This window comes from Budorcas taxicolor, chromosome 8 (assembly GCF_023091745.1).
Source record: "Budorcas taxicolor isolate Tak-1 chromosome 8, Takin1.1, whole genome shotgun sequence".
Classification (NCBI taxonomy): domain Eukaryota; kingdom Metazoa; phylum Chordata; class Mammalia; order Artiodactyla; family Bovidae; genus Budorcas; species Budorcas taxicolor.
In genome coordinates this window covers 58,147,214-58,291,392 of record NC_068917.1, presented here as the reverse complement: position 1 = coordinate 58,291,392, position 144,179 = coordinate 58,147,214, and positions in this window count along the sequence as shown.

Here is a 144,179-nt window from a genome sequence, read left to right as displayed (position 1 = left end):
AGGGCCTTCTACATGGAATTTTTCAACTTTTCAAACTAGTTTATCGGTATGGCAAGGTCAGGGGTCCAAAGGAAAACTAGTAAAATTATCTCCTATAGGAGTACAGCTTCTAAAGATGAGAGCATGCACTGAAGTTGGAGTTGGAGTTTCACTTTTATTTTTTAATTAATTTTTAATTGAAGAATAGTTGATTTACAATGTTGTGTTAGGCAGGAAAAAAACCTCAAGTTTTATATTGGCTTCCCTACATGGTGATAATTGCACCTTTCTCCAAAGCTAAAAGCTGAAAAAATGGGAAACTCACCCCGTGCAGTTCCCTTCTTTCAAGGGTTGATTTTCTTTAGAATCTGTATTCTTGTTCACTCTTCAGTGCATTCAGGTAGATGATTCTATAGTTTGACCAGGGTTATAGTTTTTATTTGGGAGAACGGACAGTTGGGTGTCAGTCTGGGAAGAATTTAGTTGTGCTCAAAACAGAACTTGCCACTCTTATTACTCACTTTGACATATTTATTTTACTGAGGGCTTCATAGGTCAACATTCTGTATACTGTAAAGTATTTTACCAGATATTGACCTAAATTGTCAAAATATGTTAACATAATCATTGTCTTTTGGTTGCTTTTAAATGTCTCCTTTTATTCTGGCTACTCAGTGTTGCCAACAGTGTAATAGAAATGACTGAAAATATAAATAATACTGTATAAATTGCTTCACATGATCTTTCTCACAAACTGTAATTTTCCCCACATAAAGTATAAGTTTAGAGATTAGATGAGAAAAAAAAGTTGAAAACATCTGCCTTCTCTTACAGCAAACTCTTTGTGGTTTTTGATTCAACAACCATTCTGCATATTGAAGAATTTTGCTCCTTTCATTTTGTTTAAATTGCTTACATGTAAAAGTGTATGTTCAGTGGTCCCTTAAAAGAACAGGTTAAGGACATATTATTTTTCAAATTAAAAAGTTTTTATTAGCATTACACAGAGTTTTAGAAGGCACAGTTGTCTTATGGTTTGCTTTTTATCTGTACTTTTTAAGTGCTTGAAACATTTATGGCCATAATTAAGTCTAGGTAGACATTAGTTTGTGAACCCCAAAGAATAATAACCATCTGTGAACCACTTATGATTATACAGTGGAAGTGAGAAATAGATTTAAGGGCCTAGATCTGATAGATAGAGTGCATGATGAACTATGGAACGAGGTTCGTGATATTGTACAGGAGACAGGGATCAAGACCATCCCCATGGAAAAGAAATGCAAAAAAGCAAAATGGCTGTCTGGGGAGGCCTTACAAATAGCTGTGAAAAGAAGAGAGGTGAAAAGCAAAGGAGAAAAGGAAAGATAAGCATCTGAATGCAGAGTTCCAGAGAATAGCAAGAAGAGATAAGAAAGCCTTCTTCAGCGATCAATGCAAAGAAATAGAGGAAAACAACAGAATGGGAAAGACTAGAGATCTCTTCAAGAAAATTAGAGATACCAAGGGAACATTTCATGCAAAGATGGGCTCGATAAAGGACAGAAATGGTATGGACCTAAGAGAAGCAGAAGATTTTAAGAAGAGTTAGCAAGAATACACAGAAGGACTGTACAAAAAAGATCTTCATGACCCAGATAATCATGATGGTGTGATCACTCATCTAGAGCCAGACATCCTGGAATGTGAAGTCAGGTGGGCCTTAGAAAGCATCACTACGAACAAAGCTAGTGGAAGTGATGGAATTTCAGTTGAGCTGTTTCAAATCCTGAAAGATGATGCTGTGAAAGTGCTGCACTCAATATGCCAGCAAATTTGGAAAACTCAGCAGTGGCCACAGGACTGGAAAAGGTCAGTTTTCATTTCAATCCCAAAGAAAGGTAATGCCAAATAATGCTCAAACTACCACACAATTGCACTCATCTCACATGCTAGTAAACTAATGCTCAAAATTCTCCAAGCCAGGCTTCAGCAATATGTGAACCGTGAACTCCCTGATGTTCAAGCTGGTTTTAGAAAAGGCAGAGGAACCAGAGATCAAATTGCCAACATCCGATGGATCATGAAAAAAGCAAGAGAGTTCCAGAAAAACATCTATTTCTGCTTTATTGACTATGCCAAAGCCTTTGACTGTGTGGATCACAACAAACTGTGGAAAATTCTGAAAGAGATGGGAATACCAGACCACCTGATCTGCCTCTTGAGAAATCTGTATGCAGGTCAGGAAGCAGCAGTTAGAACTGGACATGGAACAACAGACTGGTTCCAAATAGGAAAAGGAGTACGTCAAGGCTGTGTATTGTCACCCTGCTTAGTTAACTTCTATGCAGAGTACATCATGAGAAACGCTGGACTGGAAGAAGCACAAGCTGGAGTCAAGACTGCCAGGAGAAATATCAATAACCTCAGATATGCAGATGACACCACCCTTATGGCAGAAAGTGGAGAGGAACTAAAAAGCCTCTTGATGAAAGTGAAAGTGGAGAGTGAAAAAATTGGCTTAAAGCTCAACATTTAGAAAACGAAGATCCTGGCATCCGGTCCCATCACTTCATGGGAAATAGATGGGGAAACAGTGGAAACAGTGTCAGACTTTATCTTTTTGGACTCCAAAATCACTGCAGATGGTGATTGAAGCCATGAAATTAAAAGACACTTACTCCTTGGAAGAAAAGTTATGACCAACCTAGATAGCATATTCAAAAGCAGAGACATTACTTTGCCGACTAAGGTCCATCTAGTCAAGGCTATGGTTTTTCCTGTGGTCATGTATGGATGTGAGAGTTGGACTGTGAAGAAAGCTGAGAGCCAAAGAATTGATGCTTTTGAAGTGTGGTGTTGGAGAAGACTCTTGAGAGTTCCTTGGACTGCAAGGAGATCCAACCAGCCCATTCTGAAGGAGATCAACCCTGGGATTTCTTTGGAAGGAATGATGCTAAAGCTGAAACTCCAGTACTTTGGCCACCTCATGCGAAGTGTTGACTCATTGGAAAAGACTCTGATGCTGGGAGGGATTGGGGGCAGGAGGAGAAGGGGACGACAGAGGATGAGATGGCTGGATGGCATCACTGACTCAATGGATGTGAGTCTGAGTGAACTCTGGGTGTTAGTGATGGACAGGGAGGCCTGGCGTGCTGCAATTCATGGGCTGGCAAAGAGTCGGACACAACTGAGCGACTGAACTGAACTGTGAACCACTTTACTGAGTCAGCTTAATGTAGCACCTGGGGCAAGAAGGTTAAGAATTTACATTAAAAAAAACGCGTCAAACGATATAGTGTCCTTTATCAGTGTCTTATTAGGTATCAGTGGAATCATCCTTCTTGGGTTGCTTGCCCTACATGGAGACTGAGTTATTTTAACAACAGTTGATAGCAAACATTGCATATAGAGTTGTCAAGAAGGTACATTCCTTAGTTCTTAAGAGGCCTACCTTCTGGTTGTTTTCCCAAATAAGGTAGAAAATGAATGTATCAGAATCAGCTTAATCTCTGTACTGGTGATCTGGTTGGGAGAAAGATATGCATTTCTTTTGTCTTTAGGATGTCTTCAGTTTTTAGTCCCTTCCCTTCAAACTTTCTAAGAGTTATTCTTTAAAAAAATCTCTCTTCACTTCACTACACACTTGCTCCTCAATATAATGCAAGCTGTCTTCTTCCCTTTAAATGTTCTAAGAACCAATAAAATTGCCCCATGACTCCTTAAAGTATTTGTAACTACGGTTTTGATCTTCATTACTAGCAGATTCCTTATTTGCAAATTTACATACATGCTAAAATTTATTTGTAACCCCAGATCATTTTCATGGTCATGAACAGAGTAGTGAAAAATCTGAGGCACTCAACATGCAGTCTGATAAGACAGTACTCTGTTTTCTTGTTTCAGCTTTCATACTGTAAACAAGTATCCTTTCCACAGTCAATTTAGTGCCATATCTTTTGCGTTTCTGTGCTTCTTGTTGGCGATTTCAATGTTCAAAATGGCCCCATAGCATAGTTGTTGAAATGCTATCTAATGTTCTAAAAGTGAGAAGACTCTGACATGCCTTATGCAGAAAATGCACTCTGTAAAACATGAAATAGAGTGCTGTTGATCATGAATTCAATGCTAATGCATCTACAATGTATATATTAAATAGGATATCTTCTAATAGCACTATGCATAAACCAAAGTTATGTATTTATTGGCTGATGAAAATGTTTTGACCACAGCAATGGTTCAGGATTCTCTAACTCAATGTTAGTGGTGACTTAATAGACTATAAGAACAGTGAATAATCAAAATCAGTTGTGCTTCATTTTTTTCTCCTTTGCAGTCATCTTTTCCCTAACCTACCGTTTTAACATGCAAGCTTTTTCGTTGGTTTTACATATAATACTTATGGTTTTGGGAAATCCCTCCTCCCCAGACCAATTCTTCATTTGTAATTCCCAAACTTCAAGTGACTACAACCAAGGATCTGCTAGATTTTTATATTTAGATGTCTCAGACAAAATCAAACTACCCATCAAATTCACCATTGGTCTCTATCACCAACTTTCCTTCTTCTATGTTGTCTATTGTTATTAATCCTACTCCATTGTCCAGGCTAGAAATAGGAACTTTTTCATGTTTCCTTTCTTTCTTTTACCCTAGCATTGGAACAAGTCTTAACACTATTACATTCCAAGTTTTTCTCAAATTTATCACATTTTTTGCATTTCTATAACCACTACTGACCATTATCAATATTTACTAGGTCAGAACTGGTAAAATATTTAAAATGATACCGTAAAAATCTATTTTAATAGAAACTATAAAATTCATATTAATTATAAATATGAAATTCATATTAACAGTCTTTTAGCATTAGACTATAGGGTCCAGGTTTTTCTTATTATTGTTATTTTTTCTTAATTTAATTCTTCTTATTGTTATTACTATTTTTTAATTTTTTAACTTAACTGAAGAGTGGAATTCCTTGCCATCTTTCTTGCATAAGCCATATCTATAACGTATTTTTAAAATTATTTTTTATTGGCTTACAGTTGCTTAACAATATTGTGTTAGATTCAAATACATCCATAATGTATTTCTATGATTTTGGTTTTCTTTCTTCAAAGATAAATCATTATTTCACTACATTTACAAAGCATGACCCCTGCAGCATTTTATTCTAGCTCTTTGATTTACTTTAGTTCTGAGGATTTGTTAATATTCCCTTTCCTGATCTAGGTACTGATTATGCAAGGTGTGTTCACCTTAAATTAACTGAGCTGCATAATTATAGCTTGTGCATTTTTGTGTATGTATGTTTTACTTCAAAATTAAAGAAAAATATAGTTTAAAGTAATTATGTTAAGCTTAGAGGATAGATAGAACATTGTGGGTCAAAGCAGAAATCCAGTAATAGAGGATTTGAGAACTAAAGAAGGGAAGTATTTGGAAAGGCAGAGGAGGAAGAGAAGAGATGGCACAAGAAAGGAGATAGAGGTGGGAACGTACAACGTATTTGGGGGAGAAAATGAGGGAGAGAATAAGGAAGCAGTGGGCCTGGTAAAAAAATGCATGAGGAGGATCACTAGGAAATAGGCTTAGAGAGGAAGGAAGAGTTCATGTTAATGAACAACTCTGAAGGATAGTTTAAACTAAGAAAAAAAAAAATCCCAAGAAAATAGAAAAAAGTTACTCTCCAGGGAATGTTTCTTATTTCCTGGATCTCTCAAAACATGTGTAATGGAAAACATTACAATGAATGAGACTATATCAAATTTCTTGCTAATTTTAATTTCCTAAATATAATTTTAATTTTCCAAGGAACTGGGCATTCATGAAATTTGATGTTTAAACTATTGTTTGCTCAGTTTTTAAAAATTCTCTTGAAATAAAAAGAATTTTTATAACTGTCAAGATAATTTAAATCATACTGTTGGGAAGTGAAAAATAAAAACAAAGCAAAGGCAACGAACACCCCTTATTAGCTGACACCAACCCCTGAAAATTCATCTTGGAAGTTTTGTGTTTGTGAACGTAGGGGAGGGTTACACTGGAAGTGTTTTTGCCAACTGACTATGGCAGCACTTACTTGTATAAATGCCATATAATATAATGTGTAGAGTCTCTGAAGAATTTCAAGCACTCAGAAATGTCTTGCGCATTCCAAGCTTTTGTCACATGAGACAGGTGATGTGTTATGAATGCAGCACCATTTTGGTATGAAACTGCCATTTACTGGGAGTATGTTTGTAATAAAAAGGGCTTTTCCCTCATGAAAGCACATCTTTAAATTTCCATTTCTCCCCAAATGCAGATACACTGGGGGGTCTCATACGCACTCTTCACAGTTGAATTACTCTATATTGTATTTACTCTAGAAATCCCAGTTGCTCTCCTTCCCCTTCCCTCTCCAATTCCTGATGTAATGTTGCCCTCTGGCAATTGGTTCTGAATGTTGCCTGATTTATATGCTACAATGATCAAAATAGATATATCTCCAGAAGGAAAATTCAGGGACTGATCCCAAGACTAAGATTAACAAAGACCAATAAGGTGGCTAATTTTCTCTTGGTAAGTCCTTTTTAAAATAAAAGATATTTTCTGGGTCTGAATTATCTGGATAATGGTATACTTCAAATGACTCCGAAAAACCATATGTGACTTCATTACTCCTTCCCCACTTCGAGGTCTGTGTCTCCAATTTGCTTGCTGAACATCTCTACAAATGTTGGCTGAACACCTATCGTTTGCAGAGTGCTACACTAGACTTTCCCGAAAAGAACACATGATAAATTATGATTCATTTCTGAAAGCATCTTACAACCTATTTTGTAGCATTAAAACAAATGCACAGCAGAATAGAAGTGCAATATTGGAGCAGCAGCTGATTATTGCTGGAGTTCAGATGACAAATCAATACATAATATAAAATCTCATGTGCTGAACATGCAATAGAGAAAAATGTAAGTAGGTGGGGGAGCAAAAGTGGTGAGATTGGTGAGATTTTGAGAAGGTGGTCAAGGAAGTTTCCTCTGATAAGATGGTATCTGAGCAAGATTTGTGAGAAGCAGAGAGTACGCAATATAGGAAGTGCATTTCAGACAGGGAGCAGGTAGATCAGAGACCCCGGATCAGGAGCATGTATTATATATGCTGCATACACATATGATGTATTTATTTTAAAAATTACCTGATACTTATATAGCACTTATTATATGCTATATATTGTCTTAAATGATTTACAAATATTGAGTCATTTAATCATTATAATATAATCCAAGTTTTCTCAACCACAGGAGCATTGGTATTTTGAGTCAGATCAACTTTTTTCTGTGGGGGCTATTCTATGCGTTATAGGATGTTCAATGGCACCCCTGGACTCTACCCACCAGATGCTAGTAGCACCTCCCAAGTTGTGACAATCAAAAATGTCTCTAGATGTTGCCAGATGTCTTCTAGGTGAAAAATTGCTTGAGAATCACTAACGTAACCCTATGAATAGGTTCTCTTATCTCTGATTATAGATAAAGAAACACACAGAGAAAGTAAACTGGCCAAGAGCATGCATCTAGCAATCTGTGTTAGAATTCAAACCCAAGATAATAGTCCTGGTGATCATACTGTTAACTGCCATAGGTGCTTATTTACTAGGAATAAAAATAAATCCTGAAGTAGTTGGAGGAGAATTAGCAATGAGGGTGGGTGGGGTAGTTCAAAGATGGGGCCAGAGAGGAGTAAGGGTTGAGGTGACGTTTTAAGGACTTTGCTACTGAAGGTTTGAGCAGAAGACTAGTAAGATCTGATTTAGATCTTAAAACGACCTCTTTGCAGCCTTATCGAGAGTAGAGTAGGCTATGGATGAGCAACAGCAGGAGACTAGAGGGAAATTTCTGTACCAATCCAGAAGATAGATGGCTGTGGCACTGATGTAGTGTGGTAGAGATGGGATGGTTGGAAATAGTCTGATTCTAGAAATATTTTGAAGTGAGACCTGACAGGGTTTGCTGACGGAGTTAATGTTCTCCGACTGAAAGACAGCAGTGAAGAAAGGTACCAATTTATTTTAGCCTAAGCGCCAGGAAGAAACACAAGCTGGAATCAAGATTGCTGGGAGAAATATCAATTACCTCAGATAGGCAGATGACACCACCCTTATGGCAGAAAGTGAAGAGGAGCTAAAAAGCCTCCTGATGAAAGTAAAAGAGGAGAGTAAAAAAGTCAGCTTAAAGCTCAACATTCAGGAAATGAAGATCATGGCATCCGGTCCCATCACTCCATGGGAAATAGATAGAGAAACAGTGGAAACAGTGTCAGACTTTATTTTTTTGGGCTCCAAAATCACTGCTGATGGTGACTGCAGCCATGAAATGAAAAGACTCTTACTCCTTGGAAGAAAAGTTATGAGCAACCTAGATAGCATATTCAAAAGCAGAGACATTACTTCGCCGACTAAGGTCCGTCTAGTCAAGGCTATGGTTTCTCCTGTGGTCATGTATGGATGTGAGAGTTGGACTGTGAAGAAGGCTGAGCGCCGAAGAATTGATGCTTTTGAAGTGTGGTGTTGGAGAAGAGTCTTGAGAGTCCCTTGGACTACAAGGAGATCCAACCAGTCCATTCTGAAGGAGATCAACCCTGGGATTTCTTTGGAAGGAATGATGCTAAAGCTGAAACTCCAGTACTTTGGCCACCTCATGCGAAGAGTTGACTCACTGGAAAAGACTTTGATGCTGGGAGGGATTGGGGGCAGGAGCAGAAGGGGACGACAGAGGATGAGATGGCTGGATGGCATCACTGACTCGGTGAACACGAGTCTGAGTGACTGAACTGAACTGAACTGAAGCGCCAGGAAAAATAGACTTGCCAATTACTGAGCAAGGAAGACAGGTGGAGACTCAATCTCAGGTTGGAATCGTCAGTTCTATTCAGAAGTAGTAAGTTTAGGGTGGTTATCAGACATTCAGATGGAAATATTAAGTAAACAGCTGCTTATATGAGTCTAGTGTTAGGAGATAAACCTTTGGGAGTTATCAGCATATAGATGACCTTTAGATCCATAATATATGATATCACCAAGGGAATTACCAAAGATTTATAAGAGAAGAAGTTCAAGGACTGAGCCCAGAGACACTAAAATGTTCACAGGTCAGGAAGATGAGGAAAGGAGGAAATAAAACTAAAATGGATTTCCCAGTGCGGCAGGAGGAGAACCAGGGAAGAGTGAAACATAGCAAGTCAAGTGAAAAAAGCATTTCAAGGAAAAGAGCAGTCAATTGCTTCAAATGCTGTTGCTGTGTCCTATAAGATGAGGAAAAAAGATTGTTCATTAGATTGGACAATGTAAAGATCAACACTGAACTTGACAAAAGCTATTTGTACAGAGGTAGGGATGAAAGACTGATTGGCGGTGCTTCAAAAGAATGGGGGACAACGCAGTAGGAAAGCTATGTAGTTGCATATAGAGAGCTCTTTCAAGGAGTCTGGCTCTAAAGAGGGGCAGAGAAAAGGAATGGTAGTTGAAAGGAAATGTTAGAGCAAGTGTTTTTTTTCTCTTTCTTCCTTCTGGATGATTTATAAAATGTTCCATACTAATGAGAATGAGTCAGCAGAGAGAAAAAGTGATGTACAGAGAGAAAGGATAGGATTGCTGGAGGGCTGATTTGAATAGGAGAGAGGGAACAAGATCAGTGCTGAAAGCAGGAGGTTATATATAAAAAGGTGTGGAGTTTATCTACAGGAATAGGACAATAGATGGCAGAGAAAGTGGGGGCAGATGCAAGGGGACTGGTAGACATAATGGTGGGAACATGCTGAAGTTCTGTTTTTATTTTTCACAGGAATAAGAAGTAAAACATTAGCTGATTGAAGAAGGAGTCGGAGCTGACAGAAGTTTGAGGAAAGAAGGGAAGCTATAAAATAATGGTCTAAAACTCTGGGAGAGAGAACAAAATAAAGTAACTAGTAGTGTTGCTGGACAGCCATAAAGATACTTTTAATTTAAGGAGAACTCTTTCAGCATAATTGTGGGTTGCTCTCCAGCTCATATTCAACTGTCTGGGCATAGGTCCACAGCAGACAGAGCAAGGGGACCAAGCAAGACTTTAGTTTAGCTAGAGAAGTACTGAGGAAAGGAGAGATTGTAATGACAGATTAACAACCTAACTTGGGAGTCAGAGAACACATAGGCACATGTAGTTAGAGCAAGGGAACAATTTGAACTGTAGGTCTCTTTGTGGCTGAAGAATTATTGAAATTGAGGTATAAGATGGATTGAGTTGGGAAGTTAGGAGGAAGAAGACAGAGGTCACGGACAAGTGCAGCATAGGGAGTAATCACTGGGGAGAACCCACGATTATGTGTTTCAGTTCAGTTCAGTCGCTCAGTCGTGTCTGACTCTTTGCGACACCATGAATCGCAGCACGCCAGGCCTCCCTGTCCATCACCAACTCCCGCAGTTCACTCAGACTCACATCCATCGAGTCCGTGATGCCATCCAGCCATCTCATCCTCTGTTGTCCCCTTTTCCTCCTGCCCCCAATCCCTCCCAGCATCAGAGTCTTTTCCAATGAGTCAGCTCTTCGCATGAGGTGGCCATAGTACTGGAGTTTCAGCTTCAGCATCATTCCTGCCAAAGAAATCCCAGGGTTGATCTCCTTCAGAATGGACTGGTTGGATCTCCTTGCAGTACAAGGGACTCTCAAGAGTCTTCTCCAACACCACAGTTCAAAAGCATCAATTCTTCAGCACTCAGCTTTCTTCACAGTCCAACTCTCACATCCATACATGACCACAGGAAAAACCATAGCCTTGACTAGACAAACCTTAGTCGGCAAAGATTATGTGCTTACTGAAATGATAAGGAGTTATGACAAGAATTCTGGAGACAGTGGTAGCCAGTCATGTCCTCGAATGTTCAGAGGCATAAATCAAGAGGAAGAAAATGTAGCTGAAATCTGCCTTAGATTTTTACCTTATAGTGCTATTCATGGGTGCATGCAGCTATAGATTAACTATTAAAACATACAGAAAGTGACAAAAAAAAATCAAAGCAGAAAATACCAAAATTTGTTTAAGAACCAAATCTAAAAATTAGCAGTTTTTTCCTTTTTGTAATGAAATATAACATTATAGATACAGCTGAATCCCTCTTCCAATTCCCTTTCCTTCCCAAGTCTCTTTCCTCTCTGCCTTCCCTGGAGGTGGCTTTCATCCAAATCTTCAGAAGTTGTCAACACATACATAACAATAGATGGTATGACTAAAATAAATAAGATGTGGCATACTGCAAGGGTTCAGTTCAGTTCAGTTCAGTTCAGTCACTCGGTTGTGTCCAACTCTTTGCAACCCCATGAATCACAGCACGCCAGGCCTCCCTGTCCATCACCAACTCTGACTGCAAGGGTACCCAGCCCTAAAATATTACCTATTTTAATATAATTAGGTTAATTTAATATCAACTGCTGTGTAATAAATTATTAATTGAACATTATATGAGTATGGCTTCCCCCATGGTTCAGTGGTAAAGAATCCACCTGCCAATGCAGGAGACGCAGGTTTGATTCTTGGGTTGGAAAGATCCCCTGGAGAAGGAAATGGCTACCCATTCCAGTATTCTTGCCTGGGAAACCCCATGGACAGAGGAGCCTGGTGGGCTATAATCCACGGGGTTGCAAAGGGTCACATGTGACTTAGTGACTAAACAGCAACAACATATGAGTATAGTAGTTTGTTTAATCCCAATGAGCACTTAGGTGATTCTGCCATTTTGTAATCACCAACAATGCTGCTATGCACTCAGTGCCCATGTCCTTGTTAATGTATGTGAATGTCTATCTGATATATACTTAGAATTGGAATTGGTGCATTATAAGGGATGTGATTTTCACTTTTATTAGATAAATGCCAAATTGCTCACTGAAACAGGCTGCTCATGTATAGGCAACCTTGAAGAGTACAGATTTTCCATTTTCACACTGGGAAATGTGACACTTGGCATTACCAAATCTTTAAAATTTTGGCAATCTGATACATATAATGGGGGAAGAGGCAATACCCAATGAGATATCTGAGAGGTTTTGATAGTAGAGAAAAATATAAATCCTTAGATTTATTATTCACAATAAAACCTAAGTGTAATTAAGGAAACTATGTATGTTAAAACTTCAGTGCTGTAGGCTAAGTCACTTCAGTCATGTCCAACCCTTTGTGACGCTATGGACTGTAGCCTGCCAGGCTTCTCTGTCTGTGGGATTCTTTAGGCAAGATAACTGGAATAGGTTGCCATGCCCTCCTCCAGGGGATTTTCCCTACCTAGGGATCTAACTTCATATAGGGTATCTCTAGTATTGGCAGGCGGGTTCTTTACCACTAGTGCCAACTGGGAAGCCAGTTAAAATTTTAGGGATAACCACTAAAAGAATAAGAAAAGATTATATAAGTTACAACTAGCCTAGGGGAAAAACACTGCAAATGTAAACTTATTTTAACTTTTCAAGGCATTCAATAACAGAACTAAGATAAATTTTCAGCCAATAAGGGTTAAACGGTGGACTGGAAGAAACACAAGCTGGAATCAAGATTGCTGGGAGAAATATCAATAACCTCAGATATGCAGATGACACCACCCTTATGGAAGAAAGTGAAGAGGAACTAAAAAGCCTCCTGATGAAAGTAAAAGAGGAGAGTGAAAAAGTTGGCTTAAAGCTCAACATTCAGAAAACGAAGATCATGGCATCTGGTCCCATCACTCCATGGGAAATAGATGGGGAAACAGTGGAAATAGTGTCAGACTTTATTTTTGGGGGCTCCAAAATCACTGCAGATGGTGACTGCAGCCATGAAATTAAAAGATGCTTACTCCTTGGAAGGAAAGTTATGACCAACCTAGACAGCATATTCAAAAGCAGAGACATTACTTTGCCGACTAAGGTCCGTCTAGTCAAGGCTATGGTTTTTCCAGTAGTCATGTATGGATGTGACAGTTGGACTGTGAAGAAGGCTGAGTGCCGAAGAATTGATGCTTTTGAAGTGTGGTATTGGAGAAGACTCTTGAGAGTTCCTTGGACTGCAAGGAGATCCAACCAGTCCATTCTAAAGGAGATCAACCCTGGGATTTCTTTGGAAGGAATGATGCTTAAGCTGAAACTCCAGTACTTTGGCCACCTAATGAGAAGATTTGAATCATTGGAGAAGACTTTGATGCTGAGAGGGATTGGGGGCAGGAGGAGAAGGGGATGACCGAGGATGAGATGGCTGGATGACATCACTGACTCGATGGACGCGACTCTGAGTGAACTGTGGGAGTTGGTGATGGACAGGGAGGCCTGGCGTGCTGCGATTCATGGTGTCGCAAAGAGTCGGACACGACTGAGCGACTGAACTGAACTGAACTGAACTGCAGGGTTGAGAGTGGAGGGCAGTTGTAACATATTCAGCAATAATTTCCCCTCCCATATGAGTCCATCTTTCTTTTAAACCGCAACATGGGTTTATTATATCTTCTCCATTTTATTATTAGTGCTTACATATATTTGCCAAAATACTTATCAATTCCTTTACTTGTCACTGCTTATGTGTCATGTTTTTTCTTCTATTATTATTATCACTATTATATTACTAATATTGTTACTTTAAAGAAGTACACTCTTTAATAATTCTTGGGTGAGGGTCTATGGGCAGTAAACTGTAAATCTTTGTTTTTATTACCATGATTAAACTATGGTTTAGATGCCTATAAAAGTTCAAGTTGATGTTTATCTTTTCTCAGTCTTTTGGAGTCATTTCACTGCTTTCTGCTCATTTGACAACTCTAATCTGAGATCAGCCCTGGGATTTCTTTGGAAGGAATGATGCTAAAGCTGAAACTCCAGTACTTTGGCCACCTCATGCGAAGAGTTGACTCATTGGAAAAGACTCTGATGCTGGGAGGGATTGTGGGCAGGAGGAGAAGGGGACGACAGAGGATGAGATGGCTGGATAGCATCACTGACTTGATGGATGTGAGTCTGGGTAAACTCCGGGAGTTGGTAATGGACAGAGAGGCCTGGCGTGCTGCGATTCATGGGGTTGCAGAGTCAGACACAACTGAGCAACTGAACTGAACTGAATATTAATTTAGGTATAAATCAAGCTTGAGGGTTTTTTTTTTTTTTTTTTTTTTTGAGTTTGTCCTTATCCACTGCCCCTAAAAGACAGAAGTTTCACTGCCATTTCCCTGGGACAATGGACACAAATTTTCTTGATTCTTTTCTACAGAAAGCGTGGTTCCTCGAGTTTCTAGGTTTTAACCAGTTGTTAGTATCAGTTTCTTGTCTTGCAGGCTGGGGCATGATGTCTACTTTAGTAGTTATAATCCTAGCCTTCAGCTTCTTGGGTTTGTATCCAAGTTCATTTCCTATATGGGTTAGGCTGGCATCAATTTCTGCTTACATTTTTGGCTTTTGGTTTTCTAATTCTGATATCTAGAAATTTATTTCTTTTGAACTTGTAAATTTACAACATAGTTTTTAGTGTGTGGTCCATTTGCTCTTTCCCTCACCCTCTACCCAATGATGATATGAGGCAGTCACTCTGCTGTCAATGTTCTTTGATACTTTGTATTTTCTTCTTTGTGGGTATAATTATTCTTAATAGAATCATGATAATTATCTCCCCTGTATACTATGAGTTATGATATGGTACAGTATTCATCCCTATTCTCTAGTACATTGTTAAACACATAGGAAGCACTCAATAAATGTTTATTGATCAAATAAATGAAACTCTTCCCATTTTTAAAAATTTAAACAGAAGGATATTTTGGGCTACTGTGAGCATAGTGAAGTGAAGTCGCTCAGTTGTGTCCGACTCTTTGTGACCCCATGGACTGTAGCCTACCAGGCTCCTCTGTCCACGGGATTTTCCAGGCAATAGTCCTGGAGTGGATTGCCATTTCCTTCTCCAGGGGATCTTCCCAATCCAGGGATTGAACCTGGGTTTCCCACATTGTAGACAGACACTTTACCATCTGAGCCACCAGGGAAGTCCCCTCTCAGACCAAAGAGAAAATTTGGATCCTTCTTGTCTTTATATTTTCTAAGAGCAACAGTGGGTTTGCTTATGGTGTAGAATTTATAGAAAAGCCTTTGCTCATATTGATTTCATCTGTTTTTCTTTTATTCTTTACTATAGTGAGATGTGTCATTTCCAGTCTACAGTTGTATGTCTCTCAAAAATTTTGACTATTTTAATTTTGTGGAACATAACACTGAAGAGGTAAAAAAATTCCAATTGCCAAATGTAGATACAATTTCATAAAGTAATGAATCTCACTGGAAATTTTGGCTCATCTCTGAATTAGATGCTATAAATACATATATAAACCTGAAAATACATATATTTTCAGAATAAAAAAAACCTGAGCATAAAATCAAAACCTCTTTGTTACTTTTAAGTTCTCCCAGTTAAGAGATCATCAAAGACTTTTAGGCAGCTTGTATCTATCACAAGTGAACACTAAAATTAGTTCTGATTTGAACACTGTCACTTGGTTTGCACTTATCTATTGCATGATAGTGCCAAGTTATCAGAACTCAGAGGTGAATCACAGCACTGATTGCCAACTTGACAACCTTGAATATGAGTGGCATTATTTTATCCCTTTCTTCTCAGCAGCATGTGTCAGGATTTTTGAGTTGCTATAAGTTTCAAAATTTCCTCTCCTTGAATAAGTGATACTGTCCAGCATATGGTCCCTAGAAGATTCTCCTGGACCCCAAATAGCACATATGAGTCTTTATTAGCTTTACAAAGAGTTTACGATTAGCTTAAATATGGATTTTTTTCCCACCACAATCACTGCTTCAAGCTATAAGAAAAGGAAATAAATATGTTGTGCTATAGTATAGAACGATACATAGAATTTTTCTATAAGATGTTTTATTACAGGTAGTAAAAGAAACAGTACTTGGACTAGGAAGCAGGAAGCCCAGCTCACAGCCACTAGCTAGATATGTGGTTGACCTTGGATAAGTCATCCAGATCCTTTGTGTCTGAAAGTCCTCATTACTAAAATTTCAAATTTGGAGTAAATAATTTTTACAATCTATCAATGTCAAACATTTAATTTTAAATCAATGCAATATATGTAATATCTATTACAGCAAATTAGATCATATAAAATAGTGCCTGAAAGTAACTTTGTTTTGAGATGGTTAATTTGCAGCATGTATGTCTTTGTATTACCCTAGACATGGTCTCACTAGAACTCTTGGAGTCTTGGGTAAATCTCCATCCTCTATGTTTTCAATCATTCTGTCCATAGTGACATGTGGCTCAAAGGATTTAAACATGATATGAGTCCTCTATTTGTAACAGTGGTAGCTACCCAGAATTATAGCCTTAGTGAGTAAGCTGACCTTTTGAGAAACTGTTGTGGAGGAAAAAGGGGGCAGGGAAATTTAACCAGGTTACAAGGAAGTGTCTGGGCCCCAAGCTACCTGTGTTACACAAGTAGTGTCCTTGAACTCTGCATTGGGAATTCACTTTCCATTGGGACTTTACAGAGGAACTAAGCTTACTATGGTGCCTAAAAACCACTTCCATGTGAAACCCATAGTGAGGGTAAATTCACATTAGATAATGTGAGGTGTGCTACTTATTCCCAAGTTTAACAATAAGAGAACAAAAATTCTGAGATTAGTATCTTGGCTGGTCAAAGAACTTCATTGTAAATCCATTGTTGATCAGATACCCAGTTGTGTCTAACCATTTGCAACCCCATGGACTGCAGCATGCCAGGACTCTGTCCTTCACCATCTCCTGAAGTTGTAAATCTATCAGTTCAGTTTAGTCACTCAGTCGTGTCCAACTCTTTGTGACCCAATGAACTGCAGCATGCCAGGCCTCCCGGTCCATCACTGACTCCCGGAGTTCATTCAAATTCATGTCCATTGAGTCGGTGATGCCATCCAACCATCCTGTCCTCTGTCATCCCTTTCTCCTCCCGCCTTCAATCTTTCGCAGCATCAGGGTCTTTTCCAATAAGTCAGTTCTTCGCATCAGGTGGCCAGAGTATTGGAATTTCAGCTTCAGCATCAGTCCTTCCAAAAAATATTCAGGACTAATTTTATTTAGGATGGATTGGTAGGATCTTCTTGCAGTCCAAGGGACTCCCAAGAATCTTCTACAACACCACAGTTCAAAAGCATCAATTCTTCAAGACTCAGCTTTCTTTATAGCCCAGCTCTCACATCCATACACGACTACTGGAAAGACCATAGCTTTGACTAGATGGACCTCTGCTTTTCAATATGCTGTCTAGGTTGGTCATAACTTTCCTTCCAAGGAGAAAGAGTCTTTTAATTTCATGGCTGCAGTCACCATCTGCAGTGATTTTGGAGCCCAAAAAATAAAGTGTGACACTGTTTCCACTGTTTCCCCATCTATTTCCCATGAAGTGATGGGACCAGATGTTATGATCTTAGTTTTCTGAATGTTGACTTTCAAGCCAATTTTTTCACTCTCCTCTTTCACTTTCATCAAGAGGCTCTTTAGTTCTTCTCTTTCTGTCTTAAGTGTGGTGTCATCTGCATATTTGAGGCTATTGATATTTCTCCTGGTAATCTTGATTCCAGCTTGTGCTTCATCAAGCCCAGAATTTCTCATGATGTGCTCTGCATACAAGTTAAATAAGCAGAGTGACAATGTACAGCCTTGATGTACTCCTTTTCCTATTTGGAACCAGTCTGTTGTTCCATGTCCAGTTCTAACTGTTGCTTCCTGACCTGCATACAGATTTCCCAAGAGGCAGGTCAGGTGGTCTGGTATTCCCATCTCTTTCAGAATTTTCCACAGTTTGTTGTGATCCACACAGTCAAAGGCTTTTGGCATAATCAATAGAGCAAAAGTAGCTGTTTTTCTGGAACTCTCTTGCTTTTTTGATGATCCAGCAGATGTTGACAATTTGATCTCTGGTTCCTCTGCCTTTTCTAAATCCAGCTTGAACATCTTGAAGTTCATAGTTCATGTACTGTTGAAGCCTGGGTTGGAGAATTTTGACCATTGTTTTGCTAGCATTTGAAATGAATGCAATTGTGCGGTAGTTTGAACATTCTTTGGCATTGCCTTTCTTTCTGATTAGAATGAAAACTGACATTTTCCAGTCCTGTGGCCATTGCTGAGTTTTCCAAATTTGCTGGCATATTGAGTACAGCACTTTAATAGCATCATCTTTCAGGATTTGAAATAGCTCAACTGGAATTTTATCACCTCCACTAGCTTTGTTTGTAGTGATGCTTCCTAAGGCCCGCTTGACTTCGCATTCCAGGATGTCTAGCTCTAGGTTGGTAATCACATCATCGTGATTATCTGGGTCGTGAAGATCTTTTTTATATGGTTCTTCTGTGTATCCTTGCCACCTCTTCTTAACATCATCTGCTTCTGTTAGGTCCATACCATTTCTGTCCTTTATTGTGCCCATCTTTGCATGAAGTGTAAATCTATAGTCAAGCTCAAAAAGGAAAACCCTACATATCAGAAATAGAGACCTAAGAGCCAAAGATGAATACAGAAACTGATATCAGAATGATCCACTGATGATCTGAACTTCACTAAGAATCCAAAATCTTGGGGATTGGTATTTAAATACAACAAAGATTTAAACAAAAATTAAATTCAGTAAATACTGCAGAAATCAATGTTAAGAATTTAGAGCACAACCTAGATATTCTCCAAAGAACTCAAAAGAGAAAGCAAAATGAGATTTAAACGATGAGGCAGAAATGTCAATTAGGGCTCAGATACTCTGCATAATAGGAATTTCAAAATGAGAGCAAATATTGAAGAGAAGAAATATCTTACGATAGAACAGTAGAAAATTTTCCTAAGCTGAAGAATGCATGAGTTTAAAATAAAAAGCTATAGTGAAAGACAGGCAAAATTAATAACTATGACACACAACTAGATGAATCTTCATGAATTTTTTTTTGACTGCCAATATTAAAGAAAAAAAAATCCTATGAATATCCAAGCAAAAGAAAGAGGTTATCAACAAGAAAAAAAAAAATGAGATTGTCAATAGACTTCCATGTAACCCATAATGTCAGAAAACAACAGAAATATCTTTGGAGTTTCAGAATAAAAGTATCATTATAGGAGAATGTTATACAGTGTATTTATCATTCATGTGTAAGGACAACACAAAATTTTTCAGATTCTGCAAAAAAGAAAAAGAATAGAACACAAGTAACATTAATGAAAAAAGTGGAGAAGTTATAAGCAATTGAAAAATGAAAGATTTATGAAAACCTAAGTAACAAAGAAAACACAGTCCCCTTGGGAGAGGAGGTCTGAGGCAGACATACAGCAGCTCTTTTAAACTAAGGGGGAAGGCGTGATGTTCATTTCCATCTCAGGGCTTGCGTCATCTTATTCTGCTCTATGAACTGTAATAGTCGGCCTTAATAAACAAGTGTTCAAATATCATAACCACTGAAAGTTAGTTGTGGTACCTTGATAATGATTAACTTGAACTCTCATTAATCTGAATATTAACTGGATAAACTGAACAGTAAAATGTCACTTGAGTTTTGTTTTGCTTTGCTAGTGATTTGAGGTTATTTGTGACCCTATGGCCCACATTATACTTATTAATCTTGAGTTAGTTTTATATCATTTATAAGAGCTCAAAATAAAGTATGTTAGTTTCCCAGGTTACTCTACCACAGACTTACAAGATAGATAACAGAAATTTATAGTCTGTTTTGTAGGTTAGAAGTTCAAAATCAAGATGTTAACAAGGTTTATTCTTTCTTCAGTTCAGTTCAGTTCAGTTCAGTTCAGTCTCTCAGTCATGTCTGACTCTTTGCGACCCCATGAATCGCAGCACGCTAGGCCTCCCTGTCCATCACCAACTCCTGGAGTTCACTCAAACTCCTGTCCATCGAGTCAGTGATGCCATCCAGCCATCTCATCCTCTGTCATCCCCTTCTTCTCCTGCCCCTAATCCCTCCCAGCATCAGAGTCTTTTCCAATGAGTCAACTCTTCGCGTGAGGTGGCCAAAATATTGGCGTTTCAGCTTCAGCATCAGTCCCTCCAATGAACACCCAGAACTGATCTCCTTTAGGATGGACTGGTTGGATCTCCTTGCAGTCCAAGGGACTCTCAAGAGTCTTCTCCAACACCACAGTTCAAAAACATCAATTCTTTGGCACTCAGCTTTCTTCACAGTCCAACTCACGTTCATACATGACCACAGGAAAATCCATAGCCTTGACTAGACGGACCTTTGTTGGCAAAGTAATATCTCTGCTTTCCAATATGCTATCTAGGTTGGTCATAACTTTCCTTCCAAGGAGTGGGAGTCTTTTAATTTCACAGTTGCAGTCAGCATCTGCAGTGCTTTTGGAGCCCCCTAAAATAAAGTCTGGTACTGTTTCCACTGTTTCCCCATCTATTTCCCATGAAGTGGTGGGACCAGATGCCATGATCTTAGTTTTCTGAATGCTGAGCTTTAAGCCAACTGTTTCACTCTCCTCTTTCACTTTCATTAAGAGGCTTTATAGTTCCTCTTCACTTTCTGCCATAAGGGTGGTGTCATCTGCATATCTGAGGTCATTGATATTTCTCCCGGCAATCTTGATTCCAGCTTGTGCTTCTTCCAGCCCAGTGTTTCTCATGATGTACTCTGCATATAAGTTAAATAAGCAAGGTGACAATATACAGCCTTGACGTACTCCTTTTCCTATTCTTACAGAGTAAGAAAAAATGTTCCATGTCTCTTGCCCAGCTTCTGTTGGTTTGCTAGAAATCTTTGATGTTCTTTGGCTGGCAGAAGCTTCACCTTAATCTTTGCCTTCATTTTCAGACAGTATTTTCCCTGTGCGCATGTCTGTGTTCAAATTCCCCTTTTCATAAGCAGACTAGTCATGTTAGATAAGGGACCCATCCTGCTCCTTTATAACCTCATCTTTGTTAATTACAGCTGTAATAATCCTATATCTAAATAAGGTCACATTCTGAGATACTGGAAGCTATAACCCCAGATAGGCAGGTAATTAAAAAATTGAATAACATGTAATACTTTTACTAATTAAGTAGAAAATACTTTATAAGTGGATTACTTTCCCAGGATACTAATACTTGATAGTATTAAGAAAAATATTTCTAGGTTTTACAAATAAATATGTATAACAAAATAAAAAAGTTCTCATATGTTTTAAATACTATAAAAGATAACTAGAAAGATGTTGGCAAGTCATACATCAATTTCTCTCATTAATTAAGAAGGAAAAGATTTATGAAATATGATAGGCTACCTACAAAAATATGAATAAACAGAAAAATCCAAATTCATTCTAAACAGAGAAATCATGTGATTATAAACTGGACAAGAACTATTTTTTAAGTTATAATACCGTTTATTGAGGAATACTGAAAATGTATATACACCTATTGCTCTGTTGGAAGAGCAAATTGGTAAAATTTTCTAAAGAACTATTTGGCTAATCTTTATGCTGTGAACAAAACATTCTTTTTCAAGTAACATATCTCAATAAAAATGTTTATGGTGAAGCACAGAATCAAGAGGCTGTTGCAATGCAGTTTATAATATTAAAGAACTGGAGATAGACTAACTTTTCCCAGATTGGAAGTTGGCTAAATAAATTGCAAGAAAATCACAGAAAGAAGGATCCACAGAAGACATTAAAAACAACATGAGTTTGATAATCTGTTGTTAATGAAAAAAGCAGATTCCAAAAGAACATGTACATTATTTTTCAGGTATTTCTAGAAGAATAAAATGAAAGCTAATAAAGTAGTATACTTGTGTGCATATCATTGAATTTTGTATAGGATAAAAGTATTACTTTTAAAATAAAAATGAAAAAGAAGTCATGGGTTCCATAAAGATAGTAACCTCGAGAAAACTGGGTAAATGAGAGGGATGTACTGGCCTAAAATGTTTGAGCACCACTGAAGGAATACAGGGTCTCACTTCAGAAGTCTCCATGTTCGAGTTTCAGCTCCATCCTTTTGGTAGTAGGTGACCTAGAACAGATTATTTAACATTTCATTGCTTCATTTTCCTACTGTGAATTGGAGACTAAAAGAATATTTACCTCACATGGTGACTGAGAATTAAAGGAGATGAACATAAAGCATATTTGTTTCAAATAACATTCTCAACATGAGATGACTTAAGAAGGAACCAGGTAAGGAGAAACGCAGGATTCCAAGAAAAGAGACCTTTAGAAATATTGGAAATGTGGGACAGTTTTCTTACAAATTTCTAATCCCAGAAGAAAAGAAAAAAAAAAAAACATGAATGATGGCTATAAGGTCATAACTAAAAATGTCAGTTGGAGATTTTAGAGGGAATATCTGCCTATGAGTAAGAAAATCTAGCACAGTTTTGGGAAAGGAGATTCTTTTATCATGAAGACTCACTGCTTAGGTAGATGGAGTGTTTTCTCCTGGTAGAAGTTAATCTTTGGCAGCAATATGCAGAGATGCATGGAGGGAAATGGAAACAACAAAGTCCAAGATACAGAGGTTATTGTCTGTTGTTTAAAGAAGATAAGAGAAAGGTATTAAGGACTGAAAGTAACTGATGCTATTGAATTCAGATACTGTATCAGGAGTTTTATTTCTCAGTTGTGGGGATAATAGTAGACAGATATAAATGAATAGGATAGAGGACTTAGGCACTCTTTCCTAAAACTTGGAAAAGTACACTAAGAAACAAAGGCATCAGGCAGCTGCTTAGGGAAGGGGTCCACGAGTGAAGATTAACTTTGCATCCACTATACCAACTATAATTTTAGCAGAAACTAAAATCTAGGAGGCTTGGTACCCAGCATTGGCATCAGGAAAAAATATTCCCAGAAAAGAACTGACTTTTAAGAAGGTTTAGAGGCAAGATGGGGAGAAGGCAATGGCACCCCACTCTAGTACTCTTGCCTGGAAAATCCCATGGACGGAGGAGCCTGGAAGGCTGCAGTCCATGGGGTCGCTGAGGGTTGAACAAGACTAAGCGGCATCACTTTCACTTTTCACTTTCATGCATTGGAGAAGGAAATGGCAACCCACTCCAGTGTTCTTGCCTGGAGAACTCCAGGGACGGGGGAACCTGGTGAGCTGCCGTCAGTGGGGTCACACAGAGCTGGACACCACTGAAGTGACTTAGCAGCAGCAGCCGCAGCAGAGGCAAGGGGAAATAATGTATATCAATGTTGAAAAAGCAAATGTGAATATATCTGTATTTTTGGTGACATTTTTATAGTCTGTGCAGTATAACAGAGTCTGATTTTCAGATTTGGAACTGTCATTGATTATTTTGAAACCTGGCTAGCAATGTAAAATGCAACATCTGAAAATCTTCTAAGACACAAAAGATACCACTATTCATTATGAAATACATTGTTGAGTAATAGCCACTTAAATTATCTCATATAGATATTTTCTTAAAGACTAACTACATGTTATGGCCTTTTATGTTATCTTTCAACTCATATCAGATATCAGACTAGCTATGTCAAGAGACAACTACAATCAACCCTCAAAAGATCATTTTATTGGTTAATCAGGCAATGCTTAGAATAAATATGATAACTTTTATATCAGTTTGACTGGTGGCTTGTTTCAGTAGCTGGAAGTTCTAATCTGACTCTACAGTGGGCTAGTAGTTTGGGCTGGTAGTTTCATGTTTTTAGCATGTTTTACACTAACATACTTGTCTAAATTCATTACTACTTCATTATTACTCATTATCTTTTACACCACTGGGTCTGCACCATGCTAGAGTAATCCGTCTCTCATTTTTAAGATAATTCTACATGTGTGTGTTCTTTTCTGCATACAGAATTTATACTAACAATTATTTACTTCCCCAAGTATCCAGTTTTGATTACCAGCACTAAGAGCCACACGTCAAATTTCTCATTCATTCAATAAATCTATAGAGAGTGCTTTCTTATTCATTCATTCAACAAATACTTATTGAGTATGACAAATATATTACTGAACATAAGTAGGTCCTGTGCTAGGCTCTGGATGTTAAGCTGTGAATAGAATATCCAAGACAGTTATGTTGCCCCCACCCCCAACTCTTTCTTGAGCACACTGTCTTAACAGGGACGTTGACCTCTTCTAGATACTCCCTTGTCTTTTTCCCTCACTTAATTCAGTTTCTGTTCAAAACTCATGTCTTCAAAGACACTTTCCCTATCTATACACTCGCTTCACACCCTCCATCTTTGTCTATTTTTTTATATTGGTTTAATTTTTATTTATCATTCTTATTATCGAAATTTTATGTCATTGATTTTCTGTCCTCATCTAGTAGAACTTAAGCTCAAGAGAACACATTCTGTCTGGTTCAATGTTATGTCTAGGAGATCACTTGAGAAGTCTAGGAGACTGAAATACTTGTGGAATGAATAAATGAGTGATCAGCCAGTCTGTTTACATAATGAATTATGGAGGAGGGGACTCAGAAAGACCAGTGATTGCCATGAATGAGATGAGAGATGATGGTGGCCTGGATTAGAGTGATTGCCATGGAAACAGAGAGAAGTTGACTAAGCAGGAATGTGATTTTTAAGTAGAGCACATCAAGATGTGCTGACAGGGGCTTCCCTCGTGGCTCAGTGGTAAAGAATCTACCTGCCAATGCAGGAGACATGGGTTTGATCCCTGGTCTGGGAAGACCCCTATACTGCGGAACAGCTAAGCCCACGTGTCACAACTGCTGAGACTGTGCTCTAGAGCCCAGGAACTGCAACTAATGAGACCATGTGCTGCAACTACTGTAGCCCATGTGCCTTAGAGCCTGTGCTCCACAACGAGAGAGGCCACCGCAGTAAGAAAGTCTGCATGTCACAACTGAAGGGTAGCCCCTACTCACCACAACTAGAGCAAAAGCCCATACATCTATGGAGACCCAGCACAGCCAAAAATAAACAAACAGGTAATTAAAAAAAAAAAAAAAGACTTGCTGACAGATTGGAGATGAAGATTTGAAGATTGAGGGCAATAGAGGCCACAATGAATGTGGATTTTTGGCTTGAATCTCTTTCAGAAGACAATGTCATTTACTAATATGTAATTTGTTTGGGGTCTACATTGGACAGTAATTATGTTGGCTTATAATGCTTTCCATTTCACATTGGGATTATTTTGCTTTTTGACAATTTGGAAATTGTCCAAATTGACAATTTGGATCAGTTTCCATTGTCACTGCTAACCTCAACAACTTGAGTTGGTTGTTGATTAAAGAATGCTGCTTTTCTTCCTCCTGAAGCTTAATTTTAGATCAAGATACATGCAATGGGTACTTCCCTGGCAGTGGAGCGGTTAAGACTTTGTGCTCCCATTGCCAGGAGAGTGGGTTTGATCCCTGGTGAGGTAACTAAGAGCCCATATACCCTGTGACATGGCCAAATAAAATAAAATGATGGGGCATTTGCATGAACAAAGTTCTCCTCTTAAAAAAAATGCATGTAATGTACAGAAATGAAAATGGAACATATATTTTGCTAATTTTTCTTATCTTTGGCATGGCATTATGCTTGACAGAGAATGTTGAAGTTACTGGCCAAACTGATATCTGAAATGAAAGATTGGCTTTAATTTCTCACCTCTTCCAGCCAAACATTGCTATTAGTGATATAGTTTTAATTCACATTGTTCCAGAAATTGGCCAGTTATAGAAGGAATTGTATTATTATATTCACTAACAGAGGTACAAATTTTAATTAAAATAGTTCCTTAAACAGGGCCTTGAAACCCTATGGATACAAGTTTTGTAGTTGTTAAAATGAAGAAATAGTTTCTCACAAACAGTTGAGTTTTAACGCTCTCTTTTGTTCTAGAATAAACAGGTTTGTCTGGAACTGTTTGTGGCTTTTCATCAGTTTGTCTAGTATTCAATAGCTGTTAGAGTAGAGAGTATGCTTTTTGTTGCCCTCTTCATCTAAAAATAATATTATAATAAACCTCTCTTGAGAATGTGTCTTGAGATTTACAAAGGATAATTCTATTTCTCATGTGATTGGCAATATTTATTTTCTTCATAAAACTGTTGCTCAAGAGCAAGAGGCTGTTCTAATGACAATTTAATGATAGACCCTCCAATGACAGTTTATATTGTCAAATTATTCATTTTAACACTACCCACATCCCTTAGCTCGTTTGCCATGAGTACTTAGTTACCCTTTTGGGTAGTATGTGTGAATTTTTCATCCCTTCCCTAATCTTGGAGGCTAATTAGTTCATCGATCATAATTTCATTTTTAGGAGCAGTAATTCAATTCTCCTCTTTCTGGTAAAGGAAGTATTTAATCATTTCTTTCTTTTAAAGTGAATTCACATATGATGCTTCCATGCCTAGATCAAATGTCATGGTATTTCCTACCTAAAAGGGCATTGTTACTGAGGCTATTGGGCTGAAGCTAAAGATAAATTGATTGTTTCAGAAACCAACTTTGATAAGTTATCTTTCTGGTAAGAAGATGTCACTTGAATGATTCTGTCATTTTTGAAAATGTGCATGACATTTACTACAACACACAAAGTGTAAATAGGGAATCTTAGGCTATGTCTGTAAACTGGTTATAGAACTGATAGAACTAAAATGACTATGCCTAAAATGTCTAGCTGAACCAGCTAGTGGTGGGTAGACGTGAAGTGAGCAACTCATTTGGTTGCAATAGACTGCAGCTGAATTTTAAGAATCAGAATTAACAGTCAGAATGGGTCCTCCATTTTGAATATATCTTATGAATATTTTGATTAGACTTATAAATTCCATAACTTAGAGTTTTAAAGTATAAAAATAGCAACAAGTTTACATAGTGTATTCATGTTTTTATTTATATTAACAAAAAGCCTAAGGATAACCATGTATTCAAACTATGTCCTTGCATTTGGGGAAAGCATTGTCAGTATAACTACTAGCTCAGATGACAAGACTGATCACATAATTAGTAATCTGTTTGAGATGAAGATAAAACAAAATGCCCAAACAAGATACAGGAAAAGGAAAAACAGACTAGTAATAGAGATATTAATGAAGATAAGAAATGGAAAAAATGGTAATGTTCAACGCCTCACTTCCTTATACTTCCTCCATCCCAACTTTGGGGTTAAAAGATTTGTGCAAATTAGAATCCAGTCTTAATAAAGAAAAGCTGAGTAGCCCTGGCTCAGATAAACCCACTGGCAGTGCAAGAAAATAAAGCAAGCAGAACAGAAGATGTGTTCCTCTTGAAAGGTTAGGTCACTCCCAGAAGTTGCAGCCTGACTTGGCAGTAAGGTTGAAAATTGGAGCCACTATCCCCATACTTAAGCTCTCAAATATCCTACCCCAGTAAATGCATTCATATTAAATCCTCTCAAGGAATATTGGAGAAACATTTTTAAACGGATTAATGGATGTAAGAAGTGGTGTAGCAAATTGGAGTAAAATAGAAGTGTACAGGCGAAATGGACATACATTTTGTCTCCACGAAAGCATTCTTAAGCTTTAGTTTTATAATTCTGCACTGCTGGGCACCAAGATTTTTGTGGGACAGAAAAAATTTTTTTATTTCAAATGCTGGTGCTTGCTAGAGTTGGAGATGGCTGAGGGGTATAGAGAGAATTAATTTTACTGTCTCCATTCAGAGTTAATTTAGTGTGCTGCCATCAGACTGAAACAGCTGAGCTAAAACCACCAGTAGCAACAGCAGCAGCATTTAAAGCTGTCTCTTAAATGGTGTGGGACATATCTGAATGTAAAGGAAGAAATTAAGATGAGGGTTCAGGGCTGTTTAATCCCAGGTTGAATATCTGATAGACTAATATCCTCAAAGGATAATATGATGTGCTTTTATAAAACGTCCTTCAAACACAATATCACCAAGCCAGAGAAAAGAAGATTTCTACTTAGGAGAGGAGATCAGATTTGGATAAAACTGGAAACACACTTTTGTGTTTAAAATTAGAGAATTTAATTCATTTTTTTGTTGTTGAAGAAGTTATATTTGTTATAGACAACATTTGTGAGTAACACCAAAATTAATGCTAATCAACTATTCTTATTGTTTTAGGACAAAGGTGATTCTTAATTAAGATTTTTGAGACTTTAAGCAAGATTTACAAGTCCAACAAGCACTTTCCACTAAATTTGCTAAGGTAGCATTATTCTGAGTCACTAGCATTGGAGAAGGAAATGGCAACCCACTCCAGTGATCTTGCCTGGAGAATCCCAGGGACGGGGGAGCCTGGTGGGAGGCCGTCTATGGGGTCGCACAGAATCGGACATGACTGACGTGACTTAGCAGCAGCAGCAGCAGCAGCAGCTTAATAGTTAGAAACGGTAATGTGTAAATTGAATCTATGAAGATAATTTCAGATTGTAGATTCTCCCTGTCTACATCAAGACAACATTTGAGTATGCTATACAGATGATGCTAGTTCTCATTTTATATGATGTTAAATAGAGTAAAATTTTCAAAACAAATAAGAGAAATTTGTTTTGAAATACGTACTTTACTTGGTCCTTTCAATCAGTTTACAATGTCTTGTGCACTCAAGTTAGTCACTACAAATTGTTTTTTTCCTGGCAGAATTCTGGCAACTTTTATATATTGATTGTATTTACTAATATTAATCACCCTTTTCAGTAAAAGCTTCATTTAGTTAGATCAGAGCTGTTCTCTCTGGTCCAAACTCAACTTTTTAGTATGTCTTATAAGTCAAACTACCATAAATGTTTCCCTTACATCCTGTCTATCCATCTATCTTCTCAGTCACTTCAGTTCAGTCGCTCAGTCGTGTCTGACTCTTTGCGACCCCATGGACTGCAGCACGCCAGGCCTCGCTGTCTATCACCAACTCCTGGAGTTTACTGTCTTCTCAGAGGGCAATATATTTTAATTTTCAACTAGAAATTCTGTTTACAAACTTGGTGAAAATGTCACTGTGACTTCCTGCTTTAAGTGCTCACCCACCTCCAATTAAAACACATACATAAAATGAGAAGACAGATATTAAAATACATGATGGAGATCCTGTGGAAAAGAAATGTGGCAGAAGCACATAGGGGCTAACATCACAGATTGTCAGGTTGTGAGGTCCACACAGACAGAGATGGCCACGGATGAAATCACTCCAGGCTGCGCAGATAAACAGTGTCTTGTACATAGGGCTGGAGTTGACAATTGAGCCCACAGTTCAAAACTGATAAAGAAGAATGATGAAAGCTGTGACCGCTACCCAGGGATGCTGCTTTTATTCAATGGTCAGAGAGTACAAAGTGATGATGTAATGAGGAAGTATGCCAAGGTGCCTCCTGGCCCAGTGGCTGGATGTTGTGTACACCCATATAGGACAGAATTCCTGGAATGGCAGCGTAAGAGTCAGCTCTGCACTGGGACTCTAGGAACTAGGTAGAGGCATCTTCAAAACTACCAGACAAGAGGGGGTAAAGGAGAAGTCTTCAAAATTACTCATAAAATATATTCAACATACATTAAAAAGTATACCTTGAAAATCTAGCAATAATTGCAACAACTGGAAAAATTCATGCCATAAAAAAATAATAAAGCAATCTGATACTGGCTTTAAAATTTGTATGTAAGTTCAAGATTCTCAAAAAGATAAAAATAATAATAATAACCCATAAAAAAGACAAAAGAAACTATTCTTAATCCAGAACAGGGAAATACACATTGGAAATCATGGATATAAAAAATAGTCATTGAAACATTATCAATAGATAGAAACAATAATGGACTTGGAATTAAATAACTAATTGATAGATTGTTATATAACAATGGAGAAATCACCCAGAAAAAAATTTCAGAGAGATGAGAGGATAAAATATATAAAAAGAATTTAAGTGAAAAAGAGGATGAAATAAGAGGTTCCAACATATTTCTAGTGGGAGTTCCACTGACAGAGAACAGAGAGTGGAAGCAAAACCACATTCCAAAAGAAATAAGAATTTTCATCTAATGAAGAAAGATGAGTCTTCAGATTAAAAATTTATACTAAATGCTGAGCTAGAAAAAAACAATAAGTCTACATGTAGATATATTAAAAATATAGACATCTAGAATGCAGGTTTGATAAAAGAACTACAATGGAAAATTGTAGATCATCATATAACTAGAAATCAGAGATCAATGATTTATACCACTAAAAATATTGAACACTCAAAATTCTATACCTAGGTCATCAAGGGTTAAAATGGTTGAATGATATTGTGATAATTGCTTTGTTAGATGTATTTTTCACAGAATTATATGCCTTGGAGAATATTTCATATTCCAATATATTTCATACTACAATACAGTAAACAGAGATCAAATCATCTTTTAAAATTCTATATTGGTTCAGTTCAGTTCACTGGCTCCGTCGTGTCTGACTCTTTGTGATCGCATGGATTGCAGCACACCAAGCCTTCCTGTCCATCACCAACTCCCAGAGGTTAATAAAATTCAGGTCCATTGAGTCAGTGATGCCATCCAACCATCCACCATCCAACCATCCTCTGTTGTCCTCTTCTCCTGCATTCAATCTATCCCAGCATCAGGATTTTTTCAGTGAGTCAGTTCTTCGCATCAGGTGGCCAAAGTATTGGAGTTTCAGCTTTAGCATCAGTCCTTCCAATGGATATTCAGGACTGATTTCCTTTAGGATGGACTGGTTGAATCTCCTTGCAGTCCAAGGGACTCTCAAGAGTCTTCTCCAACACCACAGTTCAAAAGCATTAATTCTTTGGTGCTTAGCTTTCTTTATAGTCCAACTCTCATATCCATACCTGACTACTGGAAAAACCATAGTTTTGACTCAGCGGAATTTGTTGGCAAAGTAATGTCTCTGCTTTTTAATATGCTGTCTAGGTTGGTCATAGCTTTTGTTCAAAGGAGCAAGTATCTTTTAATTTCATGGCTGAAGTCACCATCTCCAGTGATTTTGGAGCCCAAAAAGATAAAGTCTGACACTGTTTCCACTGTTTCCCCATCTATTTGCCATGAAGTGATGGGATCAGATGCCATGATCTTAGTTTTCTGAATGTTGAACTTTAAGCCAACTTTTTCGCTCTCCTCTTTCACTTTCATCAAGAGCCTCTTTAGTTCCTCTTCACTTTCTGCCATAACGGTGGTATCATCTGCATGTCTGAGGTTATTGATATTTCTCCTAGCAATCTTGATTCCAGCTTGTGCTTCATTCTGTCCAGCATTTCTTCTGATGTACTCTGCATATGATTTAACTAAGCAGGATGACGATATACAGCCTTGGCGACCTCCTTTCCCTATTTGGAATCAGTCTGTTATTCCATGTCCATTTCTAACCATTGCTTCTTGACCTGCATACAGATTTCTCAAGAGGCAGGTCAGGTGGTCTACTATTCCCATCTCTTTCAGAATTTTCCACAGTTTGTTGTGATCCACACAGTCAAAGGCTTTGACATAGTCAATAAAGCAGAAATAGATGTTTTTCTGAAACTCTCTTGCCTTTTCGAAGATCCAGTGGATGTTGGCAATTTGATCTCTGGTTCCTCTTTTCGAAATTCAGCTTGAACACCTGGAAGTTCATGGTTCACATACTGTTGAAGTCTGGCTTGGAGAATTTAAGCATTACTTTGCTAGCGTGTGAGATGAGTGCAATTGTGCAGTAGTTTGAACATTCTTTGGCATTGCCTTTTCTTTGGAATTGGAATGAAAACTGACCTTTTCCAGTCCTGTGGCCATTGCTGAGAATTCCAAATTTGCTGACATATTGACTGCAGCATTTTCATGGCATCATCTTTTAGGATTTGAAATAGCTCAACTGGAATTCCATCACCTCCACTAGCTTTGTAGTGATGCTTCCTAAGGCCTACTTGACTTCATATTCCAGGATGACCGGCTCTAGGTGAGTGATCACACTATGGTGATTATCTGGCTCGTGATTATCTTTTCTGTATAGTTCTTCTGTGTATTTTTGCCACCTCTTCTCAATATCTTCTGCATCTGTACGGCCCATACCATTTTTGTCCTTTATCGAGCCCATCTTTGCATGAAATGTTCCCTTGGTATCTCTGATTTTCTTGAAGAGATCTCTAGTCTTTCCCTTTCTATTCTTTCCTGCTATTTCTTTGCATTGATCCCTGAGGAAGGCTTCTTATCTCTCCTTGCTATTCTCTGGAACTCTGCATTCATCAACCATTTTGCCTTTTGGTGCTTCTTTTTCTTGTCGATGGTCTAGATGACTGCCTCCTGTAGAATGTCACAAACCTCCACCATAGTTCTTCAGACACTCTGTCTGTCAGACTCAGTCCCTTGAACCTATATGTCACTTCCACTGTATAATTGTAAGGGATTTGATTTAGCTCATACCTGAATGGTCCAGTGCTTTTCCCTACTTCTTCAATTTAAGTTTCATTTTGGCAATAAGGAGTTCATAATCTGAGCCACAGTCAGCTCCCGGTCTTTTTTGTGCTGACTGTATAGAGCTTCTCCATCTTTGGCTGCAAAAAATATAATCAATCTGATTTCGGTATTGACCATCTGGCGATGTCCATGTGTAGAGTCTTCTCTTATGTTGTTGGAAGAGGGTGTGTGCTATGACCAGTGCGTTCTCCCATCCAAGTACTAACCAGGCCCAACCCTGCTTAGCTTCCAAGATCAGACGAGATTGGGCGCATTCAGGTTGGTGCGGCCGTAGATGACCAGTGTGTTCTCTTGGAAAAACTCTATTAGCCTTTGCCTGCTTCATTCTGTGTTCCAAGGTCAAATTTGCCTGTTTCTCCAGGTGTTTCTTGGCTTCCTACTTTTGCATTCCAGTCCCCTATAATGAAAAGGACATCTTTTTTCAGTGTTAGTTCTATAAGGTCTTGTAAGTCTTCATAGAACTGTTCAACTTCAGCTTATTCAGCATTACTGGTCGGGGCATAGACTTGGATTACTATGATATTGAATGGTTTGCCTTGGAAATGAACAGAGATCATTCTGCCTTTTTTGAGATCGCATCCCAGTACTGCATTTCAGACTCTTTTGTTGACTATGATGGCTACCCTTCTAAGGGATTCTTACCCACAGTAGTAGATATAATGGTCATCTGAGTTAAATTCACCCATTCCAGTCCATTTTCACTGATTCCTAAAATGTCAACATTAACACATCTCAATGTGCCATCTCCTCTTTGACCAATTCCGATTTGCTTGATTCATGGACCTAACATTTCAGGTTTCTATGCAGTATTGCTTTTTAAAGCATTAGACTTTACTTCCACCACCAAGTTATCATATCCACAACTGGGTGTTGTTTTCACTCTGGCTCTGTCTCTTCATTCTTTCTGGAGTTATTTCTCCACTGATCTCCAGTAGCATATTGGGCACTTTTTGCCAAGAGAACTCACTGGTCACAGCAAACACCCTCTTCCAACAACACAAGAGAAGACTCTACACATGGACATTGCCAGATGGTCAGTACCAAAATCAGATTGATTATATTCTTTGCAGCCAAAGATGGAGAAGCTCTATACAGTCAGTGCAAGCAAGACTAGGAGCTGACTGTGGCTCAGATCATGAACTCCTTATTGCCAAATTTACACTTAAATTGAAGAAAGTGGGGAAAACCACTAGACCATTCTTGTATGACCTAAATCAAATCCCTTACCATTATAGGGTGGAAGTGATAAATAGTTTCAAGGGATTGGATCTGACAGACAGAGTGTCTGAAGAACTATGGGCAGAGGTTTGTAACATTGTACAGGAGGCAGTGATCAAGATCATCAAGAAGAAAAAGAAACACAAAAAAGCAAAATGGTTGTCTGAGGAAGCCTTACAAATAGCTGTGAAAAGAAGAGAAGTAAAAGGCAAAGGAGAAAAGGAAAGATATACCCATTCGAATGCAGAGTTCCAAAGAATAGCAAGGAGATATAAGAAGCCTTCCTCAGGGATCAATGCAAAGAAATAGCAGGAAAGACTAGAAAGGGAAAGACTAGAGATCTCTTCAAGAAAATCAAAGATACCAAGGGAACATTTCATGCAAAGATGGGCACAATAAAGGACAAAAATGGTATGGACCCTACAGAAGCAGAAGATATTGAGAAGAGGTGGGAAGAATACACAGAAGAAATATACAAAAAAGATCTTCATGACCCAGATAATCATGACGGTATGATCACTCACCTAGAGCCAGACATCCTGAAATGTGAAGTCAAGTGGGCTATGAACAGAGCTAGTGGAGGTGATGGAATTCCAGTTGAGTTATTTCAAATCCTAAAAGATGATGTTGTGAAAGTGCTGCACTCAATATGCCAGTAAATTTGAAAATCTCAGCAGTGGCCACAGGATTGGAAAAGGTCAGTTTTCATTCCAATCCCGAAGAAAGGCAATGCCAAAGAATGCTCAAACTACTACACAATTGCAGTCATCTCAGATGCTAGCAACGTAATGCTCAAAATTCTCCAAGCCAGGCTTCAACAGTACATTAACTGTGAAATTCCAGATGTTCAAGCTGGTTTTAGAAAAGGCAGAGGAGTCAGAGATCAAATTTCCAGCATCCGTTGGATGTTTCAAAAAGCAAGAGAGTTTCAGAAAAACATCTATTTCTGCTTTATCGACTATGTCAAAGCCTTTGACTGTGTGGATCACAACAAACTGTGTAAAATTCTGAAAGAGATGGGAATAGTAGACCACTTGACCTGCCTCCTGAGAACTCTGTATGCAGGTCAAGAATCAATGGTTAGAACTGGACATGGTACAACAGACTGGTTTCAAATAGGGAAAGGAGTGCATCAAGACTGTTATTTGTCATCCTATTAGTTAACTTACACAGATGTACACGATGCAGAGCACATCATGAGAAACGCGGGGCTGGAAGAAGCACAAGCTGGGATCAGGGTTGCCGGGAGAAATATCGATAACCTCAGACATGCAGATGACACCACCCTTATGGCAGAAAGTGAAGAGGAACTAAAGAGCCTCTTGATGAAAATGAAAGAGGGGAGTGATAAAGCTGGCTTAAAACTCAACATTCAGGAAACGAAGATCATGGCATCCGGTCCCATCACTTCATGGGAAATAGATGGGGAAACAGTGGAAACAGTGAAAGATTATTTTTGGGGGCTCCAAAATCACTGGAGATGGTGACTTCAGCTAAGAAATTAAAAGACGCTTGCTCCTCGGAAGAAAATTTATGACCAACCTAGACAGCATATTAAAAAGCAGAGACATTGCTTTGCCAGCAAAATCTGCCTCGTCAAAACTATGGTTTTTCCAGTAGTCATGTATGGATGTGAGAGTTGGACTATAAAGGAAGCTGAGCACTGAAGAATTAATGCTTTTGAACGGTGGTGTTGGAGAAGACTCTTGAGAGTCCCTTGGACTGCTAGAAGAGCCAACCAGTCCATCCTAAAGGAAATCAGTCCTGAATTTTCATTGGAAGGACTAATACTAAACCTGAAACTCCAAAACTTCGGCCACCTAATATGAAGAACTGACTCACTGGAAAAGACCCTTATGGTGGGAAAGATTCAAGGTGGGAGGAGAAGGGAATGACAGAGGATGTTTGGATGGTTGGATGGCATCACCAACTTAATGGACATGAGTTTGAGTCAACTCTGGGAGTTGGTGATGGACAGCAAGGCTTGGTGTGCTACAGTCCATGGGGTCACAAGTGGTCAGACATGACTGACTGAACTGAACTGAACTGCCAAACTGGCTTTGAAGAAACTGAACTGGTATATTCTCTCATCAGTGGCATGGGGAGTACATCTGTCCTATTACCATAATCATCATTTGATATAATTATCCACTTTATTGTCAGTTTTTAACCAGTTAAACTATTATTTTAGTTGTTGCATAGTTATTACAATTAGTATATTATAATGTTTTCAAATTCTTCAATGGTAGTTAAATATCATGATTAAAAATGATGTTTGTTTTATTTTGTAATTTATTGACTCCTGATTCCAAAGAAATCCTAGGGCTGATCTCCTTCAGAAAGGACTAATTGGATCTCCTTGCAGTCCAAGGGACTCTCAAGAGTCTTCTCCAACACCACAGTTCAAAAGCATCAATTCTTCAGAGCTCAGCTTTCTTCACAGTCCAACTCTCACATCCATACATGACTACTGGAAAAACCATAGCCTTGACTAGACGGACCTTAGTCGGCAAAGTAATGTCTCTGCTTTTGAATATGCTGTCTAGGTTGGTCATAACTTTTCTTCCAAGGAGAAAGAGTCTTTGAATTTCATGGCTGAGTCACCATCTGCAGTGATTTTGGAGTCCCCAAAAATAAAGTCTGACACTGTTTCCACTGTTTCCCCATCTAATTCCCATGAAGTGATGGGACCAGATGCCATGATCTTCATTTTTTGAATGTTTAGCTTTAAGCCAACTTTTTCACTCTCCTCTTTTACCTCATGAAGAGGCTTTTTAGTTCCTCTTCACTTTCTGCCATAAGGGTGGTGTCATCTGCATATCTGAGGTTATTGATATTTCTCCCGGCAACCTTGATTCCAGTTGGAGAAGACTCTTGAGAGTCCCTTTGACTGCATGGAGATCCAACCAGTCCATTCTGAAGGAGATCAGCCCTGGGATTTCTTTGGAAGGAATGATGCTAAAGCTGAAACTCACGAAGAGTTGACTCATTTGAAAAGACTCTGATGCTGGGAGGGATTGAGGGCAAGAGGAGAAGGGGATGACCGAGGATGAGATGGCTGGATGGCATCACGGACTCAATGGACGTGAGTCTGAGTGAACTCCAGGAGATGGTGATGGACAGGGAGGCCTGGTGTGCTGCAGTTCATGGGGTTGCAAAGAGTCAGACACGACTGAGAGACTGAACTGAACTGAACTGATGAGATTAAATTTATTTTCATGTGTTTCTAAGCTATTTGTACATTTTCTCCTGTGAATTATATGCTCAACTTATTGTTTACATTTATTTTAATTTTTCTATATGTTGATTATTGATTTTTAGGATTTACATATTTGTATTCTTCATATCCTTCTTTAAATGTGTGTTTTACAGATGTTTTTTTCACTTTGCCACTTGGATTTTCAATTTTTTTGTGGGTTTTGTAGTCTCGTTGACCCAGGAATCCCAACTAATCTGAACTTTGAGTTAATGACAAGATTTATAATATTGGAAGAGTATCTGTTGTAAAACAATCTTTTGAATGATGGTAACTGTTTGTGTGGAGAAGGCAATGGCACCCCACTCCAGTACTCTTGCCTGGAAAATGCCATGGATGGAGGAGCCTGGTAGGCTACAGTCCATGGGGTCGCTAACGACTTCACTTTCACTTTTCACTTTCATGCATTGGAGAAGGACATGGCAACCCACTCCAGTATTCTTGCCTGGAGAATCCCAGGGATGGGGGAGCCTGGTGGGCTGTGGTCTATGGGGTTGCACAGAGTCGGACACGACTGAAGTGACTTACCGGCAACTGTTCGTGTCACCAATGCTAGCAGAATGTAAACTGTTTGAAAAGCACATACTAGAAACAATATTGCCAAAAAAAAAAAAACTGGTTTCTATGAATGGCATCAAATGTTTCTCAGAAATGCTCTGTGTAATTGATTTAATCATACACATTTTTGAAAATAAAATATTATATGTTTTCAAATATAAATGTGACTGTATTTATCCATTTATACTTGGTCTTTCATTGAAGGAACTGTCTTTACTCATTTACATTACGAGGTTTATATTTTTAAATGAATCTGGTCATATGATGAATCAGGGTAAATTGATTTTAAACTCAAATTAGCTATCGTTTGAAACTTTTGGATTGCAAGAAAGAAATTGAATTGAGAACAGCTTTTACCAAAATGGGACTGTGTTGGTGGCTCATGTAGTAACTTTGCAAGAAGGGCAAAGTTGTTTAAGCCTGGGTATAGGAACTTAAATTCTGTCAAAAGCACTTATCTCTTTCCTCTCTGTTTCTGCACATGCATAAACTTTATTTTCTCAGTCTAGATTTTTTCATGTCAATGGAAACATACTACCAATAAATTTGAGGCTTACATAGTCTAGACTACCTGTAACTGTAAGAGGACTGAAATGCATTATCTTCAGCATGAGGTTCCCAGTTCCAATCTCTGCGGCCAGAGAAGTTTGAGGTTGTTAAAATAATGTCAGCCCAGAATGCCTGCAACAGGCGAATTAGTGTGTCCCAGAATTAGAGGTACATTTCTGAAAGGAATTTTTATATAGATAAAACAGCTGATCTCCGCTACCATGATAATTATAAAGCTAGAGATATAAATTCATGGAGGGAAAACCTCAAAAGATTCTGCTTTAAAAATTATAGGGGAAAGAGTTAAGAAAGTGACTGTATTTGTTAAGATGTGAATTATGAGTGAAACAAAATTTTACCTCCTAGTTTTTGTCCTTCTAGCTGTTCACTTTTTTTTTTTTTTGCATCGTGTATATTACCCCCTCTTCAGCAATTCTTATTTCTTTCAAAATCTCATTCTATTATTGATTTAGATGATGTTTAACTTTACCCACTTACATTTCCATCAACAGTATCGAGTTGCTATTGCACCACATCCTCATTTCACTAAAATCTGATACTATCAGTCTTTAAAATCTATGCCAAACTGGAGTGCCTGTAAAGTGATGTCTCATTAATTTCCACTTCCACTACTACTTCTGAGGTTGTACATTTTTCTGTACACCAATAGCCATTCCTGTTTCTTAGTCCATGAATTGTCCGTTCATGTCCTTTTAGTCATTTTTCTAATAGGAGTTCTTTTGGCTTCCCCGATGGCTCAGCATATAAAGAATTCACTTGCAGTGCAAGAGACACAGAAGTCTCGGGTTTGATTCCTGGGTCAGGAAGATCCTCTGGAGGAGGGCATGGTAACCCACTCCCACATTCTTGCCTGGAGAATCCCATGGACTGAGGAGCCTGGTGGGCTACAGTCCAAAGGGATGCAAAGAGTCAGATGTGACTGAGCAACTAGGCACATAGATTCTAGAAATTAATTCTTTGCCATCTATATGTGCTATAGACATCTTTTTGGGTGGTAAATTTAGAAAAAAATGGTGTCTTTTGATTAATAACATTTTTTCAGTTTAAAGTAATTGAGTGTATCACTATTTTCCCACTATGATTTGCATTTTTATATGTCTTATTCAAGGAATCTTTTCCTGGGTTGATGACAAACATTTTTCTGTACACTGTTTTTCTAAAAGGTTTAAAGATTTGCTATTCACATTTTTCTCTTATCCATTTGGCATTAATTTTAATGTAAGGAATGAGGAAAGGATTCAATTCCACGTTATATTAGATACCCAACTATTCCAGGACCAATTATCAAGAGTCTTTCCTTACCCACTAGTCTTTGATGCCATGTGTTTTTCTGCTTTAAGAATGTCTTTGTTATTCTTTTCCATTTGTTTTTATACACAAACTTTTAAGTAGGTTTGTCAAATTCCTATTGGAATTTTAATGCAAAATTCACTGCATTCATTAATCATTGTGGGGAAAGCTGACATCTCTAAAGTAGTGAGTCTTACTATTTATAAACAAAGTATATCAATACCTTTATTTAAATTATCTTTAATGTAATCATTATAATTGTATTATTTTCTTCTTTAAGTCCTTAAACATATTTTATAAGATTTATTCCTCTCTTTATTAATTTTATTGCTATTGCAAATGCTCTTTTCAAATTACCTTTTCTATATATCTATTACTGGAAATGAAATGCTCTTGATATTTGTATATTGATTTCATATTCAAGAATCTTGCTAAACTCTCTTTTTAACTAATAATACTACTTTGTCTTAGATTATTTTCTATTTTCAATGTAACTCTGGGCAAGAATAACATTTTCTTTTTCTTGACTTATTTTTGTTGACTAAATATCCATTTATTTGTCTTCTTCCCCTAAAATATTACATCTTGAGCTCTTCTAAAATTTACCTTTTTAAAATAGCATTTTCAGAGGATACCTTGCACCTCAGCATGAGTATACCAGAATGTACTGATCCATTTTCTTGTTGGGGATATTTGATATCTGTATAATTTCTATTTATTTTTTACTAGTATAAAAAATGCAGAAATTTGTTTTGTACACAAATCATTGCCCAAATTTCTCAACAATTTCTCATGATACATCTTAAGAGTAAAACTAAAGTACCAAAGAATAGTATCATTTTAAGAGTCTCAACATGTATTGCCAAACAGTGCTCAGAAAGGTCATCACAGTTTACCGACAACCGGCAGAGCATGAAAACACCTGTCTCGCCACATCCTCGTGGTATATGGGATTATCCTTAACTTTCTTTGGCTGATTTGATAGACAAAGATGATACCTCATTTTAATTTGCATTTATTTGATTACTAGTGAGGTTGATCATTTTCATATAAAATTTTTCAAACTTTTGGTGTTTTCTGGCTTTTGACTTTAGCAGGGTCTCATCAATATGTAAGTGTGTGTCATCAATATGAAAGCTGATAATACATGTTAACTTTAAAATCTATTTTTCTTTATATTGTACCAAATTTTTACTTACAATCTCTTGTTTCAGAACTCAGTGAAGGTTGTTAATCTTATGCTATTAAATATATCAGTATTCCTTGACCAAAATCTTTTGTTCTTTATATACATTATTAGAATGTTGGCTCATTTTTTTCCTTGAATATTTATAAAATATAGTGCAACTTACTTGCATTCTAAATTAACATATCATCAGCTTGTACTAACTCAATGCTATAAATTTCTCCTTGAAAAATGAAAGTTCTAGATTTTGGATTATGGCACTTATAGTTTGTATCCATAGGATTTGGCATGGTTCTTGGTGCATAATAGCCATTCAAGAAATACTTGTACTGAATTTCAAGTTGAAGTGTTTCAACTTAAAATTTTCCTATGATCTTAGTTTTAAATAAAAAAAGGATAAAGAGTCTCCTGATTAATTGATTTGGTAACTTCCAAGTATTGTAGAAAGATAATACTTATGATCTCTAACTATTTTTAGTAATTCTAAACTCTTCCTTGGTTTAACCTACCCATTAACCCTCAAACAGCCCACTGATCTTCAGTGTCCATTAAGTAAGGTTGAGAGTAGGGCCTATGGTCATAGAATAGCAGTTTTCTTTGTGTGAAGTGATATTTCTACATTAGACACAGAGGCTCTAATTTTCACTCTAATTTTGACCTCTGATCTCCATGCTCTGACAAGGAGAGAACTACTTGACTGAGCAAGTTGAGCTGAACTGATATATTCAGGCTCTTAAGATCATCACTTTCAGCAGGCAAATTTTACCCATATTTTAAAACTTAGCTCAAATATTATACCTCTTATTTCAGCTCTCCTCCCCCCACGGAATGAGATGCTTTGTTATCTGTGTTCCCATAATTCTTTACACATTAAAATAGCCAGTAACAGTGAACATTTGTTGAATGTTTAGCATAAACTTTCTCACACTTAGTCTAAGACAGATACTATTGTTACCTGCAGTGTTTCAGAAGATATACAAGCTTAACACAGACAACCTGCTCACATTTACATTGCTGGTAAGTATCTACAAGGATCTGAAACAGGTTATTTGACCCCCAAACCGAGGCTCCTAACTACCGCTTAAATTACTGCTTTAATAAATTCCCTTTAAGGACTGGAATCACAACCTGTGGAATTTTGTGTTTCTAGTATCTGATTCAGTTCCTTGAACTTAATAGGCATTCAACAACAACTTAGTAAATTGGAAAATGGAATATGATTTTCAGAAGGCCCTGAAATAAGGCTTGTTTGGCTATTTATTTGCTCAATTTCTGTGATCTATAACCCTAAAGTCATTTGGATGTTTGAAACCTGTCCAAACTCATCACATGTGTACATAGAACCTGTACTTAATCAGAGACCATTTCATCCAATGTGACCAGAGAGTAGTGTTAATTATTTTAGAGGTATTCTCCTGACACACACTTCTGGCAAGAGCAGATTAATGGAGTCACTATAAGCCATTAAAGACATACGAACAAATTGTTAGGCATATGATCCAGGTGTCTGGGGCAGGGTACCTTCAGGTTCAGCCTACCTTATGTTTCTTGTTCTCCTTTTTGTTGTCGCCTGTATAAGAACCTCTGACAGGCAAACAGAATTAACGTGTCATTTTCTCACTGAGAAATAGGTGGAACCAAAAGGCAGCATTTTCTGCCCTTGTTCTTCTTTTAGAGACAAGACTAACACACATACACAATAAAACTATTGAGCTATTTTAATACCTTTCCTGTCATGCATTCAGGACCCTCTAAAGTTGTCATCCGCTACTGTTTCATTTAATTCTCTGGCCTTCAGGGTAATGTAAGAAAATTGAAGAGATTAGGAGGTATCTCTTTCCTGTTCAATGCATTTGCGTTGCTGTAAATTGGCACCAACTTCCAATCTCACGGTCAGGGCTCTCCAGGGTCCTCCCACTGGTATGACAGCCAGTCAGCATGATAAATGGTGCACACCCTCTGGCAGGACAGACAGCTGTTCTTCCCTTCCTGACTGCCGCACCAGCCAAGAGGCAACATCTCGCCATCTTACTGCACTGACTGACCACCCCTTAACACTGATGTTCTTCAAGTTAATTAAAGGATCTAGTTTCCCTGATTAATCATTTTATGCCCACTGACAAAAATGACTTTAACAAGTAGTCAATTAGGATAAAAGAAACCTCCCATCTAGAAAACTGTATTTTAGCATGATATATATATTTTTCTTTTTCACCTATTCTATTAGCGGAAAATTATCTCATTTGAAGGGAGAGACAATTCTATCAAGTGAAAATGCAAAAATCCCAATAAGTCAGAAGACTCTAAAGAATTTGTAGTTTACAACATTTTTGTCTGTATGTACATGATAGAAAAAGGAAAAAAAACCAGCGACACTAATACATAAGCAGAAAAGGAAGAAATAACCACACAGAGAGAGAAATAGTCCTTTTAAAATAAAAAGCACATCATTTGTACAAGGTTATGAATTTATATTTGTACAAGGTCTTGAATTCGTGTTTACATACATATGTGCTTAATCAAAAAGAAAAGTTTCTAAATGATTGACCATGGATACAAGGAGTAAATGATTTGGCCTTGCTCAGAGTCATTTATCATTTTACTGTAAGAGCTGAAGTTCTGAGGGGTGTGAAGATATGTGGCAAGTGTGTCCTCATAAAGGTTTTGATTTTTTTCTAGGAACATCTGTTGTATATCAGTACTAATAAAATTTGAGTTCTGCAGTTTTCTCTGACATCACATACTTTCACCATTTACATGAAAAAGACCAGAATTTATCAGTAAATGAACTGTCCACTCCTCCATCCTTCAACCCTTTCTTATCCCACATGGATTAAGTTTGGGACATCTGGGATGCTCTGATCGTTCCTCACCCACCCCTATGCCCCAGTGCCCCCCATGCCTGTTGCTACCACTGAGGAATTCATGAGCAAGACATGCCATCACTCCCACTCTCCACCTACCAGCATGCTGTATTACAAAGTTCTGGCTGCCAAAGAGAGTGAAGCTGTAGAAGCCACTCCTCAGGACACCTTGGGTAAGAGCATCCCAGTGTGTATTCCACTTAAATGTGATTTGAACATACTTTTACCAAGAAATTCTTCTGATTCTCTCCAATAATTAAAGGGTAATAGCATTCTCTAATAATTAAAGAAAAATCTTTAATATGGCATTTGAGACTCTATAATATCTTCTTTCCGATCTTACAAACCTGTTCTGTGCTCTCCTCTCTTTCCCAGAACCATATGCTTTGGCCACACAGGAACCTAACCTTATCTTTTCAGTTTATCCTGTCTGCCCGCCTCAAGTTTTTCCCTCCATTCTCACTGATGCTTCTTTATTTACAAATCTGATATTTTGTTCAACCTGAATTTTTGGAATTAATTTTGATTTTTAAAAATATTGCACATAATATTACTTGTCTTGATTAATGAGCTTTTTACTCAGCCTCTTAAACGTGGGTCTAAGGCATGGGCCTCACTCCCCTCACCATAGCCCAGGTTCTGCCCCAACATGAAGCCCCAAATTATCTTTCCAGATTTGAGCTTAATTTCTCACTCCTTTACATTTCTAGTTTACTTAACATCTATTTCCTGGCATTTGTAACAGGGTGTAGTTTCTCACTGGTCTTGAGTTTCAGGTATCCAATAGATCCTTCAGATTTTTGAACAGGATATCTCTCAAAAGTGCTCCCAGAGTGGGACTATGTGAGGGAAACTCTCCCTGCCATTACAACCCTTCTGTCCCTTATCTAGCCTTGAGAAGAGAGGAGGAAGTGGACTCGGAGGAGAACAGTTTGGGAAGGCGTCTCTTCTCCTGCCTGCCTGCTAAGTCACTTCAGTCATGTCCTACTCTCTGCAACCCTATGGATGGTAGCCCCCCAGGCTTCTCTGTCCACGGGATTCTCCAGGCAAGGATATTGGAGTGGGCTGCCATGGGGGTTGTCCCAGCCAAGGGATTGAACCCATGTCTTTTATGTGTCTCTGTGTCTCCTGCATTGGCAGGTAGGTTCTTTACCACTAGCACTACTGGGAAACGTCTCTTCTCCCCACCACTCAATAAATATTTCAAGTGCCTGAGTCTTTTTTTTTCCCTTGAGTTGGGGACTAATGATTGTTTATTGCCTGGGAATTGCCAAGTTAGTGAATCAGTAGAGTCCCTGATGATTTTGGAACAAGGACAGAGAATCATGTCCTTGTTGGTGCCATAAGAGGGGTGCCAGTGGGCCACCAGCACAGCCATATACATGTCCGGTGGATCCAGCATGCAGCGCTGACGTCATCTGGGCAGAAGCTTCTGGTTGGTATGATTTCTGCTTCCCACCCCCACCCCAGTGGGATGCCTGCTGGGCATAGGAATATCAGCGGCAACAGGGTGCCAGGTGGGATATTGGTGGAGTCATGAGAGACACAAGGAAGAGGTCCCTCTGCAGCAAACCCACTTCAGGGGGCTGTGCAGTGAGGGGTCTGCATGGGCCTTTCCAAGAACGAGTAAGTGAGCTTCCAAGTTGACCCAGACATTGGACACTTGGTGCAGAGTGACAGGCTCAGTAAGGTGGAGAGGGGAGTGAGGGAGTGCCCCCTTGCCTGCCTGGGTCTGGGAGATACCTGTGCAGTCTGCCCATGATGGAGGAGGTGGGCAGGATATGAAACAAGTGTTAGATTTAGGTTTTAAGAAGACTGAATCCTGAAGAACCAGCATAAGATTATTCTAATTTTCCAAAGAGAAGAAAAGTCTATGGAACTGAACTGAGTTTTCATCAAGAGAACTAATGGCTCACCCTGGGAGGGGGTTTGAAGGAGCAGAACTGGATATTAGTTACTGGGAAAAATAAATAGATGGGGAAACAGTGGAAACAGTGTCAGACTTTATTTTGGGGGGTTCCAAAATCAAGGCAGGTGGTGATTTCAGCCATGAAATTAAAAGATGCTTACTCCTAGGAAGGAAAGTTATGACCAATCTAGATGGCATATTGAAAAGCAAAGACACTACTTTGCCAACAAAGGTCCATCTAGTCAAGGCTATGATTTTTCCAGTGGTCATGTATGGATGTGAAAGTTGGACTGTGAAGAAAGCTGAGTGCTGAAGGATTGATGCTTTTTAACTGTGGTGTTGGAGAAGACTCTTGAGAGTCCCTTGGACTGCAAGGAGATCCAACCAGTCCATCCTAAAGGAGATCAGTCCTGGGTATTCATTGGAAGGACTGATGCTAAAGCTGAAACTCCAATACTTTCACCACCTCATGTGAAGAGCTGACTCATTGGAAAAGATCCTGATGCTGGGAAAGATTGAAGGCAGGAGGAGAAGGGGATGACAGAGAACGAGATGGTTGGATGGCATCACCGACTCAATGGACATGAGTTTGAGTGAACTTCAGGGAGGCCTGGTGTGCTGTAATTCATGGGGTCGCAAAGAGTCGGACATGACTGAGCAACTGAACTTAACTGAAGAGTGTTTCAGAGTAGAGGCCCTCAACCATACAGCCTCAGGCACCCTCATTAGAAGGTGAGAATGGAGATTTGCTCATCTCTCCATTGGAAATTGCACTAGAGCCATGCTCTGTAAGGGAAAGCAGGTAGGCGGATTAGAGCAAACCCTGCCCATGGAGTAGAAAGCACTTGGCTAAGTTTTCTCCTCCTCATGGGAGTTAAATGACCTCATGGGAGATAAATATAACACATTTATCTTTCTCTTCCCTTACTGCTGGCCATGATCTTCTATTTTAATGTTATTTTTCAGTAGACCCAATATCTAATTATTTACCCATTTCTTTTTTATTGTAAGGTAAAAAATGAAGAATACTTTAAAGGTATTATAAGATGTTGAAAGATAATTTTCTCTAAATTATTGCAAATCCTTTATAAAATGGTTATGTATACCACAAGCCAAGAACAATAGCAACAACAAAGACACAATTCTATACTTGTGCCTTTGTGCAGGTTACCTAATTCTTTGCACTCTAGATTTCTGTTCTGTTAAAGATGGGTGATAACTATATATGAAGTCCACAGGTTGTTAAGAGGGCTAAGTAAGATGAAGGGAAAAATTTAAAAAGCTGTCAAACACCTTTCAAACATATTATTATTATTATAAGTATTTGTTGAGTCATAATGCACAGGGATGATGAGATGAAGTTAATAAGAACAGAAATCATGTGATATTGCTATGGTGTAAACACACTGGTAAACATTAATGTTGGAGAAACAATTTGCACTTAACATACTGGAATAAAAATCATAGCCAATACCACCAAAGACACTTGGAGTGGGCAGAGATCTTTGAGGTTGTCTGACTGTTTTCAAACTGCATCTTGCAGAGCCTGGTTTTAGGTGTTAACTTATGGCTGGTAAAGGGGAAAAGGTGAGGCCAACTGCTCTGAGTCCTGGCCCTTGCCCTACTGCCAGAACATTCTTCACTAGTGTTAATTTTCAGATAGAAATCCTGGTAAGATTTCATTTGAAATAATGTTCAGCCACTCTTCTTTATACCAGGATTCAGAGGGTACTGAGACTTTCCCGTGACCATGAACTTAACCATGAGAAGATCAGACCTTGAGTCAGTTCTGCAGCCCATCAACCGCGCTTCACATCATACATCAACTTTCCAAAGGCTCAGAACTAGAGTTCTTGGTTGCAGAGCAACCATTGGCCACACAAGCTAGGTGCTGAACTGTTTCCCTATGCACTTTGGTAAGAACAGAATACTTTAAGAGGAAGCAGATTATCTTTCTAAGTTAAACAGAACATGGTACAAAAGATGAGTATTCAGAGCAGTTCCTGGTGGGAGCACATGGGTTCACAAGTGGAATTACATCAGTTTCATACACACAAGGGATTTTCCTGGGACTCAGCTCTAGATAGCTGCCACTAACAACAAAAAGAAACTAGATTTGCCAAAATTGACAGGATGGAACATGAATTATTTGATTCAGTCACATTAGCTGCCAAATATTTGTTTGGGATCCTGGCTTAACATGGAAGAGAGACGCTTGTACAGAAGTAAAATGACCAATAAGTGGCCCTTGTTCATGAGAGGAGCAAAAGGCCTTCAAGAGTTACGTCCAGGAAGTACTCTTACTTTTCGGTAAAGATAAACCCACTCAACTTGCCATGAATCAGATCTCTTTTCTGATCTGAGTTCATAATAATCTTCCAGTTAAGGCAAGTCTGATACTGGGATTACCGAGCCTAAAAATTCAATGTACTCTTCCCCACCCATTTTTCACATTTCAGTCAATCAGAAGAAGACCTCTCTGAGGTTTCGACTTTTGAGCTGTCCCCATCATCTGCACATCTTCTCTCATGACATGAATATTTTATTGCGGTAGCTTATGTGACTGGAAAATTCATTGCCATTTATAACAGTGGATACTTTCCAAGTGGCTGAGTCTTATTCAAATGAAAATCCTCCTGATCCTGTGAAGTGCCTTGATGGGTGTGGACAATCAAAACTGGGGCTGGAGCTGAGCTACATTTAGGGCTTAGGATGATTTGACCTGTTCTGCATAAAAAAAGAGAAAGAAGTTTTTGTTTTGCTTATTGCCTGTGACAAACACACTGAATACTTACTATGCGTAAGGCCTGGTCTAAGTGTCTTCCACATATTAAACCACTATTACAATAGCACTCATGGAGATACTATTTTTATCCCTTGAGAACCCCATGAACAGTATGAAAAAGCAAAAAGATAGGACACTGAAGATGATCTCCCCAGGTTGGTAGGTGCCAAATATGCTATTGGAGATCAGTGGAGAAATAACTTCAGAAAGAATGAAGGGCTGGAGCCAAAGCAAAAACAACACCCAGTTGTGGATGTGACTGGTGATAGAAACAAGGTCTGATGCTGTAAAGAGCAATATTGCATAGGAACCTAGAATGTTAGGTCCATGAATCAAGGCAAATTGGAAGTGGTCAAACAAGAGATGGCAAGAGTGAATGTCAACATTCTAGGAATCAGCAAAATAAAATGGACTGAAATAGATGAATTTAACTCAGATAACCATTATATCTACTACTGTGAGCAGGAATCCCTCAGAAGAAAACACAGCCAACAAAAGAGCTCAAAATGCAGTACTGGGATGCAACCTCAAAAACAACAGAATATCATGATAATCCAAGTCTATGCCCCAACCAGTGATGCTGAAGAAGCTAAAGTTGAATGGTTCTATAAAGACCTACAAGACCTTTGAGAACTAATACCTAAAAAAAATGTCCTTTTCATTACAAGGTACTGGAATGCAAAAGTAGGAAGCCAAGAAACACCTGGAGTAACAGGCAAATTTGGCCTTGGAGTACAAAACAAAGCAGGGCAAAGGCTAATAGAGTTTTGCCAAAAGAACGCAGTGATCATAGCATACACCTTCTTCTAACAACACAAGAAAAGACTCTACACATGGACATCACCAGATGGCCAACACCAAAATCAGATTGATTGTATTCTTTGCAGCCAAAGATGGAGAAGCTCTATACAGTCCACAAAAACAAGACCGGGAGCTGCCTGTGGCTCAGACCATGAGCTCCTTATTGCCATATTCAGACTCAAATTGAAGAAAGTGGGGAACACAACTAGACCATTCAGGTCTGACCTAAATCAAATCCCTTACAATTATACAGTGGAAGTGAGAAATAGATTTAAGGGACTAGATCTGATAGACAGAGTGCCTGATGAACTATGGATGGAGGTTTGTGACATTGTACAGGAGACAGGGATCAAGAATATCCCCATGGAAAAGAAATGCAAAAAAAGCAAAATGGCTGTCTGGGGAAGCCTTATAAATAGCTGTGAAAAGAAGAGAGGTGAAAAGCAAAGGAGAAAAGGAAAAATATAAGCATCTGAATGCAGAGTTCCAAAGAATAGCAAGGAGAGATAAGAAAGCCTTCCTCAGTGATCAGTGCAAAGAAATAGAGGAAAATAATAGAATGGTAAAGACTAGAGAATTCTTCAGGAAAATTAGAGATATCAAGGGAACATTTCATGCAAAGATGGACTCAATAAAGGACAAAAATGGTATGGACCTAACAGAAGCAGAAGATATTAAGAAGAGGTGGCAAGAATACACAGAAGAACTGTACAAAAAGATCTTCACGACCCAGATAATCACAATGGTGTGATCACTCACCTAAGCCAGACATCCTGGAAGGTGAAGTCAAGTGGGCCTTAGAAAGCATCACTATGAACAAAGCTAGGGGAGGTGATAGAATTTCAGTTGAGCTATTTCATATCCTAAGAGATGATACCATTAAAGTACTGCACTCAATATGTCAACAAATTTGAAAATCTCAGCAGTGGCCATGGGACTGGAAAACTTCAGTTTTCATTCCAGTTGCAAATAAAGGCAATTCAAGGAATGTTCATAACTGCACAATTGCACTCATCTCACACGCTAGCAAAGTAATGCTCAAAGTTCTCCAAGACAGGCTTCAGCAATACACAAATCGTGAACTTCCAGATGTTCAAGCTGGTTTTAGAAAAGGCAGAGGAACCAGAGATTAAATTGCCCACATACTCTGGATCATCGAAAAAGCAAGAGAGTTCCAGAAAAACATCCATTTCTGCTTTATTGACTATGACAAAGCCTTTGACTGTGTAGATCACAACAAACTGGAAAATTCTGAAAGAGATGGGAATAGCAGACTACCTGATCTGCCTCTTGAGAAATCTGTATGCAGGTCAGGAAGCAACAGTTAGAACCGGACATGGAACAACAGACTGGTTCCTAACAGGAAAAGGAGTACATCAAGGCTGTATATTGTCACCCTGCTTTTTTAACTTATATGCAGAGTACATCATGAGAAACGCTGGGCTGGATGAAGCACGAACTAGAATCAAGATTGCCAGGAAAAATATCAATATCAACCTCAAGTATGCAGATGACACCACCCTTATGGCAGAAAGCAAAGAACTAAAGAGCATCTTGATGAAAGTGAAAGAGGAAAGTGAAAAAGTTGGTTTAAAGCTCAACATTCAGAAAACTAAGATCATGGCATCTGGTCCCATCATTTTGTGGCAAATAGACAGGGTAACAATGGAAACAATGACAGACTTTATTTTGGGGGGCTCCAAAATCATTGTAGATGGTGACTGCAGCCATGAAATTAAAAGACACTTGCTCCTTGGAAGAAAAGTTATGACCAACTTAGACAGCATATTAAAAAACAGAGACATTATTTTATGAACAAAGGTCCGTCTAGTCAAAGCCATGGTTCTTCCAGTAGTCATGTATGGATGTGAGCGTTGGACTCTAAAGAAAGCTGAACGCCGAAGAATTGATGCCTTTGAACTGTGATGTTGGAGAAGACTCTTGAGAGTCCCTTGGACTGCAAGAGATCCAACCAGTCCATCCTAGAGGAGATCAGTCCTGGGTGTTCATTGGAAGGACTGATGTTGAAGCTGAAACTCCAATACTTTGGCCACCTGATGCGAAGAACTGACTCATTGGAAAAGACCCTGATTCTGGGAAAGATTGAGAGCAGGAGGAGAAGGGGGTGACAGAGGATGAGATGGTTGGATGGCATCACTTACTCAGTGGACATGAGTTTGGGTAAACTCCGGGAGTTGGTGATGGACAGGGAGGTCTGGTGTGCTGCAGTTCATGCAGTCGCAAAGAGTCAGACATGAGTGAGCAACTGAACTACTATTACTACTATAATAAGGAAACATTTTTCCTAAGGGTTCATATATAGTACATGATGTAGCTGGAATATGTTCTTTAGTAGGAATGGACACAAGAGAGATCAAAGTGACCACAGAGACAGAGAGAAAATAATGCTCGAAAGCAACACAACACAGGGGAGGGGGATCGTTGAGAAGATGCTGTTGAGATGCCAAAGGGCTGGATTTCAGGCAGTGGGATTTCTAACTTTTTAAATTTAAGTTTGTTTACTCTTCAACAATTTTTATTGAGCTTCTACTACATGCTCGGCACTCTTCTTGGATCTGTTTTCAAAGGTAAGTGTAGGAAGCTTTTTTCTAAACAGATAATTAGAAAGATACCTGGAGAAAACAAGGGAACAAGTCACACATACATTTGGGGGAGGGTGACCCAGCCAGAGGTACAGAAAGATGCAAAGACCCCGAGGGATTAGTGTGCTTGCTGTTTCTGAGGAAGCTTCTAGAAGCCATTGTGTCTGGAGCAGAGGAAAAAGTATAAAAATGCTAGAGATGAGCTCAGAGGGAATTGAGAGTTGTGAACAATATTAAGTCCCTCTAGACATTTATGCTGAGTGAGAGGGGAAAGTGTTTGGAGGGTTTTGAGCAGAATGGAACTTGATCTAATTCATTCTAAAAGAATCACTCTGGGACCTACACAAATACTCTGGAGGCAAGTGGGAGACCAATTAGGAAGGCTGTTGGGATAATTCAAATGAGAGATGATGTCGACTTAGAGGTAGTAAGAAGTGGTCAGATTCTAAACATATTTGGAAGATGCAATTGTCGGATTTACTGTTATGCATTTCTCCATTTCTTAAAACTTCCATCGTCTTGCTCACTCACTAAAGCAGTGCTATAAACGGTGTGTGTGTATGTGTGGGTGTGTAAACTAAAGAAGAGGGCTGAGTCTCTGGTCTAGGGAAAATATGATACCAATAGTGAAAAGTTTCCTAAACTCAACTACTTCAGCAGAAGGAGATGCTCAGAGTCAGCCATGGAATAAAAAGGTCAACATCTTGGGTGGTCTCACACTCCTGGAGCAGATATTAGAGTTTCCAAAATATAGGAATGAGGTTCAAAGAATGCTTAAACAACCCCAATCAAAATCTACCTTAGTTTCCACTTGACCCACTAGACCAAGCCTCCTGAAGGCTAGGGTTGGGTTATGCTTTTATTATTTGTCGTCATACACCTAGGACTAATTGGCCTATAGTAGATGCTCAATAATTAGTCCTTGAAGAAAGTAAATGAATAGCTTTCACATCCAAGGGAGACTAATGCTGTTCCACAGTCCCTGTTCATGCTAGAGCTTTAGCTGAAACTAAAATTTTAAAACCATGTTCTTCCTTAAAAGTCAGTATTCAGGTCAGTATTTTTCAGTCATCATCATCAGCAGCAGTAAATACTTCCTTTGTCTATATTATGTGAGAGATAGCCGTAAGGAAGAGGGACAGAAAGGGACAGAAAATTCAAAAGTGACAGAGGAGAACCCTAGATCAGGTGTCCCCAACCTCTGGATCTCAGACCAGTATCTCCTGTCAGATCTGCAGCAGCATTATATTAGAAATAAAGTTCACAATAAATATAATACACTTGAATTATCCTGAAAACCATCCCTTTCCACCCTCAGTCCATGAAAAACTATCTTCCATGAAGTCGGTCCCTGGTGCCAAAAACATTGGAGACCACTGCCTTAGACCATTCACAGCAAGACATGGTGGGGGATTTCCTAGTGCTTCCACAAACACACTGGTTGTATCTAAGCAAGAATTTTACTCTCCAAGTTGAAGTACTAAAGGGCAGCTGTTGATAAAAATGAGGGCTGTGCGAACAAGAAGACCCTATGAGTTAAGAGAGATTCTGTTTATGAATAGACTTTTAAGAAGTTTAAAGCACAATGAATATGTATATTCTAATTGGGTTTACAAAATCTTTGGTGACGATATAGAGACTAATAGAAAGCATGTGATGATGCTAGATGCTATCATAAAGGATAAACACTTTGAGAGACGCATAAGAGCACTCATTTTTCTATCCCAGGTAGCATAATTGTACTGGTCCTTGTCATCATGCCCCTGTGTTCTTCAATATGTGAGATCTACAGGTAGGTGCCAGGCAGAACCAGAGAACGTACTATTCATTCTTAGCTTTCCATTTGCTCCTTTCTAGATTTGAGGCATATTATGGAATTACTGTAAGTCAACGAGTCTCCATCTGCAAATGAGGGATAAAATTTGCCAGCTGTCTCCTAACCTCCCTGGGAGTAACTGGGATTTAATAAGATAATGAACATTATTCTCTCCATATGCACTCCACACCCTGGGCTCCCCTGGCCTTCCAAGGTCTCGCCATAGGCATAAATGCAGATTCTCTAAAATCAAATTCAGATGGTCAGAAGGCAAGCCACGGAGACTCTTGCCAAATGACTATTCATCACAAATTAATATTAATATCTATTAGTTAATGTTTTCTATTAGTGGTTGTACAATGAATCAGGAACAATATGTCACTAGGCAGTGCCAGCTGTAGGTGGGTAATTGGGATGTGGGTGGCTTGCTTTCTGTGACCAACACATCACCTCTGCAGGTGGGTAATTGGGATATAGGTGGCTTGCTTTCCATGACCATCACATCACCTCTGCTTGTTCTTTCAAAACTCATGATCCCTTCTATTGCTTCTTTCTCTGGTCATCAAATCTCATAAAAGTATTGGGAAAGCACAGAAATATTTTCTGAGCATAAACAGGACTTGCAGTTTGCAAGAAAACTGCAGGAAGAGAATAATGCTTGGAATATATATAATCAAACAGCAATGAATAGTGATAATGAAAAGAAAAACAGAAACAATACCAACTCTCACTCAGTTAGTGTTGCATGTGTAAACATTGCAAAGGATAAAGACTCAGAAATAGTCCATGATTTCAAAATCTGATATTTTCCTTGAGTTGAACAGGAGTAAGCATACAGAAGTGAAATGATGACACAACAAATAAGAACATAAACTTCAAACCATAGCAGGAGTTTTCACAAGGGTAAGTGCAGACTCCTGGCTTAGATTAGCTGAGTCTGAAAAATAGGTCTGCCTTGATATCTTAGCCAAGTGATGTAGCCTCTGTGTGCCATAGTTTCCTCACCTGTAAAGTGAAGGGTACAATAATTCCTGTCACATAGGGCTGATGAGAGAACTTTATGAAACACTACATTATTATGAAATAATTCTGCCTCTGGCATATGATAATAATAAATTATGATGCATTATTAATTGCAAAACCTATTGTGAAACAGGAAGGCAGCTACAGAAGAAGGAGGCAATATCATGGAGAAGGTGGAATCTGAGCTGGGTGTAACCGTAAATGACTTTAGAAAGGTACACAGCATTCTAGATGGGAGTATGATATGAGTAGGGGAATAGATACAGTAGGGGAATAGAAACCAAACCAAAAGTGAGACTTGAGACCTCGGTGCTTTTGGAAGATTAAGATGGCAGTTCTTTGTGGAGGACTGGAATGAGAAGAGACTGGTGGCAGTAAGTGAAGTCAGAAGAGAAATTTTAGGTATCAACGAGAAAGAAATTTGGGGTCCCAAGAAACCCTTTAAATCTGATTATGCACAAAGAAGTTTCTTTGTAAAAGAGCTAAATGTGAAGGGAAATGCTGATGCCCTCTCTGGAAAGCAGAGCTAATGGGGTGCAGGCTGGAAGTGCTGAAAGAATTTCTAAAGGAGGTGCACACGCTCAATGACAGTAAAAATGGGATATGTGTGACTCAAAATCAGAAATGTCCTTCCTGAGCCACAGAGACTCTTTCTTCACATTAAGCTGTACATTTGCAGCCTGTGGGGACTTGGCCCACTCTTTTCTGAATCAGTTCAGATCAGTTCAGTCGCTCAGTCGTGTCCGACTCTTTGCGACCCCATGAATCGCAGCACGCCAGGCCTCCCTGTCCGTCACCAACTCCCAGAGTTCACTCAGACTCGTGTTCATTGAGTTAGTGATGCCATCCAGCCATCTCATCCTTGGTCGTCCCCTTCTTCTCCTGTCCCCAATCCCTCCCAGCATCAAAGTCTTTCCAATGAGTCAACACTTCACATGAGGTGGCCAAAGTACTGGAGCTTCAGCTTTAGCATCATTCCTTCCAAAGAAAGCCCAGGGCTGATCTCCTTCAGAATGGACTGGCTGGATCTCCTTGCAGTCCAAGGGACTCTCAAGAGTCTTCTCCAACACCACAGTTAAAACGCATCAATTCTTCGGCGCTCAGCCTTCTACACAGTCCAACTCTCACATCCATACATGACCACTGGAAAAACCATAGCCTTGACTAGACGGACCTTAGTCGGCAAAGTAATGTCTCTGCTTTTGAATACTCAGCCATTAATCTTTAGGGTGAAATTAGTAGCACTTTAAATTCCTGATAACACCTAAGTTAAGAGTTCTAAATACTTTATTAGTAATGTACAGGCTCAGTTATAGTTTAGTCACTCAGTTGTGTCCGACTTTTTGAGACCCCATGGACTGCAGCATGCCAGGCTTCCCTGTCCATCACCACCTCCCGGAGTTACTCAAATTAGTGTCCATTGATGCCATCCAATCATCTCATCCTCTGTCGGCCCCTTCTCCTCCCACCTTCAATCTTTCCCAGCATCAGGGTCTTTTCAAATGAATCAGTTCCAAGGGACTCTCAAGAGTCTTCTCCAACATCACAGTTCAAAAGCATCAATTCTTTGGTGCTCAGCTTTCAACTCTCACATCCATACATGACTACTGGAAAAACCATAGCTTTAACTAGATGGACATTTGTTGGCAAATAATGTCTCTGGTTTTTAATATGCTGTCTAGGTTGATCATAGCTTTTCTTCCAAAGAGCAAGTGTCTTTTAATTTCATGGCTGCAGTCACTATCTGCAGTGATTTTGGAGCCCCCAAAAGTAAAGTCTGACACTATTTCTATTGTTTCCCCATCTATTTCCCATGAAATGATGGGACCGGATGCCATGATCTTCGTTTTCTGAATGTTGAGCTTTAAGCCAACGTTTTCACTCTCCTCTTTCACTTTCATCAAGAGGCTCTTTAGTTCTTCACTTTCTGCCATAAGGGTGGTGTCATCTGCATATCTGAGGTTATTGATATTTCTCCTGGTAATCTTGATTCCAGCTTGTGCTTCATCCAGCCCAGCATTTCTCATGATGTACTCTGCATATAAGTCAAATAAGCAGGGTGACAGTATACAGCCTTGACACACTCCTTTCCTGATTTGGAACCAGTCTGTTGTTCCATGTCTCGTTCTAACTGTTGCTTCTTGACCTAAATGCAGATTTCTAAGGAGGGAGGTCAGGTGGTCTGGTATTCCCATCTCTTTCAGAATTTTCCGGTTTGTTGTGATCCACACAGTCAAAGGCTTTGGCATAGTCAATAAAGCAGAAGTAGATGTTTTTCTGGAACTCTCTTGCTTTTTTGATGATTCAGCAGATGTTGGCAATTTGATCTCTGGTTCCTCTGCCTTTTCTAAAACCAGCTTGAACATCTGGAAGTTCACAGTTCACATACTATTGAAGACTGGCTTGGAGAATTTTGAGCATTACTTTGCTAGCATGTGAGATGAGCACAATTGTGTGGTAGTTTGAGCATTCTTTGGCACTGCCTTGCTTTGGGATTGGAATGAAAACTGACCTTTTTCCAGTCCTGTGGCCACTGCTGAGTTTTCCAAATTTGCTGGCATATCGAGTGCAGCACTTTCATAGCATCATCTTTTAGGATTTGAAATAGCTCAACTATATAATTAATAGAAATTACTTTTCTGGCATGTATTATTAAAGGATATGTTCCAACATGCCTTTTCATGTTTTCTAATTTACTTGCTTAGAAAACTGGCTGCTGTCCCCACATCTACCTAAACCTCTTCCTAGTCATCTGTGAGTAACAAATGGGAGGCGAAATCTCTCTGCTCCTGACTAGAGAAGAAAGCCTTTCTCAGCTATCTGTCATGTTCTCTTTTGAAATCATATCTTGTTAAAATAAGTTTTGTTGTAGATATGTTTGAAGTCGAACACTTTGGGCCCCAAATTTTATTCTTCCAGTGACTTGTTCTTTACACTTTCAGCTTGTGGTTCCATTCCTCAAATCTGAGAAGGACAGTTGGAATTCAGTCTTGGATTTTTTTTTTTTTTTCCTTTCATTAGGCTGCCTACTGTTTTTTTGTTTTCCCAAATGGAAAGTCTTAGAGTTCAATATTTCTGATGTAGCTTTTTTTTCCCCCTTTAAAGTGGAATTAACTCTATTTCTAAACTAGTGGGAAGTAATCAGAGAAAGTAGAGACCTTGAGAGAGTCACTGGAGTGGCTTAAAAGCGTGGGCTCTGCAGCCAGTCAGTGGAGTTTCAACTCAGATACTGACACTTCCCCAGTATAGAACAAGGACCACAGTACTTAGGATCTGTCTCTTCATTCCCTCATCTGGAAAATGGGCATGGTCATGCCTGCTCAGAGTTATCCTGAGGATTGAAAGAGTTGACATGTGTGGAGAAAGTTGATCAAAGCTTCAGTTCAGTTCTGTTCAGTCGTTCAGTCGTGTCTGACTCTTTGCAACCCCATGAACCGCAGCACGCCAGGCCTCCCTGTCCATCACCAACTTAGTGCAAAGTAAATACTCCATAGATCCTATCAAGATTACTTCTTAAGCATCACTTTTCCTATCTCCATCCCCAGCTAAGAGGACTTATGTCCCAGTGTTCACACTGAAGCCAGGTCAGAGCCCCTGCCCTTTTCCCACTTAATTCCAATTAAAGCATGTCAAATGTCTGGGAGGACCTGTCAGGCTGTCTGAAGTAGTGGTAAAGGGCTCAGCTTTTTCAGAGAGTTGGGCAAGAATTGAGCAAAGAGACGCCCTCCTGTGTTTTCTGTCCCACAAGCTTTAGAGATGAGAGACCACCCTGTACCATCTTCTGTCTTGTTAACAGGCAATCTAGTTTTCAAAAAAAAGAAGAGAAGCAAAAAGCAGAGGAGAAAGGGAAAGATATACCCATCTGAATGCAGAGTTCCAAAGAATAGCAAGGAGAGATAAGAAACCCTTCTTAAATGAGCAATGCAAAGAAACAGAGGAAAACAACAGAATGGAAAAGACTAGCAATCTCTTCAAGAAATTTAGAGATATCAAGGGAATATTTCATGCAAAAATGGGTACAATAAAGGACAGAAATGGCAAGGATCTAACTTAAGCAGGAGATATTAAGAAGATGTGGCAAGAATACACAGAAGAGCTATACAAAAAATGGTCTTAATGAACTGGATAACCACGATGGTGTGGTTACTCACCTAGAGCCAGACATCTTGGAGTGTGAAGTCAAGTGGGCCTTAAGGAGAATCACTACAAACAAAGGTAGTAGAGGTGATGGAATTCCAGTTGAGCTATTTCAAATCCTAAAAGATGATGCTGTTAAAGTGCTGTGCCCAATATGCCAGCAAAATTGGAAAACTCATCAGTGGCCACAGGACTGGAAAAGGTCAATTTTCATTCTAATCCCAAACAAGGACAATGCCAAAGAATGCTCAAACTACGGCACAATTGTGCTTATTTCACATTCTAGCAAGATAATGCTCAAAATCCTTCAGGATAGGCTTTAACAGTATGTGAACCAATAAATTTGAGATGTTCAAGCTGGATTTAGAAAAGGCAGAGAAACCAGAGATCAAATTGCCAACATCCGTGGGATCATCGAAAAAGCAAGGGAATAAAAAAAAAAGAACTACTTCTGCTTTGTTGACTATGTCAAAGCCTTTGACTGTGTAGATCACAACAAATGAAAAATTCTGAAAGAGATGAGAATACCAGACTATCTTATCTGCCTCCTTGGGAAACCTGTATGCAAGTCAAGAAGCAACAGTTAGAACCAGACATGGAACAACAGACTGGTTCAAAATTAGGAAAGGAGTACGTCAAGGCTGTATATTGTCTCCCTGCTTATTAAACTTTTATGCAGAGTAAATCATGTGAAATGAAGGGCTGAATGAAGCTCAAGATAGAATTAATATTGTCAGGAGAAATATCAGCAATCTCAGATGTACAGATGATATCCCACTAACAGCAGAAAGCAAACAGGAACTAAAGATCCTCTTGATGAAGGTAAAAGAGGAGAGTGAAAAAACTGGTTCAAAACTCATCATTCAAAAAACTAAGATCATGGCATCTGGTACCATCACTTCATGGCACATAGATGGGAAAAAAGTGGAAACAGTGACAGATTTCATTTTCATGGGCTCCAAAATCACTGTGGATGGTGACTGCAGTGAAAAAGTTAAAAGATGCTAGCTCCTTGGAAGAAAAGTGATGACAAACATAGACAGCATATTAAAAAGCAGAGACATCACTTTGCTGACAAAGGTCAGTATACTCAAAGCTATGATTTTTCCAGTAGTTATGTATGGATGTGAGAGCTGAACTATAAACAAGGCTGAGCACTGAGGAATTAATGCTTTCAAACTATGATGCTGAAGAAGAGTCTTCAGAGTATTTTGGACAGCAAGGAGATCCAACCAGTCAATCCTAAATAAATTGACCCTGAATATTCATTGGAAGGACTGATGCTGAAATTGAAGCTCCAATACTTCGGCCACCTGATGCAAAGAGTCAATTCATGGGAAAAGATCCTGATGTTGGGAAAATTTGAGGGTAAGGGGAGAAGGAGGCAACAGAGGTTGAGATGTTCGGATGGCATCATTGACTCAATGGACATGAATTTGAGCAAACTCGGGGAGATAGCGGACAGGAAAGTCTGGTATGTTGCAGTCCACAGGGTCACAAAGAGTCAGACACAACTTAGCAAGTGAACAACAACAACAGCTTTCAAAAGTAGTGACCTCAGTCTACGGAGAGTCTGTACCAGCACAGACTCCACAGCTGTGATTGGTCCACGGAAGTGTTTACTTGTTGGTGCCTTCCTCTTCCCCGTCCTGAATCCAGACACTCAGCAGATTCCCACCCTAGTAACTGGTCCCCCTTCTCCAGTCAAGTGTGTGGTGGTATAAGAGATATTTGCTGCATATCAATTTTTCTCTAATAATTGACAGAGGTCATCTTCCTTTTATTTTTTCCCCAGAAGAATGTTTTGAATTTCAAGGCCAAGGCTTGGCAGTAACTCCCTGGTATTGTGAGAGTGAAGATAGATTTCTCTCAAGAGACCTGAGGAGGCCATCAGTGCAAATTATTTCCATCTTGGTGCTCAGTAATGGATGTGACCTTGTGTCTCAGAGGGCTCTCCTAACACCGGGGCCTTGGATGTGAAGAGTTAAAACATTCCACTCCTCTGTGGAGAGATGTAGCTACCTTGACATTCAGAGGCGCAGTTCCCAACCTAATCCTTTCTAAATCAGATTAGCCCATCCCATCACTGACAGTTCACTGACGAGTGCATTCCTCAAAAAGTCTCATCTGAGATGCAGAGCACTCGTTGCAGTTTTATAGTATCAGAGTAGTAATTCATGCCCTGAGTAATAAAGAAACTCATTAAATGTAGAAGCTCGGCTCTTGCTTTGTACTTAGACCTCCCAGCAGTTTAACTTATGCATAATGAGTCTAAATACTTTAAGGGATAATATAAAAATTATCTACTATTCTTTCATATCTAAACTTGTGCATTTGTTTCTTTTCACTACATGGCGAACATAACTAGGAAACAATATATTACCCTAATTACTTGTTATTTATTAGAAGGGAAGCAAATAAGTCATTTGGAGACAAATCCCCGTAGTTATTCATGGAACTGCTTTAGATGACAAAGATAGAGTAAAGCCAGCAGTCTTTCATTATGTTTATTACACACTCTTTGTGCTAATGAACAATCACAAGTTTCACTGAAATAATGGTCTAGGCTCCAAATTGTACAGAATGCTATAAGGGCCATATTGATCAAGTGCAAGTCAGGGCTTTGCCTGTTCTTTGTGTCTTTGATTTCCATGAAGAAAGTGGATGGGAGACAAACAAAAGTAGCATGTGGGATTTTAATAAATACAATGGAAACTAGTTACCAGAGCTTTTTATTTTTTTAAGTCTTCTTGCAACCTTCAATGGCAGTTCATGAAAGAAAACCATCACTTATTATCCCTTATTAATTCTGAGTAGCCTCATTCCTTACCTTGAAGAAACAGGAGTATGTACACACAAATACATACACTCAACATTCTGAAATTTTGATAAAATAGTTTCTGTGATTTCACTTAAGATGCTTTAGACATTTATTTGCTAATGTCACAAATTCGGGCAAAACAAATTGGCTCAAATCTTTGTTTCAGAGTGGGAAACAAAAGTGTATTTTAGGAAATCCAACCTGAGAGAAGATAGGGATGTTATTTTAGTTCAGCTTTCAAAAATGGTATACACAAGTGAAATAGATTTTCTCTACACATCTCATATTTTGATCACGGTCTCTGTCATCTCTTGGGGAGAAGAAAGTGTTCAGCATGGAGGCAAGGGGCAAACCTTCAGTGTATGTGAGTTTTTAAGCAAGGCATCCAGACTTGGACATTTGGTAGCTGCAAGAAGAAAGTTCCCTTCTTTTGGGATAATTGAGCCAATATGTTAGCATTTAGAAACATTGCATCATGGATCACCCCAGAACTGTACAAAGGAGCACAGGAAAATCTAGGAGGGAAGGAAGCCAAGAAAGTCAGCTGGGACCATGACTTCGGAATTAACAGTTACCCTTCAGTTGCTTTTATTCAAACATTTGTCTAGTTCCTCTTCAGAGCTGTTTAGCACACTCTCTCCTGCATAGGCATATACAGTAGGATTTCCCATTCCAGATCAGACCATTGGTGCATGTAGCTGGTATGCTAACATTGGCAACCTTCCAGTAATGAGGCATCAGCAAGGCAAACCAACAACAAAGTATGTTGCCAATTATGTCAGGCTGTGAACAGGGTTCCGCTTGAGGGTGGTACAGGCAGAGTAGGGAGGAAAGGAGGCAAGGGGAGATGGGTGGAATGAACATTTTAGAGCTGAGATGTAAAATTCTGCTGCTGAATTAGCTTACCCATTCCTCCACTAAATCCCCTCTAAGCTTTTCACGGAGACCAAACAAAGTTAGTCTGCCTAATACGTATTTTGGAAAACCTGTCTCTGGTTAGCTCTGTAAATCCTGTTAGAAGGTCAAAGCCTGCTGAATCTTTGCCATTTCTTTTCTTTCTGGCCTCTGGTAACATGTTTTAGAGTCTTGTGAAGTGAGCCATGTGTAATTAAGGTGACCATACCACATAGCCTGCTTGGAATTCCTGTTCACACCTGCTGTCCTAGAGCATTTTTTAAATAGCAACACTCATTTGTTCTCAAAACTGTCATAGTTTGGACAACAAATCATATGGTCACCCTGAACAATTCAGTTCAGTTCAGTCGCTCAGTTGTATCTGACTCTTTGAGACCCCATGGACTGCAGCACACCAGGCCTCCCTGTCCATCACCAACTCCCAGAGGTTATTCAAACTCATGCCCATTGAGTCAGTGATGCCATCCAACCATATCATCCTCTGTTGTCCCCTTCTCCTCCTGCCTTCAATCTTCCCGAACATCAGGGTCTTTTCAAATGAGTCAGTTGTTCGCAGCAGGTGGCCAAATTATTGGAGTTTCAGCCTCAACATCAGTCCTTCCAATGAATATTCAGGACTGATTTCCTTTAGAATGGACTGGTTGGATCTTCTTGCAGTCCAAGGAACTCTCAAGAGTCTTCTCCAGCACCACAGTTCAAAAGCATCAATTCTTCGGTGCTCAGTTTTCTTTATAGTCCAGCTCTCACATCCATACATGAGTACTGGAAAAACCATAGCTTTGACTAGACAGACCTTTGTTGCTTTGTTGGCAAAGTAATGACTCTGCTTTTTAATATGCTATCTAGATTGGTCATAAATTTTCTTCCAAGGAGTAAGCGTCTTTTAATTTCATGGCTGCAATCACCATCTGCAGTGATTTTGGAGGCCCCCAAAAGAAATTCTGTCACTGTTTCCACTGTTTCCCCAGCTATTTCCCATGAAGTGATGGGACCAGGCCATGATCTTCGTTTTCTGAGTGTTGAGCTTTAAGCCAACTTTTTCACTCTCCTCTTTCACTTTCATCAAGAGGCTTTTTAGTTCCTCTTCACTTTCTGCCATAAGGGTGGTGTCACCTGCATATCTGAGGTTGTTGATATTTCTCTCAGCAATCTTGATCCCAGCTTGTGTTTCTTCCAGCCCAGCGTTTCTCATGATGTACTCTGCATATAAGTTAAATAAGCAAAGTGACAATATACAGCCTTGACATACTCCTTTTCCTATTTCAAACCAGTCTGTTCCATGTCCAGTTCTAACTGTTGCTTCCTGACCTGCATACAGATTTCTCAAGAGGCAGGTCAGGTGGTCTGGTATTCCCATCTCTTGAAGAATCACAGTTTATTGTGATCCACACAGTCAAAGGCTTTGGCATAGTCAATAAAGCAGAAATAGATATTTTTTCTGAAACTCTCTTGCTTTTTTGATGATTCAGCAGATGTTGGCAATTTGATTTCCTTTGCCTTTTCTAAAACCAGCTTGAACATCTGGAAGTTCACGGTTCATGTAATGCTGAAGCCTGGCTTGGAGAAATTTGAGCATTACTTTACTAGCGAGTGAGATGAGCACAATTATGTGGTAGTTTGAGCATTCTTTGGCATTGCCTTTCTTTGGGATTGAAATGAAAACTGACCTTTTCCAGTCCTGTGCCCACTGTTGACTTTTCCAAATTTGCTGGCATATTGAGTGCAGCACTTTCACAGCATCATCTTTTAGGATTTGAAATAGCTCAACTGGAATTCCATCACCTCCACTAGCTTTGTTCACAGTGGTGCTTCCTAAGGCCCACTTGACTTCACATTCCAGGATGTCTGGCTCTAGGTGAGTGATCACACCGTCATGATTATCTGGGTCATGAAGATCTTTTTTGTATAGTTCTTCTGTGTATTCTTGCCACCTCTTCTTAATATCTTCTGCTTCTGTTAGGTCCATACCATTTCTGTCCTTTACTGTGCCCATCTTTGCATGAAAAGTTTCTTGGTATCTCTGATTTTCTTGAAGAGATCTCTAGTGTTTCCATTCTATTGTTTTCCTCTATTTCTTTGCATTGATCCCCAAGGTAGGCTTTCTATCTCTCCTTGCTCTTCTTTGCCTTTTGCTTCTCTTCTTTTCACAGCTATTTGTAAGGCCTCTTCAGACAACCATTTTGCCTTTTTGCATTTCTTTTTCTCGGGGATGGTCTTGTTCACTGCCTCCTCTACAATGTCATGAACCTCAGTCTATAGTTCATCAGGCACTCGGTCTATCATATCTAATCCCTTGAATCTATATCATCTAGAACTCAGCTTCAGGCAAGTGAGCACACAAGGGAGTTTCTTAACTATGCTTCAGGCTCCTAGAAATACCCATCTCTACTCTGTAGCTGTTATAAAATGTTTTGAATAAATATTCCAAGTCTGATATATTCAGATGAACTGCTTGGTGGGAGGGGAGGAGGTTAGAATTCTGAGAATGCAACTTTCAAAGATATTAGGAACCTGCTACCTTTCAGAGTAACTAGGACAGAACCAGAAGCCTAGTACATGTGTGATATATTTGCAGAAATAATTTGATCTTTGTTGCTTTCCCTTTGTTTTACTATCTTTTAAACTTTTGAGTGATGTCAAGGACACTCAATATTGCAGATCCATGACAGAGCAAACAGATGCAACTTCTACTGTGTCTTTTGTTTGTTCTAGAGGTACATCCAAATTGTGTTGATCTTGACAACTGGTAGAGCAAGGGATCCATCAGCACAGAGGATCAGAGAGTTCTGGGCTTGCTCAAGAGTCTTATTTGTTTTAAGGTTAGCATGAAGGTGGAAAGTTAGAGGGAAATACACACAGGTCTATATCTACTCTGGCTAACATCCAAAATGTAGTTGAATGCTTTCTTCTTGAACTAAAATTAGGTTACCTGATTATTTCTGTGTTTTGTTTCGTGTTCTGCCATCAAGCCTATTTGAGATTTCAAAGCCATAAAACTATCACATAAGATAAACTCAAATTTTTGACCTATGGAAAAATAATTTCTGGTAGATTTTAATTGGGGTAAATACATCAGTCAGAGGTTAGAGCAGGTATCTCATAATGAAATGCCTATGAGGGTCAAGCAGATAATAGAAAAAAGAGAAAAAGGCTAAGTTAAACATACAGCTCTCTTGGCCTGATTTATTTTCTAGTTTCAGATCTTTATTTAATGAAAATAAGAATACAGTAAGACATTTACTTATTGGTTAGGTCTGTTTTAGAACAGACAACGCATAGCAAGCAGAAGTTAAGTGGAGTCCCTGTTTCAGGAAGAAGAGAGGATTTGGTGGAGACTGTGGAGAAACAGAAACTCTAGGACCCATCAAAATGGTGCAGCCAGACTCAGCTTCAGTCTTCTGTTAACTTGTGGAGAAGGGATCCCTTGCAGTGAAATTTCTAATTTTTTCCAAAAGAAATGAAAATCTGAATTTCCATGTGAATAGTTTGTATACCTTTGGGACTGGAGTTGTTTTCTCCCCTCCTCAGGGTCGGTTAAGGATCAGCACTCACCTAACTTCCTTTACCCTCACTCCCCTTCAAATGTATTCCTTTGAAGCATAAGCCAGAGGGACCATCTTAGTCATGCCTCTGTTATCCCTCTTTCACTCACTGAAGAGAGACGTTGGCTCATGGCCATCATACTCGTGCAGCATTTTGGGAAGTCAGCTGTTGTTGGAGATGGTTCATCCAACAGCCTTGTCCTCCGTTCCTTGGACTAGTCAAATACATATAGCTTCCACTCCCCTGTAGTCACCTACTTCTTCTACCATTCCCCATACTTTGTCAATGCCCCTGTTCAGTTTCAAACATCCCACTCTCTGGCTACCACTTTCTTTTTTCCTGATTCTTCCTAATAATCAGGTTCCAGGTTATCAGGATTACCAATTCATTGATACAGATCCTTACTAAGCTTAGATATAATGATCTATTATCATTACTTGGCTGAATACAATTTCATCTCTCTAACGCTTTCACTCCATCATACTGCCCTGGTTATTTATTTATTTTTTTAAAGTCAGCCCTGGAAAAATTCAGTTTTACACCGATTCTGAACCTGAATGAAGGAGCTAAATGTGGCTGAAGAAAATTACACAATCGTGAAAAATGGTCTCACTTGAAATTCATGACTTTAAAACGTAAGTGTTTTTAATGTTGTAATTACTCTGTCCGTTCAACCCTTACCGTCACAGGAAATCAGTTTGCATCTCCTTTCTCCTCAAACTTCCAACCGCTCCATCTCCTGCTTCAGTCTCAGATATTGATCTTGATTTTTATTTTACTGGATAAATAATCAATAAGAAAGAGCTTCCACGTTCTCCACCAAAAATATACCAACTCCTTTGCATTTGTCCCTCTGCGCTAGTTCTTTCCCTCTTATAAGAGACAAGCTGGAATTGCTCCAACCTGGATTCTGTCTTCTCTCAACATTTGAGGACAGCCTCCTACAACTGATCCTTTTGTTCTGCTCTGCTATCTCATTATTTTCTGGGCCACTCCTCTGAACGTGTAAACATGCATGTAAATATGTAAACACATAAATATGCAAATATTATAATATCCCTCACCTGACTTATCTCCCTCTTCTTTGTCCCAGTATATCCTTACAGTGACTGGCTTATTGCTATGCTCCTTCCACTTCTCATTCCATCCGAACACAATCCAAACAGACTTTTTCAAGATGTATTTATAAGACAAATCTAGTGCTATGACCTATGGTTGCATTTTCTTACTTGGAGAGCATGAGATAGTATACCATTGTAGTACTTTGTGAATCCTATATTCCTAATCCCATTTGAGTTTAACATTAACTTATGAAGTAAAAAGGGGAGGAGTTCATTTCTCCTTTATGCAAATGAGAAGAATGAAATATGGGGAGATGGAGTCATTTTTTCAGATTGATATATATAGTAAGTGGTGGCTGCGATGCCAGGAATGGTGGCTCTCTCATGCCTTCAGAAAAATGAAATAGAGAAAGCCTGAACTGGTCATGGTAATTGAAAATTCATAGTATCTAAATGTTTTAAGCTTCAGAGGCCTTGAAAACTATTATTTCAATGGAATACTAGAGAGGCTAAATAATAAATAACATAGTTATTTAGTGGTAGAACCTGGACTCAGGATTCCTGACTGATGCTCTATCCCAGACACTATGCCTCAGACTTGCAAATTCACCACCAGCAGCAGCAAACAGTGAGTAAGCAGGTGCTTGGGGACATATGAAGAGAACAACTGTTGAGAAGAGCAGTGGCAGCTGCAACAGCTACACAGCAACACAGGCAACTGGCAAAAGCTAACTGCCAACTCTCAGAGTGAGGCCCAAGGATCTCTTGCATCAGACACTTACTTACCTGTGTTTAACAAAAATATTGATTCCGGGCCTTACACCCTGTGTGCACTATCGGATTCTCAGGACATGAGGCCCAGGAACTCACATTTTGAACAGTTTTATCATGTGTGGTTCTTACAGACCCACTGCTGTATGAACAAGAGTAAACCTCTTCAGAACAAATTTCCATATGTAATTTCCTCCTTACGAGAAAACAGTCATGTGCTTTGACTTTTCATTAATGAAACAAACCAAAAAGGTAAAAAAATCAAGCTCTCTCTCCTTAATAAGCTCTTAGAATTTCATTCACTTTTGTTGTCTTTTGCAATTTAACAGTGCTTTGGTGTTCAGTACCTTAGGTGTCTTATGCAACTGGGGCATTAGGAGCACGACTCATTGGTCAGGGAAAGGACTCACATTATGGAAATACTAGGGTTGAGGGTCATAGAAGGCAATGGCACCCCACTCCAGTACTCTTGCCTGGAAAATCCCATGGATGAAGGAGCCTGGTAGGCTGCAGTCCATGGGGTTGCTAAAAGTCAGGCACGACTGAGCAACTTCACTTTCACTTTTCCCTTTCATACACTGGAGAAGGAAATGGCAACCCAGTCCAGTGTTCTTGCCTGGAGAATCCCAGGGACGGGGGAGCCTGGTGGGCTGCTGTCTATGGGGTCGCACAGAGTCGGACACTACTGAAGTGGCTCAGCAGAAGCAGCAGCAGGGTTGAGGCTGGTTCACTTGCCCTGGCCTCTCAGCAAAGGTCATGCCTTTATGTCAGGGTGAGAACCTCAGTGGAGCAGTCAGCAGACTTGCCTGATGATGAATGGGATGGAGCAGAAGTTACACAAGGATTCATCACTCCAAGTGATTTATATTTGTGGACACATGTAGAGGCTGCTGGCTCTAGACGTAGGCTGGATGTCTCAACATCCCAGCAAATCTAGTAATGCAGTAATGGAATACTGTTGATATGATATTCCTAGAATATCCAACCCTCTTGTTCTTATCTTCCTCTTCTTCTGGCTTAAGTTTCAACTTAGAAAGAACCCATGTGCAGGCCCACATCATAGGCTGGTTTCATTGTTTGAGTTCAGTTAGGTTCAGTTCAGTTCAGCTGCTCAGTTGTGTCCGACTCTTTGCGACGCCATGAATCGCAGCACGCCAGGCCTCCCTGTCCATCACCATCTCCCGGAGTTCACTCAGACTCACGTCCATCGAGTCTGTGATGCCATCCAGCCATCTCATCCTCAGTCGTCCCCTTCTCCTCCTGCCCCCAATCCCTCCCAGCATCAGAGTCTTTTCCAATGAGTCAATTCTTCACATGAGGTGTCCAAAGTACTGGAGCTTCAGCTTTAGCATCATTCCTTCCAAAGAAATCCCAGGGCTGATCTCCTTCAGAATGGACTGGTTGGATCTCCTTGCAGTCCAAGGGACTCTCAGGAGTCTTCTCCAACACCACAGTTCAAAAGCATCAATTTTTCGGCTCTCAGCCTTCTTCATAGTCCAACTCTCACGTCCATACATGACCACAGGAAAAACCATAGCCTTGACTAGATGGACCTTAGTCGGCAAAGTAATGTCTCTGCTTTTGAATATGCTATCTAGGTTGGTCATAACTTTTCTTCCAAGGAGTAAGCGTCTTTTAATTTCATGGCTGCAATCACCATCTGCAGTGATTTTGGAGCCCAGAAAAATAAAGTCTGACACTGATTCCACTGTTTCCCCGTCTATTTCCCATGAAGTGATGGGACCAGATGCCATGATCTTCATTTTCTGAATGTTGAGCTTTAAGCCAGCTTTATTACTCCCCTCTTTCACTTTCATCAAGAGGCTCTTTAGTTCCTCTTCACTTTCTGCCATAAGGGTGGTGTTATCTGCATATCTGAGGCTATTGATATTTCTCCCGGCAATCTTGATTCCAGCTTATGTTTCTCCAGTCCAGCGTTTCTCATGATGTACTCTGCATATAAGTTAAATAAACAAGGTGACAATATACAGCCTTGACATACTCCTTTTCCTATTTGGAACCAGTCTGTTGTTCCATGTTTGAGTTCAGGTGTAACTTTGATGTAGGAAAAATATTTAGGATAATGAAATTTTTCTTATATACCAGAACATGGGTGTAATAAGAACTGTATCTTTTGTAAGGTAAGAGGAAAAGCACTTACCAATAACTAGCACAATATTCAAAAAAATGTCATTCACATATGTCTTGCCAGTTGGGGAAAATAAATACCTAAGCGCTGAAATATCCTATCCTTTCCTGTGCATCAGTGAAAACTCTCTATTTAGACTGTTAAAATTTTAAGAGCTTTATTCTTTTAGGACTTTTATATCACCTAGTTCAGAATCAAATATATCAAGGAACCAAGTAATGAAGATTAATTAATTGGCAAAACTAATTGGTTGTTTATGTTATTACTTTATTTTCATTATTTAGTTCATGTGATCATAATATTTAAAAAAAAAAAACCACACCTAGACAAAGTTAAATTAAAGTGATGCAATTCAACCCAAATCCACTCTAACAAGCATTACTTAGATGTCTAGGTTATTAGGGGTTGTTTCTTTCCTTCTGCCTACATATGCTTTCACCCCAATATTCCCAAAAGTCTTGGACAAGAAGCTCAGGAAAAGAAGTATAGATGCCTTACTTTCCTGCAGCATTTTCTAAATAGGTTGATGTGTCTCTTTGAAACTCATGCATGGCTCTTCCCAGGGCCACTGTGAACAAATAGTGGGGCAGACTATACCCTGCTCAAGGGTGACTGAATAAAGGGTGGGTGGAACTGGGCTCCTTTGACCAGGATATGCTTCTTGCTGGGGGCCTGCATTACCCTGGAGAATGGGATATCCATTTCTCATTGGCACAAAGACATAAGAGAATCTAACAGTAGACTTAATCTTAGTGACTTTATATATTCAGTTTCTGTTTCACTTTTACCAAAGGGTAAACTTGCTGACTTACATTAGTGCACATAGCCTCTGCTGGAGGTAAGCCTAGAAGTTTAAATGGATTGCTCTAGAATTTCATGTTCATGGGTCTGATGAGGTAGAGGTAATATTCTGGCTATACAAACTTAAATATCCCTTTTTTCATGGGGTTGGATAAACTGAGTCAGTTTTAGCTTGTATATCAGCCTTATAAGACTCAGAAATATTCAGATATGGAAAGGACATAGCTCTTAATTGCACACCACCTTTCTCTGAAAAAGAGGCACAATGACTGGTGAGCTTCTTTGGATTCTGAAAGAAACACTTTAAATGTTTGGGCAAGCTGTTCTGACTCAGTTTCACAGGAAACCACCTGTTTTGCATGTGGTCCAGAACAGAAGATAGGATGACGTATGAAGCATCTGTCAACCCATGATAGGAGAATCACAGCACAGGAGCCATACTCTTTACAGATATCTACTTTCCTTTAGAAAAATATCTTCCGTCTTGCTATGGGCCTAGACAGAAAATTAACACTGAGTTCTATGGCTCCTAAGTTGCCTATTGTGAACTGGTGTTGTTTGACTGTCCAGACATCAAATTGGGAGTGTGCAGTAGTCTTCCATCAGTGAGTAGAAGATCAAACTTAAGCAGGTCCAGAAGGTTACAAATAAGCTTCAAAGGCAAGTGACTCAGACTATCATGGTGCCTAATTATGGGCTCAGTTGTGTTCCTTCTAAATTCACATGTTGAAACTCTAAACCATAATATCTGAAAATGTGAATGCATTTGGAAATGGGGCCTTCAAAGAGGTGGACCTAATCCAATCTGACTGGTGTCCTTATAAGAAGAGAAAACATGGAATGTGGAGGTACAGAGGAAAGGCTATGTAAGGACACAATGAGAAGGCAGCCCTCTGCAAGCCCAGGAGAGAGCCCTCAGACGAAACCAAACAAGGTGCCAACGTTTTGATCTTGGGCTCTGCTGCTAAGTCACTTCAGTCGTGTCCGACTCTATGCGACCCCATAGATGGCAGCCCACCAGGCTCCCCCATCCCTGGGGTTCTCCAGGCAAGAATACTGGAGTGGGTTGCCATTTCCTTCTCCAATGCATGAAAGTGAAAAGTGAAAGTGAAGTCACTCAGTTGTGTCCGACTCTTAGTGACACCAGGCTCCTCCATCCATGGGATTTTCCAGGCAAGAGTACTGGAGTGGCGTGCCATTCTCAAGCCTCTGAAATTAAAACTGTAAAATTCTGTTGTTAAAGCCACACAGTCTGTGATATTATGTTACTGCAGCCCTAGCAAACAAATACCAACCTTGTCTTGCTTCATTGCCTACACTCCCTCTACCCCAACCTCTGGTCTCATGGGAATTCCTATCATCAACTGACTGAGGAATTTTAAAAATTACACAAAATAAATCATGATATTCTGGTACCACACGGAAAATGATGGCTAGATCCATATTTAGGAACTATATTTGTTTTTTGTTGCTATCTGACAAATTATCACAAACTTAGCTGGTGGTGGCTCAGACAGTAAAGAATACATTTGTAATGCAGGAGAGCTGCTTTCAATCCCAGGGTTGGAAAGATCCCCTAGAGGAGGGCATGGCAAGCCTCTCCAGTATTCTTACCTGGAGAATCCCAAGGACAGAGGAGCCTGGTGAGCTACAGTCCATGGGATCATAAAAAAGAGCTGGACATGACTGAACAACTAACACTTTAGCACATTAAGTTCAGTTCAGTTCAGTTCGGTCACTCAGTCATGTCCAGTTCTTTGTGACCCCATGAACCGCAGTACGCCAGGCCTCCCTGTCCATCACCAACTCCTGGAGTCCACCCAAACCCATGTCCGTTGCGTCGGTGATGCCATCCAACCATCTCATTCTCTGTCATCCCCTTCTCCTCCTGCCCTCAATAGCACATTAAAACAACACCTATTTATTATCTCACAGTTCTATAGGTCAGAAGTCCATGTGGATTTGATTGAGCTCTTTGCTTTGGATCTCACAAGGTGAAAATTACTTCATTTACCACCTTGGCTGGGATCTTGTCTGGAGGTTCTAGGAAAGAATCTGCTTGTTTAGTTGGTTGGCAAATCCAGTTCTTTGTAGAGTGTCTGAAGTTCCCATGATGGCTCTGGCTGTCAGCTAGAAGGCCTTTCTCTGCTCTGAGAGGCCACCTATACTCCTTCTCATAAGTTCCCTTCATCTTCAAAGCCAGCAGTGGCTCAGCAAATCCCTCTCATCTCTGGAATCTTTTTGACTTCTATCTTCCTTCTGGAGAAACTCTGCTTTCTAATTCAGGTCCACTTGGATAATCTCCTCTTTGCCATAGAAGGTAACATAATCATGAGTGATTGATCTCTTCATATTTACAAGTTCTAACCACTCTCAAATGGGAGGGGATTGTAAGAGTGTGAGAGTCATTGGATGAAGCTTGCTCTTGGAATTCTGCCTACCACAGAAGTGACCCTGAAACACGTTGGCGAGGGAAATGATCCCAGTGAGCAGTACACCTTATACTTGTTCATTTCATCTGGAAGAAGATATGGCAAAAGTATAAATCTCTACTGATTTATGGATGAATGGAGTCCAATAGCTTGGCTAGATAGGGATTTGGAAGGGAAAAAAAGTCTGAGGAAAGAAATCTGTGAATGGAAGCACAGGGTTGAGGATTTTGAGTCCCTGTGAATGTTAACAAAGGAAAACCACTAGAGAGGAGACTCAATCATCAAGTGGATGTGATGACCTATTGTGTAGTATCAGTCAATCTCTTCTCTCGTCACCCAACCTTTGTTTCATGGGATCATATACAAATTTGGCCAGCAATAGAGATTTCAAGTATGGAAAGGGCTTTGATTTTTCTGGAATATACTTTGGGTTTGCCTTCCTGCCTATAGTCTGCAGCACCACTACATGGACTTTATTTACAGCCATGGTATCTCACACCGCACTGTTTCTGACTGGGGGCTCATTTTACAGTGAAGTACTGCAGCAGTCAACCCCAGTCCACCAGTTTATCGTACACTGGGCCGTCCAAAGTGGTCAGCCTTGTAACTGATGGCATGGTCTAATGGGGACTCAGGAAGATCACTGGCTGAGGAAAACCTCTCATGGGCTGGTGGTACACCACCTATAAAATACACGATATGCTATGATTCAGGGGACTTGCATGGCATCATCTCTTTCATAGCCAACTACTCAGACCAGAGAACCAAGAGGCAGAGATGGGAGTGGCTCCTCTATCATTCCTAATGATACTTTGGCATCATTTTTGCTTCTCTTTGTTGCAAACTTTGAGCTTTGCTTATTGAGAGGTCTTGTTCCTAAAGAATGAATGCTTTCACCAGGAGATACATGGGTTCCACTGAGCTGGAAGCTGGGACTTCTGTCTGTTTTGAGCTTCCCATAGTTTGAAACAACAGAGAGGGTTACTGTACTGGTTGGGGGTAATTTTTCCTAATAATATATAGGGAATGTAGGTTGCTTTTACATAGTAGAAGAATGAATATGTCTGAACCCAGGGCATTATCTAGGAATTCTCTTATTAATTCCATGTTCAATGCAAAACTGTAGCGCTCAGTATTATCAGGACCATTAATGTTTATCCTCTGGAATGATGGTTTGAGTTACGAGCCAGGTAAAGAATGAAAGCAAATGAATGAGAAAATGTGTCAAAGTCAATCCCTCCATGTTGTAGAAATCCGACTCCTTCCTGCATGTGACATTTGGACACACAAGCCCATGAATAGTGCTAGCATCAATCTTCGTGTTAAGTATTCAGGCAAGAATACTTGTGTGGGTTGCCATTCCCTTCTCCAGGGGATCTTCCCAACCCAGGGACCAAACCTACATCCCCTGCTCTGCAGGTGGATTCATCATCTGAGCCACCAGGGAAGCCCATTGTTAAATATTAGGAAAGCTTAATTTCTTTCTTAAAAATATAGCTTAATCACTTCTCGGCCTTTTGGCTAAGATCAAGTATAGTATGGGGGCTTCCCAGGTGGCACAGGAGTAAAGAACCCACCTGCCAATGCAGTAGATATGGGTTCTATCCCTGGGTTGGGAAGATCCACTGGAGCAGGGAATGGCAACCCACTCCAGCATTATTTATTGCCTGGAGAATTCCACGAACAGAGGAACCTGGCAGGCTAGAATCCATGGGGTTGCAAAGAGTTGGACATGACTGAGCACAGAGGACAATTTCTTTCTTACACTTTAAGATCAATATAGATAAAGGGCTCAATATTTTCTTTCTGCCCCTTGTGGGATATTTTGTATAGCCCCAGAGATGAACATTCCTGACAACTTTGAAGATCACTGACCTAGACTGTGGATGATTTTACTAATTAACTGGATAGAAGAGTGATTTCAGAAATTCCAGAAAGGTCTCCCTGTCTAAAATAATGTCTGACTTTCTGAGTATCTGACCCTGAAATTATATAATTTCAGACCCAGAACTCGGTGAAAATTAAAATCATTAAGCATCATTGGCAACTCAGGATGGATTTAGTTCATCAGGCTCTTATAGATTTTTGTTGAGGGTAGGAGAAAAAGAAGATTGTATATCAAGTGACATGGTAAAAAGGTCTTTAGGGATGGAAATGGATGAACAAATCTATTTGATTCCTTCCTTATTGTGCTAGGAAATTTCACTTATTTATCTCATTCAGTTTTTGGAATAACTCTGTGAGTTGGTATTATCCACACTCTATAGATTAGAAACTGAATTTCAAGAAATTAAGTTCTTTGTCCAAACTCATACAATTTCTAAGTGGAAAAACTGCTTCAAACCCAGAACCACCGGATCCTAAAACAGATGTGCTCTATGCTACAGTATTTGAAAACAAACTTTACTGACTTTTTATTAACTTTGTTTCTGATTATGATTATTTTTCTTTGTAGAGAGTCTGGATTCACATAAATAAGTTTACAGATAGAAACAGAGTTTTGTTGTTTTATTTTTGTAAGTAGCTTGTTTTTCAATCTCAGAAGAATCTTTAATTGAATTGTTACAGAAGCTTGGAAAAGGAATAGTGTGGGGCATTTTTGTCTCAAAGCTGAATCATCCACTGACTCAAGATCTGGGAGAGTCAGTCTGGCCTTTTACTTTCCTTTGTGAAGTTTTTCTGCTCTGGCAAAGAAGGAAACTTTACCCTATTCATCCATGCTTATCCTGACCCTGTATCTTCCCTTCCCACTTCTTTTTCTGGGAGAGTAGGGAAGGTGGCAATGTCCTGGGGAGGATTCCTCCAAGTAGGAACTTGTCTGGCCCACTTTGCACACCATAGGGTAGTTTGCCCTTTCCAACCCACAACTTGAGTGGCCCAAATATTTGGCTAGTAGCCAGGATTCTGAGAATTGTCTGTCACCTGGATCATGGCAGGGCCTGTCACACCCTCAGTTTCCCTTAACTATTAACACCCAGCTTGGTTAGACACTGTAGCTCTTTGTCCCTCTTCACCTTGGCTCCTTTTTTCCCACAAATTCCTGCCCTTCTAATCATAAATAAAAATGTCAGGATGGAAACACTTCAAACTATCAAAAACTTTTGAAACCGTCTACAATATGGGTTTAGCAGAATGTATCCGCAAATCCCAAATGGGCTTCCCTGGTGGCTCAGAAGTTAAAGCGTCTGCCTGGAATGCAGGACACCTGGCTTCGATCCCTGGGTTAGGAAGATCCCCTGGAGAAGGAAATGGCAACCCACTCCAGTGCTCTTGCCAGGAGAATCCCATGGAGGGAGGAGCCTGGTGGGCTACAGCCCATGGGGTTGCAAAGAGTCGGACACGACTGAGTGACTTCACTTCAGTTCATCCCCAAATCATTGTACAATTATTTGCAATGGTATGATTTGGAGATAGGTTGAGCCTGGTATTTAATTAAGAATGGTACATACACTATGCACGCTTGCAGCCTCACTCCATCTGGTGCACATGGGGCTGGATTAAAAAAGAAAAAAGGTGGTGGTGGGGGAGAGGTGGAAAAGGAGGAGAAAGAGAGGAGGGGGATGGGGAGAAGGTGGGGGGAGGAGGAGGGGGAGAAGCAAAAGAAAAGTACAGATTTCCTACCCTCTCAATTGTTCTCTAATACACTAAATGTTGGAATGTAGCATATTTGGGGTGTATGGATTTTTATTAGTTTTTTTAATAGATCAAGATAAGAAAACTGTCTAATAAATACTTTTAGAACTCCTGATGCTCTTCTGCAGGAGCCTTTCATTTGGTCAATACATTTAAAACACTCATGGTGTGATGTTACAGGACAACATGGAGCTCTACTATTTGACGGCTAGGTGACCTTGGACAATTCACTTAATCTTTTGGGACTTTAGTGTCCTTATCTATAAGTCAATCTTAACCAAACCTCCTCATGTTGAAGCTGTAAGATTTTATCAAAGTAGCAAAGACACTGTACCAGGCAAACAGTAGACACCCCATAAATGTTAGTTCTCTCCTCACCACTTGGAATGTGCGTGTGAAAACACTCCGGGAACCTCAAGAACTTGCTTTTTCCTCAGATAGCCTGCTCTTTGAGCGTCTGTTTGAGGGTCTGTTTCTCACCCCTAAAGAAACAGTGCTATTCTATGTTAATACAGTTGCTTTATATTCAGAGCATAGAACTGTTCCCCTTCTACAGGAGAACTACCATACAAGAAATGAGTGGGATCTGGGTGTTCCTGCCATCCATCCCACAGGTGTTCAACACTTCTCGAGGTACAGAGACTGGTGGGCGAGGCTGGAGCTCCTACTGAAGACAAACCTCTTATGCACCACAGGAGCCCCAGGAATCCCCAGATGAGGAAGCCTGGAGGCCTTTGGAGCTCCTAAAGTGGTAGATGAGATTCCGAGTAAGTACTGAATATATCTCAAGTAATTGAGGCTGGAGGAAAGACAGCTTTCAGAAGCTTTCCACATACCCACCTCCCTTTTAAATTCTTCTTTCTCTTCTCTTTCTTCTAAGGTGATTTTGTCATTTTTGGTTTGGTTTAATAAGTGCTTATTTGGGGGTTGGCAACTTGGGCTGGGCCTACTGCTTATCTCAGCCGGGCTCATTTATGCTCCTGCAGTTAGCTTTTGGGTTAGCCGAGAACTGACCAATCTAGGACAGCCTCAGCTGGGATGCTTCCCCTCTCTTCCACATGGTCTTCCATGACCCAACAGGCCAGCTTGGGCTTGTTAACATGGCAGGGCAGGGCATGGCTAAGAGCGAGAGAAAATGGAAGTATTCTGGAGGCCAAGAGTTTGGAAATGTCACTTTGTTGTGTTTGCAGCAACCTACTCACTGGCCAAAGCAAGAGCAAGGTAAGGCCAGAAGCAAGAGCTGGGGAAAGAGATGCTGCCTTTTCGTGGGAGGATTTGACACAGGGAGTGATAAAGTGTTACGGCCATTTTCAGAAATCTACCGCACCCTGGGAGTGTGAAATTGCAACCTGCCTGGGACCTGCTGGAATGATTAATAATGCGAGGCGAGATTCCACCTAAGAAGGCCATTGAGGCTCAATAAAGGCCAAGCATTCTGAAAGCATTTAAAAACATTTTTTCCTCTCTTTCCTTTAAGGTGACTTTGTCATTACAGAAAGCATCAGAAATTTGTCTGTGCAAGAGGCATTCTGAGGGTGGAAGTCTTCCTGGACTGGAGGGACTTGTATGGAGGGTGGCCTGACAACCTCATTCCTTCCAGCCACCTTACCCTTCTTTGCTGACTATGACGCAATTCCTGTAGCCGCAGCAATCAGGATGGATCACAGAAAAGGGTGGCTTGCTTGGCTGGGGTGCAGCACAGCTGGCCTCAATCACACTTCCTAAATGTTTCCTCTCAAGCTTTTAAGGGTCTCAGAGAGCTGAGTGCACAGGAATCCAAATAAGCCTCAAGACTGCCTTGTTCAAAATTGGCTCAGGATCACTAAGAGAAGAGACAAAAGGCATGGCGAGGATAATCATCTGGTCGAAACTGCATTTAGGAGACTTCTCCTCTGACATGGCCCAGATGGCTCAGACCCAAAAGGGCTTCTTTCTTTGGGTATGGTGACCCTTGTTGGTGCAGCATGGGACTCAGCCTGCTCTGGCTTTCTGAGCTGGAAGGCACAGACCATAGCCAGGGACAACTGCCATCCTTAAGAGGAAATTTTCATTAATTTTTAAATCTGTGGTCAATCAAGGAAAGAAAATGCTTTGAACTTTATTTACAGGACCCAAGAAAAGGGAAAGAACACCAGCCTTTCTTAAAATTTTTCTACTTTCCCTTTTCGACCCAGACTAAGACAGCAGTGAGGCTGAAACAAATTTGGCATTTCCTATCCTTCAGCACCTTGCTGCTTCTTCAGCTCCCCTTCCAAAACAGTGTTAGACACGGTCAATCTGGGGATATTTAAGATATGCTCTGGTGCTAAATGCGGCTAACTGGACTCCCTTGAACCTTTACTGTGTTCCACCTAACAGCAACGAGAGAGGCACAGAGATAAATTGTGAGAAGCATTACCCTCTGCCTTCTGGGTCCAAGGTGGAGGACTGTTAGAGTCGGGGCTGGATGATGCTAGAGAGCTTAGAGAAATGCCATTGAACTGCTCTCAGGCAATCGATTGGGATATTAGGGTTTTTAGTTTTCCATACTTGGCTCTTTACAATCTAGTTCTATATAGACTTATGTAGCATTGGGGGATGGTTGGAGATGCAGCACGTCTGGCTTTGAAGCTGTCAGTCAAAAAATGAGGCCAACCAATGCCTCTGCAGTGCTGGTACCTCTTTGCTGGAGTTCTCCCAGGTAGATAAAGGCCCACCTGATGTCATGGCTCTAAGATTGGCAGGCAAGACTGGGTTTGAGTTCACAGATGCTTGTATGACACTTGCTATGTGCCAGGCCCTAAGCCCTTCACAAATGTGGACTCATTTAATCTTCATACCATAGATCTTATCCTGCTTATTACACAGACAAGGAGAGAGAACACAGAGAGGGTTAGTAGCTTGCCCAAGATGGCACAGCTTGTAGTAATGGTCAAAGCTAGGGTTTGAATCCTGGCAATCTTGCCCAGAGTTCATGTCCTAGCCATATGCTTGGTTGCTTGTCACGTTAATGAAACTTTGGGTTTTTTCTTTTTTTTTGGCCTAATCAGATTCTCCATTTTTCATGCCAGTATATTAACTTTTGAGGGGGTGGGAACAAGAAGAGAAGGGAGGAAGAAAGAGCTAACACATCCATGCTGTGCTCAACCCTTTATAGCCACCTCGTTTAACTCCCCGAGCAATGCTATAAGATATTCTTCTCTACAGTTTAGATTCAGAGAGGTTAAGTGACTTGCTAGATGACACACAGCTAGTAAGACATGGGGCTGGGATGTGTTCTCGGCTTTAGATCCCACAGTCCATGACAGCTCTCACTCCATTCTGCTGGCTACCTGCCTTAGTTAGCTAAATATTATACCAGCTTTCAAGAAATAGGAATTTGTTTTCTGTGTTCTGATCTCTCAGTCACTCTCGGTCCTGGATTGTCTTTCTAGTTCATTCTATTCTGTACTCAGGAAAAAAAAGATTTGAGGTTTTGAAGCCATGTGAAATCTAGACCCTGACAAGTTGCAAATCATCTCAGTTTTCCATTAAAATATGGTCTCAGAGATGCTTGAGTCAGTCTAATGTCCTCTTTCTTCTCAGAATGCCAGAGGAGCTAACTCATGGATTCACCTGTTAGATGGGAGAATTGTCATCTCCAAGTTCTTTCCTATTTACTGATGATAGGAACACTGAAAAGCAGAGATTTCAGTCTGTCTCCTCAGTCCAAGTTCTCCCTGCATATGTCAGAGAGGTTGAGACCAGTCCACCTCTTTCTGTTCTGCAGAACTTCACTTTGCCCTTCACTCTGGCTGGACATCTTTCAGGGTCTCCTCAGAGAACCTGCTGTATTGGTGGACACTCCATCTCTGCTCCCTGAAAGCACGCCCCCAGAGGCCAGCAGCGGTACTGCCACATGCAAAGGTGAACACAAACTTTTGGCAGTCCTCCAACAACCAAGTCCTTCAGTGTGATTTCCTGAACACAGCAGACCTCTTTAAGGACTGAAATTAATGTCTTAAACGGATGTTTTAAAAAACCTCATAAAATAAAGCACAATACCAGAAGAAAACAGCAAATGCTTTTTCCCTACTCCAGTTCATGAGTGCTTCCCAGATCTTTTTCTAATTTTGACTCACACAAGGCTAGGCATAATCATCCCATTTTACAGTGGAGCTCCCAAGTTCAGAGAGGTTAAGTGACTTGCTCACGATCAAACAGCCAGCAAGACATGCAGCAGAGGCCTGGTCCAGGTTGTCTCACTCTAACTTCAGCCATCTCTGCAAGAGAGCTTAATTTGCCTTTATATGACCTATAAAGTAATGATAGCAATAAGGAATTATAGTGAAGTTAGTCTGACTGTTGAATAGCTTTATGCTGTTATAAAACACAGAACAATAATAATTGCTAACTTTTGTGCTCTTACTATGAGCTAAATGCTTCATGCATATATTTCATGCACGTCTATTAATTTGACCAACACGAGTGCTTACTATGACCTAGATGTTGTGCAGGAAGGCAGGGATTATCTGCTTCATTTTATCGTTGACTCATCTGAGACTGAATAGGAAGTAAAACGACATCCCCAGTGACATATTGCCAGTATGCAAAAGAATCAGGCCCCAAACTCTGGTCTCATGACTCCAAAATCCATAATCTAAACCATTTCACAAATATATCAAGCAACTAGAATTACCAGCTTTTGTAAAAGGAGGAGACAATAGCTAGCGCTGAGCCATTAATTCTGTGTCTATAATGTAACTCTGGTAAAAACCAAGAGAGAAATACACATTTTTCTCCCACATGACTTGCTACTGGTTGGCAGTTGCACATTCCTCTTGTTATTGGTAATAATTTCTAGTATTCTTGGATCTGTTTCAAGAAATAAATTCTAGTAATTGCATTTTTACAATGTTAATTATTTTACAAAACATTTTCTAAGTGAGCCCTGTCAGTCCTCAATAAATAATCATAATAGTAATTATCATGATACATTTGACATCTATGGAAATGAGGGGCTGTTAACCCAGCTCAGATCCACACAGGGATTTCACATAGAGACACAGTGAGTGAGGTTTACCCCACAGGGACACTGTCCCTGTCCCTGCGTCTAACTCACAGTCTGCTTATACCTCTGGCATGTGGAAATTTCCATAGAAAGGTGGAGATGCTGGGAGATCTGGCTGTGGCAGCCTGGTGCATAGAAAGAACTCCATACTGCCGCCCACATCCACTTGGATCCACCCATGCCCACACCTGGAACTCTCCTGCAGCCTTTGTGCACAGTCCCCTAGTGGCTTCCTACCTCTAGCTCCTGCATCTCACTGCCAGAGACTTCCCTCTGCCAGGGAAAAGCCAGACAGGGAACCAATTAGAGACCAGAGTTGGTAGAGAAGCTGCCAAGTTTCCTAAGTGTCATATATACAGTCAATTGCCTACAGCAGTACTTATGGATACACCATTCCTTGGCTTTCTTCTCATGCCTATTCCCTGATCGTACCTCAGAGCTCATCCATCCCCATCCCACCCCACTTCCCACACCAAAAAAAAAAAAAAAAATGTGCAGGCAAATCTTCACCTCAAGCATGGGGCCAGGTCTCAAAATAAGACTGCCTCCTTAGTTGTGAGCAATTCTGCCTTACTCCATTATACGCACTGCTAGTTCAGGGCTCCGGAAGCTTTTGTCCACCCTACGTGGGCTCAGTCCTTCTCAAATGCAAATCTTTCATTGGCATTCCCAGATTCAGAGCTATGCATTGACCCTTACCTGTTCCTAGGAAAGAGTCCCAGTGCTTGGGACTTAGCTCGGGGGTCAAGGGTGCGCCACGATCTGTCCCCCGTGTATCTGTAGCCTCCTCACTCAACCCTCCTCTCTTCCTGTCTTGGGCTTCAGCTGCACTGAATCACCAGCCCTACTCTTTTCCTTCCAGGCCTTTGTACAGGATGTTCCTTGTGCTTCCTTCCTCTCCCTCTCTGACCCCTCCTTCTCATCTCTGTGATCTAACCTTCACTTGTCCTCACATCTCCAGTTGGATGTCACTCCCTTGGTGAATGAAGTTTTTCCAGACCTTCCGAATCTGGGTGGGGTGTCTAGGACATTGTGTGGCATCTTGTGCCAACCCACGTCATTGTGCCATAACTCTGTTCTACCACAGTCTTAATTTGCTTCCCTCACCATCAGAGTGTGAGCTCCTTGAGGGCTAGTCCTGCTTTTTCATCTTTGAATTCTTAGGACTGCCAGGTGGCAAGTGCTTATGAAATTTTTGTTGAAAAAGTTGCTACTGGAATTTATGTTTTCTTAATTACTCCTGTGGTTGATTCCTTTCCCCTGCTTATGTTCCACAAGAACACATATTAAAAAAAAAATTTTTTTTTTCTATGAATGGTCAGTCAGGCCATTTTATTGTTTCCCCTTTTCCTGTGGTGAAAAGACATCATGCTTTAGGAGTGCTCCCCAACGGATCCCATGTGTTTCAATCCTCACTGCTGATTACCTGTTTGTAGCCCTCAAGTAAAAAGCTGCTCACTCGAATCCTTCTCTGTGAACCATGAAGAATGGAGTACCATTCCTGGGCAGTACCACCTCAGCCACCAGCCAAAGCAAACCAGGAGAGACGTTTTCTTACATGATACCCCTGACAGGAACGTTTCAGGTAAAGGTGTTTCACATTTACCAAATCTCTAACCCACCCTGCCAGTGGTCTGTACTTTTGTTCCAGCTCTCTGGCTTTGGGTCCCTGCTCTAAAATTCACTACTGGCTCTTGAATGAAGCACCAATATAATGTGTAAGTTTGGCCCAAATGGCAGACTTTGGAGGCGGTGTGAATAGCCATTCTTCTCATCAGGCAAGATTCCCCTGTTCTCAGAGCTTGAAAGTGGGTCTGACTCAGATGCTCAGGACTCAGCTCCTGCAGAAAGGCTGCTGGCCGCACGTCCCCCATGCTCTGTCCCTCCCCCTGCCTGTCACACAAGTGCTCTCTGAAGAGCTCTTACTTGTCTTGGCTGCAGAGAGCGGAAAGCCTTTCTAGACAGCCTCTACAGAGCAGTCACTCCCCACTTCTCAAGATTTCCAATGTTAGGTTTCAGACATATTCTTTGGGTTTCTTTCGCTTTTCAGGGAATCGGCTGAGGGAGGGCTCCAGGTCATGTTTTGGTCCCTGGCCCTAGCTCTCTAGACTACTAAATGCCAAAAACATATGCAAAGTCTGAGACTCAGTAGGTTCTCCGTGAATATTAGTTTCTCTCGCTGCTTTTGTGTTGACTGATTCAGTGATGAAATCCCTATGTCAAGGGATTATCAGTCACTACCTACTAGGTCAAGGCTGTATATTGTCATCCTGCTTATTTAACTTATATGCAGAGTACATCATGAGAAACACTAGGCTGAAAGAAGCACAAGCTGGAATCAAGATTGCCAGGAGAAATATCAATGACCTCAGATATGCAGATGACACCACCCTTATGACAGAAAGTGAAGAGAAACTAAAAAGCCTCTTGATGAAAGTGAAAGAGGAGAGTGAAAAAGTTGGCTTAAACCTCAACATTCAGAAAATGAAGATCATGGCATCTGGTCCCATCACTTCATGGGAAATAGATGGGGAAACAGTGTCAGACTTTATTGTTTTGGGCTCCAAAATCACTGCAGATGGTAACTGCAGCCATGAAATTAAAAGACGCTCACTCCTTGGGCTTCCCTGGTGGCTAGAGGATAAAGCGTCTGCCTGGAATGCAGGAGACCCAGGTTCGATCCCTGGGTCAGGAAGATCCCCTGGAGAAGGAAATGGCAACCCACTCCAGTAATCTTGCCTGGAGAATCCCATGGACGGAGGAGCCTGGTAGGCTACAATCCATGGGGTCGCAAGGAGTCGGACATGACTGAGCGGCTTCACTTTCACTTTCACTTTACTCCTTGGAAGGAAAGTTATGACCAACCTACATAGCATATTGAAAAGCAGAGACATTACTTTGCCAACAAAGGTCCGTCTAGTCAAAGCTATGGTTTTTCCAGGGGTCACGTATAGATGTGACAGTTGGACTGTGAAGAAAGCTGAGCTCTGAGGAATTGATGCTTTTGAACTGTGGTGCTGGAGAAGACTCTTGAGAGTCCCTTGGACTGCAAGGAGATCCAACCAGTCCATTCTAAAGGAGATCAGTCCTGGGTTTTCATTGGAAGGACTGATGCTAAATCTGAAACTCCAATACTTTGGCTGCCTCATGCAAAGGGTTGACTCATTGGGAAAGACTCTGATGCTGGGAGGGATTGGGGGCAGGAGGAGAAGGGGACAACAAAGGATGAGATGGCTGGATGGCATCACCGACTTGATGCACATGAGTTTGGGTAAACTCCGGGAGTTGGTGATGGACAGGGAAGCCTGGCGTGCTGCGATTCATGAGGTTGCAAAGAGTCAGATACAACTGAGTGACTGAACTGAACTGAACTGATACCCAGAGAAGTCAAAGAGTAGGGCCTTCGAGGAAATTCTAATTCCTCAGAGTTTCAGTATCACTCAGGAAAGGATAAGTAGGTGAAGGGAATGAGAGTGAAGCTCTGTATTATTAGCATACAGTTTTGATAATAATGCTAGTCACGACAGTGATAGCAATTATAATAGCTACCTCACTAGATGCTTGGAATGTCCTGGAAATTTAAACAGCATTATTCTATTCTTCACAATAACTTTTACAAGTTGGCATATTTCACCCTTATTTTACTGGGGATGAGGAAACTGGATTTCAGAAAAGTTAGTGTCAGTTGAATAGCTTGAATGGAAGGGGGTACAGTCAATAAATAGCTCTGTTTCTCTTCTTCCCACTGCTGCTGTTCAACCTCTCTCTGTCAAACTCCACTTTCTTACCTCCTGAGATTATCTCAGCTGATGCTGTAGCTTTTCGGGTCCTCTTCAGATGTTCAAAAAGCCTCCTGTTAGGTTTTTCAAAAGCCCAATTAAATCTGAATCCAACTTAAATTTTCTCTTCCAAATAAAAGCTTTTCTTTACCAAGCTCAGGCTGAACCCAGGCTCTGGAAAGTACAGCAGAGAACAAATGCTGTATGATTTGTTGTTTTTAGCACTTGCGCTTCCGCTTTCTCTAAGTCAAGGCAGGAGAAGGAATGAGGGGTAGACTGTGAATGCATCTTAAAGGGCTGTGTCTGAGATTCTCTCTTGACTGTTACATGTTCTCTATTAAGGCGTATATCCAAGTTCTAACTACGTATGGAAGGCTTTAGCAAGTTCTTTATGACCTCCTACATGACATGCCTTAAGTCCTTGATCTCCCTCCATTTCACTTCCCTTAACCTTCTCCCAGACTTGCCCCATGCTTCCCTTTGGCTCCTGGAACTTCTGACCTTGTGCACTTTGACTTCAGAGATGGATCCTCCCACTGTCCACCTGCACCTCTCCCTCTGGGTTTATACCTTTGGGGACTGACTCACTGGCAGGCAGCCCTTGTGGATAAAACCATTTCTGACAATTGTGGGCTCTGCGCAGGAGTACAGAAGACCACAACTTTAAATATTTAGTTGCATTTTAAAAATTTTAATAAGGCTAAAAATTATTTCATAAAATGTGTCCAAATTTTGGCTTCCCTCATAGCTCAGTTGGTAAAGAATCCGTCTGCAATGCAGTTCCATTTCTGGGTCACGAAGATCTGCTGGAGAAGGGATAGGCTACCCACTCCAGTATTCTTGGGCTTCCCTTGTGGCTCAGCTGGTAAAGAATCTGCCTGCAATGTGGGAGACCCAGGTTCAATCCCTGGGTTGGAACGATCCCCTGGAGACGGGAAAGGCTACCCACTCCAGTATTCTGGCCTGGAGAACTCCATGGATGGTATAGTCCATGGGGTGGCAAAGAGTCGGACATGACTGATCTTCCCTAACAACCATACCTTTATAAAAGCCTGGACGGTCAGGCAGGCTTCCATCTAGAATTATCAGACTCCTTGGAATTTCATGCTTTCTTGGCTGGCTCCAAGCCCAAGCCCCCAGCCCACTGTTAACCTCTCTCTCACCTTGGCTATTGCAAAGGGCACGCTCACCTTCCATACTCACCAGCAGAGAGCTAGTCCTTGAACATCCAGTGGGTTGAGCATCTGCGCATGGGGATGGGTCTGCTCTTGAAGCAGGCTTGACCTGGGGCTGTTTAGGAATGCAATCTTACAGTCTCAGTGGCAGTTTATAAGGGGGTATCTTCTCCAAGGAGGGGCATGAATCTAAAATGGACATGTCTCCTTGGCCCCATGAACTGTTTCTCTGAAGGAGAGAGGATCATGGCTGGAGTAAGGCCAAGGCAGGCATCCTTCTTGGCTGGTCCCACAGGGCTACTGCTCTGAAACCCAGACCTTTCAAGATGATTCACACCATCTAACGTCCATAGAATCCACTCAACCCATGAAAAAACTCAAACATGATGTCCCTGCAGGTTACTGCTAAGACTTTTGGCTCTGTGTTCTCATATCTCATAGTTATACAGGTAAGCCTACAGATGAGATCTCATCTCCTTTCCCACTGACAACAGGATTCTCTAAGAACATCCTAGAGAGTCCAGCTCCTTGCCTTGAAAGGAAGCAATTGCTCTCTACTGCTGTATCTCTGGTGCCTTGAACTATGCTTGGAACCTAACAGGGGTTCAACTCAGATGTGTTAAGCAGTTGAAGACGTTGATGGCACCCCTTTTCCTCAGCCCCCTGGGGAATTTCCTCCTAGGACACAATATTCTTCAGAGACTCCCTGACACTAATCATATTATCCCCAGACTTATCTTATTCAAGGGTGATGGGCTGTGAGTCACCGAGCAACTTTAAGCTGTCTCTTGGCCTTACGTGAATAAGCAGTGGTGGGGGTCGGGGGTGGTTGGAGGAGAAGGGTATTTTCTTTGGAGTTTAGCTGAATTCTAAGACAATAGGAAAGTTACGTTTAGCAAGTTGCACACAATGTGCCCAGTTCATGTAGCTACAGTGGCAGTCACTTGAACCCAGCACTGACTGGTTCCACTAGACATCCTCTTTTGTTACACCAGAACATATCCAGGATCTCATTTTAATAAGATGGCATGTGGCTCAGAAGCCTACACCAGCACACTGCCAAAAACACGTGGCCGTGGCGGAGGGCAGCCTGATTTCTGCCTGCCTGGCATTCAATCACTAAGACACAACTGTTCCCACATCTCATTTGGCGGCTGCTTTATGCCTATTGTCAGACGCTGGCCTCATGGGGGTTGGGCAAATGCCCCCAAGCTAGTTTGAAAGTTCAGTCAAATGGCTGCACAGATTACTGGGGACTGTTCCTGTGAATCAGCTGTGCTGTGATCTGTACAATTAGAACAGCTTTCTCGCCTGAGGCCTTCGAAGAACAATTACAAAAACAAATAGCAGCAGCAGTAGCAGCAGTCATAGCTGCAGAAAAAACAGAGAAAAGTCACCGAAAGAGGCCAAAGCCACTCCCTGCCACCCCCACATCCTTCAGTGGAAGGCAGATGCATTTTTTCAGCTGAGGCCTCAGAGAATCAGCCTCATCAAGAAAAATAGCAGTTAGCTTCCCATGTAATTACTACAACAGAGACTAACCCCTTATTTCATAATTCTTCAGAGATGACTACGCCAGTAAGATTCTCTCCCCCGAAATTTTCCCTATTAATGGCTGGATGACCCACTCAAGCCAGTGATTCTGCGGTGCTGAAAGTCAGGCTCTTGGTGCAGCTGATTGGAATTTGGCATCTGTGCTGCTCTCCTGCGCCCTTCATTAGCTGCTCAAGGCACGTGCAACATATCTTTCCTAACACTGATTCCTTCCATTTCTTTTCGTTTCCAGAGTATGGTACCTTGTTGTCCTACTGCCTGAACGAAGACCATTCCAGAAGAGCTGAGTAATAGTAATACCCCAAACCAGCGGATAAAATGTATAATTTACCTAGCGGGAAATCCTGTCATCCTCATTCTGTAGATGAAAGAGAGGAACGGTCAAGAGGCCAAAAATGAAGCTAACAAATGGCAGAACCAATTCAGGATCGCTTGTTTACTGACAGTAATGTTATACCGGATGCAGGATGGGGAGATTTCCTAATTTCTTGTGCTACAGCATATGTTACCAAAATCTGAAATCATGTTGAAGGGAAACACACACACACAAACAGAGAGGGAGAAGTTGGGAAGTGGTGAGTAGCAGGGTGGGGACAGAAACAGAGAGAGAGGGAAAAGATTAGGAGAGGAGAGAGAGAAATTGTGTTTATGATAGAAAAAAATAGGAACACAGAAATAGAACAAAAACCACCCACAGTCCCAGCAGGCAGTGATAGCCCCTGTTAGTATTTTGATTTATTTGCCTGACACCCTGTATGTCTACATATACATAACTGGAAAATTGGTGTTGTACGACAAATGCTGTTTTTAACTTGCTTTCACTTAATGCTGTTTCACACATATCTTTCTCATGTCCATAATACAGAAATTTCTGTGACTAACTTTCAATCTACAAAGTTCGAAGAATTAAGGAAAGCTAAGCTTCAAATCCTGAAAGACGATGCTGTGAAAGTGCTGCACTCAATATGCCAGCAAATTTGGAAAACTCAGCAGTGGCCACAGGACTGAAAAAGGTCTGTTTTCAATCCAATCCCAAAGAAAGGCAATGCCAAACAATGCTCAAACTACTTCACAATTGCACTCATCTCACATGCTAGTAAAGTAATGCTCAAAATTCTCCAAGCCAGGCTTCAGCAATATGTGAACCGTGAACTCCCTGATGTTCAAGCTGGTTTTAGAAAAGTCAGAGGAACCAGAGATGAAATTGCCAACATCCGCTGGATCATGGAAAAAGCAAGAGGGTTCCAGAAAAACATCAATTTCTGCATTATTGACTATGCCAAAGCCTTTGACAGTGTGGATCACAATAAACTCTGGAAAATTCTGAAAGAGATGGGAATACCAGACCACCTGACCTGCCTCCTGAGAAATCTGTATGCAGGTCAGGAAGCAATGGTTAGAACCAGACATGGAACAACAAACTGGTTCCAAATAGGAAAAGGAGTGCATCAAGGCTGTATATTGTCACCCTGCTTAGTTAACTTATATGCAGAGTACATCATGAGAAATGCTGGACTGGAAGAAACACAATCTGGAATCAAGACTACCAGGAGAAATATCAATGACCTCAGATATGCAGATGACACCACCCTTATGGCAGAAAGTGAAGAGGAACTAAAAAGCCTCCTGATGAAAGTGAAAGAGGAGAGTGAAAAAGTTGGCTTAAAGCTCACCATTCAGAAAATGAAGATCATGGCATCCGGTCCCATCACTTCATGGGAAATAGATGGGGAAACAGTGGAAACAGTGTCAGACTTTATCTTTTTGGGCTCCAAAATCACTGCAGATGGTGATTGCAGCCATGAAATTAAAAGACGCTTACTCCTTGGAAGAAAAGTTATGACCAACCTAGATAGCATATTAAAAAGCAGAGACATTACTTTGCCGACTAAGGTCCGTCTTGTCAAGGCTATGGTTTTTCCTGTGGTCATGGATGGATGTGAGAGTTGGACTGTGAAGAAAGCTGAGCACCAAAGAATTGATGCTTTTGAACTGTGGTGTTGGAGAAGACTCTTGAGAGTCCCTTGGACTGCAAGGAGATCCAACCAGTCCATTCTGAAGGAGATCAGCCCTGGGATTTCTTTGAAAGGAATGATGCTAAAGCTGAAACTCCAGTACTTTGGCCACCTCATGCGAAGAGTTGACTCATTGGAAAAGACTCTGATGCTGGGAGGGATTGGGGGCAGGAGGAGAAGGGGACAACAGAGGATGAGATGGCTGGATGGCATCACTGACTTGATGGACGTGAGTTTGGGTAAACTCTGGGAGTTGGTGATGGACAGGGAGGCCTGACGTGCTGCGATTCGTGGGGTCGCGAAGAGTTGGACACGCCTGAGCAACTGAGCTGACTGAAGCTTGGGAGCTAAAGCGTGTCCACTCTGCCTGCCATAATTAGACAGCACTAGGAGTCACTTTCACGGTGTCCATCAGGTTTGTGAACAAGCAAGTTTCTCAACAGGTTTTTAGAAATCAATGACTTCATACTTGAAGAACTGTCTCTAGAATGTTCCCCATCCCTCTACAGACTGTGTTTTTCTCCTTTTTATGGGTATGTTGTAGTTTGAGTAGTTCCCTGTTGTTGGATATTCTGTTATCATAAATAGTTCTAGAATGGATACACTTTTAAAAAGTATTGAAGTATAGTTGATTTACAGTGCTGTGTTAATTTCTGCTGTACAGCAAAGTGACTTACATATAGATTCTTTATGTGTATTTATTTTCATACTCTTCCATTATAGTTTATCGCAGGATACTGTGCTATACAGTAGGACTTTGTTTATCCTGAGGTGGATACACTTATTCACATACCTTTGTCACTGTGTGACTATTCAAGGTCAGCATTGTTGGACTATAATTCAGGGTAGGGATCAGAAGCCTTTTATTCTAAAGGTGAGTGGCCGGGGGTACTGAGTACCCACCCTTGAGCTCTAGCTGCTAAGGGTCCTCCAGTCTCTACAAAGCTCTGTCATTTTTGCCAGTGCTGGTGGTTCCACCATTAGATACACATTCCTTCAGTTTAAACGTTTGTTTTTTGTGAAATGCAATTGCCTCAGGAAGAAAGCATCTCCTGAGAGTACATTCTGATGCAAGGTTATCCTTTTATGTTGACTCATATTGTTCTTTTTAATTGTTCATGAGTCATAAAGGGAAGCAATGGAGAAAAGTTTTTATAATTGTGGGCTCTGGAGCCAGCTGGTCTGGATGACTATGAATATTACCACTTACCAGGTGGGGCAAAACATGGTTAAGTTAGTTTTTGCCTCTGTGCCTCAGTTTTCTTACCCATATAATGGGTATAATGATCTTGCCTAATGTCATAGACTTGTGAAAATCAAATGGAAAATGCCTAATATAGCACTTTAAATGTGAGTGTTTGCGTGGTAAATGTCAATTATTATTATCATCATCCAGATGAGACTATGGTCTAGGAAGTCAGTGATTATATATTAGATTGGAGGCCTTGGGTGCCCTGCCATAACCTCTCAGCACCTACTGTTCCCCCACATATTGGCACCTTTTTTGGGAAAACATTAGCCACTCTCTGGTTAGGGGCTTTCTCTGGTTTCTAGAGTGTCCTCAGACCACACACAGGGCAGTCTGGGAAGTTGAATCCCTGGGAGCAACCCTCACCAAATCACGACAGGAAGTGGTAAATGTATAGACATATACATCTTCTTGCCCCTCAGGTAGGACAAATCTGAGGCATATTCTATACCATGTCTGAGAGGGTTCCAGCAGGATGGAACCCTTGTTGTCCTGGTAACCTGCTCATCATACCCCCTGCACTGGCCTCCTCTATTTACCTTCTCACCTGGCCTCTTCCTCATGAATGGAAGAACCAGGACATTGCCTCTTAAGGAAGCTTGAGGAATCCAACCTACACAGTGTATCAGGATTCTGTGAAGATGCCACAGGAGCAGAGGGCTCAGTACTTATCACCCCAGAGTTTACCAGTAAATATTTGCTTAATAAATTAATTTTCCAAGGAAGTGTGACTTGGATGTGTGGCTTTCTTCTCTTTGATGGGACTTCATTAGTGAGTCCCGTAATGAGAAAGATGACCCTTTCTCCCCAAGATGATATCCTTTCTTGGTAACTATACTTTCTCTTTTTTTGATCCAAACATGAGTGTGAGAAGAGATTGTAATTCAGGAATTGCAAATATGCCTGCTTGTGGGGCTAGGCGGGTCAGCCTAGTGAGGGACGTGAGCCAGTTCAAAACCTCAGTAAACCAACACATGGATGTAATAAAAAGTGTGGCCTCCCAGCTCCAACTACTCACCCCACGCAGGACTAAGGCCTCTGTACCTAGATCTTCGGTCTCTTAGTATTTCTCACTGTGTACTTTTGTGTCAAAGAGCCTGATTCTGAGTTGGTGACAACTAATTCCATTTTTCCATAAGCACTTCATACATGAGCACAAACTCTCCTCATCAGTGGCCTTCAATATGTTATCTCTGCTCCAAGTGATGACCCAAGTTCATCGTAGTCACCACAGGACTAATGGAAAGGCTAAAGGAGGCCACAGCACCTGTCCTGGTTTCCATAAGGTTCAGCGAAGCTTCCTTCTAACCAGGAATCAGCCCTCGTTTCAAACCTCAATTCTCTCCACATTATGTGTGGCCAAGTTCATTTGCCTCCCCAAGCAGACGCTGATCTAGAATTATGTGAGGAGGTTTCATTTCCAGATCTCATGTAAAACTAATTTTCATAATTCTCTCAGTTCCTGCCTGTCTATACATATCTTTCTTCATTAACCACTTTATTTCCATCTGAACTCCTTCTGTTCCACGTCTAGGAGGTAAAGGTGGCGAGCAACTTTTAAGTATGAATTAGCCAGGTCCATCTTGGAAACCTGATTTATCTGTCTCAGACTGTACCTCACTGTGCCCTTTAAAATAATAGTGTACATTGAAACAACACAACAAAAAAGCATTAGGTTCCATTATGAATAATTAAATCAGATACAATCTTAGAGACTATTGCTCTAGTGAGATATGCTTGGGTGTTTCTGAACCCACAGAGCTTCTTTTCCCAAGTTTAGTAAGTTTTTTTGATTGTGTAAAGGAGGCTTTAAATTTGCAGGTAGGGCTTCTCCCAGGCACCTTGCTCCGAAGAGCAAATGTTCCGTGGGACCAGTTCTATTCTGCTATGATTTTGAAACATGCCCTAATTAAGTCGGGGCCCAGCCACCTACAGCTTACATTTGACCAGCTGCTTTCTCCTGAAATTGGCCCTAGGTACCAGCCTACTGAGCATCTGTTTTTGTCATTGCTTACACAGGTCAGCTGGAAGGCGCTACAAATGAAACTCATCATTTAGTTGGGGTCTCCGGGGCCATTCCCTCTGGGGACTTTTCTTTTGTTGTTCTATGTGTTGGAGAGGGAGTTTATTTTTCCCTTTATTTTTTAATTAAACTGCAGATCTGGTGCTGCTGCCACAGGGTTCACCATGCTATGTCATCAAGCAGGTGATGTGATACTAGGTTCTCAGGGAGAGCAGGGCCCTTAGAGACCCTCAGTGTAATGGCAGAAGAGTGTGTAAGGAGGATGTGCTTTTGAAGAATTGTTTTCATACCGGTGTGCATTTTTAAATGCCATTTGTTGTTCAGTCACTCAACTGTGTCCAACTCTTTGTGATCCCATGAACTGCAGCACACCAGGCTTCCCTGTCCTTCACCAACTCCCAGAGTTTGCACAAACTCATGCCCACTGAGTTGGTGAAGCCATCCAGCCATTTCATCCTGTCACCCCCACTCCTCCTGCCCTCAATCTTTCTCAGCATCAGAGTCTTTTCCAATGAGTCAGCTCTTCACATCAGGTGGCCAAAATATTGAAGCTTCAGGTTTAGCATCAGTCTTTCCAATGAATATTCAGGGTTGATTTCCTTTAGGATTGACTGGTTTAATCTCCATATTGTCCAAGGGACTCTCAAGAGTATTCAACACCACAGCTCAAAATCAATTCTTCGGCGCCCAGCCTTCTTTATGATCCAACTGTTACATCCATACGTGACTACTGGAAAAACCATAGCTTTGACTATATGGACTTTTGTAGGCTCAGTAATGTCTCTGCTTTTCAATATGCTGTCTGGGTTTGTCACTGCTTTTCTTCCAAGAAGCGTCTTTTCATTTCACAGCTGCAGTCACTGTCCACAGTGATTTTGGAGCCCAAGAAAATAGTCTCTCACTGTTTCGACTTTTTCCCCGTCTATTTGCCAAGAAGTGATGGGACCAGATACCATGATCTTAGGTTTTTGAATGTTGAGTTTTAAGCCAGATTTTTCACTCTCCTCTGTTACCTTCATCAAGAGGCTCCTTAATTCCTCTTAGCTTTCTGCCATAAGAGTGGTGTCATCTGCATATCTGATTTACTAATATTTCTTCCAGAAATCTTGATTTCAGCTTGTGAGTCACACAGCCCAGCATTTTGCATGATGTGCTCTGCATATAAGGTAAACAAGCAAGGTGACAGTATAAATGGCCTTGATGTACTCCTTTCCCAATTTTGAACCAGTCTGTTCTTCCATGTCCGATACTTCTTGACCTGCACGAAGGTTTCTCAGGAGGCGGGTAGGGTGGTCTGGTATTCTCATCTCTTTAAGAATTTTCCAGTTGTGATCTACATAGTCAAAGGCTTTCATGTGGTCAATGAAGCAGAAGTAGATGTTTTTCTGGAATTCTCTTGCTTTTTTGATGCTCCAACAGATGTTGGCAATTTGGCCTCTGGTTACTCTCCCTTTTCTAAATCCAGCCTGAACATCTGGAAGCTCCCAGTTTGCCTACTGTTGAAGCCTATCTTGAAGAATTTTGAGCATGACTTTGCTAGCATGTGAAATGAGTGCAACTGTGCAGTAGTTTGAACATTCTTTGGTACTGCCCTTCTTTGGGATGGGAATGAAAACTGACCTTTCTCAGTTCTGTGGCCACTGCTGAGTTTTCCAAATTTGCTGGTATATTGAGCGCAGCACTTTCACAGCATCTTTTAGGATTTGAAATGGCTCAGCTGGAATTCCATCACCTCCACTAGCTTTGTAGTGATTTTTCCTAAGGCTCACTTGACGTCACACTCGAGGATGTCTGGCTCTAGGTGAGTGATCACACCATCGTGGTTATCTGGGTCATGAAGAACTTTTTTGTATAGTTCTTCTGTGTATTCTTGCCACCTCGTCTTAATATCTTTTGCTTCTGTTAGGTCCATACCATTTCTGTCCTTTATTGTGCCTATCTTTGCATGAAATTTTCCCTTGGTATCTCTAATTTTCTTGAAGAGATTGCTAGTCTTTCCCATTCTATGGTTTTCCTCTATTTCTCTGCATTGTTCACTTAAAAAGGCTTTCTTATCTCTCCTTGCTAGTCTCTGGAACTCTGCATTCAGACGGGTATATCTTTTCTTTTCCCTTTTGCCTTTCACTTCTCTTCTTTTCTCATCTATTTATAGGGCCTCCTCTGGCAAACATTCGAACTTTTGATGCTATAGTCTTCATTTTTTTTGAAGCAGTGGAATGCGTTTTCAAACAAACCCTTACAGTACAGGAGAGAGCTGCCCCTGTGGAAAAGGTGGAGGAGGAAGAGGGAGACCTCTCCTCTGATCCTCCTCTAAGCCTCATGGGAAACCTCTCAGAAGCTCTGAACCTTACTACTCATGGTAGTAAGTACCCCCTGGGCCACTGGCTCTCACCCTGGAGCTTGTAAGAGATGCAGAATCTTGGACTTCACCTCTTTGTGCAGTTTACCAAGATCCCCAGGTGATTCTGAGGCACATTAAGATTTAAGGAACAGCAGGTTAAAGCTTTGCAAAGCATTGTTAGAAAATTCTGGCCCAGGGCTTACCTCAGTGATCTAATAAAGACAGTGTCAATCACTAGATTCAAAAGTAATTTAGATTCTCTAAAACCCACACCAAATTGTGATACTGTGGATGTCTACTTTGAAAATGTAAGTTACTTAAATTTCATTTTTCTTTGTTATAGTTTGATATGATGGGAAATAGTATTATAGCCAACCTTTCACGTTGGTAGCTATGACTGGGGATATAAGTGACATTATTCACTCTTTCAGAGAAGAGTCTATCTCTAATAAGCCCTGGGACCTCTGGGTTCACATGGTTTTGCTTCTTGGATCACTCTCAAGTGATGCAATTGCATAGCTTTTTGGAAAATTTTTGGCTCCAGAATAACTTTCAGCAAATGGACCCATTATACCAGACAGTGCCATGCCTTGCTCAAGTGAATATACAGTAAATGAGTGGAAACTCAGAGTTAACTTGACCACCAAGTGACAAGGCTGAGAGATCATCCAGCCTCTCAACACCTCAGGTACTGTGTCTATAGCAAGGTGACCAACCTGTCTTGCTTTCTCCTGGTCTTTTCTGGTTTTAGCACTGAAATCCCCTCATCCCAGGAAGGTCTGCAGTCCTGGGAACTCTGGGACCCTGAGTCAGAGTAGCCTACAAGTGGGGACAGGCATGTTTAATTATCCAAAACTCTGAGAGTCATGCTGGTGAAACTGGCAAAGCAAACTCTGACTTTCTCCTATGCTCAAGTATGTGAATTTTAAAAAGTGGCTTAATGATATTGTTTCAACAATTATTTCTTAGATAGCAGTTGCAAATGATCCAAGATTTGAAACAGGTGTTTCTGCATGGTCTACTGGCTAAAATGAAGAAAAATGTTCTCACAGATTACCCTACAGCTGATGGACCCAATGGCTCCTACTTTCAAATGAAAAATACGCTCAATCACATAGTCGACAGGATTCCATCTGGTCTAGCTATAATATCCAGAGCTGAAATGGAAACCTCTGTCATTTCTGATTCAGACAAAAACCTTGCAATGCTTCATAAAGCAATTAAAACAGGTATGTGTCATCCATACTTGCTGTTTCTCCAAACAGTCAGCACTCTATCGTCACGGTTAGGAAAATTACTTTTTGTGTGGGCCTGTGTGAGAGCAAACAAATGGTGGCCATCAGCATCTCAATAGGGAATTCTTCATTTCCTTTACAGAACTGTCACTTTTTATATTGTCAACGAGAAATTTTCCACCCAAATACCCTCCAGTTTACCATTTTGGGGTCTGTTTCTCTTATAGTTTTAACTCAGTCCTGGGTTCTAGTAACATCACAATAGTCAAAGCTTTCAAAAAGCACAGAAGATTTTTTTTTTTTTTAATCATAGAGAACAGGCCTGTGCTGGTCAAGAGGGAGGATGAGTGGCAGAAGGATGCACTGGGAGTTTGGGATACAAGATGCAAACTTTTATATATAGAATGGATAAACAATAAAGTATTACTATATAGCACAGGGAACTATATTCAATATCCTGTGATAAACCATAATGGAAAAGAACATGAAATAGTACACAAAGATATATGTATATATAACTGAATCACTGCTGTATAGCAGAAATTAACACAATATTTAAAAATGACACATCATTTACAATTTTACCTATAAAAATGCTCTTGAGGAAAGTTTAAGATCTTTTAGGCTTCAGTTCGGTTCAGTTCAGTTCATTTCAGTCGCTCAGTTGTGTCCAACTCTTTGCGACCTCATGAATCGCAGCACTCCAGGCCTCCCTGTCCATCACCAACTCCCGGAGTTCACTCAGATTCACGTCCATTGAGTCAGTGATGCCATCCAGCCATCTCATCCTTTGTTGTCCCCTTCTCCTCCTGCCCCCAATCCCTTCCAGCATCAGAGTCTTTCCAAATGAGTCAACTCTTTGCATGAGGTGGCCAAAGTACAGGAGTTTCAGCTTTAGCATCAGTCCTTCCAAAGAACACCCAGGACTGACCTCCTTTAAAATGGACTGGTTGGATCTCCTTGCAGTCCAAGGGACTCTCAAGAGTCTTCTCCAACACCACAGTTCAAAAGCATCAATTCTTCAGAGCTCAGCTTTCTTCATAGTCCAACTCTCACATCCATACATGACCACTGGAAAAACCATAGCCTTGACTAGACGGACCTTTGTTGGCAAAGTAATGTCTCTGCTTTTTAATATGCTTTCTAGGTTGGTCATAACTTTCCCTCCAAGAAGTAAGCGTTTTTTAATTTCATGGCTGCAGTCACCATCTGCAGTGATTTTGGAGCCTCCAAAAATAAAGTCTAATACTGTTTGCACTGTTTCCCCATCTATTTCCCATGAAGTGATGGGACCAGATGCCATGATCTTCGTTTTCTAAATGTTGAGCTTTAAGCCAACTTTTTACTCTCCTCTTTCACTTTTATCAAGAGACTTCTTAGTTCCTCTTCACTTTTTGCCATAATTAGTCTCTTTTATTCCCTAATTCAGTCATATTTATTTGTTCCTTCTTTGTTTTGTTCATTCATATCTGCTTATTGCCTTTCTATTAATTAATTGATTCATTGATCCATTCACTCATTTGTCCCTCTTGCTGGTTTCAGCATTGTACTATACCAGATAACCTACAATGAAAGGAGAAAAAATCGTGAGCCAAAGGTTTAAAAAAAAACTGGAATTTTTTTAGATGTAGCTATTACCTTTATTTGGCAAATTTGTTGTTGTTGACATTTCTTTTTAATGGCATGTTTCAATTTTACTCAAAAAATTGAATAACTAACATTTTCCCATTTAAAATAGCATTTTGAGAGCCTCCAGAAAAATAAAAAATCTTAGAATTCTTTTAAAATTATCCAGTGATATAATCCACTGATAAATCATAGTCAGAAATTTTCCCTCAGTCCGAGTTTAACTACCGATAAAATATTTCAACCTCATATGTACCTGAGTGGGATATATGATAAATTTTTTTTAAAATCCATAAGTTGTTTAAAAACCAGTTGGTTGGGGTCAACTTTGACTTCTGAATATAGGTTTGTGTTAATTCTCTACTCGTATTTATTAAATGTGCAGTTCAATTACTAACACTTAACATGTCATCAAACACAGGGTAATTCCTGCTATTTGTAATCATAAAGATGATTTGCAATGCTGTTGAGAAAATTTATTCCTCATTAACAACTCTCTCATTTTGAAGTCTCAGAAGATCCTTGGACGTAAAACACTGTACTTAGAGTTCTGTGCATAATTTGGGGGGTTGCAATGGAATAAGCACTAGACTAGGGATCTGGTGTTTCCTACTGAGTCATCTTCCAATAAAATAAATCGGATTAGGTTTTTCTTCTAGTTTTGTGGGGCTCAAATTTCTAGTACCACTTAGAAGAAGTGCGCAGTCACAGAGTGCTGGGCACCTCCTAGAATTTCTCATTCCGTAGGTCATGCGGGATGTGGGGAACATACTCCAACTGCTGCCTGTGTACACATACCTTTGCAGGCTTCCTGTTTCTCTGTGCCTTTATTCTCAGGGTCAGAGCTGAGGCCTTGAAGCACTGCCATCTGGGAGCTTGTTAGAGATTCAGATCTTAGTGCCATCCCAGACCTACTGAGTTAGACTCTGAATTTTAACGAGACCCTTGGTGACAAGGGGAAAGGAGGTGTTGGGAAGAATTGAGAGGTTTGGGTCCAACATACGTACACTATGGATATGTATGTGAAGTCGCTCAGTCGTGTCCGACTCTGCAACCCCATGGACTGTAGCCTACCAGGCTCCTTAGTCCGTGGAATTTTCCAGGCAAGGGTACTGGAGTGGATTGCCATTTCCTTCTCCAGGGGATCTTCCCAACCTAGGGATCGAACCCGGGTATCCCGCACTGCAGGCAGACGCTTTACTGTCTGAGCCACCAGGAGGCCTCAACACTATGGATACTATGTATAAAATAGATAACTAATGAGAACATACTGCATAACAGGCAACTCTATTCAGTGTTCTGTGTTGACCTAAATGGGAAAGAAATCCAAAAAATAGGGGATATGCGATTACCTGATTCCCTTTGCTATACAGTAGAAACACAACATTGGAAAGCAACTGTACTCCAATAAAAATTAATAAAAAATCAAGCTTTAAAACAAAACAAAACAAGACCCTTGGTAATTTCTATGCTGCGTAAAGTCTGAGGAACACTAGTCAGAGTCTAAATCTTTAACACAATAGATGGAGCTCTTCAATATCTGAACCCACACCCCTCTCTCTTGAACCATTTTCTGCTAGCTTCCTCATATCTCTAACACACTAGTGGTAGTCCACTCTCCCTTGATTCTTCTTTGTTTCTAAAGTTCCAAGGTTTTATAAACGCTGTTCTTTCTGCCTGGACTGACCTTCCTGCTCCTTTGACTGATAAGATCAATTCGTCTCTCAGGTCATGGCTCAGACTTTCTCTTCTGTGAAGTTTATCTTGTCTTCTCTAAGCAGACTATTTCTTGCATCTCTGCCTTACCACCACATCATGGTATTGTAATTATCTGTTTAACTACACATTCCTCCCTTTACACCAAGAGCTCCCTGAGAGCTAGTAATGTGTCTTAATAGTCTCTACATCCACAGCTCTGCTCATCAAGCACAGAGTCTGTGCTCAATATTGTGTCTTAAACAAATGGGTCAAGTAACTGTGACACTTCGGTGAAGTCACAACTTCTTTGGGACTCTAGTTTGCTTGTCTATGAAAATAAGGCGGTGGATTACAGAATCTCTAGCTGCCTCCCTTCCATCATTATTTCCTTCTATATAATTCTAAATTACTTAAAAGTTTCTAAAATATTTTTCACACAAATACTGAGTAATGGGCATATGACCATAGATAGTACAATGGTCAATGACCCCGCACTTGTGGGTTCTTCAATCTGGTGAGAAAGACAGGCCAGAAATACCTCCTTAAATAAGAACAATTTATTTTCAATCACGTAAGTGCTTATTAAAGGGTAGAAAGATGTTATGGCTTATCTCAGAGAGGACATTAACTCAGTTGAGGAACTCAAGCTCTCCTTGTATTATTTGCATTCATATATTATTAATCCATAACAAGGAAGAAAATTCATGAACTTTCTGAATATGGTCCTTAGAATGTATCTTGCTAGATCCAGGAAAATAACAAGTTAAGAAAATCAGCTAAACTGATATGCTGTGGAGATGGAATAGACTAGAATCTTCTTTGTAATTCTTAACCCTAACATGCCTTTCTAAGTGAAAAGAGCTTGGAATGCAGCAGACGATTTAGCAGCTATACTGAATAAGTCTGGCAATGATAGAGCTAATGTGCACAATTCTATGGTGCAGGGATATGGACTGTCTCCAAGACGGAGTGTGGCTTAGCCAGAGAGGACTCTAAGGTGGCAAGAGACCCAGGCTCTAGTCCTGAATTTACTATGAAAAACTATGAGGCCTGAGCTCAGTTTCCTAAATTGTGGAATAATAAGGTTGACTCGATGCTCTGTAAACTCAAATCTCTTCCCAATGACTCAGAAATCTGCTAGCACCTATGTCAGACAGCGGAGATTTTCAGAGAATACAATTGGGTGTCTCCTTGGTGGTACAACTACTCACTCTTGAATCATAAGTAAATTAAATTGTCTCTTCCTATTCCCTCACAACTGTCCCTTCTGGCTGATGGGATGAGAAAAGTCTGAATCTATAAGATGGGGGTTGAGCCTTGGAGACAGCTACCCAGGGACAGACCATGACAAAACTGAATATGAAGGAGCCCTCCTTTCTCCGATATGTTCTTCATTTTCAGTACAAGCTCAGCTAAGCTGCCATTCAGCAGTTGCAGGAAGAGATAGATCAAGAAGAAGCTGAGCCAAATATTTGATTTGGATGATTATGCTGCAGGTGTCTCATCAGAACTGCAGTGCCTGGATTACTAATTATTTTTCCTCAACCTAGTGCCTCTTGTGGGGAACACAGACCACGGCAAGAATCATGAGGGATGGCTCTAATAAATGAGACCTAGACAGTTGATGCCAGGGGCTAGCTGAAAAACCAGAGACAGCAAAGACAATACAATCAGTGGGCAGAGAAGAGGGTGGGCCCTGTCACACAGTTAGACTGGGAGAAGTGGTAATAGGAGCTACCTATGGCCACCTTGTTTGGCTCCATGGGAAATATGCATCATTTATAAAGCTGAGCCAGAAATGGCGACTCGGGACCCTGAGCTCCTCAGCCTGGCACTCACATGCCCTTCAGAATACTTCCGGGTTCACACACCTTTCAGTGTCCAGTGGCATGAAAGGGCTTGCACAATTTTCTGAGCTGACCAAATCTACTACGGCAATAATAAAAGTTCACACCTGTCATCATTTTGCAGCATTTAAGGGCACTCGTGAGCATTGTTTGGTTTCAGCCTCCCAACAAAGTGGTAGATACTTAATTATCTTGATTTAGGCAAAGGAAAATTAAAATGGTTTGGTGAGAGTAAATGATTTCTGCAAGGTCACGAAGGTAGGAATGTTACGGGCCTTGGCTAGATCCTCTGAACTCCAGACCAGTTCCTTCCCACGTGCTGTCTGGTTTCCCTCAGGCTGTACGAGAATACCTTGATTCCTCTGTTCAGTGTGTGTTGTATGAGAGGTCAGGGGAGGACACAGTTCTATGACAGCCAGAGGGCTTCCAGCCTCTAGGTCCACAGATGACACCCATTCTTCTAGACTTCTGTCCTTATGAAATGGCTCTGTGTAGGTGGACAAGCACAAACCTGTCACTGCTTTGCAAATAAATGGTTAAATATAATCTGGATACCATACATCACACACCAGTGATGTACAATTTTACATCTTTAGCCCAGATTTCTTTTCTGAGATTCAAATGCACATATGTAACTAGTTCCTGGTCTTGCCTCTTATATAGTCAATGACTCCAAAACTATTAGTAATCTTTTACTCCACAGGCCCAAACTTGTCCCTCTTCTTTTCTCTGTGTTAGTGGAGCTGCCACCACCAATCTTCTCAAGGCAGAAAATTGGTATCATCCTTATTTTTTCCTGGTCCTTGGTCCACCTTTTATGCCTTACCTGAAGGGCCAGCTTCATGGGCATGTGACTGGTGCAGTCACACAAGACCCTGTGCTCAGAAAGGTCTCCTACTTGGGGTTTAATGCTCTACAATTGATGTCCTGAAATTCTTAATTTTTTATTTGAATTTGTGTTCTCTAAAAAGGGTCTGATAGGATAAAGGAGGAGCATGGGTGAGGTTATGGGTGTGGGCATGTGGACCCACCCACTGAGCATTGAGGCCAGGCTTTAGGCCCCTGTGAGCATCATTACATGCTTTGCGAATATTCCTGCCTCTGAGGGAGACTGCAGAAAAAGGATAAAGCTTTTCCCCACTTAAAGAGACTTACCATTTTCGTTAAGTACTGGGTCCTACAGATTATGTAGGTGGCTTTGCCAACCAGTTATAAGTCTTTCCTCCCTGAGCTGGCGGTGGGAAGTTGGGGGTCAGGGATAGGAAGGGAAGGGAGAAATTCAACCTATTGAATATCTTGAATCTACTTCCTTCCATACTTGTTGACATTTTTTTTAGTTCAGAAAATTACTTCTTTTCACCAAAATTATTTATAACAGAATTACTAAAGCAGTAGTCGCCAGAAGTTTCTAGTTTTCTGGTCTTTAGTCTTGTCACCTCTCCTCCAGTGTTCGCTTCTGCTTGGTGTGGTCAGAGTCATCTTCCTAAGCAGCAGCTTTTATTCTGTCAGCACTATGAGATGATTTCATCCTCATCACAAATAGCCCTCTCTACTGACCTTGCACTCAATATGCCAGCAAATTTGGAAAACTCAGGACTGGAAAAGGTCAGTTTTTATTCCAATCCCAAAGAAAGGCAATGCCAAAGAATGCTCAAACTACCGCACAATTGCACTCATCTCACACACTAGCAAAGTAATTCTCCAAGCCAGGCTTCAACAGTGCGTGAACCAGGAACTTCCAGATGTTCAAGCTGGTTTTAGAAAAGGCAGAGGAACCAGAGATCAAATTGCCAACATCCACTGGATCATGGACAAAGCAATGCTTTATTGACTATGCCAAAGCCTTTGACTGTGTAGATCACAATAAACTGTGGAAAATTCTGAAAGTGATAGGAATACCAGACCATTTGACTTGCCTCCTGAGAAATCTGTATGCAAGTCAGGAAGCAATAGTTAAAACTGGACATGGAACAACAGACTGGTTCCAAATAGGAAAAGGAGTACGTCAAGGCTGTATATTGTCACCCTGCTTATTTAACTTATATGAAGAGTACAACATGAGAAATGCTGAGCTGAATGAAGCACAAGCTGGAATCAAGATTGCCGGGAGAAATATTAATAACCTCAGATATGCAGATGATACCACCCTTATGGCAGAAAGTGAAGAACTAAAGAACCTCTTGATGAAAGTGAAAGAGGAGAGTGAAAAAGTTGGTTTAAAACTCAACATTCAGAAAACGAAGATCATGGCATCTGGTCCCATCACTTCATGGCAAATAGATGGGAAAACAGTGGAAACAATGTCAGACTTTATTTTTGGGGGCTCCAAAATCACTGCAGATGCTGACTGCAGCCATGAAATTAAAAGATGCTTGCTCCTTGGAAGAAAAGTTATGACCAAAGTAGACAGCATATTAAAAAGCAAAGACATTACTTGACCAACAAAGGTCCGCCTAGTCAAAGCTATGGCTTTTCCACTAGTCGTGTATGGATATGAGAGTTGGCCTATTAAGAAAGCTGAGCACTGAAGAATTGATGCTTTTGAACTGTGGTGTTGGAGAAGACTCTTGAGAGTCCCTTGGACAACAAGGAGATTCAACCAGTCCATCCTAAAGTAGATCAGTCCTGAATATACATTGGAAGGACTGATGCTGAAGTTGAAACTCCAATACTTTGGCCACCTGATGTGAAGAACTGACTCATTGGAAAAGACCTTGATGCTGGGAAAGACTGGAGGTGGGAGGAGAAGGGGACAATAGAGGATGAGATGGTTGGATGGCATCACTGACTCAATCACCATGAGTTTGAGTAAACTCCAGGAATTGCCTGGTTTCCTGCAGTTCATAGGGTTGCAAAGAGTCAAACACAACTGAGAGGCTGGACTTAACTGACTGAAGTGATTGACCTTGGGATAAATGTTAACTCCTAATCAAGGTTTAACAAGGTTGTTTATAAGCTGTTTACTACCTCTCATGTTTAATTTATATATCAACTTGGCTAGGCCATGGTACCTAGACATTTGGTTAAGTGTGAGTCCACATGTTACTGTAAGGTATTTGTTATAAGAAACTGACTTAGAAATCAGTAGATCCCAAGCAAGGCAGATAGCACCCTTCAATAGAGTGGGTGGGCCTCATCTTATCAGTTGAAGATCTTAAAAGGAAAATACTGAGGTCCCCTGAGGAAGAAGAAATCTTGATTCAAGATTGCCTTTGGACTCAAGCTGCAACATCAACTGTTTCCTGTATCTTAGCTAGCAGGCCAACCCTGCAAATTTGGACTAAGCAGTTGCTACAATCATGTAACATAATTCCTTAAAATTTCTTTTTCTCTCAAATTCTTTCAACATACCATGGTTCTCTAACCTTTAGAAACCTGACACATTTTAGTAAACAAAATATTCTTTCCCATTATTCTTCTACTTCTTATTACTAATCTCCAGTTTCAGACTACAAGCCACTCCTAGATTTTCCCAGTCACTGAATATCACCTTCTTCTTTCACACCACATCGTATTTGACCATTTCATTTACTACCTCCTTCATGGGGTTCTCAGGGATAGGGACCGTGTTTATTTTGTTAAGAATTTTATCCCCAGCAGAATACAATATGTATCTGGCTCATAGAAGAAACTCGTGGATAATTGAACAAATTGAATACTTGAATCAATTTAAAAGGGGCATATCTTTGTGTTGTTAGAAAGCAGGAGAAATTAACCTAACATGGGTTTCCCTGACAGCTCCAGAAGGAAAGAACTCACCTGCACGCAAGAATCACAGGAGACTCGGGTTTGACCCCTGAGTCGGGAAGATCCCCTGATAAAAGGCATGGCAAACCCCTCCAGTACTCTTGCACAGAAAAGTCCATGGACAGAGGAACCTGGAAGGCTAGAGTCTATGGGGTCACGAAAAGCCAGACACAGTTGAAGCGACTGAGCACATGTGAAGTCAATATGGTCCCCAGACATTAACCTCTCATAGACTCTCTTTACTGGGTTTTATTTTGAAGAGATATTAGAGGCTTGATGATACTAGTTTAAATATCAACCTGATAAAGAAAAATAAATAAATAAATGGATGCCACACTAATTGCCCAATCTTTTTTAAGGCCCCAAAGTAGATGAGACGCAAGATTAAAGGTTTAAGTTATATTTGATGGCCTGTGAGGGATATCATTAATGGTTAAGAATCAAATCTCCAATGTTTTCTTTGTGCCTAGAGTACTCCATTATGGATCAAAGAAAATTCACAAAACACAAACCAATAACTATATTTACTGGGAAGATAAAGAGGCCCATAAACATAGTAGGAAAAGATGAGTCTGAAGCACTAGGTTTAATTCTGTTGTTGATCTTTGACAAGCCTGGAACTCAGTCAGCTATTCTCTTATGATAAAAGAATCATCAATGTTAACAAGACCAGTGGTACATAGCAATCGTCAGCATGCCAGCCATGGCTATTTCACAATCACTTGAAGAAGGTGAAGTGGAAGATGGTACCTCAAATTCTCCTGGATACAAAGGAGGGACTGGCAACTAGGCATTATTTCTTTTTGTCCTGGAGCCATTTTTCTGAGAATTACTGACACATGGAACCAGGGCATTGATGAACTTTCATAGTCTCTTTAGAAACAGGGCGTCCCTCTAAAATCTCTTCTATCTGCCTGAGGAGGTGGGTTCTAGGCCTCTCAGGGTTTGCCCTTGGACTTGCCTCCCAGTTGAGATGCAGTGTGAAGAGATGTGATTGGTGGCTAGTGGGATGCAAGGTTACATTCAGTTCAACAGTGACACCTTTACGCCTCCTGTCTGCTGCTGTTGTGTGACTGCTCAACTCTCGCTCTAAAATAAATAGGTTTGTATTTCTGCCGATGGAGCTGCAGAAGCAATTGCCCCCTCTCTGAGACCTGAGCCTCCCTCCCCACCCATACTTCACCCCACAGGCTGCCTGGCAGAGGCAGGGGGCAGGATACACAGTGTAATAAATTCCATCCACTGCTGAGCTGAGGGATAACAGATGGATAGGTTTCCTCATGCAATTTCCACTTCACTTGGTTTGGGTATAAAATAGCAGAAGGGTGGTTTTTTCTTGTGCAATTTTCAAACAGATGAAACCGGAGGGAGGGTTTGCGAGGCTGGGAGAAAACTGAGGGACTTGACTGTCCTTCAGAGAAAGCCAAATGAACAGGATCCCCCCAAAACCCTGTGAAGAATTCAGACTTGTTTTTGCTGCTAGATGGGAGTCAGATTCTTCATCCAAAACTGCCTGCTCATCCCTACCAGGCATGGCAAAGGCAACGATCAGGGGAGGCCAGACAGTCTGTTGCTCATGTTGTTATAGTGTTATGGTGATTGCAGTACAAATTCTCAGGGTGGAAAAAAAGGTATAATGACAGATTGTGTGATTATACCCATACTTATAATTAAGCTGTTACAATACAGACAAGCGCCTGCTCGCTAATGTCACCAACAGAAACCTCTTTGCTTGGAAAGGAGAGTGACTCACTCTGGCAATTAGAAGGAGTTCCCTACAGGACTTCATTTTCAAACCTTATGAGCCCTGCAACAAGAAGATGTGTTGCTTGTTTGAATTACAGGGAAAAGCACAGAGATCCAGGAGCAACCACTCAATTTCCAGGTACAGGCTGGGGCATTGTTAGAGAAGGAGTTATTACTATCACAAATACCCTCGCTGCAATGCACAGAGAAACTGGCTCCTGCTATAAAGCACTTCATCATTGTGTTTCTATCCAATCTGTGGGGCAAGCTGGATCTCTGGTTTGCTCTTCAGGGCTGAGAGAGGAAGAAGGAGAGAGGAGAGGAAAGAGAGAAGAAAACCAGCAGGCAACAGAGGAAGTTGGTGTACAGCTGGGACTCCTGGCCACCTGCCAACATGGCTACTTCCACTGGCTGTCACTTGCCTGGTGGTGAAGTGGGTGGTTTCTGCCTGAATAGTTCTTGAAACCCCAGATAGGGCTGTGTTGAGATTTTCTGGGAACACGGAAAATTTTTTCACTTCCAAGGGACTCAGAGGAACTCATTTCTATTTCCCTCTCTTTACCCACTTCTCTTTGACTACTAGGTATCATTTTGTTTCCTCTATCAGCCATCTTTCCCTCCAGACCCTGCTATAAGCTCGACCACCTCTTCTGTACAAATGTGTGCATGGGATTCTGTTCAGGTAATACATACTGCAGTTGATGGCTGCATTCTTCTGTGGAGTGGGCAACTGCTGTGAGATTTGCACACAGAGCCCCCCACCTTCCCTAGGGTTCTATGAACCTGAGGTTTCTGCTAGAAAGGACTTTGAGGGAGGAATCATAATGAGGCAATTATTTTGAGTTCATTGGCAGATTTCTTGGGAGTTGCGTAACCTCTCTGTGTGTTGTTTCCTTATCTGCAACTCCAGGTAATACCTATTCACCTCCAGAGAGGCATCTTGAAGACTAATTAGTTAATGATGTTTGTGAAGTGTCTTGAAGATGCAAGGCACAACACAAGTGGGAAGAATTAATAGCATCATATTCACATAAAAATCATTCTTAGGTGCTCAAGGAACTCACCTTAAATTACTTCCACAAACAGAACAAATGATTAATACCAAGTATTTCTTAATAAAAAAAAAAGAAAACCAATCACTTGGTTGAAATATTGAGGGGAAAATGGTGCAAGAATTATACAAAAGAGTAGAGAGTTGATGGGGAAAATATCAAAGCAAGAGAGAACCAATGGGGGTCTTCACGTTGGTCATTTCCATAAGGTCTTGGAGGGAACAGTTACAGTTTTTCCTGCCTGGTATCTGTTTTCTCTTCTGATGATACTTGACCTCCTTCTGGGAACCCACCCTTTCCATTCTCAGTCTGGTTTGATAGAAATGGCTGGTGACCCACAGTCAGGAAATTCTGTCTCCTTGGTCAAAGTGATTTGTGCAGGGACTGCTGTGTGACCATGGAGCCTATTAGATAGAGACCATGGGGTTTCTATCCAGCCCTCCTATGGAAACTGTTGGTAACAGAACATCACATAAGGTGGGAGGCAAGAGTAGGGAGACTGTGCCACCAGCAAGGGAAGAAGTACACAAGAGTGAGGCCAACCAATGATAAAGGGTATCATAAATCACCTAGTCCTTATGCAAACTCATTTGAGCCCTGCATTCAGTCATGCTCAAACTTTTGATTGCATGAGTCGATAGTTTTCTTTATCACAAAAAAGTGTGAAGTTTGGGGTTTGGTTGCTAACACCTGAAAGAGTGATAACTAATATCATGCCATCAGTCTTTTACGCAGAAGTTCGCCACCAAATTAAAAATAGCTGGAGCTGTCTGATCCATGGAGTTGCCTTTCTCCCACAACAGTACCTGTTTTCCCTGTGAAAGCATCATCTCACAAATCACCTATTCAGGGAGAAAGTCCTCACTGCCCATTCACCATGTACAAGGTGCTGGGAGAGATACAAAGATAAAGAAGATGGGCCGTCACTTTTAAAAAGTTATAGTCTACAAGCCCATTCTCTACATCTGTGCCTTTACACACAGGTATGGGGGGAAGGAGAGAGGGGACGAATTGAGACAGTAACACTGACATGTATATACACTACCATGTGTAAAACAGATAGTGGGAAGCTGCTGTATACCACAGGGAGCTCAACCTGGTGTTCTGTGATGACCTAGACAGGTGGGATGAGGGATGGGAGGGAGGCTCAAGAGGGAGAGAATATTTGTGTATTTGTGGTTGATTAATGATATTATGTAGCAGAAACTAACACAACATTATGAAGCGATTATATTCCAGTAAAATATTATGGTCTAATTTGGGGCCTATGACATCTATTCAAGGCATGATCATGCATATAAAAAGGGGACTTAATCATTTACTTTATGATGTTCAGAGGTGAGAATGATTACTAACATTTGAGAGGGGGACAATGAGAGCAGTGGAATCTGAGTAGACTTAAACACTTTGGGAGGAAAATAGACTGAGGTCAAGGAAGTGGGGTTCCAGCTTGAAGGGACAGTATGAGCTAGCAAGGAGTGGAGATACCCTAGACAGGAATGGTGGGTGGACTCTAAGTCTCCTGAAGGCCAATAAGGGGAAATGTGGTTGGAAAAATCAATTTAGCTTAGATTGTAGAGGGTCTTTGGGCCTGGCCTGGAAGTTTGATTTTATCTTTGAATAACATGGATCTATGGAATCTTACTGTCAGAGAAGAAAGATGATTGTAGCTGTGCACGGATTGAAAGGGGGAAGAGATGACAGCAAATGAGTTCTCCTTAGAGATTACTGCATTAGTTCAGACAGATAATGAGCATCAGTTGATTACAAGGGTGGTAGGTGCCTAGTGATTGAAAAGAAGCTGAAATGGAGAGAAAAGACGTTGCGAGAGTAGAATGAACTGGTCTTAACAGCTGATTGGATGCCGAAACAAGGAAACTTCATGCGAACTTTCCCTTAATCTGGATAATGAGAGGATTTCATACCATGAACAGAATTAGGAAATATGGGAGGAGCAGTCTGTGGGTAAGGTAGGTTTGTCTTCTTAATTTTTCTAGAATTCCTTGTATGGTTTTGGGTAGGTGTTGGTCATAAGACACATGTCCCATGAGCTCTGGACGTGGAACTGAAGCAGAGTCATCTGTTTTATGTTCTGAAGTTTGGTGCAGGAGTCCAGGAACTGTGCCAGGACTCCAGCTTATATGCGTCGCCACTGATCTGCCAGCTCCTCTTGTTGGTGTGGGGCCACACCTGGATGTGCTCCTCCTGCTGCTTCGGCCAGATCTCGTTCTATAGCTTCTTCAAGATCTAGACCAAGGGCAGATGTAGCTCTGTGGGGGAGGACACTGACTTCTGCTGCAAACGGTCCACGGCATCAGTGAGAGACTGACGCAGGTTCTAGCTCATCCTGATTATCCTTGTTCTTGACCATGTCACTGTTCTTTTTCAACCTCCCATCTGGCTGACACCTAGGACTTCAGGCTCAACACCAGGCACAGAAACCACAGCGCTGCAGACACTCGTCTACAAGTTCCCATGTTTGTGAAAAGTCTAATCATCATACTACACCCTTCATTGCACTTACATTCATGGTGGTTCTGTGTCTCTGGTTGTACCCTAACTGATTCAATGGGTCAAGAGATATGAATCCATTCTCTTTATACATGTAGAACTTGAGATTAGTGGCATATTCAGGTGAAAACATATTTCTCAGACAGCTGGAAGTATAGGTATGGGTTTTGAGAGTGGGCCAGGACTAGAGAGAGAAATCAGACAGCCTTCCACATTGAGGTGATAATCAAAATTGAACGGTGGATGAAGCCACAGAGACAGAGTATACACAGAGAAGAGAAGGTGTCCATGGAAAGAACTCTGGACACTGCTAGAGGCAGGAACAAGAGACAGAGAAGTAACCTGAAATTAACAGAAGCCAAATGAGATTGAAAGACCACATTTGTAGAACCCAGAAGAAAAGGTCTCTAGAGCAAGTGGTTATACAAAACTACAGCACAAAGGACAAGCATTCTCTTTTTTTCTATGGATGAACTTTGCATTATAGAGAAACACTGGATCTTGTTTAGTTGAAAGGTTTCATTTAACAGGAAAAGAACAAAGACCCAGAAGAAAACTTTCCTGAGGTCATGAGCTAGTTTAGGGTGGAGCTAGAAAGAAAATCCATTTCTCCTGCTTGAGTTTTAATGATCTTGATACTAGACTATTCTTCTTTCTTTTGTTTATGATGCTGTGAGAATCAATGAGACAACACGGAAAATAGTCTCTGAGAGAACAGATTTAATGATAATGCTGACATAAAATTCAATGTTACCTTGTCTCTAAGGTACATGAAGCACTTTACATAGATTATTCTTTCTCAAAACAATATCTACCACAGGAAGCTGGCCAACAGCTTAATTTTTCTTTTACAAACAGAGAAACTGAGTCGTGCTAAAGTAACTCTCTTTGTGCTATAACCACAATGGCATTTGGAGTGAGGTGCACTTCAGATGCTCTTGACAATAGATTACTTAGCATCACTAATGCTTACATGCTTAACAGTTGTTTTTTGAAAGAACACTTCCCCACCCTGCGTCTCCACAATTACAGCAACAATGGAGTGGCCAGCGAAACCAGTTTCCTTGCCTTGCACTCTTAGTTCATGAGCAGTGTCCATATTCTTAAATAATGATACACCCCAGGAAAGTAGGTATGCAAAATAGGTTCCTGATGTACGTGTTCTCAGGAATGTTCCTTCACTTTTGTGACCTACAGAAATGGGGACTAGGAATAAATCCTCAAGATAATTTCTTTACATTTTTTCATCAGTATCTCCATCATGTCCCCACGCAAATGCACTGGAATGTTGGCACAGCAGCAGTTGATCAGACTGAGTTTTCATCTCCAGGACAGCCATTTGGCTATTTGATTAAAATCCGCTCACTCATCAGTGATGAGTCAGACACAGTGAAACAAGCAAAGAATGAAAATTAGAGATGTGAAGGGGAAGGCTGGAAATGAAAATGGATGGTGAGGGTTGGGTTACCATATGCACAAGGGTCACATCCATGTCTTCTAATAGGCTTTTATACTTAGGCTGCCAGAGTTTAGGATAAATAACATTGTTAAAGTTCCTACTATGTGCCAGGTACTTTGTTATACTCACCAGGTATGACATGCAAGACACAGGTTTTCCTTCCCTAGTTTCTCTCCGTAGGCCTATAATCTAATCATCTGTCGATCCACTTAGTGTGAACTTACCAAGATAGAGGGCGGTTTACCAAAATGCAGAAGTTTAGTAAGTGATGTATACTGAAGACCCCTGGGAAGGTGAATGTGAGGGTAGCAAGGAGTTCCTGTCTCGAGGCGGACTCCCTCTCAGCTCCCAGAACCTGAAAGCCTTCACAAAGGCAGGCCACCCCATGGCTGCTGTTATCCATTTCCTTTCTCGCTTGCCAGAGGTTTGCTGCTGCTCCCCTATACACCTAGCACAGCCGTCCCCACGGGTGTTGCTGGGAGGGGAGGATGTAATCACCCCTGACGGGTCTCGTCCCTTCCTCTCTCTCCCATCCTTTGTATTTGCAGTTCAGACTGCCTTTTGTTATTCTTGCCAGTGGAGTTTTCAAAAGCAAGAATCTTGCTTCCTTTGGCCACTCGGAGCGCGTACAGTATATTTGATGTCTGGAACATCAAACGAATTCTTGTGCTCACAGTGCAGAAATAATCCCAGACAAAAGAAGACCACGGCCATGCGGAGAATACGAAAGAGATGGGGTTGGGAAATTACCAGTGGAGTCAAAGAAGAGGCTGTTTCACCAACTCTGTTCACTGGAGAGAAATAGGAAGCCGGAGGCAGTGAAGAATCTGCTCAGAGCCCTCTGCCCCCAGCTGCCCTTGGGGTGGTGATCCTACCAAGGAAGGCTGCCTGTTCTCCTCAATTTCTCCTGCATCCCTGACTGCACCAGCTTAATTCTTTGCAAGCAGGCTCTTGAACAATCTCCTACATTCCGAAACTTGGGCACGGCTATGTAATTGTATGTACGGGCACAGTTTATAGGCACATGCATAGCTCCCTAGGAAAGAAACTGATCTTGATCTAGATTTCTGCTATAAAAAACCGGCTGCTCAGCATGTGGGGAACAGAGTTTGGTGTTTTTGGTCTCCTCCTTCCCATGTACTGCTGGGCTCCCAGAAAAAGCCCAGGAATCGTGGGAATTCCTCTTTAGCATCTGGCTTCTGGCCACCCTCTCCCACCCCCGTCTGCGCCTCCTTCCCTCAGCAGCTGGTTCAGTGACACAGCCACAAGAGTTAAGGGGTGAATTAATTGGAGGAGGAGGGCGGAAAAGCCAAGGCAGGGAAAACCAGACAAATCAAAGGGGTTGATCTCCCCGGAGGCGGATTGTGGGACCGAGGCTTGCTCACAATAGCAGTTCAAGTTCACCTTGTGTGAAGGCAAAGAGGTGTTTTAATGGCTCTGTAGGAAGAGGGAAGACGAGAGAAAGAGGGATAGAAAATCAAAAGAGAGAGAGAGAGGTGCAAATCCAAATGTCGATGTGTAGACAGAGTGAGGAGAGCCTGCTGGCTGACAGGGTGATTTATTGGATTCTTCCAGTTAATCACTGCCGGCCTGTGGCCAAACGGATCTCCAGCAAAGCTGAAAGGCAGCCGAGGGAAACAGGCTTATAAGCATAAAGCCGCATAATGGTGTTCAATGAAGTGTGAGACTTTTAGTTCAGTCTCGCTGAGCCGGCCGCACCGCCGGAATGTCAAAGAGGGATTGTGGGTGGAAAAATTATGGATTTAAACTGCTAGCTGTAAATGAGGTCAATATGTCTGGTTCATAAACAGTCCGAGCCTATTCCAAGAATGCAGTGAGGGGGAAAATTAGCGTGAAGCCAACACTGTAGACAAACCTCATTGAGATATAATTGCAGCTATAAATACAAGCGAAAAGCTTACCGAGTGCAATAAAATACAGACACGCTTTTTTATTCTCCCTTCTTCTTCCTCCTTTGAATCTCTGCATTTGTTGAGGGCTGTGCATCCCTAATGCTCCCCTTCATCTCTCCCTCCCTCTCAGAGTGACACCCAGTGTTGCAATTAATTGAGTGTTCTTGATCTCCCATTCCATTTTATTTCGGTGAGATTGGAAAAAATCAAAAGAGCACATCTAAAGCATTTTCTTCCCTTTTGCTTTTCTATTTGAATCAGTTTGAAATGTGTGTGGGGAAAAAAAACAGCGCTCATTTTTTACAAAGGGGGAGAAAATCCAAGTAAAAAGCCCTTTTAAACTAATACATCTGTTATATCATTTGAATCTCAATTTAATGAAAGAACATCAAAGGTGCCCAAAGGATCCTAGGGTGGGGATTTTTTTCAAGGGCTACCTGGTCTTGGCTCATGAAACACTGACTCAAAATTAATATTTTTCTTCATTTTCTCCCCTTCCTTAAACTCCAAGGATTCTCATTACTGTATTTTGTACTCGAGCTCAAAGGACAGAAGATAGACATTAGCAAACTTGCTTCACCCAGTTTAAAAGCCGATACAGTAATAAATTGAAGTCTAATAGCTCTGGTCAGGCTGTCTTTGCCCCTAAACCAATTGATTTAAATGGCAGTAATTTGGCCAGTGAGGCTAGTCCTGTTTAAATTAAACCCATTAATATAATAGCACAAATCCTGAATGAAATCCATCTGCAGAAAAGGCTCTACTGGTCAGTAGTTTCATAACAGCCAGAGGATGTCCTGAAACACCAACAATCATACAAACAGAAATTAAAGATTACAGTCAGGACCCTGGAAGGCTCCTGACACAAGAGATGATAGAGAGAGAGAAAGAGACAGAGAAAGACAGGGGTAGGATATGAACAAAATAGCATGAACACATATATTCAAAGCAAGTGAGAAACCTATCTGAAGTTTTTAAGGGAAATGACCTTGGTTATTAGTAACAGTGAAAGGTTAATTATATGAATAACAGCTAGCCGGGCTCTGTGGGAAATGCCCTCGACATCCTCTTCTTTTCCTCCCTCCTATCTCACTGAGGAAGCATTTTTCTTCTTTAAATGTTCTGCCTAGACCTCATGGCCCAAAGGACAAAAAAAACTTTTGAAGGTGTATGTGTGCATGAACTTCAGCATCCACTCCCAAGACCTGCCACGTCCACATTTGGTTCAGTCAGTTTCCATCAAGGTGGTTCCGTGAGTGGGGTTTGGACTGGGGAATCAGGAATGCAGCTGCCATTTTCATCACTGAGTCTGAATCAGTGTTTAAACCTGAGCAAACTGTCTGCCATCTGTTCAAAGGGAAGAGATGCTTCCTAAACAGACCAGAGAGAACCTGAGCTAAGGAGCTATGGAATTGTCAACATTTAAGTGTACTTGAAGGATGGCAGTGTAAAAAAAAAAAAAATATCACACATGTTTACAGGTGGCCGATGCAAGAAGTTTAATTACTTTATGAGCACACTCCAAGTCCAAAATCTCAGAAGCCAGTAGGAAGGGGCAAGAATCTGACAGCAGGACCAGGAGTTAGGGATCAGGAGCTCCAGGTTCTGATATGTTTCTGTCGTTTATCATTTGTGCAGTCTTAGGCAAGGACTTCAATCTCAGTTTCTGTCCTCACTAAAAAGCAGGGAGGGGATAGTCGTTCTATATTCCTTAAAGACGGTCGCTGGAAGTAAATGAGTGTGTAGAAAAGTACTTGGTAATGTGAAAGACATTAAATATAAGAAGACTTAATAGTAGTTGCCACAGTGCCATTATTAGGTCTACTAATAAGGCAGCAACTTATAACTATACTAAATCATAAAGGAAGGCTGTATAGATTCATGCACTCTTTACTGGGTGCTTGCCATGTTTGGGACACAGTGATAGGGTCTCTCAAATGTGCTATCTCCTTTACTCCTTATGTGAAGCAAATGTTACTATCCTTCATCTTATAGGTGAGGGAATCTAAGTTTAGAAAATTTGGGTAATTGCTCCATGCTATTAATAGCAAGAGACCCGGGTTTGATTCCTAAGTCAGGAAGATCCCCTGGAGCAGGAAATGGTAACCCACTCCAGCGCTCTTGCCTGGAAAATCCCATGGACAGAGGAGCCTGATAGGCTACAGTTCATGGGGTCACAAAGAGTCGGACATGGCTGAGCGACTTCACTTTTACTTTCATTAGTAATCAACAGCGGAGGAACTTTCCTGGAGGTCCAGTGGTTGAGAGTTCATCTGCCACTGTAGGGAACACAGGTTTGACCCCTGGTCTGGGAGGACTCCACTTGCCCTGGGGCAAATGGGCACGTGCACTGCAGTACTGAAGAGTGCACCCCTAGAGCCCGTGCTCTGCAGCAAGAAAGGCCCACGCACCGCAACCAGAGAAAGCCTGCACACAGCAACAAAGACCCAGAGCAGGCAGAAATAAACTCATTAATCAATTAAATTTTAAAAATCAATAGTGGAAACTGAATTTGAATCCAATTCTTCTACATTCAGTTACAATGTTCTTTGAGGATATACAGTGTTCCCTCCATCAGAACACGGCCCTATTTCTTTACTCAAATATTTGTGCTTAAGGTACAACCTTAAATGTACATGAAAGTCACAAATATATTTATTTGTTTGTTTTTTAATAGTGCTGTTCAGGGCCCGCCCCAGAGTTTCTGATTGTGCGTTAGGCCTAGGGTGAGAATCCTGGTTTAGCCTATCGAGAGAGACAGAGAGACAGAGAGACAGAGAGAGAGAGAGAGAGAGAGAGAATGAATTATAATGAGTATCCCGCTGCTCCTTCCAAACTTTGTGTGTTGTTCTGCATAATTAAGACACACAGGCAAAGTTTACAAAACTGGAAAGTGAAGGTTTCTTTGACTGCTTCCATAACTCAGTCCTTAAACAGCAAAACAGCAGGATGACTCTAGTCTTCCCTACAAATGCCTGACTTTCTTAGGCACTGCTCAGCGAAGAAGACAATACTGCTTTTCCCCTTAATCTGGATAACATGAGACTCTAGCACAAAGCATTAGGGCCCCCCCTCTGAGTGACAGACCCTCACAGCCACCAAATGCAGGTGGTGCTTTACTAGTGGTGACGGGAGGGGCACCCAACCCGGGAGAGGCCAGAAGCAAAAGGAGGAGCACACCGATTTCCACATCAAGCTGCCATGTGGGGACATTTTTTTACTGCCTCTTCTTCCACAGTGTGATAAACACAGTTCTTGTCTTACCTGGTCAGCATTACAGATCTCCCAGCATTATTATGTAGAATCGATCCTTCCCTGAGAAATATCAGTCAAAGAACATGAGGTATCTAAATGGCTGAGCCCTTAGAATACAGTACACATCACAGAGGTGGGTGGGAATACATATTTTAAATTCATATTTCACTGGTAATGAAATAGAAGATGATGTGATACCCATTCACAGGGCTAAAATACACCATGGATTATAGATGGGACATGCTCATTACCAAACAAGTATTTATTGAGTGCTTACTATATACCAGGCAATGTTCTTAGTCTGGGGAAATCCGCTCTCTTTGAACTCACTTTTGTAGGAGAAAGGACAGGTTATAAGGCAACAACTAACAAACATATAGTATGAAAATGGTGAAAACTGCTCTGAAGACAACTAAGGAGAATCTGGAGATAGAAGATGATGATACAGGATGGTTAGGGTGTCCTTTCTGATGGGGTGGCATTTGAACAGACTTGATGGAGTGAGGGAGGTAGCTGAGAGAATAGACTTTCAAGCAGAAGTCTCAGTAAGTACAAAATCTCTGAGGCATGATTGGGCTTGTCTGTTTGGAGGGTTTCAGATGAAGTTTCTTAATCCAAGTCCTGTATTCTTTTATTCAGTACGGTCAATGTGGATGTGTCGTACGTCCTGGTACATATTTTTTTTCCTGTCATCTCAATCTGTGTCCATAATCCAAGTGTGTAAGCGGATCTTCTAAGGAGAGAGACAGCGATGTGTGCTTCCCTCTCCCTACTCCTGAAGATTCCATGGGAAGGAAAAGAAACAGTGAAAACAGCTCACACGTACTGGAATGGCCATGGTTCAGTAGGGAAAGCAGCCATTTCACTCCTGCCTGCCTTCTTCTCTGCCCCTAGTAACATGCAGCTCATTATAAAGCCAGAAGATTTTGCTTCTTTTTATGAGCTTTTCTCATGGGTAGATTGGTTTGCTATGGAGCCAGGACAGCGGTTCAAAAGCCACTGAGAGACTTAGTTCACAGCCAAGACTTGGTCACTGCCAAGATTTGGGCTCTGCCATTTCAAGAGTCATGGAAATGTCATCTAAATAGCACTGGAAATATAGAAAGTTTCACAATGCTTCTGGGACAGTTCCCACTGCCCACAAACTGCCATCTCCATTAGGGAAACCTTCTTATTTTAGGAACCATTGCCTTATTCTCTTTTTTAACTTCCCAACCTCAGCCACCATTTAAGCCAAAATGCTAAGCCAAACGTTAGGAAATGCAGAGCTTGTGGGATGACTAAAAAGCTGCAAAGATGTAGTTGGATTATGGGCCAACTTTCCGTTTTCAATTAACAGAACTATAGACATATTCTTATGCCTGCTATTGAGTCTTTTTTAAGAAGTCTGTTATGCTCCACCTTTGACATTTAACATTAAGATTATAATCAACAGTTATGAATCCTCATGTGAAGAGTTGAGTCACTGGAAAAAACTCTGATGCTGGGAGGGATTGGGGGCAGGAGGAGAAGGGGATGACAGAGGATGAGATGGCTGGATGGCATCACCGACTCGATGGACGTGAGTTTGACCGAACTCCGGGAGTTGGTGATGGACAGGGAGGCCTGGCGTGCTGCAATTCATGCGGTCACAAAGAGTTGGACACAACTGAGCGACTGAACTGAACTGAACTGATGAATATTTGCTTGGAAAATGAAGCTTACCAGTAAATATGAGCCTACATATGCCTACCAAGAAATGACAGTTTCAGATGCTGTGCTCCATTTGTTATTGCACAGGAGTCATGAAATATAATCTACAGGTTTTTGTCTTGAAGGACATACAGATACATTGTCCTATCACCCAGGAGCTTTTTACTGGCTTGCAAAGGCTTGGAAAACTGTTCCTTTTACAGCATCTAATATTAAATAACTTGTTTGTTTAAGAAAATTCATCCTAAGCAGACCAACTATAACCTGCTTCACAGATTTTGGTTGTTTAAAGCTCTGCATCTCCTGGATCTCAGCCTTCCTGAGAAATTGATGAAGGAGAAATTGATTAGGAAAGAGTGTTCCTAGATTTGCATACCTCTGCCTTCTCCTGTTTTGCACTCCACAACTTTGGCCGCCACTGAAGCCAATGGTCCCATGGCACACAGCCTGATTCACCTTTCCCCTTCCCTTCAGTTCCTCAGTGGTATATTAGTTTTATTCTACTGCAGGTACAGAAGGTGGCTCTATTTCATTCCCAGCTCAGAGCGTATTCTCATGACTTGTGCCTGTGTCTGCTTGTTCTCTTTCTTCCTTTCCTCTTACCACAACCTACACACCTCCTCTTCCCCCTCTCATTAGGCAATTCATCTCACGTTCAACAGATGAGTGCACATGTTGTTTTTTGGTGAGAAATGTACTGTTTTCTGCACATTGTTAAATTTATGTAGATAATGTCGGTTGTATCACAATCTATTGTACTTTTTAACTCAGCACCATGTTTTTAAATTAATATTTTAATAATTATTTTATAATAACTATTTTTTCTACCACTTTCAGGTCACAGAATAATTGAGTGGAAAGTAAAGTTCCTTTTTCTCCTGCTCCATCTCCCTCCCCCTGTGCTTACAGATTCCTCTATTATTAACTCCCATCAGTGTGGTGCACTTTTTATAATTGATAAGTCAATATCAATACATTATTATTGACTAAAGCCAATAGTTTACATTCAGGTTCACTCCTGGAGTTGTACGTTCTATGGGTTTTGAAAAATATGTAATAACATATATTCATCGTTATTCGTAGTTATCATACAGAGTAGTTTCACAGCGCTAAAAGTCTCCTGTGCTCTTCCTGTCATCCCTCAGCTCCACAGCCCCCTAGCCCCCTGCAAACCACCGATCTTTTTACTGTCTTCATAGATTTACCTTTCCAGAATGTCGTATACTTAGAATCACACAGCCTTTTCAGATTGGCTGCTTTCACTGCCATATGCTTTGAAGTTTCCTCCATGTCGTTTGTGGCTTGATGTCTCATTTCTTTTGAACACTGAATAACATTTCATTGCATGCGTTTATCCCTTCTCCTATTTGAGGATATCAGTTGCTTTCAAGTTTTGGCAAATATGAATAAAATTCATGTTTTATGTGGAGGATTTTGTGTGGAGCTTGTATTTTTAAGGTCCATCCTTGTTGTTATTGTGTAGACGTAAATGTAGCTGTCTGATGCTCCAGAGTGCTCTCCTGTTTATGCCCACCACATTGCATCATCCTCTTTTCCAATGATGGGCATCCATCTCGCTTCCAAGCCTCTGTCACCATGAATGAATAGCTGTGATCATCCCCATGTCTCCTTATGGTTCTGCATAAGAATTCATTTGGGAACAGAATGTATACCTGGGTATGCATAGGCTTAATTTAACTAGGCAATATCAACTTGCTTTCCAGAAGAAAGAACTTTCAAACCCAACTTTCAAGGCTGATACAACTTCACCAATACTTGCATTGGTCACCTGGAATGCATCGTTGTGGGTATAAAGCTCAAGAGATAACTCAGAGTCATTTCTCTGATGACTAAGTTTGAGCTCAGTAAATTTTTGCACTCTCTCTTCCCTAAAAGGCGCATTTATATCCCTTTAAGTTCTATCTTCTCTCTGGACAAAGGGTCCTTGTGACCATTAGGTGAGTCCGTGCTCTCTGGAATACCTCACATTCTGGGACGGGGTAACAAACTCTCAGCAATTCCTTTTCTCCCACCACACAGTGAAGCCTTTCACATTTTCCCAGTTCCTAACTGTTCCATGGCAAGAAGATGAATGCTAACTGTGCCCTAACATGACAGACCCAAGTTACTCAAATTCTGGGGTTGTAAAAACACACAGGGACAATATACAGAGTTTTGTACATTTTAGCATCAATTTTATAGAAAAAGGGCTTACCGTGGTTGGTAAGATAAAAATCTGTACTGAATTCTCATTAATTAGAAATGACAAGCTCAGTAAGAGTTTCAAGAAGAATCCAAGTTGCCAATGGATTATGTATAAGTGCCTTTGTTGAATGAAAAAACTGAAACCTATTACATTGCACATCATCACGTGTAATATTCATGCCTTGTTTATTCAATATTCATCATGGCTTGTTTGCAGAGTAAATACACTTTTAGTTTTACCTAGCTGCTTAGTTATTAATATGGCTGAAGGAAAAAAAAGAATTTTGCAGCTGGTTTTTACGACTCATGATTCAGTTAAAAACTATATTAATTTAGTGAGATTATACCTGCCATTCATTGACACTGTGATATTTGTTGTGTGTACTTTTTACTCTAAGGATCTCTTTTCCCTGAAGACTTTCTATTTTGAAAATGGGAATTCAAGTATTCTAAACTTAGTGCTTTAGTCTCCCATATAATAGTCAATAGCTGCTTGTTTCCTCTTTTCTCCCTAACCTAATGGTTAATTCCTGAGGTGTTTCTGGCATAAACTAATGGAAGGATCACTTTATATTTTTAAAGAGAGGCAAAGGGGAATTTAAATTTTTTTTCTTACATTGAATCAAAAGTTTTTACCTGGGAAGAAGAGATGCAATACTGTGGTATAAAGCAGTCTTTTTGTATAAAATGATCGTTGATTTTTTTTTATATAATTTCAGAGAATAAAAGTCTACTCTGTGTAATTGTGATCTCTATTTTAATGTCTTTTTAATGTCATTTTAATGTCTTCTAGTTTCTGGTAACTTCCAAACTCCCTACAATTTGTACTATACTCTGAATGTGTTGTTCCCATTCTGCAGAAGTTTCCTGCTGGCCAAAAATTTGACCAAGGGGTGGGGTCACTTATTAGGAAATCTAAAATGTACATTAAGCAAACAAATAAGTGAATGTGGTAAAAATTTAAAGCTTGATTATCTCACCTTAGGAAGATCTGAATTTTAATAGAAGTATCTTGAAAAGTTAAAACAAACAAACCTTGAAAACCTAAAGCCACTAGCCTTTAAAAAAAGACTTGGGGGTGACTGGAGGTTAACGGAGATCTTTTGAGTAAGAGGAATTAGTTAGACACCATCAAATGACACTTCATAGGCAACTACCCAAGCTACTCACTCATAATTCAATTTTATTTCTATTCAGAAAAGTCATTAGGGCCCACTATGTCTGGGTTTGGCCTGAGATGGATACATAAAAACCCATACTCACAGTTTAATAAGGAGAACAGACAACATTGACATAATATGATATGATTTGACAGGTTTTGTTCTTGAAGGGTGTATAGTGAAGTCCGAGGTAGAAAATAACTATACCTGGGAAAATCTAGGGGGCTTCCTGGAGGAAGTTGTATTTGAATTGCATTCTCTAGATCTAAAAGAATGAGAAGGCACACAGCAAGTGACTAGTAATAAAGAGGATGAGAGACTAAAATATCATGGCCCACCCTCAGTATTATATGTGATCAATAGAGACAGCAATGACCTGTAAAAGTCCTCAAGGCCACATGCTTTGGAACACCTTCCTAAAACAGGTGAAAGATGTGATGGGGACATACCATTCAACCACACTTACTCCTCTTACATTCATATCACCATTTTCAAAGGCAGCTTTTCTCTTTTCATTCTTAGGTTGCTTGGGTACATGTCTGTGTTGTGACAATCAAGGTTGATTGTCTTGGATTAGTTATACTGTTGAGCTTAATTTTCCTTTTGGGCTGTTAACCATTCCAAATGTGCTTGAGTCTGTGATTAGTTTTGCTGAGGAGATTTTTCTGTTTGGGAACGTGGGTAGCTTTTCAACCTTGCTTTCCTGGCAGCATTCTGCAGATTTAATAACTCTGGTTATAGGAAATTTGGAAAGACAAAGAGATGTTAAACCAATATTATGTTAGTATTTATTACCACTGAGCATTTTCTGAGCAATGAAGGAGAAATGGCTTCTACCTAATAGGTCAGAGTTAACAAAGAAATGACCAGATTGTTTAATTATGAAGCCTGACTTTCCTCCTTCTGCACCCTGCACCCCCACCCCCACCTTAATCTTCTCTAAGGCAATAAGGCAGCTGATAGGGAAAAGCTGATCTCTGCCTTCTGTGTCTTATCCGAGATGGCAGTACCATTTCATCATTCTCTTGAATAAATGAATACTGCGTGTAAAATACTTGTTGACATTTCCATAGCAAAGGTGAGAGTTCCAATTACTGGGTTCTAAAAAAGGGATTTGGGCAGGGGCACAATGGATTTCTGTTATTTACTGCAAGGATAGTGATGTGCATTTGAAAAGAATCATAAGAAAATACTAAGACAGAGGGGAAGTATTTAAACATAGTAGCCAGGAAAGCTGGTTCCCAGTCTCGGGTGGAAAACTGGCTTTTGAGCATGAACCTCCTAAGACCTTAGTTTTCTTATCTATTAAATGAAAGTGGACCAGATGACTGCTCAGACCCTTTCCCCTTTTTTGAAGCCTCATATGACAGTTTGATGTGAACTATGTTGTGCAATTCAATTTTTTTGAGAATGTGGGTAGAATTCTCATCAGTGATATTATCATTTACCCAGTATATCTCCTCTTGCAGTTTGGCTAACAAAAGGCTGATGTTTAGTTTTTGGTGTATGGTACAACATTGCAGCTAGCATCAAGAGAGATCATTACTTTCCCAACATCCTTTGCACACAGGTTTGGCTACATGATACAGTTCTGGCCAAAGGATCCTAAGAAGCTGGGGGCTCTAAGAAAACTTTTGCTTTTCCTGACAAAATTAGTGATCATTCTCCTTCTTGATTTGAATAAGGATGGGAACTTCAGTACCCATACTGTGGCTATGAGGTCAAATTATATTGTAGTAGCAATAAATGATACACCAAGTAGCCCATACCTCAAGAATTATTATGTAAATAAACCCCTCCCTATTTGTCCAGGCCACAATATGGTTTATTCTATCATTTGCAACACTGTCCTTTTCTTTCAGGCTTTACAAGCCAATGTATGTGATCCTAGTAAGCTGAAATTGGCCTCTTCAGAATGAAGATGTTCATTTAAAATGTTAAATGTTTAGATTCTCATCCTGCTTGCTCTATGAGCTTTAAAGTAGCTATTCTGTTAAAAAGTCAGAATATTTCCAGGCATCTACACTGGACCCCCATGGATTGTACAGCCAAGGTCAACTTAAAGCACCGGTTGTTATAAAGATGTCAGGGCAAAACATGAATAAAAAAGTTATCTTGACAGAGTTTCAGTTCTCTCTTTCCTACCATTTCCCTTTGGAGTTCTTATTTTCCCATAGGAAGATAAGTGCTCTAAATCATAACAAAATACTAGATAGAGATCTTCCCAACCCATTGCAGGTAGATTCTTTACCAGCAGAGTTACAAGGGAAGCTCATTCAATAATTACCCTCCAGGAAATGCTTAATCCATAAGAGCACATAGATTAACTGTGGATTCACAGGCATCTGCAAAGGAAGGTATTTCTTTTGTTTGGGTTTTGTTGTTGTTGTTTGTCTGTTTGTTTTAATGGCTAAAGAAGAGTTTTAAGATCTTTTAAAATAATGTCTTGTGAGTGAAAACTCACCCTACCTCTACATAAGGCCAGCTGGCATCTCTAGTATGAGCTGAGAAAGACCTGTTTTATTCTCACTGAGAGAGGAAAAACTGAGGATGCAGAACTAGAGATAACCCCAAATCATTTGTACTTGCTTTTTGGAAGCAGTTAAGAATATTCACTCTGAGACTTCCCTAGCAGTCCAGTGGTTAAGAATCCTCCTGCCAATGCAAGAGACATGGGTGCGATCCTTGGGCCAGGAAGACTCCATATGCCATGAAGCAACTAAGCCCATTTGCCACAACTACTGTGCTCATGAGCCCCAGCTACTGAAGCCCATGTGCCTAGAGACTGTGTTCTACAGCAAGAAAAGCCACTGCAATGAGAAGCCTGTGTGTTGCATCTAGAGAGTAGCTGCTGCTCACTGCAACTAAAGAAAGCCTGCGGACAGCAACAGAGACCCAATGCAGCCCAAGGTTAATTAATTAATTTTAAAAAGACATTTCGATACATGTCTATGCACATGGTATACACACACACACATATTCTACACTAAGTTGCCCACACATTTCTTTTCAGTTTACTTTTAACACAGAGACACTGCTGTATGGAAGATGGCATGAGAGAGGACTGATAACTACTTCCTCACTGTAATAAAAATTCGGCAGGAAATAGTTCCACATCAAGGAAGTAAGCATACAAGGCTTCACCTGCTTAAGAAGCTGTGGTTCATCGCCTCATGTTTCATCATAGCCCCTGCTAGGTTGACAGAAAGCCACACCCGGGGTCTAGTAGTGCAGCGTGAGGAGCACACTGCTCCAGCTTCGAAGCACTCCATGGCTGAGATATGCATCTTGGCTCTCCCATGTGCACCGCCACTCACATGGAAACCCCTGATGGATGGGCTGTCAGTACTCAATGTGTTTACAGAGAGATCCCCAACTGGGCTCTCCTGCTGGAAGAAATACTGGTTATGGTAGAGCACACAGTACATTTCAATTAAAGCAGAAAGGAGTTGTCACTTCATAGAGTGTGATGAGAAGTAGAAGATGTATATTGAACGTAGCATGTGAAGACAAAGTCTTGGTAATATTATTAGGTGGTAGCTTTCTGGGCTTGTAACTTGGAACAGGTCACACTGCATTCCTCCTCAACATTTTATTCCAAATCTGGGGAAAACCAGGTGAAAATAATTGGTTGCTTTGTCAGGACAAAATAAAGAAGGACATGGACGGACCTACAGTCTGTCATATAGAGCGAAGTCAGAGGAAAACAATATACTGTGTATTAATACATATCCATGGAATATTAAAAGAACAGTACAGATGAACCTATTTGCAAACAGAAATAGAGAAACAGACACAGAGAGTGGACATATGGATACTGGGGTGGGAAGGAGGGGGTGGGATGAACTGAGTGACAGGGATTGACATTTTAAATATATATACTACTGTCCATAAAATAGATATCTAACGGAATCCTACTGTACCTCCCAGGGAACTCTACCTAATGCTCTGTGGGGACCTAAATGGAAAGGAAATCCAAAAAAGAGAGGATATGTGTACATGTATGGCTAATTCACTTTGCTGTCAGTAGAAATTAACACAGCACTGTAAAGCAATTGTTGTTGTTTAGTTGCTAAGTCATGTCTGACTCTTTTGAGATCCCATGGACCATAGCCTGCCAGGCTCCTCTGTCCCAGGGATTTCCCAGATAAGAATACTGGAATGGGTTGTCATTTCCTTTTCTAGGAATCTCCCCAACCCAGGAATTGAACCCACATCTCCTGCATTGGCAGTTGGGTTCTGTATCACTGAACCACCAGGGAAGCCCCCGAAGCAACTATATTTCAACAAAAATTTTGAAAGAAAGAAATATGGACTTAACTTGAAGAGGTAATGTGTACAGATTAGAGGGGCAGGGTAGAAAGAGAACAGATCACTTATTTTGCCTTGGTGATATCCCAGGTAGAGTGGTGGTTGTTATGAATGAATGTTATGGCCATTTTTAAGTGCATGGTTTCTGTCATAAACTGATTCGAAATCACCTCTTGAAATGAACTCAGGAAGGAGACGTTCCAAGTAAGGAATGGGCACTTAATTAGACCCTGGGTTGCAGGTGTCCCTTTGGGAGTTTCTAAGGCTGTGTGGTTCCCGCTGTCATCATGTCCACTGCCAGGGGACCATGGCTCCTCTTTCAGATTCTACTCTAGCATAAACCTAAACCCTCTTTTTGTTTTCCCTCAACATGGTTAACATCTTCAAGAGAAACTTCACTAAAGGGGACAAAAATAATGATATAATCAAAGGCCATAGCAACAGAAAAATCCATGTTAAAAACTGTAGACAATACAAAGTGTTTTTCCTTACAAATATAATACTATTGATACATCATGACCTTCAAAAAGTTGGAATTACTATATTGGCCTTGGTTTCTTGATCGGTTGATTTCTGACCCCCACTGGTTATATAAATCTTTAGTTTTGACTATTAGAACAGTTCCCTAGACCATTCCAATTATACGGGGGGGGGGAAATTCTTGTCTTTTACCCATCTGGAGCTATTTGGCTGGGGCACTGTAAATTAGACTGTCAAAAGACAGATTAACAAGAGAAAAACAAACACAAGTCTGTTAATAAGCACATTGTGCATACACATGAGGGCACCTGGCAATGAAAAACCAAAAGAGGTGATTGGAACTTGGGCTTATATACTGTCTTAGGCTAAACAAAGAAAAAAAGGTATTTGGGGCTTCTGGGGAGAAAGTTATGAGAAGGTACTTTCATTGGTAATGGATGAAATGTCAACTTGGTTACACTGATGCATTAATACCAACTGATGGAAAATAAATGACAATATCTTGACTATATCATATACATACAATCTTGTTAGATTCTGATCTACTGTCTTGAGACATATTTCATCTAAGAAGCTCAGATCATCAAAGAAAATGTAATTAAAAATTAATTCAAGTATTTTCCTTGCCATTTCTTAAAAACAGTGAAGGACATGTGTAGCTCACAACATTTCAACATTTCTTTTCTCTCTCTCTCTCTCTTTTAATAATTTCCTTCTTAGCCCTCTTGACTGATTTACTTACAAACTCCTTACAAAAAGTCTTGGCCTCCTCCCCACATAAAAGCTTTTATCTAACCCAAGTCAGTGCATCCCTTCTTTTTCTGTCTCTTTCTTTTATTCCCGGCCTCATCTCTCCCTTCTTTTATTCTATTCATCTCCCATCTTTTATTTTGCATTACAAAGGCCTGAATTACTACCCTGAGGAGGCTGGCAATGAAACTTCCTCAGCAAGCTGGGTGAGGAGGGGGGAAAACTTGAGAAAATAAAGCCAGAATCTTTTTTACTGAGCAGGGGAAAGTTTGTAAACTCTCATGCTAGAATTTTTTGTTCTTCTACGCTTAGAATCGGATTACATATTGTTGGACTGGGATATTTATCGTGTCTAGGATAGGCTGCAGTCCATGGGGTCGCTAAGAGTCGGACACGACTGAGCGATTTCACTTTGACTTTTCACTGTCATGCACTGGAGAAGGAAATGGCAACCCACTGTAGTGTTTTGCCTGGAGAATACCAGGGATGGGGGACCTGGTAGGCTGCCGTCTCTGAGGTCGCACAGAGTCGGACACGACTGAAATGACTTAGCAGCAGCAGGCACCTTTAAAGAGGAAAATGGACAGATCTTCTTCAGCCCTTTTCTATTGACTATCACTGTTTCTGGGCTTCACAGGGGACTCTGGTGGTAAAGAACCTGCCTACCAATGAAGGAGACATAAGAGATGCAGGCTCGATCTCTCGGTCGGAAAGATCCCCTGGAGGAGAGCATGACAACCCACTCCATTATTGTTGCCTGGAGAATCCCACAGACAGAAGCACTGGCGAGCTACAGTCCATAGGATTGGCTGAAGTGACTTAGCACACATACATGCACACATCCCTCTTTCTATGTGCAGTCCTTCATGTAGAACACTGGACTAGGTCCATTTCTGATCATGGGATGATTTATTTTTATTTTTGTGTTTGTATAGCAAAACTGTGGCCCTGACATTCGGACTCATATCAATCAAAAGCCTTGAAAGTATCAAGAGCAATCTTGATTTTTTTTCAAGTCCATCAAATCTCTTTTTCTCCATTATGAAAGAGAAAACTTCTTGTTGCCAATATTTTTTGCGATGGTATACTTATCCTCCTAGGTATAGTTAACGTTGACCTCAGATATGTGAATTTTACTTTAACGTGGCTTTTAAGAAAATAATATAGAGCTCAAAATAGTAAAAGCACTTTTGAAATAGTTGCGGGAATTGAGAAGATATAATATTGGGAAGATTGGAAGTAAATTCTTCTTTTGAAATTTTCAATATACTTTCTGGATTGGCAGTCCCCCCTCCCCCGCTTGACAAGAAACTCTATGGTTTGCAGGAACACAGTGGTTTAATAAAATTGGCCTTCTTCCTTCTACTAAAAGTTTACCTGCGAGAGCCCCGAACATAATAAAATCAGATTATGAAGGCAATCATATTTACTTGTAATAAATCAAATCTTGCAGACATCAGTTAAGTCTCTCTACTGCACTGGGACAATATCATGCGTGCATACATCAATACCTGAGGTGTCAGAAATATATTTCATAAGTTCAGAAAAATTGCACATACACTCCCAGCACCATTATGAGCAGTGAATTTGTAATGTGAACATTATGATGTATAAAGTGGCTTTGTTCCTACATTTAATAAGCGCCGCATGTCAAGCCCACAAACATAACGGAATTTGCTGGTGATTTCTTACCGTTAAATGTAGGTTATTGTTTTCAGAAAAAAAAAAAAAGAACTTTTTCATGCTTTGCTAACATTATCCATTTCTAAGCACACACAGTCTCCTTCAACAAAGTAGCCACCTCTTTAAATCAGTAAATAAAACCACACCTACCACTGTGACATTAAATTAGGTTGGACTGAAATAACCATAGGCCAAAATCTTTGTCTAGAATTAGCTGCTATGAAAATCTATGCTATTTCTTTTCCAAGACATCTTTTAAAATTATAGTAGTCCAAAAAGGTACTGTCTTCTGTAGAAAGGTCCCAATACAATATGGCATTTTCAGGATGGATTCAATGAAACTTTATGACTCTTGCCTCCAACCTAATACTTCAAATTATTAGCTTATCTATAAAGGATTATAAAATGGAGTTTAAATTTGAAGGGTTAGTACATCTTACATTGGTGATTTGAGACAAGTAAAAATAAATTTTATAGACTTATTGTGAGTGTACACTCTTAAGAAACTGGTGATTAACCTTTTCTTTCTTAAAAATTAATCTTTTCTTTCTTAAAAAATATTTCTCATTAAATGATGTTTTTGTGGTCTTACTGCTTTAGTATATTAGCATGTATTCTCTTAGTGGAAGGGGAATAGTTTGAAAAGTTTGAATGGCTAGAAAGGGCAGCAATAAGTTTGATCAGTCTAGGGGAACTGATGCTAGAGGCAGGAGACAAAATGCATTTCAGACCTGATGATGCTGGAAACGTGAGTCCTACTGGGCCATAGTGAAATCTACCAGATAAGTTCATTGCATTATACTTGTCTCAAGCACTAACATCTGGAAAACTTTCACAGATTCCCCATGAGCTACCTTTTTATTTTTTTCTACTCTGTTCCATATCTTCCCATCTATTCTGTCCTTTTCCAGTTCTTTCTCTTCCATTCCATCTCATTAGTATTAGAGTAAATCCCATGTGCCTTGATTGCTTCATGCATTCAATAATTTGAAATCTTGGATGAAGTCTCTACTTGGGGGGTTTATGAGATGAGGAGATGAGACAGGGACAGCACACAAGGGGTCCCTAGTTCATGATCACTAGAGTGCTGACTGACAGCTGATGGGATTGATGAAAGGAGAGAAAAACAGCCCTGAACTGAGCACTGGGTTGGAATGGGGATTGTGAATAGGGGATGGTTTTACATTTCTGAAGACTACAGAAAGAAGGATGACTGGCCTGGAAACATACTTTCCACTTTCTGGCAGGAAGGAAATTTATTACTGTTTAATTTTGCTTTTTAAATTCTGCCCAAAGAAATTTCAAGAACCTCTATAGAGAAAGTTCAGCTTATTTACTTATCAAAGAGTATTTTCGAATGCAACATTCCCACCTTTTGATGCCTTAGAAATAAGCATTTCCGTTTACAACTGTTCTCAAAGATGCTGCTTGAAAAATCACCCACTCTGGGTCTGAACAGATTGGTATTTAAAGAATCCTATAGCTTATCGTTCCTAATGCTTAGATCAGGTACACATAGTAGAAATGCAAAGTTCAGCACTGCAGGGAATTTAAAACACCCATTTTGTCGTTCTCAAAGTTAAGGGAAGAAGAACAGAATGGAAGCAAGAGGAGAAGCAGACTGAAGAAGAGGAGGAAAATACACAAGTCAACATTGCTTTAACGCGCACTACATGCCTGGCTCTGTGCCAAGTTGCTTTCACACGTTTCTTCATTTCAACCACACTGTGACCCTTCGAGGAAACTGTTAAGCTTATCCCCATAGTTATGGACCAGGAATCCAATAGGCAGAGAGATTAAGACATGCTAAGGGGCAGGATTGTGTTTGAAACTTGCGTCCATCTGTTCCAAAGCCTGCGGGATTATCCATTGTATTTACTTCTTTGCTAATAAGACTATCAAGAAGAGCAATTGACTTTGGTTGTTTGTTTCCCAATTCACCTAATACAACTGAACAAAACCTTAAGAACATCAGCCTTAAGGCTTGAAGGGCTTCAGATCTTTTATTTCTTGCTCTACAGTTGATGGCACAAAAGCAAATTAAACTATTACCAGTTGAAACTTTTTGAGTTATTGATATATATGTATTTTTATTAGTAGTAAAGATGAAAACCTCATTAGGAGATAAAATGCCTTTCTTATGTCTGAATTAGGGGTGAGGAAGGGTATGGCATACAAGCTTGAGAACAGCTTGTTTTCTTAATTATCTTCATTCGGATAATCAAATATCCAATATTTGTATGTAAAGTCTTTAACGTGGTGGCTTCCTTATGTGTCAACTTAGTTAGTGAGTGAAGTCGCTCAGTCGTGTCCGACTCTTTGCAACCCCATGGACTATAGCCTACCAGGCTCCTCCATCCATGGGATTTTCTAGGCAAGAATACTGTGTGAAGGTGGAGGATTGAAGTGATACATCTATTGAGCTGGCCAACAAACTTCTCAGCCAATCCAATATAAGCCAAGGGATGCCAAAGATCACTATACCAACTCCCAGAAACTTCTGAAAAGGAATCAAACATGCCAACAGCTTGATTTCAGACTTCTAGCCTCTAGAACCATGGGCTGATAACATTTTTTTTAAGCCACCTACTTTGTGCTACTTTGTTAAGGCAGCCCTGTAGACCTCAAGCTGTGGTATCAGAAGCAAGGACAACTGCCTTACAGAGACAGCTTAATCAGTTGCCACAGTTGTGTAAGATCTAGTCCCAGCAACAAATCCTTGCTTCTCTGATTGAACCCTAACTGATAGGCAGAAAAGAAATTAGTTTAAAAAGGACCACAAAGCTCCAAGCACAGTTGCACAGTAGGTAATTTAGAAACAACAAGAAGAGGCATGCCCCTGTGATGTTAACAAACAGAATAAAATGGAATCTTAATCAGTGCAAAGTTTACAGCTTATAACAAAAGTTCTTTTCTTCAAACACAGGCTGTGCTATTAAATTTATTAGTTTATTGATGTTACTAAACACATTAGTGACAGCTGCCCATATTTTCACTGTTTAAGAGAAATAATTTTTTATTTTTTCCAATTCACCAAACAAGCCTTGAAAAATTTATGCTCTTAAAAGAAGTCGAATACAAATTCAGGGAATACTGTCCCACATGTTGCTGAATACAACTTAATTATCACTTTTTAATATTGTAACTTTCTTTGGAAAAAAACTCAATATTTGGAAGATACTACTTTGTTAAAACCCTACCCATGTCCTTCTGACTTAAGACATAGCACAATTAATTATCACCACTTTTCAGCATAATCAGGGTACAGACCACAGATTTATTGGTCATCCTTTCAACTGTTTTAATCAGGTTATCAGTTCAGCTATAAACTCCTAGAAGTATACCAGCCCATCTCCAAGTAGATTTTTGATTTAATATCTTTTCCAAGGTAGAACATAAGAACAAATCTAATCAGCACAAGCTCAAGGTATCTAATGACTTTTAGGTGGTTCTGATATTGCTTCCTCACTTGATACCATATAACTTGTTTACAATAGTATGAAGAACTTTAATATAAAATTCTCATTATTTTGTCAAATTCTTTATCCTGTTCTCATGCTACAATCAATATACTTACTTAGTACCTCCATTTAAACACATGACAACTCTCTTGTAAAGAGGATCCTATGTAAAAGATGGCTTTTTAAAATGGCCTGTTTTGTTTTAACAGTTTTAAAAAAATATTAAAAATGGGGGAGGGAAATAATATAAGTGGTATTTCCTCCAAAGATCTTTGACAGAGTAGCAATTAGTTATTTGGATTATTTTAACTCCATTATGCAAATTAACTTATTTGCTCAGATAGTCAAAATTGTGAGCTTAAAGTTAGCTGCAGGGGGTGATATAATTATGGTTGTTAAGAATAAAACATTTTATTCTGATGTTTGGCAGAAACCATCACAATATTATAACTATCCTCCAATTGAAAATAAAATTAAATTTTGAAAAAGAGTAAAACATTTCTAGTTTGAAGAATCACAGACATTTTTGCAGAGAAAGTGAGCAGGAAATGATCTTACATCCTTTTGTCATATTGTTCCGTCCATGAAAGGAAGACCAGAATACATTAAGCAGAGAGCAGCTGGGAGCAAAGGCAGTTGTTTAGAGGAGAGAAGGGAGAAGAGAAGGAGAAAGAAGGAATAGAAGCAGCCTGAGGTCTTCCCTGATGGTAGAGTGGTTAGAATTTCATGCTTCCACTGCAGGGAGCACAGGTTCCATCCCTCACTGGGGACCTATGATCCTGCAAGCCTCATGGTACAATAAGTATGAAAGAGATAATGCTTTACTTGTATGAATCATCAAGCTGTAGCATTTGCAACCAAGTAATTAACTATCTGGGATTTGGTGATGGACAGGGAGGCCTGGCGTACTGCAATTCATGGGGTCGCAAAGTCGGACACGACTGAGCAACTGAACTGAACTGAACTGAATTAACTATCTTATTTAATAGAGCAGCTCACAGAGCAGACAAATAAAATGGAATGACATACCAAAAAATTAAAAGTTAAAATCCAATTAGATGTTGCATAGTATTTGAATAGAGTTCAACTTGGGGTGCTCATTTGTAGGGGTTCATAAGTGTCTTAATTACATTCTGTATTATATATTTTCTTAAGACTTGTTAGACAATGTAGTAATTAACATATCACTTAATTAAATACATTTACTTTAACAGAAAGGAAACTTTGCTAGGATCATTGGTGTAGGAGAAAGCAAATTAATTAGCTTTTAGGAAGCCGGCTCCTGGTTCTAATTCTTCCAACAGAATTTTTTTTTTTTTTTACCTGGGGTGATTGACTACTTACAAGGCCCTTATTTCTATATTTGTAAAACAAAAGATTTGGGTAGGTGAGTACTTTTCAAACTTCATTTCCAGCCTTGCAACAATTTGTTCAAGCAGAACTCTTATCTAGAAACCTAGTGTGCAAATTGAGAGGGGCTCTGCTTGAAGTTGAGGTAGAGGTAAGAGCCTTCCCTGCCAGGGCCATACTCTATTAGACCTTCATCACAAGGCAAACTTAACACCTCTCCAGAGGCTGCTGTCTGAATGGTCCAACATCATACTTTCCTGGAGTACTTGGTGTGTTTAGTTTCCCTTACAAATCAGTCTGAAATTACTAGTTTAAGGTTATCTGATTAGGGCACCTGTCGTTTATAATTCCCCTGGTTTCCTTTCCCTTTTGTTTCTCACTTTGGTTACGTTTTGAATTTCCTTTTCTCTTGTCATTGTCCCCAGTCATTACTAAAACCATTTTTTTTATGCCCCATTAACACATTTGCTCCTCTTGTGTCTACTTCCTTTCTCAGGGAATCCTGAGATTTGGATTGTAATTCTGGAGCCAGGAGGAAATCTTCCTTCACCAGTTTAGATCCACCTGTCACTTTGGTATCCTAAAATGTTCAGGCTATCCCCATTCTGAGAATATGCTGATGTTTTACAATGTCAAATGCTTAATAAGTAGTTGTGCTAAAGATTTATTTATGAAATGAAATAATTAACGATGAATTCATTTAGTCATAGCGTTTTTGCTTATGCTGCCAACTAGAATAATCTGTTTGTGTCTCTTAAGGATGCCATTATTCCAGTCATTACTACTAGTTCAGTTCAGTTCAGTTCAGCTGCTCAGTCGTGTCCGACTCTTTGCGACCCCATGAATCGCAGCAGGACAGGCCTCCCTGTCCATCAGCAACTCCCGGAGTCCATCGAGTCCGTGATGCCATCCAGCCATCTCATCCTCTGTCGTCCCCTTCTCCTCCTGCCCCTAGTTAGGGATTAACTAAGAATTATAATAGTATTTTGCAAGTGTACGTGAATCAGATTTATGCTTTTCATTTATTTTTTTTGAATGAGAAAATACATGAGCATAGTCTGAACTGACTTTACAAAGGTTCATAACAAAAATAGCACTTTTAACTCCTCTTCACCCTGATTCTTGTCTCTAGCAGGTGACCATTAATCTTTTAGCATTTTTTTAATTGCTTAGCCGACTTACCTGGTGGCTCAGACGGTAAAGCATCTGCCTACAGTGCGGAAAACCGGGGTTCAATCCCCGGGTCGGGAAGATCTCCTGGAGAAGGAAATGGCAACCCACTCCAGTATTCTTGCTTGGAAAATCCCATGGACGGAGGAGCCTGGCAGGCTACAGTCCGTGGGGTCGCAAAGAGTCAGACATGACTGAGTGACTTCACTTTCACTTTTAATCCCTTAGCATATTTCTAAGTAGTGCTGGAGAAGACTCTTGAGAGTCCCTTGGACTGCAAGGAGATCCAATCAGTCCATTCTGAAGTAGATCAGCCCTGGGATTTCTTTGAAGGGAATGATGCTGAAGCTGAAACTCCAATACTTTGGCCACCTCATGCGAAGAGTTGACTCATTGGAAAAGACTCTGATGCTGGGAGGGATTGGGGGTAGGAAGAGAAGGGGACGACAGAGGATGAGATGGCTGGATGGCATCACTGACTCGATGGACGCGAGTCTGAGTGAACTCTGGGAGTTGGTGATGGACAGGGAGGCCTGGCGTGCTGCGATTCATGGGGTCACAAAGAGTTGGACATGACTGAGCAACTGAACTCAACTGAACTGAACTGAAGTAGTGTTTTAATTTTTAAATTTCGTTTTAGATATTACCTACTGACATTGACCAGTCCCCCCACCACAACCACCACCTTGAAAAGAACACATAAATTCCTATCACACTCCTAATGCATTTACATCACAATTTACATAAATAGTCTATGCTAATATGGCTATGGCTCTATGAATGTTATTTATGGCTGAACTATGTAAAGTACAATGAATCTATTTCTAGGTACACTGCTTTTCATTTTTACTGGAGTTACTGACTTGCTCTTTCATTTTCTCTGTTATCTAAGCACTTGTTATTCATAAATTCTCTTTAGAAATGTAATACTTCATGTAATATATTCCCAAACATCAGATAATCTCTTTTTTAACATTTTATTATTTTTCCTTGAAATATATCCATATTCTTGCTTCAGTTTGATCCTTTTGCTCTTTTATCCTGGTTCACAGTCAAAGTTGAAGAATTTTTACCTTATTGTTTTGTGTTTTGGATTTTACTTCATTGTCTCAAATTATGTTTTGTTCCTTGAATAGAATGTTTCCTCTTTGATTTATTATGTCATTTTGTTAGTAAAATTTCCAGTGGGTTAGTAATAAATGGTGCATAAGAACAATGGTTCTTAAGAATATGCATATCTGAAAAACTGTAGTTTTTATACCCCTAAATTAGATTGATAGTTTGACTCCATGAGGATTCTAGGCTAAAAACCACTTTCCTATAGAATTCAAAGGCATTTAATCATTACATTCTATCTTTCAATTTTACTTTTGAGAAATCCAGTGTCCAACTGATTCTTAATATTTTGTGACATATTTCAATTTTCTCCTCTTTGGATATATTTAGCCTTTTATCTTTTTAGCTATTGTATTCTGAAAATTTTAAATGATATATCAGCTGACTGGACATTTTCAATCTGGAGAATTTATGGCTTTTGACTTAGGAATGTTTTAGTATGACTATTATTTCTTTTCTTCTTTATTTCTGTTTATTTTCTTTTTCTATTATTTAGATTTTGAAGCTTCTGCACAGATCCTTTCATTTACTTATATTTTATGTCTCCTTTCCCATCCCTTTTATTTGGTTGACTTTTTGGTTGAACAAATAGTCTAGTGTCTTCCATAAGTTTTGATGAATTTTTATTTATCCTCTATATATTTAATTTTAATAGTTCCTTTTTATTTTCTGAGCACTCTTAAAAAAAACAACAACAACTAGTACTCTTATTTTATTACCATAATAACTTCTTGTATCTCTCTAAAGATAGTGCCAATATTTTATAAAATAATTTTATCTTTTGGTGTATTAGTGTTGTGATTCATCAGAGTTCTCTCTTACTTTTTGTTACCTTTAATTCTTGTGTTTCTGGTAGGGGCTTCCCTGATAGCTCAGTTGGTAAAGAATTCACCTGCAATGCAGGAGACCCTCATTCGATTCCTGGGTCAGGAAGATCTGCTGGAGAAGGGATAAGCTACCCACTCCAGTATTCTTGGGCTTAGAGTGAAATTGCTCAGTCGTGTCTGTTAGAGGCTTACAGTCTTGGGCTTAGAGGCTTTCCTCAAATCTCTGGTGATCCTCTGCTCTCCAATTTATATTTGAGGCACTAAAGGGTTGATTAGAAGCTCTGTATCTATGGTCAGGACTTACCAGGTGATCCAACAAAAGCTGTTTATTTAACTGAGAAATTTCAAACTATTCTCTCAGTTTCCTCTAAGAAGAATCTAACAAATTTCTGCTTTGGAGTCTAACCTTGGCTGCTGCATTTTCTGTGCCTAGTGGAGGAAACGAGCTGGTGATATCACTGTTTTCTATGTAACATTTACTTAGTCTTCTGTTTTCGGCTGTGCCCCATGTTCCCAAACAGAACCTCTGGTTCAGTCTTCTGCTGGGGTGGAGGAGGGAGTTGTGCCTGGCTGTGTGAGATTAGGAAAGGGGATTTAGACTGTACTGTTACTTAATTTGCAGGGCTGATGCAAAATGAAAAAGTGGGGTCAATTGTTCAAAAATTATTCAGAATTTCAAGATGGCGACAGAAGAGGATTAAGCAGTTTCTTAATCCTGTGCAAGTGTGGGAACCTGTGCAAGTGCCCAGGTTGCAGAGCCAAGAAGCCATCCTGGTTTAGGTGTCTAACTACTTCTTATATCTTTTTCAAACTAAGTTCTCTATTTATAGTCTTACCTGCACTCCTATTCTTCCACGGCACTTAGGGGGTTGATGTCTGAGCTCACATATTTCTGTGGCACAAATGAGCTTGTTGGTTTTCCGCTCTTTTGCTAAGGCTCCCTCTCCATAGCACCTGATCTTCATGTTGCTTCAGTTATCCTTCTGTCTTTGAGCTTTCAAAATTGTGTTGACATCTTTCATATGCAGTTCTCTCATTTTATTCTATTTGTCCTTATGGGTTTCTGTCTTCTTTTGCAAATCTATTTTCTCTTGTTGACTACTGCTTTGGGAAAAATGTTGAAAGAAGCACTTGTCATATCTTTAATACTTAATAGGAAATCTGAATTTTCATTTTACATTTCTCACAAAGTCATACCCTATTTACTCCACGGATTTTAAAAAAACAATAGATTTATACTTTCTGTGAAGGATCTAAGTCTTCACTAAGTTAATAATTTATTATTAAAAATATTTAAACAAAAAACCTTAATCTTTATGAGCAGTGATAAAGGGACTTCATATTAACCGTTCACTTGTTTTGATCATTAATCCAAGTTAGTTTTTAGGAGATACTTCCTATATTAAGTTACCTATATTAGCCATTCAACAGTCAAAAAATATTTATTAAGTGCTTCCTGTGAGACCGGCTCTACTCTGACTGCTTTATTATGTGACAGCTTTAACACGGAACTGTACTACATAGTCTTGGAATCAGAAACGATCTTAGAGAAATTGGCTTCAATTTCCTTTTTGACAACTTATTTATTTATTTGCCATACCATGTGTATATGGGATCCTAGTTCCCCAACCAGAGATTGGACCTGTACCCCCTGCATTGCAAGTGTGGAGTTGTAATCATTGGATTGCCAAGGAAGGCCCTCGATTTCCTTGTTTTAAATAGGAAGAAAATAAAGTCTGAAGAGATTACTAGATTATGAACTTCTTTAAGAAATTGGAGATATATAGGATTTGTTTATTAAATATTTTTAAAAGAATCAAAATTTAAAACATTAAACAATAGATGACATACATCTTTATTTGTTATAAATACTCAAATATGGTAAAACATGAATATGTACAGAGTTCTCAGACATTTTGAACATTAAATAAGCAAATAATTGTAAACAATTATAATCTATTCTATACAAATGAATTCAATAAAGGCTGTTCACCAAAAATCCAAGGATCCTTGCCTTACACCATTAGTAGCATCTCAGCGTAACTCACTTGGGGTAACACTGACACCCTAAATGTGACCTGGGTCAGGAAGTCCAGGAAAGACTTCACAAGAAAAACACCAGGAAGAAGCTAAAGTGAAATCCTGCTAATGAAGGGTAGGAGCTTCCAAAGCAATATTACCAGTGTCATAAGAATCTTAATTTGTGATGATCACAGTACCCAAGGGTTAGCTGCAGTGCCTGGTAATGGGGTGGCCTCAGGAGGAAAGCCAGAAATAAATTTTCAGTTTGTCTTTTGTCAGCGCCTATTATTGCTAACAGATAAAATGGTTCTAAAAGGCATAAATTAAGACACTTAGAGTCTCTTGAAAGCAAAAAGGATTAACAATTTTCAGAACTACTTGCCATCTTTTTGTACTTGTTATCCCACTAAACAATAACAATAAAATGGCTAGAATTTATTGAATATCTGTGTTGCACCAGGAACTAGACTACACGCTTTTCCTACAGTGTTCTATTTGGATCTCACAGTAAAATGGAGGTGTTTATAGATGGAGAAATTAAGCCTCAAATACGTTAAAAAACTTGTTTAAAATAAGTATAAGAAAGAGATTTTTTAACTCACTTTTTTCTTACTCCAAAGTCCATATTCCAACCAAACATACAGAGACTGAGCTTAAGATGCAGTGAGTTATACTAGTTTGCTGTGTATTCATTCATGATTCTTTTTTGCTGGTTCTGTTAATAACTAATTTATTACCAGATTATGGAAAAGAGTGGAGTGAGGGAATTATATTATCAATAAGGTGGTTTTATCAAGCAGAGCTTCATGAACACAACTGAGAACGGTGAAGACATCCACAGAGCCCTCTGATTCCAGTGGCTTATATCTGCCTTCTGACAGTAGCTCATCAAATATGATTTGATGAAGCCTAAAACTGATTTAACATGCAATGAGAACTATGTCATACACCACTCTTAATTTTCTCTACTTGTTAGTTGTCCTCCTCAAAGCTAAATTAAACTAAACTCTGGATTCTTACTTCAGGAAGTTCTCATTATCTCCAGAAAAGCATCATATATTCAATAAAACACAACTACTGAAAGAAAACACTGCATATGCATTTTAGGACTTCTATGTTTATCCAAATGCATATAAAGTTTTTGGAAGATTAAAAATATCTTGCCTCTCAGTAGAAATGTCTGACAAGAAAACTGTCCTCCATTTTGCAACCAGCATAAGTTGCAAAATTTATCAGGGCAACTGATAGACAGTAAGATGGTCACTGATAAGAACCGAGCATGAATTAGTCTCTTCTTTTTGTAACTCCTCCAAAGAATATTCTTTTGTTTAGATAAAATTTAAAGTTAAGCCATGAGCAAACTTAGTTTGTTAGATCTCTGTGTGTTTATTTGTATAGAATATGTGTGCATTTGTGACTTGTTTTTTTCCACTAACTAAGAAATAATAATATATGAATTTCAAGCAAAAAAAAAGTACATGGAATATAGTTAACATATTAAAATATTCTGAACAGTAATGAATTCCTGCTGCTGCTGCTGCTAAGTCGCTTCAGTCATATCTGACTCTGTGCGACCCCATGGACGGCATCCCACCAGGCTCCCCTCTCCCTGGGATTGTCCAGGCAAGAACACTGGAGTGTGTTGCCATTTCCTTCTCCAATGCATTAAAGTGACCTAGGGAGAGCCAAGATTAAAAATTTGGCAACTTGTCAGCTGGGCCTGTTCAGCTGTTCTTTCACATGAGAGTGATGGGCAAGATGATGACCAGAGCAGAAAGGCTTTCCTCTGCCCTGCCTCCAAGTATCTGTCTCATGTGACTTAATAATTAGTAATGCAATTTGTAATAGTATTGTTTCTCCAAGAAGACACACAGATGGCCAACAGGTACATGAAAAAATGTTCAACATTGCTAACAGAGAAATGCAAATCAAAACTACAGTGAGGTATCACCTTACTACAGTCAGAATGGCCATCAACAAAAAATCTGCAAAAAATAAATTCTGGAGAAGATGTGAAGAGAGAGAAATCATCCTATACTATTGGTGGGCATGTAAATTGGTACAGCCACTGACAACGTGTGCTGAGGTTCCTCAAAAAGCCCAAAATTGAATTACCATATAATCCTGAAACTCCACTCCTGGGTATGAACTGTAACTTGAAAAGATACATGCACTCCGGTGTTTATAGCAGCTCTATTTACAGTAGCCAAAATATGGAAGCAACCTAACTGTCCATTGACAGATGAATGAACAAAGAAGATCTGATATATATATAATGGAATATTACTCAGCCATAAAGAACAACGAAATAATACAATCTGCGGCAACATGGATGAACCTAGAGATTTTCATACTAAATGAAGTAAGTCAGACAGAGAAAGACAAATATATGATACCACTTATATGTGGAATTGAAAGGAAAAAGATACAAATTAATTTTTTTATAATATAGAAAGAGATTAACAGACATAGAAAATAAACTTACAGTTGCCAAAGAGCAGAGGAGTAAGGAGAAATAAATTAGGAAGTTGGGATTAACATATATACACTACTATATATAAAATAGATTACCAACAATGACCTACTATATAGCACAGGGAAGTATAATCAGTATTTTGTAATAACCTATAAGAGAAAAGATTCCAAAAGTATACACACACACATACACACACACATAAACACACACATATATATACAAACACACACACAGATATATAAATCCATATACATATACATATATAGGTAACTGAATCATGTATATATATATAGCATTGAATCACTGTTAGTCACACTGTGTCATGAGACTAATATTGTTAGTTATGACAATCAACTGTACTTCAATAAAAAATGAAATAAAAATAAAGCATAAACCCTCAAATTAAGTACATTACTTTGATTGGACTTCAGTCTATCTCAAGGTTGACTGAAGCTCACTTCCTTGTATTTCAGATATTATATGAATAATGGGGGATTTGATGGGAAGATCCTGAAGGTCTTTTCTGATTGTTAATGTTCTATACACATATAGAATATTATATATAATATATATAACTTATATATGTTATATGATTTCACTTATCAAAGATTACAAAGCCAAATGTCTACAAGGGTGGTGGGCAGATGACCTACGTGAAGTGGGCCAAATAGGGACTATGGCAGTGTTTCTCAAACTCAATATCCTTGATATTTGGAGCTGGTAATTCTATGTTCTTGGAGGCTGTCCTGTACATTGCAGGATGTTTAATGGTATCTTTATCCTCCACTCATTAGTGCCAGTAGCACACCCCACCCCGAGCTCCGACAGTCGAAAAAGTCTCAGACATTGCCAGATAACCCCAAGAACAAAATCCCATAGACTGAGAGCGACTGACTACCAAAAAACCAGGAGTGCTCAGCTTAAAAGATGCAGGCTTCATTTCCTTTCTGATTATTGTTGCAAGATGGAAACACAAACCCATTATCAACAAACCATAAATGTATTAAACAGAAGCCAGAAATATGGGTAGTTTAAAATCTCAAAGCACTCGGTTTTAAAATACTGGTATATAAGTGTCTTTCCTCTATTATTTCTAGAATATGACTATAAGGATTGGATATTTGAGAGTTATCAGAAACTTCTGTGCTGGGTCACCTCCAACATGGGAACACAAATTTCCATTAAGTGTGTGTCTGAGATAGGTCGTTTCTGAATACTGGCCAATAAGGAAAGAGAGTGGTGGTACAGGACATTAGAAGGATGCAGGGCAGCTTGAAATCATGGGGAAAAGCTGTTGCTCAGAGAAGGAATGACATGAGAAACTTACTGATTTTAGATTGATACGTGTATCCTTTATTAGTTCTTTCTAGTACTGCTTTTCCTTGTCTTGGCTGCTCAAAGGCTGTATCTGTAGTAAGATTTGGGGATCATGACAATGGCATTGCCAGGGACTGTCCCTACCACATCTTAGCTCTCAAGGAGAAAATCTGACTCATAAGAGGAAAATGTATTATCATTTCTCATCCATCAACCATATGCACCATTTGCTGGTTTATCTACCTGAGAGATTCTGTGCACAATCTGCTGGAAATAAACATATTTAGCAAACCTGCAATTTTAAAAATATTTAATTCATTTGTACTAAGACTTTGCTCTCTCTCATACACTTGGAAATAAATGATTCTGAGTCAATCCTCCAGAGATAATATTTTTCATTAAAAAAACCTT